We start from the raw sequence: 144,179 nt of genomic DNA, 5'->3' as shown, positions 1-144,179 counted from the left end.
CCTCAAATCTATAAGACAAATGGTCTTTTTGTACTCCCCATTCAAGTAAAAAGTAAAGCTGGCTTTGGAGTTGGAGTGTGGCTCTCTCCTCTAAACCCAAGCATGCTTGGTTAAGGAAAATCCAAAATCTCTGTCTCATGTCACAAGAGACGCCTTGTATGGGACAAAAGAAAAACCAAAATGAGACACTACTCTATTACCACTAATCTCATAAGTCTTTGGTTTTATTTTGACTCTTTTAAACTTTTCTTAGGTGAAAGATTATCTCAAAATTTATAAGGTTAATACACACACACACATATATTTAAAATTTGTGTCATGATATTAATGGTCATGTACAGTATTAACTGATTCTAAAAATAGGCTACATCTAGCTTCCTATATGTGATTTCAGGCTTGAATCTGAACCAGGTACTAGGAGCTAAGTTTGTGTACCCTGGGTGTATTTAATTGTGGTCCTTTAACCTCTCTAGTATCTGCTTCATGTAACTTTAAAATGTTTAAGTTTCCTGCAGTGAACCATGACCATTCCTAACAATGATGTTTGAAGTCTCCAAAAATATGTTGAAGCACCACAATTATGAATCCACCTGGAAGTATGGTTATGCCACTAAGCTTACAAACACCACTCAAAGATCAGTCCTACAAACTACTCAAGAAAACTTCAAAGCCTTTAGCTAAGATGGTCCAGTCTCATAGAACACTCTAGTCAAGACTTTGAATGGACCTTGTACTCTCCCATTGCACCCAGACAGGATGGCAGCTAGCTCTCCCAGAGATTAATCTTTATCTCATTTTTTTCATGGTCCTCTGAGGGTGCTGTTATCCCCAGACAACAGGAAGTAATTTTAAGTGTGGTGCCCAAGTTCCCAGAGGGTTGAGTGAGTATTTGGGTCATTCGGTGAATGTTTGTTGTTGTGTTACAGGGGTTAGTCACAGGTTGGTGCTGGTCATTGTCAAGAGGGAGACTGGATGAGGAGACTGGATTGAGGGATCTTGTTCTGAGGGGAAAAAGTGGAATGTAGAAATGTGGGATAAAAGGGTGTATTGTTGTATCTACTTTCAAACTAAAAGAGCAACTACTAGTATCACATACTTTGCAATGATATGGATTTTTGTATATTGATACAAAATTTTGGGTTATTTTTGTTATGCTTTATTTATGTTTCTACTTTTGTTCGAGACATTTTTGTATATTGATGCAAATTTAAGGTTATTTTTGTTGTACTTTATCATATGTTTCTATTTCTTGTTTAAGGTATTGTACTTATACAGCTAAGTTAAAAATGTAATCACACAGACTCCACCAGCTCAAAGTGGACAAAGAGGTGAGTCTTTATTCTCTTAGCCAATTCCCCCAGTGTCTAGGCTTTAGGCCCTGGGGCTCAACCCATGCCTCACTACCCCCACCCATGACACTCTCAGTTGTAGGCCAGCAAGTAGGAGTTCTGTAGACAGGCCAGACTACCACCACCCCCAGTCAGACCCTGTAACCCACAAGCCCCACCCCATCCCTCAAAATCACCCATCTTCTGAGACCACAGCTGCTCCCTGAGATACATTCTTCGTCAGCTCTTAGTGGACCAAGAGGTGAGTCATTGTTCTCCTAGCTGATCACCCCTTCATCTGGGCTTTAGGTCCAGGGGGAAAACCTGCACCCCCATAACCCCACCCATTGCACTCTCAGTTGCAGGCCAGCAGACTGGACTCCTATAGGCAGGCCAGACTACACCATCCCTCACTAGACACTGTAACATACAAGCCCTACCCCATCCCCCAAACACACTCATCCTCCAACATCACAGCTGCTCCCTGAGACACAGACTCCACCAGGGCAAAGTGGACCAGGAGCTCCAATTGGACCAAGAGTGCCTATTAGATCAAAAGAGGCTCCCTCAGACACTTACATCATTTGCACTCATTGGAGGAAGAGATGGGTAGACCCCAGTGCAAAAATACATTCAACAACACAAAGAGCAGTATGGCACCACCAGATCCTAGTGGTTTTACATCAGGAAGACCTAAAAATCTCAACACAGAAGAAGCAGAAGAAATTGACCTTAAAAATGACTGTGAGAAGATGATAGAAGCCTTTAAAGAGGAAATTAAAAAATTCCCTTAAAGAACTCAAGAAAAATACAAACAAAAATTGGAAGAAATCAATAAATCCCCTAAAGAAAGCCAACAAAACCAAGAAAAAGCAACCAAAGAGGTGAAATAAACAGTTTAAGACTTGAAAACTGCAATAGAGCTGATAAAGAAGACACAAACAGAGGAAATGCTTAAAAATAGAAAATCTGAGTAAATGAACAGGAACTATGGTTGCAAGCATGATCAACAGAATGTAAGAGATGGAGGAGAAAAACTCAGGAGTTGAAAATACAGCAGAGGAAATAGATTCATCAGTCATAGAAAACATTAAAGCCAACAAGTCATAACACGAAACATCCAGGAAATCTGGGACACCACGAAATGACCAAAAGTAACAATAATAGTGATAGAAGGAGAAGAATACCAACTCAAAGCCACAGAGAATGTATTAAAAATATCATAGTAGAAAACTTTCCCAAGCTAAAGAAAGAAATGCCTATGAAGTTGCAAGAAGCCTACAGAATACCAAATAGACCTGAAAAAAAAACGTGAAAAAAAAAAAGACTGGGTTTCTCTCTATAGCCTTGTCTGTTCTAGAACTTGAACTATAGGCAAGGCCTGCCTCAGACTTACAGAAGTCTGTGTACTCTGCCTCTGGAGTGCTAAGATTAGAGGAGTGAAAATGCACTGCTGTCCCACAATTCTGTTTTTTTTATTAAGAATTATTTTTCATTCATTTTACACACCAATCAAAGATTCCCCTCTTTCTTCTTCCCACTCCCACTGATCCTACTGCCAGCCCCCCCCCCCAAATAGACCAAGCAATACAACTGGCTAGCCATGCAGAAAGCCTAGTCCAGTCCCATGCAGGCTCCACAGTAATTGATCCAACTTTCATGAGTTCCCAATAGTTTGGTTTGGTCATCTCTACAGGTTTGCCCATTATGATCCTGATGTACTTACTCATAGAATCCTTCTTCTCTCTCCTTGACTGGACTCCTGGAGCTCTGTCTGGTGCTTGGCTGTGGATCTCTACATCTGCTTCCATCAGTCATTGGAGAGATGCTCTGTGATGACAGTTACGGTATTCACCAGTCTGATCACTGGGTTAAGCCAGTTCAGTTCAGGCATGCTCTCCACTATTTCTAGTAGTCCAAGCTGGGATCATCCTTGGGGATTCCTGGCAACTTCCCAAGTACCAGGTTTCTCTCTATCCCCATGATATCTTCCTCTATCATGGTATCTCTTTCATTGCTTCTCCCCTCCATCCTTGTTCCAGTTCAACCATCCCATTCCCTTATGTTCTTATCCCAAATCCCATACCCTCCATTGTCCACCCCTCATCCCCAGTTTACTTATGGAAATCTCATCTATTTCCCCTTCCCAGGGCGATCCATGCATTCCTCTTTGTGTCTTCCTTGTTAGCTAGCTTCTCTGGAGTAAACGGTTGTTGTCTGATTATCCTTTGCTTTACATCTAGAATCCACTTATGTGTGGGTACACACCATATTTGTCCTTCTGAGCCTGGGTTACCTCACTCAGGAAGACATTTTGTACTTCTATCCATTTGCAGCAAATTTCATGATGCCATTGTTTTTCTCTGCTGAGTAGTATGCCATTGTGTATATGTACCACATTTTCTTAATCCATTCTTCAGTTGAAGGGCTTCTAGGTTGATGCCAGGCCAACAATTCTTTAGAGATCTTGAAAGGACAATTAACAGATTCATATGGATATATAAAAAAAAACCCAAAAACAAACAAACGAACAAACACAAGTACAAAAAAAAAAAAAAAAAAAAAAACAAGTAAAAAACTTAGGAAAACTAAAACAATCATGAACAATAAAAGAACTTTTGGATATATCACTATCAATGTTTGCAAATTATGTTACAGAGCTATAGTAATAAAAAGTTTGATGTTGGCATAAAAATAGACACATTGATCAATTGAAATAAATTGAAGATCTACACATAAATTCCTAAGCTTATGAACAATATACACCTGATATTTTATTCTTAAAAAAGCCAAAAATGGCCGGGCGGTGGTGGCGCACGCCTTTAATCCCAGCACTCGGGAGGCAGAGCCAGGCGGATCGCTGTGAGTTCGAGGCCAGCCTGGGCTACCAAGTGAGTTCCAGGAAAGGCGCAAAGCTACACAGAGAAACCCTGTCTCGAAAAACCAAAAAAAAAAAAAAAAAAAAAGCCAAAAATACATATTAAAATGTAGATAACATCTTTACCAAATTTACCTGGTCAAACTGGATAGCCTCATGTAGAAGACTCCAAATACATCAATGTTTATCACCCTGTGAAGAACTCAACTCTAAATAGATCAAAGACCTCAGCCAGATACATTGAATATGGTAGAAGAGAAAGTAGGGGATAGCCTTGAACTCACTGGAACAGGAAAAGATTTTCTGAACAGAACACCAATGACACAGACAATAAGAACAACAATTAATAAACAGGACCTCATGGAACAGAAAAGTTTCTGTTTGGCATAACATAGAATCGTTGGGACAAAGTGGCAGCCTACAACACAGGAAAAGTTTAACTACTACACAACCATTAAAGGGCTAATATCAAAAACCTATTAAGAACTAAAACAAACAAACAAACAAAAAACCTGGCTATCAAGAAAACAATTAACTCAGTTTAAAAAGGAGTATAGATCTAAACAGAGATCTCCAAAGGAGGATACACATCAACCTTCAGGATGCCTATATCCTGTAGCCTCCCTTCCTAATCCTGAGCCCACCAAAGACAAGGATCAGGGAGCACCACATAAAGCTTAGTTCACACCCCAAGATTTCCTTAAATGAACCAAATCATCCAACTTCTTTTTCATGGTATTCACAAAGGCAGAGTCTAAATGGTTTCAACTGGTGGTAAGGCTTTCCAATCTGAAAAAGAAAATTGCCTAAGGGGAACCAAGAGGCTCCATCTCCTGGTCTCCCATCAGGTAACACCTGTTACTGTAGTGATTTTAATTCAAACACCAGGATGATGCTACATAGATGCTATAGCATGAATGATAGCACAGGTCATGACTCCATTAATAGGATTCCTGCTAACTCAGGAATAATCCTCATGTGAACCCTATTTATAGCTAGAAGACTCAAATAAACTTTACATACAGAATATCTCCACCAGTCTGACAACTCCAGTTCCCTCACCCAGTATTTATGGGTAAGTTACATGTAATATTGTTGTCTTTCTTATCATCGTTTTGCACACTCCTTGGAAGCTGTGTTAAGATACCCATTATGGTTCCTTGTGCTCTCTAAATACTAAACACATCTCAACGTTGACAGCTTGCATGACAAATAATACTAAGCACAATTTTCTTGCCAGTCCTCTTTGTAGTTATTCCTATCTTTGCCTTGATCTCACAATCCATAAAACAATTTATCCTTGATCTGCTTTACTATTAACCTGAATAATACATTAGATTTAAGATCAAGTAAGAAAAGCCTAGTCATGCTTATTTACAAGAACATAGATAAGAATCGATGAGCCATACAGGCAGACACTCACAGAATACCACAACTGGACAGAATGTAAATATCAAGAGATCATGGGGATCTGAACACCAATAGATACATCTATATCCTACATCAATGGCTCCAGAAATATTGTGGAAGAGGGTTCAGAAAGACAGTGAGAGCCAGAATACCAGGAAGTGTGCTGTGAAACATTCTCTCCTAGAAATGGCTGTATAAACAAGACCAGAACAATGAATATGTTGGTATGAATGTGGGAAATACTGAGAGTCACATCCCTAGACAAAGAATTAGGCTCTGGGCTGGAAAGAGGGTTCAGAGTTGAAGAGCACTGACTGCTCCTCCAGATGTCCTGAGTTCAATTCCCAGCACCCACATGGTGGCTCATAACCATCTGTAATGAGATCTGGCACCCTCTTCTGTATATATAATAAATAAATAAATATTTAAAAAAAGAATTAGCCTCTATTAGGGATGAGCTTCCTAACTGATCATCCAACACAACGTGGTTAGCCCTTCTGATGGCTATTTCTGGTTGTCAGTTTGACTACATGTGGAGTTAACTAAAACCCAAGAGATAAGTGTAGCAACCACCCTGAATCTAGAGGAACAAAACTAAATGGATATGGGCAGAGAGAGAGAGAGAGAGAGAGAGAGAGAGAGAGAGAGAGAGAGAGAGAGAGAGACAGAGACAGAGACAGAGACAGAGACAGAGAGAAAGACAGAGAGACAGAGAGAGACAGACCAGTGGTTCAGTCTACAAGGCTGGATGTATCAGCTGGTCTTCAGCATACTTTGGAATGCCCCCAAAATATAGGTTTTATTCCAGGGAAGGGATGAACTTGCCAGTGAGAGTGAGAGCAAGAAGACAAAGAGCAAAGATGAGAGACTTTCCTTCTTCCATGTCCTTTTACATAGGCTGCCACCAGCTAAGATTTAAGGTGGAGTCTCACACCTTAAAAACATCTGGGTTTAGGTGAAGATTCCCACTTCAAATGATTCAATCAAGAAAATTCTCTCACAAGAAAAATCTGAGAATCTTGGGTTTAGTCAATCAAATACATTTTTCTTTGTTTTTGTTTCTTTTTTTTTTTTGAGACCTAATTTCTCTCTATATCTTTGGAGCACATCTTTGAAAACACTTTGTAGACCAGGCTTGCCTCTAACTCACAGAGATGTGCCTGCCTCTCCCTCCAGAATGCTAGGATTGAAGGTATGTGTCACCATGGCTTCCCCATGTATTCATTCAAAAAAGAAAAAAAGAAAAGAAAAGTCAGTTGAGTGGGTAGAGAAAGGAATGAATCTCAAAAAATTGCAGTTGAGGTGAATACAGTAATAATGAGTTGAACAAAATTCTAAAGAATTATTGAGAACTTTTTAATGTTGATATTTGCTAAAATCACAGATTGATATCATTAACTGTGAAATTACAAAAGGAAAAGCAAAAATACAAGCACACCATGAATTATTTAGAAAGTGAAATATTGTAGCAAAATTTCTCTTTATTTATTTATTTTTTAGACAAGTTATCACTGTATATTCTAGGCAGGCCTTGAACTAAAACTCCTCCTGCTTCAGCAACTCATTCCCTAGGACCCTATGGATTAAAGGTGTGAGCTACCACACCCACCTAAGCAGGAACTCAGGAAACCTTGTTGTGGAGATTTGCTTGTGGATAATGGCCAAAGAGTTAATTCAATCTTCCATCCATTTAGAATACTGCTATTTACAGGAGCTCACCTACAGCAAGCATTATTAAAAGCAACATGGGAGGAAGTAGGTGTGGTCCTTGGAGAGTATATAAAGACACTCCAGGGGCCAGCCAGGTTCATTCTTCTCTAGACTAGACAGAGTGTGTTTCCATACCTCCTGGCCCCATAGACTGCTAGATCTACCTCCTCCACACATTGAAGATCATTCCCCAGAGCTGAGCTAATACTGTTGTGTCTCCGCAAAACACTGCTGAGGCTGGAGACTATTTCTTGGGTGAGTGCACAGTTTAAGATGAAAAGTCATTGATGTTTCCTATTTTAATTTATTACCAAACTAAGGCTTCTTCTTGAAAATGCTTAAAATTTGGCTGTTTATCAAAAGGGATTCTGCTCCCATTTGGTCATCTTTCTTTGTAAATATTCTGTGCATTACAGCTATATGTAATTTTAGTTTATTCATATATAGCCTTTCTTTGCTCTGATGTTCTACTTTCCAATTTTTATCTTATTCTAAATTTAAAAAATATTTTAGAGCATTTCTGTATGTACTTCAAAGATGCGAGATCAACACTTCTAAATCAATTGTATATGTATAATATATAAAAATAATTGCTCTGAAGAGATTGGTCATTTATTTAGAGATATGATTTAGCGAAAAATAATATTTTAGTATTTTCTGTTATAAACTATAGGAAAACATAACAGTGTGAAATAATGCTTGCTAATAGTTTACCATCTTGGAAGAACTGGCTCTTCCTGCTATTGATTGATCTGCTAGGTTGGAAGTATACATGTGAATAATTAGAGAAAACTAATCACAATATCCTATTCAGGAAAGTAGATTCTGGTTAAAATTTGGTGCAATTCTTCGGTTCTGTGTTCAGTTTTCATTATTTCTGTGAACTCATAAATTATTTTGGAATGAAGTATCTAATACACAGAAACAAATACCAAATGAGAGCCATCAGGTAAGTTAAGGAAGGCAGCATTGGAGTCACTATCTCTTTTCTAAACTAATCTTGTCAATGAGTATTAGTATTGTTTTTGAGGTAAATAGGACCACCAGCTAAAGCCATGGACTCCATTTGCTTCAGACCTCAGAACCTGAAGTTATTTGGGAGAAGTTTTTCTCAGTCAAACCAAGATCCTTTATTTGTGTAAGATGTTCAAAGAGAAGGAACAATGGACACCTGTTTGATTAAATAGAAAATTCTCCTATGGTCATGAGAGCTTCATTTATGCCTCAAGGTTCATCCCTTAACTTCAAGCCAGGCACTGTACCTATGCTAACCAAAAAGAGTTTCCACAGAGAGTACTCTAGAACTCAACTTGATGGGATTTAGGAAAGACATGGAAACCTCTGGGGATATCTGTGAAGGATTATTTGGGGTAGATGCAGTACACTTGGAAAGATCCACACTAAATGCTCATGAGATCACTTGATCATTCCATGGGTTGAGGTCTCAAACTGAGGAAAAAAGGGAGCAGGAGCTGAGCAGCAAGTGTTCCTTGCTTTCTACTTGCTGATTTTGAATGCAATGTGACCAGCTACCTCAAACTCCTGCTGCCATTTCTTCCCCACCCTGATGGACAATATCCTTGAATTATGAGCCACCATAATTCTTATTCTCGTTAGGTATTTGCAGCAAAAAGAAGACAAGTAACACTTATTGCCTTCAAGTGTCAAGGGTCAGGACAGGGGAATGTGAACCACTATGATGCTAAAATCAGAAATCAAGCAAAATATTTACTAGTGACCATGTGAAGTAGGGAGTGTTTTCTTGAATAAACAACAAAGAAGGATGTATTTAATATACCTCTGTCTGTAGTGAAAGGCCAACACGTGGACATGAAGGAGTTTGATCACTCCACAGTGTATGTATTTTTTTTTCATAAGCACTGGGGATCCTGTTGCAGTCCATGAACCAAAGTACTAATTTGGATGGAGTCTCCAAAGAAGATGCAGGTGGTAGGGCTCAGAAGTCCATCAGATCAATGTGTACTTCTGTTAAGAGGGGTAAAACAGGAAAGAACACAAACTGAAATTCTATACTTATCTTGATTTTTAGTCACCAAAAAATGAAGTCTGTTTTGCAATACACAGATTGAATCACAACTTGAAGGAAATTTTGTGCAGTGTCTAGCTTCTCTGGGTCCATTAATAGCAGTTCTTCTTTTCTTATTTCAGAGGAATGGAGACAGACATTTCACAAGCCTTCCAGAAAGAACTCACCTGCTTCATCTGCATGAGCTGCCTGACAGACCCAGTCACCATAAGCTGTGGCCACAGCTTCTGTCGAGCTTGCCTCCACCTTTCCTGGGAAGACATCCAACTTCCTGTCCCATGCCCTATGTGTAGGGAACCATCTTAGAAGGACTTGAGAACCAACATTGTTCTGAAGAAACTGGTGTCCATTACCAGACAAACCAGCCTCACGAAGGACCTGAGATCTGAGGAGCATAAGTGTACGACGCACAAAGAGACAAAGAGGATCTTCTGTACTGAGAATAGGATCTTCCTCTGTCAACTCTGCTCAAACTCCCATGAGCACAGAGGACACAGACACTGTCCCATTGAAGCAGCTGCTGAGGATCAAATGGTAAGTGATGCTTCTGAGAGAACTTGCAAGCTGGAGAGAGTTAGGCTTAGGAAACCACAGGAAGATGCTGGTCTCATTATGACAAAGCCACTGTTTTCAGAATGGTGGCACTTTATTAACATCTAATGAAGAAAAGTTTTGACTGTAAGTTTAAGCATCCTTTGGGAGACCCAAGCATGAAAAGATCATTTATATTTTATGATACATTATGCCCAGGTCACTGGAAACTGCAATACTAAATTCATATCTTTTAAAAGTGTTTATAGACTGGAGACTAAATTAGAAATTGTACATTGGACTCAGCTAGAGAGAAGCATCTGTGAATCACAGTCTTATGCAAATTACCCAGACATTTGCAATAATTATTAATCACTATACCTGAAAAAAGGGATATGCTATATTTTCTATTTCTATATTCTGAAATCTAAAATTCATTGCTACCAAAAGTAAGAAAAGAAAGAATATTGTGATCCTTCTATTCCTACTAAAGTAATTGTATTTATTGTTCAAGATCTGTCCATCAGTACTATTTATCAAAAGTTGATATTTATTGTTTTTTTACAGGAAAGACTTGTAAAGCAAATGGCATCTTTATGGGAGAAGATCCAAGAAAATCAAGAGAATTTAGAGGCAGAGAACAGAATGACAACTCTGTGGATTGTGAGTATGAGAACCATGCTTAAAATCTGGTCTAAGCAGATATTTTTCAAAATTTGTCATTCAAGATTTGAATATAAGGCATGGGATATGATGCTACCTCTAATTGCTGGCCTCTAATTCTGTGTGTATAATATATCTCTGCTCATGGAAAGAATGGTCTGGCTGTGGGAGAAGAGTCTGGGAATAATGAGTGAATTGCTGACAGTTCAGGACACTGCATTAGACTACACTATGAATTCTAATTATTGCATGCAGTTTCATACCTTTGTGAACTTATGAATCATCAATCAATACTTTTTCTTCAGGCACCTCTGCATCTTTAATATAGGTGAAAATGCTTAGTGTCTGTTTGCCTGTGTAATTAATAAAGAAGAAATAAATGAAACCAAGGAATTTACATTTTCTGAAATGTGGAGACAGTCAATCAGAGTCTATGTAGCAGAGTTCTAGAAGTCATTTGTGAAATGTAAGAATAGGAAGACTCAATGGAGGAGGTCAAAACCTCTTTGCGAATATGATAGAGAACGTCCTTTTTGTACAGAACTACCTGACTCTGCAGGAACAAATGATCAGGACAGAGTATACAAAACTGCACCCACTCCTCTGTGAAGAGGAAGTGCAACACATCGAGTCTATGAGAAATGAAGGCCAATGTGTTTTAGAGAAACTCAGGACAAGTGAAGCCATCATGATCCAAAAGAGCAAAGAAATAAGAGAAATGTACCAGGAGCTAATGGCAATGTCCCAGGAGCCATATGTGGTTCTCCTGCAAGTGAGTATGGAGGAGTGCAGGAAGAGGTTTTATTGACTTAGGCCCACATTGGTGATTGTTATACTAAGATAGCTTTCAATATTTCCTGTATTTATGGTATGGTCATTTTCTTTTCAGAAATATTTAATTTCAGTGGTTGCTGTTTTCAATAATCTCTTTTTACCTCTTTGTGGATATTGTGCACAATTTTAAGGAAAACTATTACCTAATTTCTTCTGTTTCAAATCTGTGTTATGGAGAGTTCTTAAGAGTTTGGGACTTTGAGACAGGGTCCTATTCTTTGGTGCAGAGGGTGTAGATGTAGTGTTGATGGACTCCAACTCACAGTAATCTTCTGACCTCTAATCCTGCACTTATGGAATTACAGGTGTGAAGCACCATGCAGGATTGAGATCATCCTTTTGAAGTGTTCATAGTAAAAGCATCCCTCTGGTTTTTAGAAAAGCTCAGGGAAAGTTACCTTTGCAAACATTTGGGGGTTCAAAAGCAATGTATAGTCAATACCCATGTCCTTCTCAAATTTTACTCTCCAGTCTGATTTCATCAAGAATTCAAATTCTGCTAATCTACTTGGTTGGCATCATCTTGAGACATAAAAATTTTCAGGGTAGATTGGTGCAATGGTGACTGACATTTTTATTAGCTTTATAAACAAACATTGTATGCCATTGCTTCAGAAATCTAAGGTTTTCTTTTTTGTTTGCAGGATTTGGATGACATGTTCAGAGGGTGAGTTTAGCCATCAGTGTATGCCAGTATACCATCAAATATGCTATAAAAATGACCAAGCTGCCTTAGCAAAGTGCAGATACACATCATATAAAAAATACTCAATTGTTTGTGTATTATGTGTTTGGGATTCTTCTCATGGATATGATTTCTGTACTCTTGTACCAGGAAGTGCCTTTACTTAGTACATATTATTGAAGGAGTGTATGTAATGAGGCCTGATGCTAAAATTTCTAGTTTAAAAACCTAAACATGGAGGACTACAGGCTCTATTTTCCTGGTAGTAAATACAGGGTCAGGAACCACTGAGAAAGGAGGTATCAGGAAGGGCTTCAGAAAGGGCATCAAGGAGTAAATTATCTTGTCTTTTGATCATGGGGGTCACAATGATATCAGAGAATGCTTATTCTGAAACATGTTCAGATAACTGTTTGTTACTTTTAAAATTGATTTGTTATAGTTGAGTGTGTGTGTGTGTGTGTGTGTGTGTGTGTGTAAATATGTGTGCATGTTCATGCACATGTGCCATTGTACATGTGTGCAGGTCAGAGGATAACTTTCAGGGGACAATCCTCTCCTTCTATCATCAGTTTCATGGATTGAACTCAAGATGTCAGGCTTATGTTTCACGGGATTTATCCCGTGAGCCATTTGGCTGAACTTGGAATGAAGTTATTCCTAATCACGGTGTGATATCTTTAGCACCACACAGATCAATATTTTCTTTTCCTTGAAGGAGTGAGTCAATGCAGCTGAGCATGCCCCCATCTATGAAAACTCACTGCCCTACCTATCACTGGACTGACTGAAAGTTACAAGCAGTTCCAGGGTGAGTGTCTCCAGGGATAAAATGACCAGAGGTATCTCTCAATAATGTGATAACCTTTGCAAACACCAATATTTTAACTTTCCAGAAACATGTCTTGGTAAGTCACATTGTAATCATATTTAATTACATGATCATCTTACAAATAAACAAACATAAATGAATACCAATATCATGTTTTACGTGATAGTGGCTGAAAAGAGAGTATCAGTAGTTCACTGAGACATGAGGAATGATAAATTAATTCAGGAGAGTCTTATTCAAATTAAGTGTAACCAGTGATGGATATATTTCAATATTTTCCTTTAAATTCTTTAGCAATTAATTTCTTATATTGGATTTTACTCCATAGATTAAAAAAGAATCTCTCGTCTGTAGCATCTAAAATGTTCAAAAATACTCTTCAGCATGCTACCATTCTGTTTCTTGTGGAAATACTTGACTTGGATGTATCTGAGCCACATTTAACCTCAAGTCTTTAGTCTTCTCTTTTTAAAAACCAAGAAGATTCTGGGAACTTCACTCACTTGAGAAATGTAAATGGTCATTTTAACTAAAATATTGACTCTTCCCACAGCTCACATTATCTTTGAAAATGTAACCATACTTCATTCCAAGATGAACATATTTAATGTCATGAGAAGATTCAGCTTCAGACTTCACCATAAGGACACACCTGCAGATTCTGCTGGATTTTATTTTGTTTCCTGGGGATCACAGAGCTTCATCTCAGGGAAATATTATTGGGAGATTGATTTGAAGGACTCTTGTGAGTGGGCTGTGGGAGTCTGTAAGGATTCCTGGTTAAGCAGTAGAAACCAAATGATTGAATCTGAGGGTGCATTTCTTCTTGTGTGTGTGAAGGAGGGTAATCATTACAGTCTCCTCACCACATGCCCAGTATACCGGCACTACATAGAGAAGCCATTGGGCCAGGTTGGTGTGCTTCTTGATTGTGAGGATGGTAGTTTAAGCTTCCTGAATGTTACCAAGAGTTCCCTCATATACAGGTATCCTCCTGGCACCTTCAATTACCCTGTGAGGCCTTGCATATCCAGTGGCTACGCATGATCACAGGAAGGTGTATTCCAGTACTTCATTGTTTTAAAGTTTTTACTCTGTAATGTTACATTCTTCACTGCTATTAAATATTACAATACTATTAAATGTAAAAGATGGTTGACTGTTTTCTTTCATCTGTTGTTTACATACTCCACAAAGAACACTTCCTTTCAAAGTGTTTTTTTCCCCCAAGTGTTTTTTTTTTCTTATTTATTAGTTGTTTTTGCAAACTTGTCAGAATTACTTACTAGGAGTAAGTGCTAGAGCCCTATTTAAGTATGCTCAGGACCATCAAAAGAACTCTAACACAATAAAATATTATATAGCTGTATATGTGTATACACATATACATACATGTTTACATGCCACTATATAACATTTTCTTCCTTATTGGTGTCTAGTAGGAGCACAGATGTGCTGAATATTTTTATTTTCACTTTGAAACAGGCTACAGTCATCTGAGGAAAGAGAACCCCGTTTCAGAAAATGCCTGTATTACATGGGTTGTGGGCAAGCCTGTAGAGCATTTTCTTAGTTACTGATGAAGGAGGGGGCAGACCATGGTTGGCAGGGTTTTCCCTGGGATGGAGGTGGTAGGTTCTATAAGAAAGCAGGCTGAGCATCCATGGGGAACAAGTCAGGAAGCAGGATCTCTCCACTGCCTGTGCTTTAGTTCCTACCTCCAGGTTCCTGTCCTGTGTGAGTTCTTGGTCCTGACTTCCCTTTGATGATGAACAGTGATATGGAAGTGTAAGCCACATAATCTCTTTCCTCCTCAAGTTGCTTTGGTCAAGGTGTTTCATCACAGCAATAGTGCTCCAAAATAAGACAGTTTATTACCAGAATAGTGGGGTATGGTTGGAATAGACCTGACCATGTTGATTTGGGGAGGATTGTGGAAAGAAAGATTTAGGACCTTTGGGCTAGAAACCCCCGAGTGTTAAGATCCCAGTGACCTGTTCTATAGGAACTTTGAAGGTAAGAATGTTGAGTTGCACCTCTCCTGGTCTCTACACTAGGGCTCACCACCCTGGCAACTTTACTGGAGGCCATAATGGCCCTAGGGATCCTAGGAAAGACACCACTTGTTAAACACCATTAAGCCTGTCTAAAACCTCAGACTGTACACCACCCCCAAGCACAACACTAGGGCTCACAGCCATGGCAGCATTATGGGAGGCCAGGCTAGTCCTAGGAACCCCAGGTAAGAAGACTCCAGCCACCACCCACTGCTCACAAAATCACTTTAAGCCTGCCCAACAATCCCCGTCTACACACACACACACACACACACACACACACACACACACACACACACACAAACACACACACACACACAAACACATCTGGCTCCATATCCTGGTCTACAACTTCAAAAGAAGACTTCCCTCGCTTTACGAGAGGTCAGGCCAGATTGGGGATCCCAAGCCTATACCTTCAGAAGCAGACCTTGGCTTATCAGAGCATGAGTACACTCTAGGAACCCCAGTGACAGCAGCTTACTGGAGGCCATGCTGGTTCTTGGAACCCCACATGCAAGATCATATCTAGGGATCCTAGACTGTACCCCCTCCCCTGGACTCCATATCCAGATCTACAACTTCACACAAAGACTTTGGTTTTACAAAAGGCCAGGCCAGACCTAGGGATCCTTAGCCTCAAAACCCCAGAGGAGCTACTATACCTGAAGACATGCTAGTCACCAGAACCGTTGGCTATTTAGGCCAGAAGACCACAGAGGAAAGAGAAACTAAGGAATAAAACACCCATCCAACAAAGACAAACACAGTAATCAACACCTAGACTTATAATCATCCCAAATCCAGATCATTAAATGCCAGTGTAAGAACACAAGCAATAACAGAAAGGGCAATATGACATCACCACAGCCCAGATATCCTAAAATAGCAAGATCTCAACAATCCAAAACAGCTAAAGCACAAGAAAATGACCTTAAAAATGACTTTATGAAGGTGATAGAGGTTCTTAAAGAGGATAAAAAAAACCCTTTAAAAATTTAGGAAAACACAGAAAATTGGAAGAAAACAATAAGTCCCTAAAAGGAATAAAAAATGAAGGAAACTGTTCAAGAACTGAAAATGGAAATAGACATAATAAACAGTACTAAAGCTTAAATCACACATAGAACGAAACACAATAATAGTGGGAGACTTTAACACCCCACTCTCACCGATGGAATGGTCATCCAGAAAGACACTAAACAGAGAATAATGGATGTTATGACTCAAATGGATGTAACAGATATCTGCAGAACATTTCACCCAAACACAAAAAATATACCTTCTTCTCAGCACCACATGGAACCTTCTCCAAAACTTAACATATACTAGGCCACAAAATAGTCTCAACAGTTTCAAAAAGAAACCATCAAATACCACCCTATATCTTATCAGACCACCATGGATTCAAGCTAAATTTCAACAACAACAGAAGCAACAGAAAGTCTCTCAATTCATGGAAGCTGAACAACTCTCTACTGAGTTACCACTGCATCAAGGAAGAAATAAAGAAAGACGTATTCCTAGAATACAATAAAAATGAATTCACAACATCCCCAAACTTATGGGATACAATGAAAGGAAGGCTAAGAGGGAAGTTCACAGCACCAAGTGCCAATTATGAAGAATTTGTAAACATCTCATACTAGTGACTCCAGAGGACACCTGAAACCTCTAGGGGAAAAAAACCAGACACACATCACAATGATTTTTAGGAAAAAACCTCACTCCAAGCTCAGCCAAATGGCTCAGGGGATAAATCACTTGCTACACAAGCCTGACAACTTGAGTTCAATCCCTTGGTGAAAGGAGAGGACTGTCTCCTGAAAGATGATCTCTGACCTGCACACGTGTGCAGTGGCACATGTGCATGTACATGTACACAGATACACACACACACACACACACACACACACACACACACACACACACACACACATAAATATAGCAAATCAAATAGAAGAATCCCAAACATATTAAATACAAACAATTGAGTATTTTCTATACAAAGTATATCTACACTTTGCTAAGTCTGCTTGGTAAATTTTATAGCATATTTCAGGGCATCCTGGCTTGCACTGATGGCTAAACTCACCTTCTGAACATGTCCAAACTCTGCAAACAAAACAAGAAAAACTTCGATATCTTCAGAAATGGCATACAATGTTTTTTTTAAAGTTCATAGAAATGTCAGTTACCATCACACCTACTTACACTGAACTGCAACCCCCCCACCAAAAAGGGGTATCTTTCTTCTGGTGGTAGTGTAAGCCTTTAATCCCAGCACTGGGGAAACAGAGACTGGCAGATCTCTGTGAGTTCAAGGCCACCCTGGTCAATAGCCTGGTCCAGGAAAGACAAGGCTACATAAAGAAACCCTGTCTCAAAAAAAAAATGGACTCTATCAGGCCTTTTGTGTGAAGAACCTGTGATGTCTTGTCAGCTGGAGCTGGAATCAGCTGTGATTAACCAGAGACCAGAACACAGCTCAGGCTTGGCAGTGTGAGAAGACAGGAGAAGCCTTTGGAGAAGGATATACTACAGAGACACTTGCTAAAACATGTGCATTGCTGCTTTATAATACTAGCCAGAAATTAGAAATAACCTAGATGACCATCAACACACGAATGGATTAAAAAGTGTGGTACATTCACACAATGAAGTATTACTCAGCCATTAAATAGCTACAAATGTGAGATTTCCAGGTAAACGGATGGAACTAGAAAAAAAATCACATCAGGATAGGTTAGCCAGACCTAGAAAGACAATATAGTATGGTAATCCCATACAGTGCTGAGGATGAGACTGGGGGATTGGATTTAGAGGAAAAAATTGAGTGAAGATCTGAATCTCACCTTCCCATTTTAGTGGCCTGCTTGCTTCTCTGTCAGGCTAGGCTGGTGGATTCTCAGGGAGTGCCCACTGGTGTTGGGGACTGGGATAATGTAAAAAGTCGGGGTGAGGAAAGTTAGATGGGAAGATCTGTGTAATCCACAGGAGCTGAGGCAGAGAGGAAGGAGAGACAAAGCAGGCAGTTTGCTGCAGATTTGGAGCTGAGACAGCAGATTGAATTGGAACAGCAGAAGGCCGAGATGGAGATCTGCAGTTCGACTACCTGCTTCCCTGACTGGAGTCTGTCAAGTTTATTTTTATTTCCACTTAAAACTCATTTGAGTCATATATTGTTGGAACACAGTAATGCTTTATAAAATGAATCCCAAATACTTTCATGTACATGTCCTGTAGATTTGACTGAGTTCTTCTCTTCCTTGGGCCTTCTAATTTTATTCCAAGTTGTGACCACCATAGGTCATGTGGGTTAAAACCAGGCTTTGTATCTTTGTATTCAAAGCTGTTTCTGATCTTGTCACAACCAATTAAATGAGAATCATTATCTAAGATGTTCCAGTAGGTGCTACATCAAATTATATCTGGGTAAAATAAGATAGACACTCTTAAATGTAAACATAGGAAATATGATCATTTCAAGACAATTAGCTTTTTCATCAGGGAGGTACCCCTACTTGTTTTTTCTTAAAATCTAAAGGATTATATGGCTGATGTACAAAGGGAATGAATGTGGTAGGACTGAATCCTTCTTGTTACCTGGGCAGCTAACACAAAGCAGTCACTTCCTTTAAGACATAGATATGGGCTAATTAATATATGATTCTAATATTAATAAATATAAACAATAACTTTGCATTATAGAAATAGTGGAGTACTTTGCCACTTGGAAGGCATTTTCTAGCCTTTACCATAGCAACTCAATGAGCCAGAGAACAGAAGCTAGGGTTATTTGTGGGAGGCAGTATATTTCAGGTTATCCCCCACTCTGTGCTCCTCAAGATGAGTTCCTAGAATGTAAGATGTATCCTCCTGCTGAACCTTTCTCCCAGCTGAGTGGATGAACAGGGACTTCTGGCAAGGAGGATTACATGAGTCAGAACTCAATAACACAATCTATCTTCTTGATCCTCAAAGAATGCCAACAATGTGGGCCTTTTACATCCTCTTGGGAGTTGAGCAAACTGAGTTATGGATAGGAAATGCCTTATTCCGCAGTGAACAGGGATAGTGATACAGATGCACATGAATGTGATAATACACAGGCACACAAGCACATAGACACACAGAAACATGGGGTATGAGAAAATAAGCATTGGGTCCCATATGACAGATAGAAATGATGAGCCATTAAACCTTCCTATGGGGAGATCTGCCGTAGAATTGGAAGGTGGATAACATGGGCTTTCCCTAGCCTGAACTTCACTTCCTCCCTTCCTTGCTTGTGTCTCCAGAATCAAGGAGAAGAAACCAGACCTCCAGGCTCTGCCACACCACGGAACCCATCCTGCTCTGTGGGATGTTTACGGACAACAGTAAATGGGACCAGTCCCAGAATAACTTGAGCAGACGTCTGCATAGATCAACACAGCTCTCTTTGATCAAACCCAGGTTCCTATATGCATTGCCTCTTCAGGAAGATTGTCATCTTTTTAAGATCTCATCGTTTTTTTTAAAGTTTCCAGGTGCTTTTAATAGCTTGTAATTTTTAACTAGGTTTATATATGTTTTAGCTTCATAAAAATAAACATTGCTTATAAATTGTGTATCCTAAGCAATACTCTTTGGGTTTTTTTTTTTATGTCTCCAAGAGTATGCCCATAGAGTCTAAAATAGGATGTCAAATTCCATAGTTCTGTTGTTAGAGGAATTTTTAACCCATCCAATGTGGCTACTTGAAATTGAACTCCAGCCCTCTGTAAGAGCGGCAAGCACAGTTAGCTGCTGATCCTTCTGTCTACTACCCAGATCTCCATCTCGACAGAGTTGATATTTGGATAGTATCCTGCCATAGATTCAGGCAGGCTTAAAAGAAATCTCCCAGAATATCTCCAACACCAAGGACAAGAGGTGTGGAAGTATCCAAGAGAAGAACATCCTCTCTGAATATCCTATGCAGTATACCCGAGTTCTGGAGGCCAATGTTAGATCAGGTATCTCTGGAAACTCCTTAGAACCTCCATGGGTAGCTAGCAAGGCTCAAACAGACAATTCAAAGGGATATTCCATCAGAGGCTGGACTTGGTTCCTGGGACTACCTCCTCATCACCAGTCCTCAACTATATCCTTGTGCACTATCTATGAAGGTTTATCTTACCATCCACATGTATGGGCATCTAGTCTACTTTAAATTTACTCTGAAGTTTTAAATCAGCTAATTGTATGCAATTGTCTTGAATTTGAAGAGATACTGCTGTTTTATATGTCAGCCTCAGCTAACGATATAAAACAGGCTTCTAAGTTTCTCACTGTTTTTGTGAAACAAACGCTTAACTATGAAAGCACATTTTATTCTCCATAATTATACAGTATAAGAAGAAATTATCTGCCTGTCAATCCACAAAAATTAATGTACCCAGTAAATGGAAAACACACTGCCAATAGGCTGTGGGAAGAGTCCCATAGCTGTTTGAGGAAGAATTGTAGTAGCACATGAGAAAATTACAGACAGAAGCACACAGTATTCATAGTCTGTGACCCCATAGTCCAGGCCTAGTGGGGCTCCCTATCAGAGAATTATTCACTGGCTGGTCAACTTGTTAATCTGCTGTATATTACCATGGCTTCTGGAAAGGTAAAAAATGGTGAAGCATTCTGTCCATAGAGCCAGAAAGAGTACAGGCCAAAAGACTCATGAACAGACCCTGGGGGGACTAGGATGATCTTTGCAGATATCCCATGATGGCTTTGAGCCCATCATCTATGTCACTGAGTGAGAGATTGAGACATGTGCAAGGCTTCCCTCTTGCATGTTCCGCACCATTGGGTGGAGTCATGGAGTGTGCCTGGTCTAAGAGCACCCAGCAATACCTGAGTCAAACTCTCCCTTCGAATCTGCTGGCAATGCCAGCCAGATAATCAGATCCTCAAGGCAGAACAAGCTTTACTCCCTCCTATGAACCTTCATAGCTCCCCAACATTCTAACTAATACCCATTCTCAGATGGCAGCTCCCAATACTTAGAAACAATTTCTACCCATTACACCCAGTGGTCATACCTGGCAGGGAACTTGCTAGCACTGTCTACCAGGAAACACACATCTACCACATGCTACTAAGATGCAGTGAAGGCAAAAGAAACCAAGGACCAGGAAATGCACCCAACAAAGACAAGACCATAAATTAACATCTAGAATTATACTAATCCCAAACTCCAGAGCATAAGAGATGATTGTGCTCAATAAAGAACACTTGCTGCTCTTCCAGAGGAGCCTAATTCAATAACCAGAACCCACATGGTGGCTCACGATTGCCTATAATTTCAATTCCACGGGATCCTAGGCCTCTGGCCTCAAGAATCCACACACAGATACACTCACCCATAATAAAAGATAATAAAATTAAATCTTAAAAAAAGAACACAATCCCCAGGTTGTCAATATACAAGCACAAACACATAATCAATAATAGTCAGAAAAATATGCCACCTCTAGAGCCCAGCAACCCCATGACAGTAAGCTCTGAGAAATTCCAGGTAGCTGAAGCAAAAGACAAGAACTTCAAAATAACTATTATCAATATGATCAAAAGCTGGAAAGAGGATATGAATAAATGTATTAACAAACCATATGAAAACACAAACAGTGAAAGTAAATGAAGAAAACTGTTCAAGTCATGAAAGTGGAAACAAAATCAATAAAGACAATCAAACTGAGTGAAAATTAAAAATGAAAACTTTATTAACTCGAACAGGACCATCAGAAGCAAGCCTTACCAAAAGAATACATAAAAATGGACAAGAGAATCTCAGGATTGAAGACAAGATAAAAAGAAATGGATACCCTGGTCAAAGAAAATGCTAAATCTAAAAAAATCCAGGCACAATACAACCAGTACATCTGGGACACAATTAAAAGTCCAAACCTAAATTTAATAGGAAGAGAGGAAGGAGCAGAAGCCAAGGTCAATGGAACAGAAAATATTTTCATATAAGTAATAGAGAAAATTTTTCCCAACCTGAAGAAGGAGATGCAAAACAGAACACCAAAATACAGGACCAGCAAAGAAAGTTCTCGCAAATAATAATCAAAACACTAAATATACAGAATTGATGTGGGATGGTCTATATGTCAAATGTGTTGCTGATTGGTCAATGAATAAATCACTGATTGGCAGTGGCTAGGCAGGAAGTATAGGTGGGACGAAGAAAAGAGAAGAGAGAGGACAAGAAGCTGGGTGGGGGAGACACTGCCAGCCGCCATCAGGATAAGAAAGATGTAAAGTACCGGTAAGCCACAAGCCACGTGGCAAGGTATAGATTAATAGAAATGTATTAATTTAAGCTGTAAGAACAGTTAGCAAGAAGCCTGCCACGGCCATACAGTTTGAAACCAATATAAGTCTCTGTGTTTATTTGATCGGGTTTGAGCGGCTTGGGACTGGCAGGTGAGAGAGATTTGCCCTGACTGTGGGCCAGGCAGAAAAACTTTAGCAACAAATGGCGTCCAACGTGATGGCAAGAGTTTCCACCTAAAACCTGAGAAAAAAGATTCTAAAACGGAGCTAAAAACAGCTTCCTAATTGTCTCTCTCAAATGAGCGGCAGCTGCCGGTTTGAGCTACTGGCGGGTTCCTAGCGTGTGCGCTCGACCTACAGTATGGCGGGAATGAGGCCTCTGCAAGTGGCACATTAAGCTACATTGTGGATTTAGCCTTTGCTAGTACAAAACAAAAAAAGAGGTTTCTGGGCTACATGCTGCTTGGATAAAAGCATAGACCCACGATGGCTCCCAGAGCTGGTGGTAAAGTACCACGCCCTGTTGGAAGCTGCGGTGGGCGGAGCCAGCAGCCACAGCTGCTGTAGCTTAAAGCAATAGATTCACAATAAGACAGATTCAGATGTAATAGTTTAAAATGTGTGTAAAATATACGTAGGCTTGAAAGAGACAAAAAAAAAGATGATATATACAGTATAGAAACAAATACATGGTTTTAAAAAATAAAGTCTTTAAAGAGACAGTAAAATTAATATAAAAAATAAGCCACGTAGAGATGACTATTACACAGAGAGTCTGGATTGTGTTGTCTTTGGGATTCTTAACTACAGAGAGATATTTGATTGTAAAGAAAGCTGAGTTAAACCAGTATGTATATTTTAAAGATACTTTGACTTCAAAATTTAGATGTAAGGATATGTTGCTTTGGAAAAGAGTCTCTTTTGTTTCCACAGAAAGCAAGAGGCTATGGATTTGTTCCAGATTAAGACACATCAGGTTTGACCAGCCAAGACCACCTGAAAGGTCTCCGATGACACCATGGCCCAGATGATCCAACATCCAGAACCGTTTCAAGGCAACTGGCTCAGATGATACAGCCTCACGGACTACTCCATGATCCTAAAATTTTCTTTGTTTCCCCAGAAGATACAGCGCCCCCCTCCAGCAGGAAGTAGTAAGAGAAGCTACGCCCAAATTCCCAAATATACCAAGCTGACTTTGGAGATATGTAAAGGTTAAAACCTTCCTTTTTAAGAAAAAAAAAGGGGAAGTGATGTGGGATGGTCTATATGTCAAATGTGTTGCTGATTGGTCAATGAATAAATCACTGATTGGCAGTGGCTAGGCAGGAAGTATAGGTGGGACGAAGAAAAGAGAAGAGAGAGGACAAGAAGCTGGGTGGGGGAGACACTGCCAGCCGCCATCAGGATAAGAAAGATGTAAAGTACCGGTAAGCCACAAGCCACGTGGCAAGGTATAGATTAATAGAAATGTATTAATTTAAGCTGTAAGAACAGTTAGCAAGAAGCCTGCCACGGCCATACAGTTTGAAACCAATATAAGTCTCTGTGTTTATTTGATCGGGTTTGAGCGGCTTGGGACTGGCAGGTGAGAGAGATTTGCCCTGACTGTGGGCCAGGCAGGAAAACTCTAGCAACACAGAATGAAAAAGAATTTTAAAAGCTGCAAGGGAAAAAAGACCAAGTGACACAGAAAAGACATTCTTATTAAAGTAACACTCAACAACTCAGTGGATACTCTAAAAGCCTCAAGGGCTTAGACAGATGTTCTACAAACTCTAAGAGACCACAGATATAAGCTGTACCAAACAAAACTTTCCATCACAATACATATAGAATGAAAAATATTCCATAATAAAACCAAATTTAAGATATATCTATCTATAAGTCCAGCTCTGCTGAAGGCACTAGTACTAAACCTCAAGAGAATAACAACACCCCCCAAAAAACCATGAGAAATAAATAATCTCAGACCAGCAAATCAAAAGGGAGAGTACCCACACTACAACAACAAAGTGACTGGAATCAATAATCACCATTTCTTAAAAACTGTCAACATTAATCTCAGTTTCCCAACAAAAGCATGGAGACTATGCAACTATCCTTCTGCTGCATCTGAAAAATACACATTAATATCAAGCATAGAAATCACCTCAACGTAAAAGGATGGAAAAATGTATTCCAAGCAAATGGAGCCATTTAATATCTGACAAAATAAACTTCAAGCCAAAACTTATCTAAAGATCTAGGGAAGGACATTATATACTCAACTGTACTGGCTGGTTTTTGTGTGTCATCTTGGCACAACCCAGAGTCATTTGAAACAATTATCTAAGTAGTTCCAGTATAATAAAAACTCGAGAGTTTATTATTTTCTGATAAATCCAAGGAAAGTGGAGAGTCAATTGGTTGACCCTCTCTCCACATTTTTCAAAACCCACCAGCCCCAGAAACCCCCCAGAAATCTTCTCTCCAATCTTCTTGTTCTTTTAGCAGACTCCTAAGTCCTCCAAGAACTCTATGGCTAATCCCAGTCAACCTATTGCTGACTCTGTTCTTTAATTTAAGGTGGCTTTATTGGTACAGTGTCTAGTCTTCAACCTCATCAGAGATTCAAAAAGAATATAATATTAGCTGATTAAACAGGAAGTACAGAGCATATAACTTCCAAACTATAGAAACAACACAGATATCTGGCTGCTAGGACAGTCATCCAATGATCCTCTGCAATGTTATATATCGCATCTTGATGACTCCAAAGTTTTGTACCTAATTTACTTTCTATCATAACTTGTATGACCAACCTAGAAATATCTTTTTAGACCTTAAAACAACAGAGAGGGAGAACAAGGAATAGGAGACCATGGTAAATGAAGACCACATAAGAATAGGAAGAAGCAAAGTGCTAGAGAGGCCCACAGAAATTCACAAAGATACCCACACAACAGACTGTTGGCAATGGTCGAGATACAGCCCGAACTGACCTACTCTGGTGATGGGATGGCCAAACACCCTAATTGTCGTGCTAGAAACCTCATCCAACTACTGAGGGATCTGGATGCAGAGATCCATGGCTAGGCCCCGGGTGGATCTCTGGGAGTCCAATTATCGAGAATTAGGAGGGTTTATATGATCGAGAATTGTTGAGACCAAGGTTGGATAAAGCACAGGGACAAATAGCCAAACGAATGGAAACACATGAACTATGAGCCAATGGCTGAGGGGTCATCAACTGGATCAGGCCCTCTGAATGGGTGAGACAGTTGATTGGCTTGATCTGTTTGGGAGGCATCCAGGCAGTGGGACCAGGTCCTGTGCTCATTGCATGAGTCGGCTGTTTGAAACCTGGGGCCTATGCAGGATCGCTTGGCTCTGCCTGGGAGGAGAGGACTGGACCTGCCTGGACTGAGTCTACCAGGTTGATCTCAGTCCTCAGGGGAGGCTTTGCCCTGGAGGAGGTGTGAATGGGGGTGGACTGGGGGGAAGGTGAGGGGGGCGGGAGGGGGGAGAACAAGAGAATCCGTCGCTAATATGTAGAACTGAATTGTATTTCAAAATAAAAATTAAAAAAAAAACATTTTCTTAGATAAACAACTTAAGCTCAAAATTACACACTTTACATCTTTTTTGAGTTTCTTTCTGAATTTGATAACAAGGAAAACTGTAACTAAAACTATCTAGTCTTGTAACCCCATCAGAGACCCAAGAAGAACATAATATTATCTGAGTAAACAGTAAGTACAGAACAAGCAACTTCCCAAACTATAGAAATGACAGAGATATCTGGCTACCTGGACAGTCACCCAAGTTTCCTCTGCAAGACTGGGGCATCCATCTTTGGTCTACAGGCCAAGAATATCTGACAAACTTTTCTGTGAAGAAGGAATTTTGCCAGACTGTCCTTCCTTGCTTTAGCAAAGTTTGACATTTGCCTTCTTTTGTGTCCTCCTTTTCTAATTTGGACAACATACTGTCAGCAGTTGAGGCAAGGACAGTTTCTTGTTCAGTGGCAAAATTTGCCACAATGAAAGCAAACTCTACCTGGAGGTGCTTCAATACCCACCATCCTCTTTTGAAGTAGATTTGTGCTGCCAGGAGTAGATGTATCTCACTGTCATGAAAAGCCTTATGTTATGAAAACATGAAAATGCCATATTCTGTAGGTCTCTGAAGTGTTTGAAGATCATCTATCTATTTAATATATGTCTCTGTTGACCTTGAACACATACCTAACATAACTATAAGTTTGATTGTTATACATGACTAAATACTAATCTGCATTTCCTCTTATCCTAGATAGCTTTTAAGGAATAGAACTTTGATTACATTTTTATTTTTTTCTTCATCTTTTTTTCTTTTTCTTATTAAGAAATTTTCTGTTCATTTTACATTCCAACCACAAATACCCCTCTCCTCCCTCCTCTCACCTGCCCCCTCAGATTTCTCACCCACCCCAACCATCATTGCCACCTCCTTCAAGGCAAGGACTCCCATGGGGATTCAGCAGATCCTGGTACTTTCAGTTGAGGCAGGTCCAAGCCCATACTCCTGAACCAGGATGTGTAAAGTGTCCCACCGTAGGTACTAGGATCTAAAAGGCCTATGCATGCACCAGGGATGGATCCTGATCCCACTGACAGGGGCTGCTTAAATAGGTCAAGCTAAACAACTGTCTCACCCATGCAGAGGGCCTAGTCAAGTCCCATGGAAGCTCCACAGCTATTGGTCCACAGTTCATGGGGTCCCACTAGTTTGGTTTGGTTGTCTCTGTGGGTTTCCCCATCATTATCTTGATGTCCCTTACTCATAGAATCCCTCTTCACTCTCTTCAACTGGACTCCTGTAGCTCAGCCTGTTGTTAAACTGTGGGTCTCTGCCTCTGCTCCCCTCAATTACCTGATGGAGACTCTATGATGACAGTTAGGGTATTCACCATTTTGATTACTGGAGTAGTTCAATTCGGACACCCTCTCCACTACTGCTTACAGTCTAAGGTGGTGGGTCATCCTTGTGGTTTCCTGGAACTTCCCTAGCTCCCTGTTTCTCCCTGTTCCCTTGATGTCTTCGTCCATCATGGTATTTCTTTCCATGGTTTCCCACTCTGTCCCTGTTCCAGTTTGACCATCCCATTACCTCATGTTCTCATCCACAATCCCCTATCCTCCATTGACCCCCTCACCCCCAGTTTGCTCATGGAGTTCTCATCAATTTCTTCTTCCCAAGGGTGATTCATTCATTTCCTCTTTGGTTCTTTCTTGTTAGCTAGCTTCTCTGAAGTTGTGGGTTGTAGTTTGGTTACCCTTTGCTTTACAACTAGTATCCTCTTAGGAGTAAGTACATACCATGTTTGTCCTTCTGAGTCTGGGTTACCTCACTCAGGATGATATTTTCTAGTTCTATCCATTTGCCTGCACATTTCATGATGTCATTGTTTTTTACTGCTGAGTAGTACTCCATTGTGTATATGTGCCACATTTTCTTTATCCATTTTTCAGTTGAGGGGCATCTAGGTTGTTTCCAGGTTCTGGCTATTATGAATAATGCTGCTATAAACATAGTTGAGCATGTGTCCCTGTGGTATAATTAAACATTCCTTAGGTATATGCCCAAGAGTGGTATATCTGGGTCTTGAGGTAGATTGATTCCCAAATTTCTGAAAAAATGCCATACTGATTTTCAAAGGGGCTGTACAAGTTTGCACTCCCATCAACAGTGGAGTTTCCCCCTTACTCTGCATCCTCTCAACACAAGCTGTCTTCAGTGTTTTTGATCATAGCCATTCTGACAGGTGTAAGATAGTATCTCAGAGTCATTTTTATTTGCATTGCCTTGATGACTAAGGATGTTGAGCAATCCCTTAATGTCTTTCGGCTATTTAAGATTCTTGTGTTGAGGATTCTCAGTTTAGCTCTGTACCCCGTTTTTTAACTGGACTGTTCAGTATTTTGATGTCTAGCTTGTTGAATTATTTATATATTTTGGAGATCAGCCCTCTTTCAGACATGAGATTGGTGACGATTTTCTCCATTATGTAGGATGCCTTTTTGTGTTATTAACTGTGTCCTTTGCCTTACAAAAGCATCTCAGTTTCAGGATGTCCCATTTATTAATTGTTTCTCTCAGTGTCTGTGCTACTGGTGTTGTATTTAGTAAGTGGTCTCCTGTGCCAATGAGTGTTCAAGACTATTTCCCACTTTCTCTTCTATCAGGTTCAGTGTAACTGGATTTATGTTTGCAGCTAGAGTTTTCCTGCCTGGCCCATGGTCAGGACAAATCTCTCTCACCGCCAGTCCTGCAGCAGCTCAGACCCAACCAATAAACACACAGAGACTTATATTGCTTACAAACTGTATGGCCACCGCAGGCTTCTTGTTATCTAGTTCTTATATCTTAAATTAACCCATTTATATTAATCTATGCCTTGTCACGTGGCTTGTGGCTCACCGGCATCTTCATGTTGCTGGTCATGGTGGCGGCTGGCAGCATCTCCTTGACTCAGCCTTCCACTTCCCAGCATTCTCCTCTCTCATTGTCCCATCTATACTTCCTACCTGGCTTCTGGCCAATCAGTGTTTCATTTATTAACCAGTCAGAGCAACACATTTGACATTCAGAACATCCCAAAGCATATGTTGAGGTCTTTGATCCACTTGGACTTGAGTTTTGTGCATGTCCATAGATATGGATCTATTTGCAATCTTCTACATGTTGACATCCAGTTATGCCAGCACCATTTGTTGAAGATGCTTTCTTTTTTCTTTTTCTTAAATTTTTTTAACTTTTTTAGTTTTTTATTAAAAGATTTTCTATTCATTTTACATACCAACCACAGATTCCACTGTCATCCCTCTTCCCAACCCCCAGCCCTCTCCCCAACCCACCACCCATTCCCACCTTCTCCAAGGCAAGGTCTCCCCTGGGGAGTCAACAGAGCCTGGTATATTCAGTTGAGGCAGGTCCAAGACCCTCCTCCCTGCACCAAGGCTGTGCAAAGTGTCTCATCATAGGCATTAGGCTCCAAAAAGCCAGCTCATGCCCTAGGGACAGGTCCCGATCTCACTGCTTGAGTGCCCCTTAAAAAGTTCAAGCTAAACAACTGTCTCACTTACCCAGAGGGCCTGGTCCAGTACCATGGGGGCTCCTCAGCTACTGGTCCACAGTTCACGTGTTTCCCCTAGTTTCACTAGTTGTCGTTGTACTTTTTCCCATTCAATTGTACAGTTTTGTCTTCTTTGTCAAAAACCAGGTGTTCATAGGTGTGCAGATTAATGTCAGGGTCTTCAGTTCTTTTACAGTGATCCACATGTTGATTTTTATGCCAGTATCAAGCTATTCTTATTACTATAGCTCGATAGTAGAGCTTGAGGTCAGGGAAGGTGATGCCTTCAGAGGTTGCTTTATTTTACAGGATTGTTTCAGCTATCCTGGGTTTTTTGTTTTTCCATATGAAGTTGAATATTGTTCTTTCCAGGTTGTTCTTTCCAGGTCTGTGAAGAATTGTGTTGGGATGTTGATAGGCATTTCATTGTATCTATAGATTGTTTTTTGAATGGTTGCCATTTTAACTGTTAATTCTACCTATTGATGAGCATGGGAGATCTTTCAATTTTCTGATATCCCCTTCAATTTCTTTCTTCAGAGACTTAAATTATTGTCATACAGGTCTTTCACTTGCTTAGTTAGAGTTACCCCCAAGGTATTTTATATTATTTGTGGCTATTGTAATGGGTGATGTTTCTCTGATTTCCTTCTCAGCCCATTTATCATTTGTATATAGGAGGGCTACTAATTTTTTTTAGTTAATCTTGTATCCTGCCACATTACTGAAGGTGTTTATCAGCTGTAGGAGTTCCCTGGTAGAATTTTTCAGGTCACTTATGTATACTATCATATCATCTGGAAATGGGGAAAGTTTGACTTCTTCATTTTGATTTATATCCTCTTGATCTCCTTTTGTTGTCTTATCACTCTAGCTATGACGTGGAGTACTATATTGAATAAATATGGAGAGAACAGACAGCCTTGCCTTGTTCCTGTTTTTAGTGGAATTGCTTTGAGTTTCTCTCCTGGCTGTTGGCTTGCTGTAAATTTTATTTATTATGTTTAGGTATGATCCTTTTATTCCTCTTCTCTCCAAGACCTCTTTCATGAAGGGGTGTCAGATTTTGTCAAAGGCTTTTTCAGCATCTAGTGAAATGATCATGTGGTTTTTTTTTTCTTTCATTGTGTTTGTATGGTGTATTACATTGACAAATTTTTATATGTTGAAACATCCTTGCATCTCTGGGATGAAGCCTACTTGGTCATGGTGGATAATGTTTTTGATGTGTTCTTGGATTCGGTTTGCCAATATTTTATTGAGTTTTTTTTTTTTTTCAGTTTACCCATATTGCCTTTTATTTTTTTATTTTTTTTTATGTTACAATACAATTCATTCTACATATCAGCCATGGATTTCCTTGTTCTCCCCCCTCCCGCCCCCCTCCCCTTCCCCCCCAGCCCACCCTCTATTCCCACCTCCTTCAGGGCAAAGCCTCCCCCGAGGACTGAGATCAACCTGGTAGACTCAGTCCAGGTAGGTCCAGTCCCCTCCTCCCAGGCCGAGCCAAGCGACCCTGCATAAGCCCCAGGTTTCAAACAGCCAACTCATGCAATGAGCACAGGACCCGGTCCCACTGCCTGAATGCCTCCCAAACAAATCAAGCCAATCAACTGTCTCACCCACTCAGAGGCCTGATCCATTTGGGGGCCCCTCAGCCATTGGTTCATAGTTCATGTGTTTCCATTCGTTTGGCTATTTGTCCCTGTGCTTTATCCAACCTTGGTCTCAACAATTCTCGCTCATATAAACCCTCCTCTTTCTCGCCAATTGGACTCCCGGAGCTCCGCCGGGGCCTACCCATGGATCTCTGCATCCAGATTCCTCAGGCATTGGATGGGGTTTCTAGCAGGACAATTAGGGTGCTTGGCCATCCCATCACCAGAGTAGGTCAGTTCGGGCTGTCTCTCGACCATTGCCAGCAGTCTATTGTGGGGGTATCTTTGTGGATTTTTGTGGGCCTCTCTAGCACTTTACTTCTTCCTATTCTCATGTGGTCTTCATTTACCATGGTCTCCTATTCCTTGTTCTCCCTCTCTGTTGTTGATCCAGCTGGGATCTCCTGCTCCCCCAAGCTCTCTTTCCGTTGACCCTCGCCCTTCATTTCCCCCACTCATGTCCAGGCTGTTCATGTAGATCTCATCCATTTCTCAGTCATTGGGTGATCCTCGTGTCTTTCTTGGGGTCCTGTTTTCCAGGTAGCCTCCCTGGTGATGTGAGTAGCAGTCCAGTCATCCTTGTTCCACATCTAGTATCCTCCTATGAGTGAGTACATACCATGTTTGTCTTTCTGAGTCTGGGTTACCTCACTCAGGATGATTTTTTCTAGATCCATCATCCATTTGCCTGCAAACCTCATGATGTCATTGTTTTTCTCTGCTGAGTAGTATTCCATTGTGTATATGTACCACATTTTATTTATTCATTCTTCAGTTGAAGGGCATCTAGGTTGTTTCCAGATTCTGGCTATTACAAACAATGCTGATATGAACATAGCTGAGCAAGTGCTCCTGTGGTATGATTGAGCATTCCTTGGGTATATGCTCAAGAGTGGTATAGCTGGATCTTGGGGAAGATGGATTCCCAATTTTCTTTTTTTTTTTTTTAAATCATGGAATTAGCTGTTGTGCTTTTTTTTTTTGTAAAGATTTTATTTATTAATTATGTATACAGTGTTCCGTCTGCATGTGTCTTTGCAGGCCAGAAGAGGGCACCAGATCTCATTACAGGTGGTTGTGAGACACCATGTGGTTGCTGGGAATCGAACTCAGGACCTCTGGAAGAGCAGTCAGTGCTGTTAACCTCTGAGCCATCTCTCCAGCCCGATTCCCAATTTTCTAAGAAAGTGCCATATTGATTTCCAATATTGCATTCCCACCAGCAGTGGAGGCGAGTTCCCCTAGCTACACATCCTCTCCAGCATAAGGTGTCTTCAGTGTTTTTTTTTTTTCTTCACTTTTTTTTTTTATTAATTTATTTTGCAATACAATTCAGTTCTACATAGCCACGGATTCCCTTGTTCTCCCCCCTCCCGTCCCCCTCACCTTCCCCCCAACCCCCCCCCCCCCATTCCCATCTCCTCCAGGGCAAAGCCTTCCCCACAGACTGAGGTCAACCTGGTAGACTCAGTCCAGGTAGGTCTAGTCCCCTCCTCCCAGGCCGAGCCAAACAATCCTGCATAGGCCCCAGGTTTCAAACAGCCAACTCATGCAATGAGCACAAGATCTGGTCCCACTGCCTGGGTGCCTCCCAAACAGATCAAGCCAATCAACTGTCTCATCCATTCAGAGGGCCTGATCCAGTGGGGACCCCTCAGCCATTGGTTCATAGTTCATGTGTTTCCATTCATTTGGCTATTTGTCCCTGTGCTTTATCCAACCTTGGTCTCAACAATTCTCGCTAATTGGACTCCCAGAGATCCACCCGGGGCCTAGTCATGGATCTCTGCATCCAGATCCCTCAGTAGTTGGATGAGGTTTCTAGCACAACAATTAAGGTGTTTGGCCATCCCATCACCAGAGTAGGTCAGTTTGGGCTATCTCTCGACCACTGCCACCAGTCTGTTGTGTGGGTATCTTTGTGGATTTCTGTGGGCCTCTCTAGCACTTTGCTTCTTCCTATTCTCATGTGATCTTTATTTACCATGGTCTCCTATTCCTTGTTCTCCCTCTCTGTTGTTGATCCAGCTGGGATCTCCCGCTCCCTCAAGCTCTCTTTCCCTCAACCCTCGCCTTTCATTATCCCCACTCATGTCCAGGCTGTTCATGTAGATCTCATTCCATTTCTCTGTCATTGGGTGATCCCTGTGTCTTTCTTGGGGTCCTGTTTTCCAGGTAGCCTCCCTGGTGATGTGAGTAGCAGACAAGTCATCTTTGTTTCATGTCTAGTATCCTGCTATGAGTGAGTACATACCATGTTTGTCTTTCTGAGTCTGGGTTACCTCACTCAGGATGATTTTTTCTAGATCCATCCATTTGTCTGCAAACCTCATGATGCCATTGTTTTTCTCTGCTGAGTAGTATTCCATTGTGTATATGTACCACATTTTGTTTATCCATTCTTCAGTTGAAGAGCATCTGGGTTGTTTCCATGTTCTGGCTATTACAAACAATGCTGATATGAACATAACTGAACAAGTGCTCTTATGGTGTGGTTGAGCATTTCTTGGGTATATGCCCAAGAGTGGTATAGCTGGATCTTGGGGGAGATTGATTCCCAATTTTCTAAGAAAGCGCCATATTGATTTCCAAAGTGGTTGTACAAGCTTGCATTCCCACCAGCAGTGGAGGAGAGTTCCCCTAGCTCCACATCCTCTCCAGCATAAGGTGTCTTCAGTGTTTTTGATCTTAGCCATTCTGACAGGCGTAAGGTGGTATCTCAGAGTTGTTTTGATTTGCATTTCCCTGATGATTAGGAATGTTGAGCAGTTCCTTAAATGTCTTTCGGCCATTTGAGTTTCCTCTGTTGAGAATTCTCTGTTTAGTTCTATAGCCCATTTCTTAATTGGACTGTTGGGCATTTTGATGTCTAATTTCTTGAGTTCCTTATATATTCTGGATATCAGTCCTCTGTCAGATGTGGGGTTGGTGAAGATCTTTTCCCATTCTGTAGGCTGTCGCTTTGCCTTGTTGACCGTATCCTTTGCTCTACAAAAGCTTCTCAGTTTCAAGAGGTCCCATTGATTGATTGTTTCTCTCAGAGTCTGTGCTACTGGTGTTCTATTTAGGAAGTAGTCTCCTATGCCAATGCGTTCAAGACTACTTCCTACTTTCTCTTCTAGCAGGTTCAGAGTAGCTGGATTTATGTTGAGGTCCTTGATCCACTTGGACTTAAGTTTTGTGCACGGTGATAGATATGGATCTATTTGCAGCCTTCTACATGTTGATATCCAGTTTTGCCAGCACCATTTGTTGAAGATGCTTTCTTTTTTCCATTGTGCACTTTTGGCTTCTTTGTCAAAAATTATATGTTCATAGGTGTGCGGATTAATGTCAGGGTCTTCAATTCGATTCCATTGGTCCACATGTCGGTTTTTATGCCAGTACCAAGCTGTTTTTATTACTGTAGCTCTATAGTAGAGCTTGAAGTCAGGGATCGTGATGCCTCCAGAAGTTGTGTTATTGTACAGGATTCCTTTGGCTATCCTGGGTTTTTTGTTTTTCCATATGAAGTTGAGTATTATTTTTTCCAGGTCTGTGAAGAATTGTGTTGGTATTTTGATGGGGATTGCATTGAATCTGTAGATTGCTTTTGGTAAGATTGCCATTTTTACTATGTTAGTCCTGCCTATCCATGAGCATGGGAGATCTTTCCATTTTCTGACATCTTCTTCACTTTCTTTTTTCAGGGACTTAAAGTTCTTGTCATATAGGTCCTTCACTTGCTTGGTTAGTGTTACCCCAAGGTATTTTATGTCATTTGTGGCTATAGTAAAGGGTGATGTATCTCTGATTTCCTTCTCTGCTTCTTTGTCCATTGTATATAGGAGGGCTACTGATTTTTTTGAGTTGATCTTGTATCCTGCTATGTTGCTGAAGGTGTTTATAAGCTGTATCAGTTCCTTGGTGGAATCTTTGGGGTCGCTCAAGTATACTATCATGTCATCTGCAAATAGGGAAAGCTTGACTTCTTCCTTTCCAATTTGTATCCCCTTAATCTCCTTATGTTGTCTTATTGCTCTGGCTAGAACTTCAAGTACTATATTGAATAAGTATGGGGAGAGTGGACAGCCTTGCCTCGTTCCTGATTTTAGTGGAATTGCTTTGAGTTTCTCTCCATTTAATTTGATGTTGGCTGTTGGCTTGCTGTAAATTGCCTTTATTATGTTTAGGTATGTTCCCTGTATTCCTGATCGCTCTAATACCTTTATCATGAAGGGGTGTTGGATTTTGTCAAATGCCTTTTCTGCATCCAGTGAGATGATCATATGGTTTTTTTCTTTGAGTTTGTTTATATGGTGTATTACATTGACGGACTTTCGTATGTTGAACCACCCTTGCATCCCTGGAATGAATCCTACTTGATCATGGTGGATAATTGTTTTGATGTGTTCTTGGAGTCTGTTTGCCAGTATTTTATTGAGTATTTTTGCATCAATGTTCATGAGGGAGATCGGTCTGTAGTACTCTTTCTTTGTTGTATCCTTGTTTGGTTTAGGAATTAGGATAATTATAGCCTCGTAGAAGGAGTTTGGTAATGTTCCTTCTGTTTCTATTGTGTGGAACAATTTAGAGAGTATTGGTATTAACTCTTCTTTGAAGATCTGGTAGAATTCTGCGCTGAAACCATCTGGTCCTGGGCTTTTTTTGGTTGGGAGACTTTTAATGACTGTTTCTATTTCATTAGGGGTTATTGGACTATTTAAATAGTTTATCTGGTCTTGATTTAACTTAGGTATGTGGTACCTATCCAGAAAGTTATCCATTTCTTTTAGGTTTTCCAGTTTTGTCGAATAGAGGTTTTTGAAGTATGACCTGATGATTCTCTGGATTTCCTCAATGTCTGTTGTTATGTCCCCCTTTTCATTTCTGATTTTGTTGATTTGGATGCTCTCTCTCTGTCTTTTGGTTAGTTTGGATAAGGGCTTGTCTATCTTGTTGATTTTCTCAAAGAACCAACTCTTTGTTTCATTAATTTTTTGTATTGTTCTCTTTGTTTCTATTTTATTGATTTCAGCTCTCACTTTGATAATTTCCTGGCGTCTATTTTTCCTGGGAGACTGTGCTTCTTCTTGTTCTAGAGCTTTCAGGTATGCTGTTAAGTCTCTAGTGTGAGATTTCTCCAACTTATTTATGTGGGCATTTAGTGCTATGAATTTCCCTCTTAGTACTGCTTTCATAGTGTCCCATAAATTTGGATATGTGGTGTCTTCATTTTCATTGATCTCTAGGAAGTCTTTAATTTCTTTCTTTATTTCTTCCTTAACCCATTGGTGATTCAGTTGGGTATTATTCAGTTTCCATGAGTTTGCAGGTTTTCTGTAGTTTTTGTTGTTGTTGAAATCCAACTTTAGACCATGGTGGTCTGATAGAACACAGGAGGTTATTCCAATTGTTTTGTATCTGTTTAGATTTGTTTTGTGGCCAAGTATGTGGTCAATTTTAGAGAAGGTTCCATGGGGTGCTGAGAAGAAGGTATATTCTTTTTTGTTAGGATGGAATGTTCTGTAGACATCGATTAAGTCCATTTGAGTCATGACATCAGTTAAGTCCTTTATTTCTCTGTTAAGTTTCAATTTGGGAGATCTGTCCAGTGGTGAAAGTGGGGTGTTGAGGTCTCCCACTATTAATGTGTGGGGTTTTATATGTGATTTAAGCTTTAGTAATGTTTCTTTTACATATGTGGGTGCCCTTGTGTTTGGGGCATAAATATTCAGAATTGAGACTTCATCTTGGTGGATCTTTCCTGTGATGAGTATGTAATGCCCTTCTTGATCTCTTTTGATTGATTTTAGTTTGAAGTCTATTTTGCTGGATATCAGGATGGCTACACCCGCTTGTTTCTTAAGACCGTTTGATTGGAAAGTCTTTTCCCAGCCTTTTATTTTTAGGTAGTGTCTATCTTTGAATTTGAGATGTGTTTCTTGTATGCAGCAGAAAGATGGGTCCTGCTTTCGTATCCATTCTGTAAGCCTATGTCTTTTTATAGGTGAATTAAGTCCATTGATATTGAGGGAAATTAATGACCAGTGATTGTTCATTCCTGTTATTTTTTGGTGGTGATGTGTGGGTACTTCTATACGTTGGGGTTTACTGCTGTGGCTTTATCTGTTGTCTGTGTTTTCGAGGGTGTATCTGACTTCCTTAGATTGGAATTTTCCTTCTAGTGCTTTCTGTAGGGCTGGGTTTGTGGATAAGTATTGTTTAAATCTGGCTTTGTCATGGAATGTCTTGTTCACTCCATCTATGGTGATTGAAAGTTTTGCTGGGTATATTAGTCTAGGTTGACATCCATGGTCTCTTAGTGTCTGCATTACATCTGTCCAGGTTCTTCTGGCTTTCAAAGTCTCCATTGAGAAATCGGGTGTTATTCTGATGGGTTTGCCTTTATATGTCACTTGGCCTTTTTCCTTTGCTGCTCTTAATATTCTTTCTTTATTCTGTACATTTAATTGTTTAACTATTATGTGGCGGGGGGACTTTTTTGGGGGGTCTAGTCTGTTTGGTGTTCTATAAGCTTCTTGTATCTTCATAGGCATTTCCTTCTTTAAGTTGGGAAAGTTTTCTTCTATGATCTTGTTGAATATATTTTCTGTGCCCTTGAGTTGGTATTCTTCTCCTTCTTCGACCCCTATTATTCTTAGGTTTGGTCTTTTCATGGTGTCCCAAATTTCTTGGACATTTTGGTTCATGACTTTGTTGGCTTTAGTGTTTTCTTTGACTGATGAATGTATTTCTTCTACTGTATCTTCAGCGCTAGAGATCCTCTCTTCCATCTCTTGCATTCTGTTGATTATACTTGCATCTGAAGTTCCCAATCGTTTTCTCAGATTTTCTGTTTCCAGCATTCCCTCTGTTTGTGTCTTCTTCATTTTTTCTATTTCCCTTTTCAGGTCTTGGACTGTTTCCTTCATTTGTTTCATTGATTTTTCTTGATTTTCTCTCAGTATTTTATTGTTTTCTTCCAGGACTTTATTGATTTCTTCTAATTTGTTTGCCCTTTCCTCTAGTTGTTTTACAGCGTTCTTCACATTTTTTTGTCTTTTCCTCTACACAAGCCTCTAGCTTCTTCATGATGTCATTCATAAGGCTGTTTTCTTCTGCTTCTTCCAATTTCTGATGTTCAGGTCTAGGTGTTGGAGGAGGGCTAGGGCCTGGTGATGCTGTATTGCTATTCATTTTGTTGTATATGTTTCTGCCTTGACGTCTGCCCATCTCCTTGTGGTTCGTTCTTGGCCTTATCCGCACACTTGGTTCAGACAGACCAGTGTTCCAAAAGGGAAGTCAGTGTTCCAAAAGGGAAGTCCGGAGCAAGATGGGAGCTGGGGGCCGGCCTCTAAGTCTCAGGAAGAGGCTTGGGGCTCAGGCGGATGGGCGTGGTGGCAGGGCGTGGAGACTGCAGGGTCTGCCAGGGGTCTTGGAGAAGGGGATCCTTCCCGGTGGGGCTAGCAGGGAACCTGCCCGGTGGCCAGAACCTGGGGCCGAGTTGGGCAGGTCTTCCCTGGAGTGGCTGGTGCCCAGGGATGGGGTCTGGGGCAAGGACAGGCACTCACCAGTGTTGTAAAAGGGAAGTCCGGAGCAAGATGGGAGCTGGGGGCCGGCCTCTAAGTCTCAGGAAGAGGCTTGGGGCTCAGGCGGATGGGCGTGGGGGCAGGGCGTGGAGACTGCAGGGTCTGTCAGGGGTCTTGGAGAGGGGATCCTTCCCGGTGGGGCTAGCAGGGAACCTGCCCGGTGGCCAGAACCTGGGGCCGAGTTGGGCAGGTCTTCCCTGGAGTGGCTGGTGCCCAGGGATGGGGTCTGGGGCAAGGAAGGGTACTCACGAGTGTTCCAAAAGGGACGTCCGGAGCAAGATGGGAGCTGGGGGCCGGCCTCTAAGTCTCAGGAAGAGGCTTGGGGCTCAGGCGGATGGGCGTGGGGGCAGGGCGTGGAGACTGCAGGGTCTGCCAGGGGTCTTGGAGAAGGGGATCCTTCCCGGTGGGGCTAGCAGGGAACCTGCCCGGTGGCCAGAACCTGGGCCCGAGTTGGGCAGGTCTCCCCTGGAGTGGCTGGTGCCCAGGGATGGGGTCTGGGGCAAGGAAGGGTACTCACGAGTGTTCCAAAAGGGACGTCCGGATTATTGAGTATTTTTGCATCAATATTCATGAGAGATTGATCTATAATTCTCTGTCTTTGTTGCATCATTTTGTGGTTTGGGTATCAATGTAACTGAAGCCTCAAAATAGGAGTTTGGTAATGTTCTTTCTGTTTCTACTGTATGGAACAATTTAGAAGAGTATTGGTATTAGCTCTTCTTTGAATAACTGGTAGAATTCTGTGTTGAAGCCATCTGATCCTGGGCTTTTTTTAGTTGGGAGATTTTAATGAACATTTCTATTTCCTTATGGGTTATTGGTCTATTTAAATTGTTTATCTGGTCTTGATTTAACTTAGGTATGTGGTATCTATCCAGAAAATTTTCCAGTTATTTTAGATTTTCAAATTTTGTGGGGTACAGGTTTTTGAAGTTTGACCTGTTGATTCTCTGGATTTCCTCATTGTCTGTTGTTATGTCTCCCTTTTCATTTCTGATTTTGTTAATTTGGATGCTTTCTCTCTCTGCCTTTTTGGTTAGTTTGGATAAGTGTTTATCTATTTTGTTGATTTTCTCCAAGAACCTACTTTGTTTCATTGATTTTTTGAATTATTCTCTTTGTTTCTACTTTATTGATTTCAGCCCTTAATTTGATTATTTCCTGTTCCTTCTGGATGACTTTGCTTCTTTTTGTTCTAGAGCTTTCAGGTGTGCACTTAAGTCACTAGTGTGATATTTCTCCAACTTCTTTATGTGGGCATTTAATACTATAAATTTTCCTCTTAGCACCATTTTTTACAGTGTCCCATGAATTTGGCTATGTTGTACATTAATTTTAATTGAATTCTAGGAAATCTTTATTTTTTTCTTTTTTCTTCCTTGACCCTTTGTGATTCAGTTGAGCATTATTCAGTTTCTGTGAGATTATGGACTTTCTGTAGTTTTTGTTGTAGTTGAGATCTAACTTTAAGCCACAGTGGTCTTATAAAATATAGGAGACCATTCCATTTTTTTGTGTGTCTGTTGAGATTTTCTTTGTCATTGAGTATGTGGTCGATTTAGAGTGATCCACAACCAAGCACTGGGATGAACTCCTAGACTTCAGTTAAAGAGAAGGAAGAGAGATCTCAGGAGCAAGTGAAGTCAGGATCATGATGGGGAAAACCACAGAAACAGCTGACCCAAACTGGTGGGAGCTCATGGACAGCTTGGGAATGTGTGTGGGATGGAAAGAGGCCCTCTGAACATGGGTGACAGTTATGTGGCTAGATCTGTTTGGGGAGCCCCTGGCAGTGGGCCAGGACTTTTCCTGGGTTCATGAAATGACTTTCTGGAACACAGTCCCAAGAGCAGGATACCTTGCTCAGCCTTTGTGCAGAGGCAGGAGGGGCTTGGTCCTGCATCAGCTTAGTATGCCAGAATTGGTTGACTCCCCAACAGAGGCCTTACCCTCTCTGAGGAATGGATGGGGTGTGAGATGGGGCACAGTGGGGGTAAGGTGGAAGAAGGAGAGGAAGGTTGAACAGACACTGGTATGTAAAATTAAAAAACTTCTTTTAAAGATAGAAAGAGACAGAGACAGGGAGGGAGGTAAGGATGGAGAGAGGGAACAAGGAAAAAAGGAAGGAAGGAAGGAAGGAAGGAAGGAAGGAAGGAAGGAAGGAAGGAAAGAAGGAAGGAAAGAAGGAAGAAAGAAAGAAAGAAAGAAAGAAAGAAAGAAAGAAAGAAAGATTCAAAAGTTCTTGAAAATTTTAAGATCATGTGAAAAGACAAATTAGTAGTGAGGAGTAAATGGTATAAATTTGGTAAACTAGGTTCAGGTTTTCTTTGCAATTTCTTGCTTTGGTTTATAAATCAGATTTTTATTAAAATATGTGACTTTGTTAATTTATTTTTCCTACAGGAATTCTTTAATACATATGTAACATACTGGGCAAATACAGAATCTAAAACCTTAGCAATAACTGAATTCTAGACCCAGGTACAATGACTTATAAAACAGATAATTTTTCATAGTTTTTACTTTAGCATAATAATTACAATGCCGTCTGTATTTTCCTTGTAAGGATTTTTAATTTAAATTTGTATGTTTTTGAGGATATCATGCATGAGAACTGTATTTACATCATTTGTCCCTTTAGACTTCTCCCCAACTCTTTTCACGGCCCCTATTTCCCTTCAAATTCATGACCTCTTATTTATTGTTGTAACATAAAAAAGGGCTGAATATGTACTTTGTACTTTGTATATATGGATATATTAAATCTACTGATATGTATGTATATATATATATCATATATGCACAATACATTTGTATTGTATTCAAAAATAAAAAAACCCAGCATGTTATTGGCTCAAAACCATCATTGCTGATCAATGGAATCAAATTGAAGGTCCAGACACATCCACACACCTATAGACACTTGATTTTTAGGAAAGAAGTCAGCAACACATATTGGAGAACTTGAATAAATAGTGCTAGTCAAACGGGATGTCTGCATGCAGAACAATGACAATAGATACATACTATAACCTTGCACAAAACTCAACTCCATGTGAATCACCCATCAACATAAAACCACATACACTGAACCGAATAGAAGAGAAAGTGGGGAATAGTCTTGAACTCATAGGCACGAGAAAGGACATTCTGAATAGAACACCAATAACACAGTCACTAAAAACAAGAATTAATAAAGTGAACCTGATGGAATTGAAAAGCTTCTGTTTGGCAAATGACACCATCACTGGGACAAAGTCACAACCTACAGAATGGGAAAAGATTTTTACTAACTACACATACAATAGATGGATAATATTTAAAATACATAAAGAGCTCAAAAATGCACATCAAGAAAACAATTAATGCAGATAAAAATGGAATATAGATCTAAACAGAGAATTCTCAAAAGTGGAAATACAACCTCCACTTCAGGATGCCTTTATCTTGTACACAGCCTTCCTAATCTTCAGTCCCCCAAAGAGCAGGATCACGGAGCTCTGCACAAAGCTTAGTTCACATCACAAAAGTTTGCATAAATGAACCAATTCATCTATCTCTTTTTCCCTGATATTCTCAAAGACAGATTCAAAAAGGCTTTTATGATCTACTCAACTAGGTTAAGACTTTCTAGGATCTGACTATGATTTTAGAGGAAAAGAAAATTGCCTGAGGGGATGCAAGAATCTACATCTCCTGGTCTCCCATCAGGTAACCCTTGTTACTGTAGTGATTTAAATTCAAACACTAGGAAGATGCTTCATAAAAGCCACAGCATGAATGATAGCACAGGTAGTGGCCTCATCCATGGGATTCCTGCTAACTCAGTTAGTAATAATCCTTATTTGAACTATATTTCTAGACACAAGACTCAAATAAATTTTACATGCAGGAAATCTTCACAAGTCTTAATCAGGATTTAGTAAGTTATCTATAATTTTTATGTCTTTCTCCTCATTATTTTACACACTCCTTGGAATCCATTGTAACATACCCCTTATGTTCCTTGTGCTCTCTAAATACAAAACACATCTCAATGTTGTCAGCTGGCTTGCCACATAAATAATATGAAACACACTTTAACCTGTCAGTCCTCTTAATAATTATACCTAGCCTTCTCTTGATCTCATAATCCCTGAAACATTAATTTATCATGGATTTGGCTTACTATAAAATTAAGCAAAACATTAGATTTTAGATCAAGTAAGAAAAGCCTAGTCATGCTTATTTACAAGAACATAGAAAAGAATTGATCGGCCATACAGGCAGACACTCACAGAATACCACAATGGAGAGTGAAAAAAGGCAAGAGATGATGGGGATCCAAACTCCAACAGATACCTATATCCTAGCTCCTGCATCAATAGCTCCAGAAATATTGTGGAATAGGGGTCAGAAAGACAGTGAGAGCCAGAGTACCAGGAAGTGTGCTGTAAAACAATCTCTCCTAGAAATGGCTGCTTAAACAAGACCAGGACAATGAACATGTTGATATGAATGTGGGAAATTTTGAAAGAGTTCCACCTGTAGACAAAGAATTAGGCTCAATGAGGGATGACCTCCCTAACTGATCATCCAAGACAAAGTGGTCAGCTCTTCTGAAGGCTATTCCTGGTTGTCAATTTGTCTGCATTAGGAGTTAACTAAAACCCAAGAAATAAGTGTAGCAACCACCCTGAATCTAGAGGAACAAAACAATATGTGCACACATGCAGAGAGAGAGAGAGAGAGAGAGAGAGAGAGAGAGAGAGAGAGAGAGAGAGAGAGAGAAGTGGTTCAGTCTACAAGGCTGGATGTATCAGCTGGTCTTCAGTATACTTTGGAATCCCAAAAAATATACCAGTGAAGGGATGAACTTGCCAATGACAGTGAGAGCAAGAAGACAAAGAGCAAAGATGACAGAGTTTCCTTCTTCCATGTTCTGTGTATAGGCTGCCACCAGCTAAGTTTTAAAGTGGATTCTCACACCTCAAAATATCTGAGTTTAGGTGGGGCTTCCCACTTCAAATGATTCAATCAAGAAAATTCCCTCACAAGAAAATCAGAGCCTCTTGGGTTTTAGTTAATCAAACATGTTTTTTTCCTTTTTTTGTTTTTGTTTTGTTTTGTTTGAGACAGGGTTTTTCTCTGTAGCTTTGGAGCCTGTCTTGGAACTCACTCTATAGACCTTGATAGCCTCGAACTTATAGAGATCTGCCTGCCTCTGCCTCCTGAATGTTAGGATTAAAGGCATGTGCCACCCCTGTCCTGCTTCCCCATGTATTAAAAAACAAGAAAGAACAGAAAGTTGAGTGGGTAGAGAAAGGGGATGAATCTCAAAGCAATTCCAGTTGAGGTGAATGTGATACAAATGAGTTGGACACATTCTCAAGAAATATTAAGAATTTTTTAATGTTGATATTTGCTAAAATCATAGATTGATATCATTAACTGTTAAATTACAAAAGGAAAAAGGGAGGTTTCTATGTCAATTCTGAAGAAGCAATGTTTCCTTCATGGCTCTTTCTTTCCAGAAGGTTCTGCCTGCTTCCCCATCTCTGGGTACAGGGCTCTTCACCATGCCACCATGATGGACCACGGTCCATTGCTCATACTCAGTCAAAATACAAAACATGAATCTTGAAGAAAAGTTCAATCTGGAAATATCAATTCTACTAAGAAAATTGCAGACATCATCTGGACATGTTTGGGACCTAAATCTATGATGAAGATGCTTTTGGAGACAATGAGAGGCATGGTGATGACCAATGATGGCAATACCATTCTTTGAGAGATTCAAGTCCAGCATCCAACAGCCAATTCCATGATTGAAATTAGAAGGACCCAGGATAAAGAGGTTGGAGATGGAACCACATCAGTAATTATTCTTACAGGAGAAATGCTGTCTGTGGCTGAGCACTTTCTAGAGCAGCAGATGCACCCAACAGTGGTGATCAGTGCTTACTACATGACACTGGATAATATGATCAGCACTCTGAATAAAATCAGTACCCCATTGATGTCAATAACCATGATATAGTGCTGAACATCATCAATAGCTCTATTACTACAAAAGTCATCAGACAATGGTCTTCTTTGTAATGCAATATAGCCCTAGATGCTGTTGAGACTATGCAGTTTGAAGAGAATGCCGTAAAGGAAATTGACATGAAGAAGTATGCAAGAGTGGAAAAAAAATCCCTAGGTCAATATTGAAGACTTGTGTGTCTGACATGGAGTCATGATTAACAAGGATGTGACCCATTCACATATGCACCACTATATCAAGAACCCTAAGTTTGTGCTACTAGATTCTTCTCTGGAATACAAGAAAGGAGAAAGCCTTGTGGTGAAGCCTCAGGGAAGGCGGTGGCCCATGCCTTGACACAAAAATCTAAGGCCATGACTGGTGTGGAACAATGGCCATATAGAGCTGTGGCCCAAGCTTTAGAGGTTCTCCTTTGTACCTTGATCCAGAACTTTGGGGCCAGTACCATGCATTTACTTACCTCCCTTCGGGCCAAGCACACACAGGAGAGTTGTGATTCCTGGGGTAGGAAGGGGGAGACTGGTTCCTCAGGGGACATGAAAGATCTGGGTATATGGGAGCCATTGGCTGTGAATCTACAAATGTACAAAACCACAGTGGAGTCTGTAGTTCTGCTTCTACGGACTGATGACATTGTCTCTGGCAACAAGAAGAAGGGTGATGACTAGAGCTAGCAAAGCAGTGCTCCAGATGCTGGCCAGGAATGAGTGATGAGCAAGGTGACTTCAGTGTTCAGAACTAGCAATTGCCCCATTTCCTGAGCCAGAGTTCCAGGAACACCGTGGACATCTTTGTTTGCAAAGGATCAAGTTGAGGGGCAGCCTGCAGTCTGTCCCATTTCAGTTTCTAAAAAGCACTGACATGTATCTCTTCTCTATTGTAACCTTTCCACTTAGTTTGCTTCCAATAATTAAATCTAAGACAGTTGATAGAAAAAAAAAAGGAAAAACAAAACTAGAAGCATACCCCAAAATATTTAGAAATCGCAAAATGTTGTAGCAAAATTACTCTGTATTTTTTAGACGAGTTCTTATTGCATATCCTAGGAAGGGCTTGAACTAAAAGTCCTCCTTGTAGCAGGAACCTTAAATGGTCTTATTAATAAAATCAAACCTGAGGCCAGTTATTGGGGTGAATGCTGGACGATCAGAGAAGCAGAACAAGCCACAGCTACCTCGGCTCGCCAGTTCCTCAGCTGATCATGTTTCCTCAGATTGGATGCTTCTGAGTCCTTATCCAAATGAATCTCAGCTGAACTGCTTCTTGATAAGCCTGAATGCTTAACCAGCCTAGTTCCTGGTTTTCATGCCTTATATACCTTTCTGCTTTCTGCCATCATTCACTGGGATTAAAGGCTCACTTTCTGGGATTAAAGGCATGAGTTACCATGCTTGGCTGTATCCTTTAACACACAGAGATCCAGGCAGAACTCTGCCTCTAGAATGCTAGGATTAAAGGCGTGTGCCACCCCTGCCTATCATGTATGTTTAATATTGTGGCTGTTCCTTTCTCTGACCCTAGATAAGTTTATTTCAGGGAACACAATACCACACATTTCCCCTTTTTTGTCTAAAATTAAAAAAAGCTTATAACTAATATGAGAAAAACTATATCCAATAAGTATATACAATATATACAGTCAAGAATTACATTAACAATGTCTAGTCCACTAACATTTGACAGATTCAGACAAAAAACTCCATTAATTTATAACAGTGTCCAGTCAGTTAACATTTGACAAATTCAGACAAAAACTTTTCATTATTTATACTATTTACCTCCTGCTTCAGCAGCCCATTCCCTAGCACTCTATAGACTCAAAGTGTGAGCTACCACACCCAGCCATGCACTGACTCAGGAAACCTTGCTGTGGAGGTTTGCTTGTGAACATTGGCCACAAAGTTAATTCAATCTTCCATCCATTGTGAATATTTTCAAGAACTCACCTATTGGAAGCATTACTAAAAACAACAAGGGAGGAAGTGGGTGTGGTCTTTAGAGAGTATATAAAGACACTCCAGGGACCAGCCAGGTTGATTCTTCTCTAGACTAGACAGAGTGTGTTTCCATATCTTCTGGCTCCTAGACTGCTAGATCTATCCCCTCCACACATTGAGGATCACACCCCAGAGCTGAGCTAATATTGTGTCTACACTCAAACCTGCTGAAGCCAAAGACAATTCCTTGGGTGAGTGCACATTTTACAGGTGGAACATCATTGATATTTCCTGATTTTAATTTATTACCAAACTAAGGTTTCTGCTTAAAATTGCTTAAAATTTGGCTATTTATCAAAAGAGATTCTGCTCCCATTTGGTCATCTTTCTTCATAAATATACTGTGAGTTATAGCTATAGATAATTTTAGTTTATACATGTATATATATACACAGTCTGTTTCTGCTCTGATTTTCTACTTTCCAATTTTCTTCTTTCTCTAAATTTTAAAAACATTTTAGAGTGTTTCTAATATATTTCACACATGCAACATGGACATCTTTAAATTAACTGTACACATAATATATAAAAATGAATACTCTGAATGAGTTGAAAATTACTAGTGTTTAGAGATTTGTTCATTACATTTTATTATGTATAAAAGTAAAAATTCATGATTTAGCAAAGGAAAATATTTTAGAATTTTTCTGTTGTAAACTTTAGGAAGATATCACAGTGTGAAGTAATGTGTGGTCATAGTTTACCATCCTGGCTATTACTGCTATTGACTGTTTTACTAGGTTGCAAGTGTACATGTGATTAAACTTAAAAAAGACTAGTCACAATATTCTTTTCATGAAAGTAGATTCTAGTTAAAATCAGGTGCATTTTTTCAATTCTGTGTTCAATTTTCTATCTCTGTGTACTTATTTATTACTTTGAATTTAAGTATCAAATGTACAGAAAAAATTGGGAAGGAGGGCCATCAGGTAAGTTAAGGAAGGCATCATTGGAATCCTCATCTCATTTCTAAACTCATCTTGACAATGAGCATTAGTATTGTATTTGATGTACAGATGACCACCAGCTAAAGTCATTGACTCCATTTGCTTCAGACACCAGAAGCTTAAGTTTTTGGTGGATATTTACCACAATCAAACCAAGATTCTTCATTTGTGTAGATATTCAAAGAGAAGGGCAATGGGCACCACTTGCTGAGATAGCCAAGTCTCCAGCTGTCATGAGAGCCTCATTTATGCCTCAAGGATTCATCCCTTAAACTCAGCCCAGAAATCTATCTTTGGTTAAAAAAAAGTAAAAAAAGTTTTCCCAGAGAGTACACTAATATTTGACTCTATGGGATTTAAGAAACCCTTGGAACCTCTGGGGATGTCTGTGAAGGATTACTTGAAGTAGATTTACTATACTTGGAAAGATCCACACTAAACACTTTTGAGATCACTTATCATTCCATGGGTGGAGGTCTCAAACTGAAGGAAGGAATAAAAACAGGAGCTGAGCAGCAAGTGTTCCTTGCTTTCTGCTTGCTGATTTTGGATGAAATGAGACCAGGTACCTCAAACTTCTGCCTCAATATTTTTCCACAATGGTGGACAATATCCTCGGATTATGAGCCAACATAATTCTTATTCCTGTTAGGTATTTGCATCAGAAAGAAGTCAAATAATTAATATTGCCTTCAAGTGTAAAGGGTGGGCCAGTGGGATGTGAACCACTAAGATGCTAAAATCAGAAATCAAGCAAAGCATTTAATAGAGTCCATGTTAATTACAGAGTGTTTGCTTGGATAGACAACAAAAAATTGTGTGTTTAACCTACCTAGGTCTGTAGTAAAAGGCCAACAAGTGGATGTTAAGTTTGATCAAACCTGTGTATATTTTTTGTTTATAAACACTTGTAGAGCATGTCTCAGACCATAAACCAAGACACTAATTTGAAGGGAGTCTCCAAAAAAGATGCAGGTAGAAGGACTCAGAAGGACATCAGATTAATCTATATTTTTGTCAAGAAGAGTGAGAGAGGAAAGATCAGCAACTGCAATCCTATACCTACCTTGATTATTTTTTGCTGAAAAATGAAGCCTGCTTTGACATACACAGAATTAAATCACAATTTGCATCAGTTTTTGTGCTGTTTCTGGCTTCTCTGGAGTGAAATAATAGCAATTCTGCTTTTCTTCCCTCAGAAAAATGGAGTCAGACATCTCACAAGCCTTCCAGAAAGAACTCACCTGCTTCATCTGCCTGAAATGCCTGACAGACCCAGTAACCATAAGCTGTGGTCACAGCTTCTGTCGAGCCTGCCTCCACCTTTCCTGGGAAGACATCCAACGTCCTGTCCAATGCCCTATGTGTAGGGAACTGTCCAAGAAGGATTTGAGAACCAACATTGTTCTGAAGAATCTGGTGTCCATTGTCAGACAAGCCAGCCTCATGAAGGACCTGAGCTCTGAGGAGCAAAAGTGTGTGACCCACGAGGATACTAAGAGAATCTTCTGTGCTGAGAACAGGATCTTCCTCTGTCAACTCTGCTCTAACTGTCATGGGCACAGAGGACACAGACACTGTGCAATCGAAGTAGCTGCTGAGGATCAAATAGTAAGTGATGCTTCTGAGAGAACTTGCAAGCTGGAGAGGGGTAGGCTTAGGAAACCACAGGAAGATGCTGGTCCTCATTATGACAAAGGCACTGTTTTCAGAATGGTGGCACTTTATTAACATCTAATAAAGAAAGGGTGACTAGAAATGTAAATATGCCTTGACCCATGAGTGTAAAGATCATTTGTATCTTATGATATATTATGCCCTGGTCACTAGAAAATGCAATACTAACTTTATGTCTTTAAAAAGTGTCTATACCCAGAGACTAAATTAGGAAAAGTACATTGGAATCAGGTACAGCCAAGCATCTAATCAAAATTATTAATCACTATACCTGAGCAAAGGGGTATGCTGCATTTTCTATTTCTATGTTCTAAATCTAAAATTCATAGTTACAAGGAGAAAAAAATGAAATAATATTGTGATCCTTCTGCTCTTACTAACATAATTATATTAATTGTCCAAGAGTCTGTCTATCAGTATTATTTTTCAAAGCTGATATTCATTGTGTTTTACAGGAAAGACTCTTGAAGCAAATGGCATCGTTATGGGAGAAGATCCAAGAAAATCAAGAGAATTTAGAGGCAGAGAACAGAATGACAACTCTGTGGTTGGTGAGTATGAGATTCATGCTTAAAATCTGGTTGAAGCAGATATTTTTCAAAATTAGTCATTCAAAATTGGAATATAAGACATGGGATATGATAGTACAAAAATGTGTCCTGCTGGCTTCTAATTCTGTGTGTATAATATATCTCTGCTCATGGAAAGAATGGTCTGGCTGTGGGAGAAGAGTCTGGGAATAATGAGTGAATTGCTGACAGTTCAGGACACTGCATTAGACTACACTATGAATTCTAATTATTGCATGCAGAGTTTCATACCTTTGTGAACATATGAATTGTCAATCAATACCTTTTCTTCAGGCACCTCTGCATCTCTAATATAGGTGAAAATGCTTAGTGTCTGTTTGCCTGTGTAATTAATAAAGAAGAAATAAATGAAACCAAGGCATTTACATTTTCTGAAAAGTGGAGACAGTCAATCAGAGTATATGCAGCAGAGTTATACAAGACATTTATGAAATTTAAGCATAGGAGGATGCAATGGAGGAGGATAAAATACTTTACAAATATGATTGAGAATGTCCCTTTTTTCTTCAGGACTACTTGACTCTTCGGGAAGAAATGATCAGGACAGAGTATAGGACTCTGCATCCACTCCTCTGTGAAGAGGAAGAGAAACACATTGAGTCTATGAGAAACGAAGGCCAATGTATTTTAGAGAAACTCAGGACAAGTGAAGCCATGATGATCCAAAAGAGCAAAGAACTAAGAGAAATGTATCAGGAGCTGATGGCAATGTCCCAGGAGCCATATGTGGTCCTGCTGCAGGTGAGCATGGAGGAGTGCAGGAAGAGGCTTTATTTTCTAAGGCCCACAGTGATGATTGTTGTACTAAGACATCTTTCAATATTCCCTGCATTTTTGTTAGGGAGTTTCCTTTTCAGAAATTTTCTGGAGAACCAAATTCTGTAACAATCTTGAAAGAACAAGCTCTTTGAAATTATGTCAGTAGACTCTCCAGAGGATACGTGCTTATTTTTGGCCTTCTTGCCTTGCTTCTCTGAAAACTGAAAATCAGTGATTTCTGCTTCCAACACCCTCTACCTCTACTTTATTTTGTGTACAATATTTAAGTAATCTATGGCTTAATTTCTTCTCTTTGAACGCTGTGTTTTGGAGAGTTTTTAGGAGGTTGGCATTTATTGATAGGATCCTATATGGTAGTACATGGTACCTTGCAACTCACAATAATACTCAGGCCTCTAACCCTGCAATTCTGAAATTAAAGGAGTGAGGCACCAATCAGGGATGAGGCCACCCTTTTGAAGTATCCCTAGCTGAAGTATCCCTATGGCTTGTAGACAAGCTCAGGGAAAGTTACCTTTGCAGGCTTGTGTGGGTTCAAAAGCAATGTACAGTCAATACCCATGTCCTTCTCAAATTTTACTCTCCAGTCTGATTTCATCAAGAATTTGAATTCTGCTAACCTATTTGGTTGGCATCATCTTGAGACTTGAATATAATTTACCAGGATAGACTGGTATGATGGTGATTGACATTTATATGAACTTAATAAATAAACATTGTATGCCATTTTTTCAGAACTCTAACTTTTTCTTGTTTTCTTTGCAGGGTTTGAACAACATGTTCAGAAGGTGAGTTTAGCCATCAGTGCAAGTACCCTGAAATATGCTATGAAATAGACCAAGCTGCCTTAGCAAAGTGCAGATATCTTAAATAGCCAATAGCCAATTGTTTATGTATGATGTTTTTGGGATTTTTTCATTTGTTTTGTTATTTTTATGTGTGTGTGTGTGTGTGTGTGTGTGTGAGTGTGTGTGCATGTACATGCACCTGTATGCACGTCAGAGGACAACGTTCAGGGGACAACTTCTCCTTCCATCAAGGGTTACAAGGATTGAACTCAAGTTGTCAGGCCTGTATAACAATGGATTTATCCCCTGAGGTGTTTGGCTGAACTTGGAATGAAGTTGTTCCTAATCACTGTGTGATATCTTTATACCACACAGATCAATATTTTTTTTTCCTTGCAGGAGTGAGTCAATGCAGCTGAGCATGCCCCCATCTGTGAAACCAGAACTCAATGCCCTTCCCATCACTGGACTGAATGAATGTTACAAGCACTTCCAAGGTGAGTGATAAAATGACCAGAGGTACCCTTCAATAATTTTATAACCTTTGGAAACACAAATATTTTAATTCTCCAGGAATATGTCTAGGTAAGTCACAGTGTAATGTTATTTAATCACGTGGTCATCTTATAAACCAACAAACAAAGAGAAATGAATACCAATATCATGTTGTATGTGATAGGGGCTGAAAAGAGACTATCAGTTTTTCATTTAGAAGAATGGTAATTTAAATCTGGACAATCTAATTCAAACTAAGTGTAGGTAGTAATGAAGATATTTGATTATTTTTCTTTCAATGTGTTAGCAATTAATTTTTTACATTACATTTTACTCCATAGATTGAAAATACACACGATAAAGAGGTGCACACTAGTATTCCCAGTAACAAAAACCTAGTGAGAGGAGGACTGACAATGAGTTTGAGGACAGTCTGGTCAACATAGTGAGTTCCATGCTACTCTAGGATAAATAGCAAGACCTTATCACAAAAGGAACAGAAAAAGAAAATCATAAAATAACTAAACAGACAAAACCATGTATCATGAGCAATGAAAATGAAACAAATTGATAGGACATGAGGCAGTGTCTAAATCCCCCTTGTAGATCTAAAAGTCAATTGTAACCTCACAGAGAAAGAGTATCAGATGAACCAGAGGTTAAAGGAGGACAGATACATTCAGGGATCCACTTCTAGAGCATATTTAGATTCTCCTTGAGTATAAATATGCTCAGTTAGATACAAATGAAAACACCAATATGAAAGTTATCACTACTTACATCTACATAAAAATAACTTTCATGTAGATCCATGAGCACAGCCTTTGCTCTGGCCCTTGCTGCAATGCACACATCTTCCCTTAGGCAGGTGTAATTAAAAGTCCCCTGAAAGAAGTAGGCTGAGGCTCCCTCCTCTACAGCATCTGAAATTTTCAAAAAACTTTTCAGCATGTTACCACTCTTTTCTTGTGGAAATCCTTGACATTGGTATATTTGAGCCAAATTTAACTCAGGTCTTAGCCTTCTCTTTTTAAAATCCATGAAGATTTCTATGGACCTTTCTCACCTGAGAAATGTAAACAATCATTTTACGTAAATTGTTTCTTCTTCCCACAGTGTGCATTTTCTTTGAAAACATAACCATTATCCATCCCAAGATAAACGTCTTTAATGCCATGAGAAGATTCAACTTCAGACCTCACCGTAAAGATACATCTGCAGATTCTGCTGGATGCTATTATGCTTCCTGGGGATCACAGAGCTTCATCTCAGGGAAATATTACTGGGAGATTGATTTGAAGGACTCTTGGGACTGGGCTGTAGGGGTCTGTAAGGATTCCTGGTTAAGGAATAGAAACCAGCTGATTGAATCTGACTGTGCCTTTCTTCTTGTGTGTGTGAAGGAGGATAATCATTACAGTCTCCTCACCACATGCGCAGTATTCCAGCACTATATAGAGAAGCCACTGGGCCGAGTAGGTGTGTTCCTTGATTGTGAGGAGGGATGTTTAAGTTTCGTGAATGTTGCCAAGTGTTCCCTCATATACAAGTACCCTCCTGGCACCTTCAAAAACCCTGTCTGGCCTTACTTCTCCACAGGGGAAATCTCCAATCCACTACCAAGTGATTTTTAAGTGTTCCCTATTGTAATGTTACCTACCTTCGTTATTGCTATTGAATATTAAAATACTATTAAATGAAAAATAGTAGACTATATTATCATTTATTCTGTAGTTCACATATTCCACAAAGTAACCTTATTTTATAGTGATTTTTGTTTGCTTGTTTTTGCGTACTTGACATTAAGCAATTATGCTTAGATACTGAGAGTAGTCTTAGAGACTCAGGCTCTAGTTGGCTGTTAAAGCCCCTTTTAAGTGTACTCAGGACCTTTAGCTGCATTCTAGCACCATAAAAATATGCTCTACCTATGGGATTCCACTTAATGGTATCAAGCCGGAGCACAGCCATGTATTGTGCTCGCTAATTTAATGTCAATTTGACACAGACTCTTTTGGTGCTTTGAGACATGGTTTCTCTGTATAGCTTGGGCTGTCCTCTGCATTCCAGGAGCTGGGACTAAAGGCTTGCACCACCAACAGCTGAAAGAAACATCCTTCCTTCCCTCTTTCCTTTCTTTCTTCTTTCCTTCTTTCTTTCTTCCTTCCTTCCTTCCTTTCTTTCTTCATTCCTTTCTTTCTTTCATTTTTTCCTTCCTTCCTTCCTTCCTTCCTTTCTTTTTTCCTTTCTTCCTTCCTTTCTTTCTTTCTTTCTTTCTTTCTTTCTTTCTTCCTTTTCTTCTTTTATTTGAGACAAGATTTTTGAAACTTTGGTTATATTGGACAAGACTATGAAGGCAGCTGCTCTTGAAGCCTCAGACATGCCTCTGCCTCTGCTTCTCCAGTGGTGTGATTAAAAGCTTATGTTACAACCACAAGAAAGATGCCATTTACTTATTTATTTATCTGTTTATTTATTTATGTATTTATTTATTTATTTATTTATTTATTCTTTATTTATTTATTTATTTATTTATTTATTTATTTATTTTTGGTGAAGGGTGGGGTTGAAGACAAGACAAGGTTTTTTTCTGTAGCCTTGGCTGTCCCAGAATTTGAACTGTAGATCAGGCTGGCCTCAGAGTCACAGAGATCTGTCTGCTCTCCTTCCTGAGTGCTAAGATTAATGGAGTGCAAGTCCACCCCCAGGCCAGAATTCTTCAGACATCTTGAAAAGACAATTATCAGATTCACATGGAAATACAAAAAAAGGAAAATAACAAAAAACAAAAAATCCCAATGACAACAAAAATGCCAAAAAAATAGAAAAGCTAAAGCAATCTTGAATAATAAAACAACTGCTGGATCTATCACAATCTCCGTGTTCAAACTGTACTACAGAGCTATAATAATAAAAATAGTTTGATTTTGTCATAAAAATAGATGCATTGATCAATGAAAGCAAATTAAAGCTCCACAAATAAATTCCTAAATTCATACACTTATGAATACCTGATATTTTTATTTTTATAGTGAAAAATAAACACTAAAGTGAAGACAACATCTTTAACAATGTATCACTCAAACTAGATGGCTTCATGCAGAAGACTTCAAATACTTCAATATTTATCACCCTGTACAAAATTCAACTCTAAAAAGATGAAAGTCCCTGGCAAAATATTTTGAACATGATAGAAGAGAAAGCGAAGAATAGCCTTAAACTCACTTGGAACAGGAAATACTTTCTGAACAGAACACCAATAGCTCAGAATCTAAGAACAACACTTAATAAATAGGACCTCATGGGACTGAAAAGCTTCTGTTTAGCATAGGATATCATCATAGAGACAAAGTGACAGCCTACAGAATAGGAAAAGAAGTTTAACTACCACACAGCCAGTAAAGAGCTAATATATAAATATTAAAAATAACTCAAAAAACGACATCAAGAATACAATTAACCCAGTTAAAAATGGAGTATAGATCTAAACAGAGCATTCCCAAAGAAGGACACACATCAACCTCCACTTAAGGATGCCTTCACCCCAAGCCTCCCTTCCTAATCCTGAGCCCACAAAAAGAAGGATCAGGGAGCTCGACACAAAGCTAGTTCACACCCCAAAGTTTCCCTAAAATGAACCAAATCATCCAACTTCTTCTGCCCTAGTATTCTCAAAGGCAGATTACATTGCTTCTATGATCTACTTAACTAGGGTTAAGGCTATGACTTTAGAGGCAGAAAAATTTGCTTCAAGGGAAGTGAAGGATTCCATCTCCTGGTCTCCTATCAGATAAAAACTGTTATTGTAGTGATTTTAATTCAAATCCAGGAAGATGAAACATAGAAGCCACAGCAAGAATGATAGCCCAGGTCCTGACTCCATCAATAGGATTCATGCTAACTCCAGTTAGGAAAAATCATTATCTGCACTGTATTTATAGGTTAAACTAAATAAGCTTTACATACAGGAAATCTTCACCAGTCTGACAACTCCAGTTCCCTCACCCAGGATTTAATGGATAAGTTACATGTAATATTATCATCTTTCTCATCATCGTTTTACAAACTCCTTGGAAGTTGTGTTAAGATACCCATTATGGTTCCTTGTGCTTACTAAATACTAAACAAATCTCAATGATATGACAAATAATACTAAGCACATTTTTCTTGCCAGTCTTCTTAGCAGTTATTCCTATCATTGTGTAACCTCACAATCCCTGAAATAAGGTATCCTTTATTTGGTTTACTATTAAAATGAACAATACATTAGATTTCAGGTCAAGCAAGAAATACCTTGTCATGCTTATTTACAAGAACATAGAAAAGAACTGTTCAGCCATACAGGCAGACACTCAAAGAATACCACAACTGGACAGAATTTAAAAATCAAAAGATCATTGGATCTGAATCCCAACAGATACGTCTATATCCTTCATCAATGGCTCCAGAAATATTGTGGCAGAGGGGTCAGAAAGACAGTGAGAGCCAGAATACCAGGAATAGTGCTGTGAAACAGTCTCTCCTAGAAATGGCTGCATTAATCAGAACAGAACAATGAATATGTTGATATGAATGTGGGAAACTTTGAAAGAGTCCCACCTCTAGATACTGAATTAGCCTATATAAGTGATAAGCTCCATAAAGGTTCACCTAATACAAAGTAGTAATCCCTTGTAAGGGCTATTCTTCATTGTCTATTTGTCTACATCTGGAATTAACTAAAACCCAAGAGGCTGTGATTTTTTTCTTGATAGGGATTTTTCTTGATTGAATCATTTAAAGTGGGAAGACCCACCAAAACCAGGATGTTCTGGAGTGTTCAGATCACCTTACACCCTGCCTACATGATCTACTGGCAGCCTATATAAAAAGGACCTGTAAAGAGGAAAGGGAGAAGAAAGTGGTCCAATTTTATTTCACCTAAAAATATATTAGAAATAAGAAAACCACACAGCATCCAGGAGCAAAGCAATCTACAGCACTTGCCTGAAATCCAGAAGATTCTTCCTTATTTCATATCTAGAGCATTTCACATAGTTTTCTGTGTGGTTACTGTGATCTCCAGACGCTGGGGAGCTAGGCATCTTTTGCCTCTATTGTCAACTACAAAAAGTTGAAAATGAAATAAAATGAGATTAATGAAATTTTTTTCAGACAGAAAGCTGAGTGAAAAGGAAAAGGGTATGGATCGGGAAGAAGTTGCAGTTCAGATGTATATGTTCAAAGCTAGTTGTTCAAAATACTGTAAAAAACTAATAAGGATTTTTTAATGTTGATGTTGCTAAAATCACAGATAGATGACATCATTTGTTCATTTATCAAGAGTAAAATAAAAGCACACTGCAAAATAAAATGCACAGAAAAATATTTTTAATTTTAATTAAACAAACAATATTTGTTACTTTTTAGACTTTTTAAAAATTATTTATTTATTGTACATCCTGACCTATGTGCCCACTGCTTCCTTTACTCCCATTCCCTCTTCCCACTGACTTTCTGCCCAACTGAAATCCACTCCTGTTCTGGTTCTGTTCAGAAAAAGAAAGGACTCCCTTGGGTAGCAACAAAGCATGGCATACCAAGTTTCAGATAAGATTAAGCATCTCCCCTTGTATTAAGGTCATGCAAGGCAACCCAGTATGAGGAATAGATTACCAAGAGCATTGTGGAAGCCTCTACTCCCATTTTTATGAGTCCCAGAAATAGACCAAGCTACACAACTATCACATATATTTGGAGAACTTAGGTCAGTCCCATGCAGGCAGGCTCCCTGGCTGTTGGTTCTTATGAGCCAGGTGAATTGTTTCTGTGGGTTTTCTTTTTGATGTACTTGACCCCTCTGGCTCTTACAATCCTTCTTCCCTCTCTTCAGCAGGATTTACTGAGCTCTTTCTAATGTTTGGCTATCAATCTCTGCATCTGTTTCTGTTAGTTACTGGATGAAGCCTCTCTGATGAAATCTGGGGTAGTCACCAATCTGAACAGAGGAGATGGCCAACTCAGGCTACCTATCCACTATTGCTAGGAGTCTTAGCTGTGGTCATCCTTGTAGATTCATGGGAGTTACCCTTGCATCCATTTTCTACCTGACCCTGAAAAAGTGCCTCCCCTTTTCAGTCATCTCTTTGAGTACTCTCATCTTCCACCCAACTTCCAAGCTGATTCTTTATGTTTCCATCTCCTCCAACCATTAGTCTACCCAGGCGATCTCTTCTATTTCTTAATTACAGAGAGTCCATGTGTCCCCTCTTGGGCCCTCCTTGCTGCATAGTCTATTTGGGTCTGTGGATTGCAGCATGGTTATCCTTTACTTTAGTGTTGATATCCACTTATGAGTGAGTGCATACCGTGTTTGTCTTTCTGGGTCTGGGTTACATCACTCAGGATGATTTTTTTTTAATTTTATCCGTTCAATTTCAAATTTCCTGATGTCATTATTTTTAACAGCTGAGTAATACTCCATCCTGTAAATATACTGGATTTTCTTTATCCATTCTTCGGTTAAGGGACATGTAGATTACTTTTAGGTTCTGGCTATCAGAAATAAAGCTTCTATGAACATAGTTGACCAAGTGACCTTGTGGTATGTTTGTGTACCTGTTGGATATATGAACAAGAGTGGTATCATTGGGTCTTGAGGTAGATTGCTTACCAATTTTCTGGGAATCATTCATGTTTATGTCCAAAGTGCCTGTCCAATTTGCACTCCAATCAATAATAGAGGAATGTTCCCCTGCTCCAAATCCTCTCCAAGTTCTCAATGTATACCTTAGGCTTACCTTGTAGTAAAAATACTCCTGGTTCACCATCCTATTCCCTAGAATTCTAGGATTGAAAGTCTGAGCTACTACACCCAGCTAAGCAGTGACTCAAGAAATCTTGTTGTGGAGATTCCCTGCTGTATGAGTTCAAACTTTCATCCATTTGGAATAATGTTAATTTACAGGAGCTCATCTATTGGAAGCATTATTAAAAGCAACCATGGATGCCGGGCGGTGGTGGCGTACGCCTTTAATCCCAGCACTCGGGAGGCAGAGCCAGGCGGATCTCTGTGAGTTCGAGGCCAGCCTGGACTACCAAGTGAGTCCCAGGAAAGGCGCAAAGCTACACAGAGAAACCCTGTCTCGAAAAACCAAAAAAAAAAAAAAAAAAAAAAGCAACCATGGAGGAAGTGGGTGTGGTCTTTAGAAACTACATGAAGGACACATAAGAAGTAATAGAAGGAGAAAATGATGTAATTTCATTCCCACTAAAAACATATTAGTAATAAAACAAAAAGCATGACATCGAGGAGCAAAGCAATCAACACCATCTGACTTAAATGTTGCAGATTCTGTCTAGTGGTTGTGAAGTAAGTCTTTAATCCCAGAACTTGAGAGACAGAGGCATGTGGATTTCTGTTAGGTCCAGACCAGACTGTTCCACAGTTACATCCAGGAGAGCCAAGGCTACACAGAGAAATCCAGTCTCTGATAAGAAAAAGGTTGCAGGTTTTGAACTGCTTCACATCCACAGCATTTCCAGCTCTCTAGGGGGTTAACTTGATCTCTAAACAAGCAGAGACCAAGGATTCTTTGAACTCTATTGTCACTGTACATTGTTGGAACTGAAATAAAGTGATACATATGGAATGATTTTTTTAAGGGAAGACAGGTTTATTCTTGCTAACAATTTGAGATGAAACCATTCAATATAAGGGGCTGGGGGGAATGGAAGGTGGAAATGGCTTGAAGCTCTGTTCCCAGCAGTGTGGGACTGTTTACTAGGATCTCCATGGAGCAGGTAAGAGAGAGGGGGCAGGAAACAGATCTCATCTCTAAACCTCAAGCTTCCTCCATCTCCAGTGCCCTACTCCTCCAGCTAGGTCCCACCTCTGAAAGCTGCCATGTCATGTATAAAGAGCACTTCTGCCTATATGCATGTGTGTTTGTATGGATATTTAATATCCAAACTTTGACACCCTGATAATCCAGGATAAAATCTCATTTCAAAACCCTACAAATCCTGTTCAGATGAAGAGACAGTCATAGGTTCCAGAGATTAGAACCTGGGAGCCATTCATGGTATCACATGGAGCCTCTGGGGGGAATTGGATAGCAAAGGAGCCAGTCACAAAGCCAGCCACAATCTCGAGTTTCCATTGGGGCCTCCAGCAGAGGGCTTCTTCAAGTCTGAAGTCATAGTTGGGCCATGTGGTGACCCCAGGAGAGCCTGGGTATACATTCAGTGCCTAATACTTAGTGTAATCAACCAACAAACCAACAAATCACCAGCATCTACAGGGCCCTTACAGTAGTCATTCAGCTCTGAAACACTCAATACTTCTTAATCCCCTACTGTATGTAATTGCTGTATGTAATTGGGATCTAATTGGGATCCATCAATGTGCAAAACAGAGAGAAGTTTTCCCTCTTAGATAACAAACACTCCATTGGTATCAAGAGGCAATCATTAAATCAAATGAGAGCAGTCATGTGTTATACTGTGAGGTAACAAGGTATGGAGAAAAGGGATAGCAGAGCAGAGGAAGGGCAAGTGTGCTTTTTATGGGGTAGGATAGGTGAGGGTATTAAAAGGACTATTCACAGAAGCTGTGCATGGTGCTTCTTACCTTCAATCCCAACAGTCAGGAGGCTAGAGGCAGTAGATCTGTGAGTTCAAGGCCAGCCTGGTCTGCATAATGAGTTCCAGGCCAGGCAGCTACAGAGAGAGACAGAAACAGAGTCAGACAGAGACAGAGAGAGATAAAGAGATAGAGAGACTCAGAGACAGAGAGACCAGAGTGAGTTCTGAAGAAATAAAAAGGCTATCATGAGAGGTCACCTCAGCTTGTCTTGAAGCTGAAATCTAAAAGATCTTTTGCTGGGATGTCATATGTGCTTGAATGCTGAGATGCGATGGATGCTGAACTAGACATTTGTCTAAAAAAGATAATGGGATGTGCCTGTCTAGTTGCCTTGTAAACATTTGCGTTTATACCTGTGGGTTATTGTTGCTGTCCTCTTCATCTTAAGGGAAACTTTTCTTTTCAGCTGGAGGTAGTTTTGATGTAAACTTATAACCAGTTAAGCTGCTGAGAATAAGTGTCTGTAACACGAAATGGTGGTCCTGTGCTCAGCGTTAAATGAAAGAAAATGTCAAATGTGTATATACCCTCTCCAAAACTCAGGGAATATCATTATTTTGTTTTATAAAGATCAGAGAGCTGAGTGGGTAGGGAAAGGGGATGTATTTGGAAGGAGTTGCAGTAGAGGTAAATCTGATAAAAATAATATGTACAAAATTCTTGAAGGACTAATGAGAGCTTTTTTATGCTGATATTTGAAATAATCACAGATTGATATCATTATAAAAGAAAAAGCAAAAATATAAGCACACCACAAAATATTTAGAAACAACAAAACATTGTTTTAAAATTAGAATTTTAGAAATTTTTTTTGTATCTTTAGACAAATTCTCACTGTGTATGCTAGGCAGGCCTTGAACTAAAACTCCTGCTTCAGCAGCCCTATTTGTAGAATTCTAGGATTAAAGGTGTGAGCTACCACACCCAGCTAAGCTGTGATTTAAGGAATCTTTGTGTGGAGATTTGAATGTGGATACTGGCCACAGAGTTAATTCAATCTAATTCAAGCCTTATTAGTACTTCTAGCAAGCATGCAAAGACAAAAAAACTAATAAAAACTACTTTGAAATCAAATGCTCTTTGAGGAATATGTGAACCATTGATGAAAAGAAAACATAGTCTACCATCTTTTTCATTTAATAGTATTTTAATGTTTAATAGCAATAAATGGGGTAACATTAAAGCAGGAAATACTCTAAAAACACTAAAGTACTGGATTATAGCTTCATATGCTCATGTGTGGCCCCTGGAGAGGTAAGGCTTGACAGGATAATTGAAGGTGTCAGGAGGATACCGGTATATGAGGGAACTCTTGGCAACATTCACAAAACTTAAACATCCATCCTCACAATCAACAAACACACCAACTTGGCCCATTGGCTTCTCTATGTAGTGCTGGAATACTGGGTATGTGGTGAGGAGACTGTAACGATTACCCTCCTTCACACACAAAAGAAGAAATGCACCTTCATATTCATTTGGTTTCTACTCCATAACTAGGAATCCTTACAGACCTCCACATCCCAATCCCAAGAGTCCTTCAAATGCAGCTCCCAGTAATATTTCCCTGAGATGAAGCTCTGTCATCCCCGGGAAGCCAAGTAGGATCCAGCAGAATTCTCAGATGTATCCTTATGGTAAGTTATGAAGATGAATCTTCTCATAACATTAAGTAGGTTCATTTAGTTCACCTCTCAGATTTCTCAGACACTAGCTAAGACTCTTAACATTCCTTGGAATTTTCATATCCCATACCATCCTCAATCCTCAGGAAAGGTGGAGCGTACCAACCAGTCTTTAAAAACTATTCTTACTAAGATGTCACAGGAACTTCAACTTGACTGGGTAAGATTATTGCTTCTAGCTCTTCTCAGGCTCAGGACTCTTCCTAAAAAGCCTCTTTCATTTTCTCCATTTGAACTAATGTATGGAAGGCCAGTTCTAACACCAGGTCTTTTATCCAACCCTCCAACTGTTCCAGATAGCCTGTTAACTCCCCTTTTATGTCACCTAAGGTCTATCCTATGGAAGTATGCAGACTGTTTATTACCTCAGCAATCAATAATTGTCCACCTCCAATCCACATTAGGGATCAGGTTCTTCTCTTTCCTTAAGGCTAGCACCATTCACTCCGTCCCCCAAAGTGGCAGGGACCCTTCAAGGTAATTCTTGTGACTCCTACAGCTGCTAAACTCAAGGGCTTTCCTCACTGGGTCCACCAGTCTCATCTAAAACCTTTTATCTCACCTCTATCCCAGAAAAATCTCTGTTCATATACCGTAAAACAAACAGGTCCTAGTACTCTCAAGCTCCAAAGGACATCAGGATTCACTGCCTTGTCACCAATTCCAGAGGAATGAGGCATCACCCCTTCCTTTCTCAAATAGGGCCACACAGAGCCAGAGGCAAAAGGACCATCAGAAATATCCAGGTGGTAAGGAATAATGTAATACAACAGTCAATCATTATTCAATACTCAGCAACTGATCACCTGCATTTCCTAAATGTCAAATTAATGAAGGAAACAGGTGTCATAAATAAACTACCTCTAATAAGACTTCTCTCAGGTAAAAATTAAGCAGAATACTGAGGCTAGATCTACCTCAGATAAATGTCAACTCCAAAAATAAAATAATAATGATTCTTTTTTCTCTAAGCTTTTTCTATGTCACCAGTATCTTGTCAGACAAAAGGTTCCCAGCCACACCACGAAGGATGGACAGCTACAGAACAAAGGGATGACAAAACTTCATTCCAGGACCCCCACCATCATCCCAGGATTCACAAGCTACCCTCCCCATTTCCCCCAAAAGCCAACTGATGCCCACTATTCAGCCGGAAGCAGTCTTTGAGAGAAAAGATGCCCCATACCTACTCAAACCCCATTTTTCCTTTTTTTAAAAAAAAAAAACAAGAGTTAGGGATGATAGATTCACAACACACCCCCATGGTTGGGCATGGTTGTGCAAGCCTGGCAGACCTATGTTGAACCCCAAAGTTTAGGGTCTCAAGTGGGCACCCCAAGAACCCAGACTCCAGTCCAGTTGATGCAACAGCACAAGGATTTTATTGGCTTCTGTACAGAAGGGCAAACTCTGCTCCTAAGAATAAGAGCCGCCTCTTACTGCAGCCACATGGGGGTTTTTAAGGGAAAACCCCACAAAAGCCATAAGATTACAATTCCCATACAATTTTGTTTCACAAGAACATGGTCTGATCACAGAGTGGGTACAGTCACATCCACATGTACATTCTTCCTGAAACCTCAAGGGGGGCTTCAGGGTGGGAGTGGAGATAACACAAAGGTCACAGTGGTCCTTCCTGGAACACCTGCAACTATCCCAGCACATCTCTTAACAGAAATCTTTTTTTTTTTTTGTTTTTTTGTTTTGTTTTTTGAGACAGGGTTTCTCTGTGTAGCCTTGCACCTTACCTGGATCTCGCTCTGTAGACCAGGCTGGCCTCGAACTCACAAAGATCCACCTGCCTCTGCCTCCCGAGTGCTGGGATTAAAGGCGTGCGCCACCACCACCCGGCCAACAGAAATCTTTTTACATTGTTATATTGTTACAGGTTGAATAATGGCTGAGTCAGGGTGCCCTTGGAACTAGTTTTCTTTTTAGTTCCTTATTTCCTGGGGCTTGGGGGTATAAGCCTGAAGGCTTAGAGGATTCATTCCCCAATTTTCTTTTTGGCAAATTTTAATCTTAAAATTATGGTATTGCACTTAGAAACTCATGACCTATTTTAATAACTCATAGCCTGTAGTGGTCATGCATAGTCCATGTATAGTTAGCATCTTGTCTCTATGCCAGGGAGTTTTCTTTTGACCCAGCATTTCAGCCTTTTCTGAACAAGGAATATGGGATGACAAACTGCTTCGAGCTGGCATTGGGGCACCGTTGTCAGGGCCCGCACCCCCAAAAGGCTGAAAAACTGGTCAAAGACTGGGCAGGGGGCATTTGTCAGTAGCATGTAGCTGCCTGACCGCCTAGGGACAGAGAAGAATCATGTTAGCTGGGCTGGTCCACGTTAGCCCTTAGCAAGTCCAGAACCCACAGTTGTCTGAAGCAGTGGAGTCAGCAACTGAAACTTGGAGGTGTCTGCCAGCCAAGTGGAAATATGTTGAGACAAATTTAAACTAGGAGCTGAAGTTAAAATTTATGAACTTATTTGGAACCCTTAGGTCCATACCCTTAGTAATGGGAAAAGCAGTAGTCCCAAGACCAGGAGAGAGGAAAAATACCATCTTTAGGAATACTTATCTGGGTCCTTTCGACCTCTGTGAAGTGGCTCTAGGTTTTTATGACTCTTTTGATCCTTTGAGGTCTATTTATAAAATGACATAAAAGTTTTAGATACATTAGTATTATCAATCTGTACTGAAATCCATATTGTAGACAAAGCAGGTAATGGGTATCTGTAAAACAGCAGAAGTGGACTCAGACCTTTGAGTCCCAACAAGAACTACACATTTAGGCTTTTTTTTTTTTTTCTGTCCAGAAAGCCAGGTATAAGTTGGACAGAGATTTTTGGCCTGGTGAGAAGCATTTTTAGTTTTACATTTAGACATATTTAGATGACATCTAAAACAAATCTAAAATGTTGGGCTTGTGACTGAACAGTAAGTAGTCATTGCTCCACCAGCTCATCAGGACTCCTAAAGGTTAAGCTCTGAACCATAGAAGAGGAAAGTAATCTGAAACATATCTCATTTTAGACTCATATCTGAATCTTTATGACTTATTTAAACTTTTATATTTTAGAACATTTTTTTAAAAGTGAGCTAACAAGCCAGCTATGGCCTTGTAGAAGGATCTGGTTGTCTGATGCTGCCATGCTGACAAAGTTAGAGCTAGCCTAGCCATCAGTACTGTCAGAGATCCAAGAAGGATAAACTATGTCTGAGTGCAGACCAAGAAGCATCCAATCCTATAAATTACAGGGATCAATCCCTACCCAGGCCTCCATAGCATTGGAGGCACCAGTTAGAACAGCATCAATCTTCTTCTGCCATCAGACCCACAAGGCAGAGTATTTTTCCTGTGGAATAGGGACACAGAAGACTGACCTCGACCAGGCAAAAGGGTGCATTCAATTCCAGTGTCCTACTACTTGTCCACAGTCTGGGCTGGGTCCTGGCGGCAGGCGTTGCATTGGGGCATCTTGCCCTGTGGTCAGCATTGTCATAATCCAGGCAGAGACGTTGTGGTGTCTCATACGTAATCTTTTTCAGAGATCTTGGTCACTGCTAGGATCTGGAAGCCTGTCTGATATAATAAACTTTTAGATCAACATTTAAATGCCATATTCTACAGATCTCTGAAGTATGAGGGCCATCTATGTGTCTGAATAGACAAACCTTATTTCTAATTACTTGTTTCAAGCTCAACTCTGAAAACATATGCAAGGGACTGAGTAAATGCATAAATTTATCCTTGTAATATTACATCAGTACTTATTTACCCTGACTACAATTAAAAAGAAACTTGATTACTCAAGACTGACTATTAAAAACAATGCTTTTAAGTTGAAGCTTCTTCTAGCATCAAATACAGGTTCAGTAAAGAAGCCAAAACAAAATATCAATATATGTATCAGCTTATCCAAATAACTTAAGTTTAACAAACTTAGCAAATACAAGGAGGCTAGACAACACTTTCAAGCCTGAATGTACCTTGGGTAAGGAGAAACATTTTTAAGTCATTGGTTTTTAACTATAAAAACTGTTCTTAAAGGATTAAGATTTTTCAAATGTTTTTTGTAATAACAATAAGGTATCCTTTTTTTTTTTACTTTAAGGGGGAGAAAACATGGCATCCTCTTAATCTGAAACCAAGCTCCAGAGTACAAATAATCTGAAAGCTTAATATCTGGGACTCATTTATAATTTTTTTGGTTCTTTTACTTAGAAGCTTGGACGATTTCTTTGATCCTACCTTTGGCAGCACATACATAGTCTGTCTGCTCTATTTTATTATGGCTGGTGCTTTCCGGTGATCATCACCTGACACTGGCAATTTTTAAAACTGCTAAGGTCTGCCATTGCAACCAGACTCTTTTTGGAACTTTAGTCCTTCCATATATTTGCAAACCTCATCTGTTTCCTATGATTCTTTTATGTTTTTAAAATCATTATCATTTTACATGGGTAAATCTTAAATTACAAAGTTAAGCTGTCAGAGCAAGATATATTCCTGTGTATAAAAGCATTGATGTGTAGCTTTAATATTTATTAAATATCTTAAACATATGTTGTTATCTATTTAAATTTTCTAGAAACTTGTTATTGAACATTTGGTAAAGACATATGTACTTAGGTGATATATATATATATATATATATATATATATATATATATATCAATAATTACTTGCACACATATACACAGTTGGATCCAAGTTACATACATACATGCATACAGTTAAAGCTTGCTTACATTTCTAAGTTACATACCTGTCCATATATATATATATATATATATATATATATATATATATATATATATATATATATATGCAGTTTGCAGAATCATTAGCCATTTTTAAGCTGAAAACCAACCAGAATTAACTTTCAAATTCAGTATTTGCAGGTATAAACAGTTTACTGACCTTTTACATCATCGCCTCATATAGGGAGTGACATTCCATTCTTTGAGCCAGACCCTGATCAGGTTTTAGCCCCAGGGCCGGTTTTTGGAGCCCCATCCAACAGCATGGGAGATTCCATGCCCTGGCTGGGCCCACAGACCTGTCAGCTGTGACACTGGAAGGGCAGTTAGTTTTCCACCATCCCCACATTCTGAGCTCCTAGAGGCTCCAGCTGGCTCCTGGCCAGCTCTGCCCTGATGCTTACAGGCAGCCTAGCCAGTGTCTCTTCTCTCCTCAGCCCCATCACGGCGGGAGCCCCGGCCGCTGCTTGGGTGAAGGAAGGGATCCCGGCAGGGAGAGTGGTCTCGGCCGGGAGAGTTCGCCTCTGTCGCCTTCTTGGAGGATTTTTTTCCGGGAGGATCGGTCTCGGCCGGGAGAGTTCGCCTCTGTCGCCTTCTTGGAGGATTTTTTTCCGGGAGGATCGATCCTCTGGAAGGACTGGGGGGGGGGGGGGGGGGGGGGGGGGGGGGGGGGGGGGGGGGGGGCGCCGGGGGGGGGGGGGAGGTTCAGCACAGTGAGCAGCGCCAGCGCGAGGCATGAATCCCACCCACCAGGCCAGGGGGAGCATGAGTCCCGCCTGCCAGCAGGAGTCCCGCCATTGCCCGCAGAGGCGGCAGCGGCACGGAGAACAAGGGCAAATCCCGCCCGCCAGTGGAAGTCCCGCCATAGCCAGCACCAGGCGGCAGCGGCAGCGGCCGCTGCATCAGCGGGGGCCCGGGCGCAGATGAAAGGGAGCTCAGGCCCGCACTCAGTGTTCGCCAGGCCGCAGGGCGAGGCGCTCAGGTGGCTCAGGGCCCCTGAAGGTGGGGAGGGGGGAGAGTGCAGATAAAGGGGAAATGGGGTAGAGGGAATTAGATAAAACATAACACAAAACATGAAATAGACTGACACAGTCTGCAAGATAGTTGATTTGGCTACAAATCCGAAAACGCAAATTCAAATGGGAGTGGCCGAGAACAGCCTCGCTCCCCCAGGGAAGGAGAGACTCCTCTCCTTCTTCAGATCACTTCAGAGGACACCTCCTGAGTGGGGACCAGGGGGACCTCTGCTCTCTGCTCTCCCACACAAGTCCCAGACACAAGTCCTGCACACTTCTGCAGGCACCGAATACAAATGCCAAATCAACCAGACAAAGGACAAGACATAATAACATAAAACATAGATCCAGCTCGTTTTTACCTCCAACTGGCAGAGTGGGGGTCTGGGAGCACCCCAAAAATCTCAGTGGGACCTCCAATGTTGGACCCCAAAGTTTAGGGTCTCAAGTGGGCGCCCCAAGAACCCAGACTCCAGTCCAGTTGATGCAACAGCACAAGGATTTTATTGGCTTCTGTACAGAAGGGCAAACTCTGCTCCTAAGAGCAAGAGCCACCTCTTACTGCAGCCACATGGGGGTTTTTAAAGGAAAACCCCACAAAAGCCATAAGATTACAATTCCCATACAATTTCGTTTCACAAGATCATGGTCTGATCACAGAGTGGGTACAGTCACATCCACATGTACATTCTTCCTGAAACCTCAAGGAGGGTACCAGGGCAGGAGTGGAGTTTACACAAAAGTCACAGTGGTCCTTCCTGGAACATCTGCAACTACCCCAGTCACAGTTGAGCACATCTCTTAACAGAAATCTTTTTACATTGTTATATTGTTACAGGTTGAATAATGGCTGAGTCAGGTTGTCCTTGGAACTAATTTTCTTTTTAGTTCCTTATTTCCTGGGGCTTGGCAGTATAAACCTGAAGGGTTAGGGTCTTTCACCTAGACACATCCGCCTAGCCATTTCCGGGTCAAAATAGCCATTTCTGGATCAAAGCGTCTGGCGTGACCAGAACCCTGTGGCTTTGCATGGCTGCATAAAACGTGCAGCACAACCATGTGATCTACACACATGTGTAGAGTAGCCATGTGAGCCTGTGTACACATGCATGACCAAGCCTTTATGAGCCGGCACCATATTCCCAGCTTCCCTCTTTATGCACATGTCTTTCCCACAGGTCTATCATGTCCTTCTCTCTCTCTTATCTTAATAAAACTCTTGTTAGTGGATTCTGTCATGTTTCATGACATTTTCTCGCAGGGTAAGAGCACCGCCAAATAACTAAAACAGAAAGTCAATAAAAAGACAGATACATGGGAATTAGGTCTTTTTCTGAGGGGAAGGACAACAGTGGCAGCTAAGGGTAAGAAAGATTTTTTTTTAGTATCAGCTCATAGCTACTGCTCTGACCTCTTGGGCTTTTAGCTCTGCATTTGGCTCTGCGTTTCTTATTTAATAAGACTGTTACATCTATATTTGGTGCCCAACGTGGCAAGGATTCATTAAAAACTGCTCAGCTTGACTCAGCTTGGCTGGACTTGGCGGCCTTGGCAGGCCCTGCTCCCCAGCTCAGGCCACCTTGGCCTAGGCCCCAGGCCTGACTGATTGTAGCTACAAGTGGTTGCCTGCAGCTGGAGCTACTTGCTTAAAGCTGGTGCTACGAACACAGGCCTGCTGGAGCTACTGCTAATTGCAGTAGCTACATGCAACTTCAGATAGAGTTGCTTTCGGCTGAAATGCTAACTCACATGGTCAGAGCTTAAGGAAGCCAGAGCCCAGGCTAGACTCAACTCAAACAGGGACACGTGGCTAAATTTAAACATTTAGCCACAACTTGTGGCTATGCATTCTCTCTCTCTCCCTCCCTCTCTCTCTCTCTCTCTCTCTCTCTCTCTCTCTCTCTCTCTCTCTCTCTTTGGATTCACACCTCAGAGGCTAGGTAGCTATTTTGAAATTCCCTCAGATTTCTACTGTTCTATGCAGACTTGCTAAGTCAATTAAGATATCAGATATTTTAAAGGAAAAAACGATTTAAAAGAGAAAAAATTTTTCCACATTTAAAAAAATGGATTTTATGTGTACATTGGAAGAAAATTGGGCTTTGTTTGATAAAATTTTAGGCAGTCTGAAAATGGAACAACTATATAAGAAGATTAATGTTGATGGGGTTATGCACATTATTACTTTCCTTATCCTTATTTTATTATTTAAAAAGATAGTCAATTTAAGTACCAGGATAAAAGCTTTAGAAAAACCTGTTAAAATGAATAACAGAGAAATTCAGATTCAGACAGAAGAAATTAATGGTAAAATTGTTTCAGGATTGGATTATAAGGTTACAGAAAGAAATCCAGTTTTCACACAATCACCCTTAATTTATCCAGTAATCGTACAGCAGGTACCTGGTCAAGTGAATGCACTAAATATTTGGACTCCAATTGAAATGTTAGATTTATGAAGGTTTAAGGAGGCAATAGTATCTTATGGCATGCATTTCCCATTTGTAAAGCAAATGTTAAACTCCTGGTCAACTTATAATAAGATTATACCACAGGATTGGTGAGAGCTGGTAAATGCTATCCTGGAAGGCAGAGCACAGCTGCAGTGGCAAATGTGGTTCCAAGAGGAAGCTAAAAACATAGAAAATTAATGGAGGGCTAAAGGTATACAAATCTTTCAGAATCAGCCTGTTGGAGAAGGCCAATATGCTGCAATACAAACACAATGTTTATATGATATCCAAACCCTAATTCTATGTCGAATGGCAGCCTTGAATGAATGGGACAGAGTTGAGGAATGAGGAAAGAAAACTAAGTCATTTACAAAGGTTATACAGGGCTCCAAAGAATCTTTCACAGATTTCTTACAAAGACTGACTTTAGCAGTAAAGAGAATGTCCCAAATTCAGAAGCTAGCCAGATAATAATCGAACCTTTGGCTTTTGAGAACATGAATGCAGCATGCAAGAGAATAATCAGGCCATTAAAGGTAAGATCTGTACCCTTGGAAGATTGGATTAGAGATATGCTTAATATTGAGGCTCATGACCACGATGATATGTGGATAGGAGAAGCAATTTCAAGAGGTTGGAGGAATGTCAGATGTTTTGAATGTGGAAAGCAAGGAGGTCTGAAAAGGGACTTTAAACAGAGCATTCCTAGAAACAATGTTTCTTCAAGGAACAATGGCAACAGAATGCCCCTTCCTTCTGGAGTGTGCAGAAGTGTGGTAAGGGAAAACACTGGACCAAGGAATGTACATCAACAAGGGACAGGCAAGGTAATACTTTGTCTCGGTCTTTGGGAAACTCCCAGAGGGACTTCAGGCAGGCCCCCACAGCAAATCTAGTTCAGACCTTTCCTGCAGTCATAGAGGAAACCCCTACTCAGAGCAATTAAGTAACCAAATGAGTATTGGAATAAACCAGGCTGCTCAGGGTGATGAAACAGCTGAGACAGAGAGAACAGAAAATTCAGGAGAAAACATAAAGAAAAGTTTTTGGCAAATTTCTATAAATGAACAAACACCAAAATTAACAATAAAAATAAATGGTGTTTTGTTGTCTGGTCTGGTAGACACAGGTGTTGACGTTACCATAATTGCACCAGAATTTTGTCATCCAACTTGGCCTCTTCAGATGGTAAATGTTCAACTGTTAGGAATTGGAATAGTATCTCAAGTGAAACAGAGTGCAACATGACTCGAATGTATTGGTCCAGAAGGACAGAGAGGAAAATTAAAACCATATGTGGCTAACATAGCTATGAACCTGTGGGGTCAAGACCTGTTGCAACAGGAATACTCAGATTAAGATCCCTCCCACCTCAGAAACAAAACATAAACAAGCACAGGTTTCTGAGAGAGATATTAGAAGGTATTATTCTAATGAGTGATCACAGCCATCCATATTATACAAGAACAGGGCACAACAACTGATTATCTTCCAAAGACACCAACAGCTCTACCTTTAAAATGGTTAACAAACAAGCTTGTATGGGTTCATCAATGGCCTTTAACAACAGAGAAACTCCAGGCTTTAGAAGAGCTGGTAGAAGAACAGTTAAATGCTCAGCATATTGAAGAATCAACCAGCCCTTGGAATTCTCCTGTATTTGTCATTAAAAAGAAATCTGGTAAATGGAGAATGATAACAGACCTTAGAGCAATTACCAAAGTAATTCAGCCAATGGGCTCTCTACAATTTGGGATTCCTTTGCCTACTCTGTTAACAAAAGGATGGCTTCTCATAGCTATTGATTTAAAAGACTGTTTCTTTTCAATACCCTTACAAGAAAAAGAGAAAGATTTGCCTTCACAGTGCCTACTTACAATAGTTCTCAACTGGTTAAAAGATATCAATGGAGTGTCCTCCCACAGGGAGTGTTGAATAGTTCAACCCTGTGCCAATATTTTGTACAACAGCCATTGGAAGTGATATGTAAAAAATTTCCTAAATCTATAATTTATCATTATATGGATATTTTACTAGCTGACTCAAATGCAGATACTTTAGAAAGAATGTTTGAAGAAGTAAAGAAAATTTGGCCTCGCTGGGGATTACAAATAGCTCCTGAAAAGGTACAAAGATGAGTTTCTATTAATTATTTAGGATATAAAATAGAGCTACAAAAAAATTAGACCCCAAAGGGTGCAAATTAGGAGAGATCGACTACAGACTCTTAATGACTTTCAAAGATTACTTGGAGACATTTCTCATCTACGAACTATTGTTGGGGTAAAAAATGATGAACTGAATAATTTGTTCAAAACCTTGGAAGGTGACAAGGACTTAAATAGTCCAAGAGAATTATCACCTGATGCTGAGAAAGAATTGGCATTGGTAGAAAAGAAAGTACATGAAAGACACAAGGATTGTATCGATCCAAAGCTGGATTACATTTTGGTTATTTTACCTTCTAGGCATTCTCCTACAGGAATATTAATGCAGAGAGAAGATATTATATTGGAATGGATATTTTTACCAAATAAACCAAATAAAAAATTAAAAACTTATGTGGAAAAAATCTCTAATTTGATTTGGAAAAAAAAAATTGAGACTTCGTCAATTAGCAGGAATAGACGCAGCAGAAATTGCCATACCTTTAACTAAGGAGGACATTGAAAAATTATGAACAGAAAATGAACCTCGGCAAAGAGCCTGCAGTAGTTTTTTGGGAGAAATTAACAACAAATACCCCAAAAGTGATAGAAGTGATAGGATTTTTAGTATCAGTTCTTAGCTACTGCTCTGACAGCTTGGGCTTTTAACTCTGCATTTGGCTCTGTGTTTCTTATTTAATAAGACTGTTACATCTAGAGAACAGAAAGATGAAGGTACTGTTACAAGTCCTGCAGGACCATCCAGAAGAGGATTTTCTTCTTCTGAATTATTGGGCCCACACTACTGGACCTTTGTACTCAGGTTCATGTCATTGACTATAGAGAGTTGTGATCCATTGACAGTTCATTCTATCACAACTCACCAATCAAAAGTGAGCACCACATGTACAATTTTTCCCCAGACTACATCAGAATACACACAATTTCCAGGGAGAGCTACTGATTAGAACCTGAGGCTGGGAGCTTTGGAAGTAACAGAGGTAGGAAGGATGGGTGTTGTGGTAAAGATCATATTTTTATTTTTAAGTTTACTTCATCTGTACTGCCTGCATTTGAATGTCTGTATATCTCTTGCAAGCAGGCCAGCCTAGGCCAGCAGAATGCATCAGATACCCTAGAACTGAGTTACATATGATTGTGAGCAGCTATATGGGTGCTGGTACTCAAATCTGGTCCTCTGGTAGAGCAGACAGTGCTCTTAATCAAAGAGTCATCTCTCCAACTCCCCGAAATCATCCTTAACTGGCAGTGGAGATTGGTGTCATTGTTTCTACCCCTCTGTACAATTATGCCAGGAAAAAGTAGTATACAAATCTCCATGCAAATCTACACCTCACTGATACATTCCCCACTGCTTCAGCCTGCCAAGCAGAAGGTACAATCTGGCTGTGTCCTGGATCCTTTCCTATCAATTCCAGTAGGGCGTGCTGTTACTTTCTAGGAAAGCTCTCTTTACTGTCGATGTTCTGCTGTTGTTCAACATCTGTGTCTCCGACCTGGGCTATATCTGCAAGAACATCAGGACAGATTGTACCAGGTGAATCCACAGCACACACAAAATTAACCCCAGTTCTTCTTGTGATTTTTTATGGAGTGTCCATTTCCTCTCACTTAACTTTCAACCTTCCTTCCCAACAAGAATCCTGATTCAGGCTTCTTAGGAAGGAAACGCTAACAGATTTCCTGAACAAGAGACATATTTCAGATACTTACAACTTCCTAGCATGATGGAAGTCACCTGCAATTATAAAACAGAAAGCATTGTTAAGATTGGGCTATACTGTATACTTCACAATGGTCTGGTTTTCTCTTCATGACTTAGGGAAAACGGGAATACAGCTCTACTGGTGCTGCATATGACACAAGTACAGATGGAAAGAGCTTTCCCTGCACTGTACTTCCCAAGTCCATTAACATTGCAAACCAATCCTTAATAGAACAGGGAAAGTAATTTCTGAGGGAACTGCTTCTATGATTCAATGTTAAAAATGTGGTGATGTCAATGACACCAGAGAGCTGGAGACCCAGTGGCAGGAAAACCACCTGAACTCCACAAAGGAAACTGTCCTTCAAAGAGTAACACACATGGACCCAAATAGAGCTATATTTTTGTAGTAGACACAGAAAGGTGTTCTTACTGTATGTCTGGATTCTGGAACATGTATATCACCTGGGAAATCTTGGAGAAAGCAGAGTAACTGTGAGCATGTTGGCAAATAATTATTATAAAACACTTGGGGAATATTCTCAATGTGCACATGTGTGTATGGAGAAAGCTTGGGCTGCTGCTGGACCATCCTCAAGTGTAGAAGGATGTTCTAGGAAAGAAAAGAAAAAAAAAAGAACAAAATAAGACATAGGATCCTTGTTCCTCAATTAAAGCCCCTTTAAATAACATAAAATAAATCCAGCTGATTCACACTTTGTGGTATATACTTATAATCCCAGCATTCAGGTGGTAGCTGAAGGAGTATCAGGGTTCAAGGTCAGCTTCAACTGTATAGTGAGATAGAGGCCAATCTGGGATAAATGTGTCCCTGTCTCAAAATAAATATCTATTTTTAATAAGAGCTGGTTTTTCAATAAGAGCTGGTCAGCTCTTAAATCTCATAAAACAGATAACAGTATATGGAAAGTGTGGGTTGCTGTGGGATGGTCTGTTTGTCAAATGTGTTGTTGATTGGTCAATGAATGAATCACTGATTGGCAGTGGCCAGGCAGGAAGTATAGGCGGGACTAACAGAGAGGAGAATTGAGAGAACAGGAAGATGGGTGGGGGAGACACTGCCAGCTGCCATCAGGATAAGGAAGATGTAAAGTACCGGTAAGCCACAAGCCACGTGGCAAGGTATAGATTAATGAAAATGGATTAATTTAAGCTATAAGAACAGTTAACAAGAAGCCTGCCATGGCCATACAGTTTGTAACCAATATAAGTCTCTGTGTTTACTTGGTTGGGTCTGACGGCTGTGGGACTGGTGGGTGAGAGAGATTTGTCCTGACTGTGGGCCAGGCCAGGAAAACTCAAGCTACAAATGGCGTCCAACATGGTGGCAAGAGTTTCCACCTAAAAACTGAGAAAAAAGATTCTAAAATGGAGCTAAAAACAGCTTCCTAATTGTCTCTCTCAAATGAGCAGCAGCTGCCGGTTTGAGCTACTGGCGGGTTCCTGGTGTGCAGGTTCCTGCGTGCGTGCATGCTCGACCTGCCATATGGCAGGAATGAGGTCTCTGCAAGTGGCACATTAAGCTGCTTGGTGAATTTAGCCTTTGCTAGTACAAAACAAAAAAAGAGGTTTCTGGGCTACATGCTGCTTGGATAATAGCATAGACCCACGATGGCTCCCAGAGCTGGCGGTAAGCATACCACAGCCATGTTGGGAAGCTGAGGTGGGCGGAGCCAGCAGCCACAGCAGAACTCGAATTCTTGATGAAATCAGACTAAAGAGTAGTTTGGGAAGGACATGGGTATGGACTGAACATTGCTTTTGAACCCCCACCTGTTTGCAAAGGTAACTTTCCCTGAGCTTCTCTACAAGCCATAGGGATACTTTAGCTAAGGATTCTTCAAAAGGCTGGCCTACTCCTGCATGGTGCTTCACTTGTGTATTTCAGAATTGCAGGGTTAGAATCCTGAGCATTACTGTGAGTTGCAAGGTATCATGTACAACCAAAAAGGATTCTTTCTCAAAATGCCAGCCTCCTAAAGAACTCTCAAAAACACAGCCCTCAAACAGAAGAAATTAACCCAAAGATTAATTTAATATTGTGCACAATATATAAGTAGAGGTAAAGAATGTTGGAAAGAGAAATCACTGAATTTCAGTTATCAGAAAAGCAAGGCACAAAAGCCAAAAGTTAGGACATAATCCTGGGAGAATCTTTGGACATAATTTCAAAAGCTTCTTCTTTCAAGATTATTACAGAATTTTGTTTCTCCAGAATATTTCTGCCATGTGCAGACTGTCAGCAATTCACTCATTAGACCCAGACTCTTCTACAGAAGCAGACCATTCATTCCAAGAGCAGAGATGTATTATACAATCACAATTAGAGGTGACCAGGACACATATTCCAAGTTTCCTATCCCAGGCCTTATATTTAAATCTTGAATAGCAAATTTTGAAATTATCTGCATCAAGCTGATTTAAAGCATGGTTCTCATACTCATCGTCCAAAGGGTTCTCATTCTGTTCTCTACCTCTAAATTCTCTTGATTTTCTTGGACCTTCTCCCATAAAGATGCCATTTGCTTCAAAAGTCTGTCCTGTAAAAAAACAATGAATATGGATTATGAAAAATATAACTGATTGACAAACTCTTGGGCAATTAATACAATTATTGTAGTGAGAGTACCAGAATCAAAATTATCCTTCATTTTTTTCTTTTTGTAGCTATGAATATTAGATTAGACCACAGAATTAGAAAATGCAGCTTACCCTTTTGTTCAGGTATATTGATCAATTATTTTGATTACCTATTTGGCTGTACCTGACTCCCATGTACTTTTCCTAATTTAGTCTCCAGCCATAGACACTTTTAAAAGATAGGAAGTTAGTGATGCACTTTCCAGTGACCTGGGCATAATGTATCATAAAATACAAATGATTTTTTTTTTTTGGTTTTTCCAGACAGGGTTTCTCTGTGTAGCTTTGTGCCTTTCCTGGAACTCACTCGGTAGCCCAGGCTGGCCTCAAACTCACAGAGATCCCCATGGCTCTGACTCCCAAGTGCTGGGATTAAAGGCGTGCACCGCCACCGCCCAGCACAAATGATTTTTACACTCAGGGTACCCCAAAGGATGTTTACATTCCTAGTCACCCTTTCTTCATTAGCTGTTAATAAAGTACCACCACTCTGAAAACAGTGCCTTTGTCATAATGAGGACCAGCATCTTCCTGTGGCTTGCTAAGACTACCTCTCTCCAGCTTGCAAGTTCTCTCAGAAGCATCACTTACCAATTGATTCTCAGCAGCTGCATCAATGGGACAGTGTCTGTGTCCTCTGTGTTCATGGGAGTTTGAGCAGAGTGGACAGAGGAAGATGCTGTTCTCAGCACAGAAGATCTTCTTAGTATCCTCGTGGGTCACACACTTTTGCTCCTCAGAGCTCAGGTCCTTCATGAGGCTGGCTTGTCTGACAATGGATACCAGCTTCTTCAAAACAATGTTGATTCTCAATTCCTTCCCATATTGTTCTCTACACAAAGGGCATCGGACAGGAGGTTGGATGTCTTCCCAGGAAAGGTGGAGGCAGGCTCAACAGAAGCTGTGACCACAGCTTATGGTGACTGGGTCTGTCAGGCAGCTTAGGCAGATAAAGCAGGTGAGTTCTTTCTGGAAGGCTTGTGAGATGTCTGACTCCATTTTTCTGAAGGAAGAAAAGCAGAAGAATTGCTATTATTCTACCCCAGAGAAGCCAGAAACAGCACAAAAACTGATGCAAGTTGTGATTTAATTCTGTGTATGGCAAAGCAGGCTTCATTTTTCAGGAACAAAAAATCAAGATAAGTATAGGATTGCAGTTGCTGGTCTTTCCTCTTTCACTCTTCTTGACAGAAATATAGATTAATCTGATGTCCTTCTGAGCCATTCCACCTGCATCTTTTTTGGAGACTCCCTTCAAATTGTTGTCTTGGTTGATGGTCTGAGACATGCTTTCCAAGTGTTTATAAATAAATATACACTAGAGAGATCAAAATCCTTCAAGTCCACATGTTTGCCTTTCACTACAGACATAAGTAGGTTAAACACAACCTTCTTTGTTGGCTATCCAAGAAAACACTCCCTATTTCACATGGTCCCTAGTAAATGCTTTGCTTAATTTCTGATTTTAGCATCTTAGTCCTTCACATCCTCCTGTCCCACCCCTCGACACTTGAAGGCAACATTAGTTACTTGACTTCTTTTTGATGCAAATAGTTAACAAGAATAAGAATTAAGGGGGGGTCATAATTCAAAGATATGTCCATCATTGTGGGAAATAAATGATGGCAGGAGCTTGAGGGACCTGGTCTCATTGCATCCAAAATCAGCAAGAAGAAACCAAGGAACACTTGCTGCTCAGCTCCTGTTCCCTTTTCCTTAGTTTGAGACCTCAATCCATGGAATGGTCAAGTGATCTCATGAGTATTTATTGTGGATCTTATCAACTATAGTGAATCTACCCCCCAATAATCCTTCACAGACATCCCCAGAGGTTTCCATATCTGTCCTAACTCCCATCAAGTTGAATTCTAGGGTACTCCTGTGGAAACTTGCTGTTTATCAAAGATACAGTTCCTGGCTTCAGTTTATGGGATGAACCTTGAGGCATAAATGTGGCTGTCATGACTCTAGCAGAATTTCCTATTTAATCAACAGGGGCCCATTGTTCCTTCTCTTTGAAGGTCTACACAAATAAAGAATCTTGGATTGAGTGAGATAAACATCCCCCAAATAACTTCAGCTACTGTGGTCTGAAGAAAATGGACTCCATGGCCTTAGCTGGTGGTCCTATTTAACTTGAAAATAATACTAATACTCATTGTCAAGATTATTTTAGAAAAGAGATGGAGACTCCAATGCTGCCTTCCTTAACTTTCCTAATCACGCCCATTTGGTATTTTTTTCTGTATAGTAGATACTTCATTTTTTTGAATGCCTAATGCCGTATAAATTACAGGCTTACAACACAATGGGAGAACCCTGGAGTGCAGAGGTTGCTACTGATGTTTTACAATCTTGCATCTCAGCTGTTAATGCCCAATATGCAGGATAAACAGACAGGGAACTTCCCTTAAGCATTCAGGAGGGTGGAACCTGGCAGGGAATTAGCATAGGGAGGATATCAAGGTCAAGGTCAGCAAACAAGCCAGCAGTTATCCAAAACAGGAGCCAGGGCCAAACAGGTCCCCCTTTTTACTAATAAATGAGCTTCTGATACATCATTCCAAAACAATTTATGAATTCACGGAAATAATGAAAACTGAATGCAGAATTTAAAAAATTGCACCTGATTATAACCAGGATCTACTTTCCTGAATAGAATATTGTGTTTAGTTTTCTCTAATTTAATCACATGTATACTTCCAACCTAGCATATCAAACAATAACAGAAGAGCCAGTTTTTCAAAGATGATAAACTATTATCAAGCATTATTTCACACTGTGATGTTTCCCTATAGTTTACAACAGGGAAATACTAAAATATTTTCCTTTGTTAAATAATGAATTTTCACTTTTATACATAATACTCATAGAATATATCTTTAACTGCTAGTAATTATCAATGTATTCAGAGCAATTATTCTATATATTATACATGTAAAATTAATTTAGAGGTGTTGATCTCACATCTATGAACTACATACAGAAATACTCTATAAATATTCTTAAAATTAAGAGAAAGATCAAAATTGAAAGTTGGAACATCAGAGCAAAGAAAGACTGTGAATGGATAAACTACAATTATCCATACCTGTAACTCACAGTATTTTTACAAAGCAAGATGACCAAATGGGAGTAGAATCTCTCTTGATAAATAGCCAAATTTTAAGCATTTTTAAGCAGAAATCTCAGTTTGGTATCAAATTAAAATAGAAAACACCAACAACTTTCAACCTTAAATTGTGCACTCACCCAAGAAATAGCCTCCAGCCTCAGCAGTGTTTTGTGGAGACACAGCAATATTAGCTCAGCTCTGGGGTATGATCCTCAATGTGTGGAGGAGATAGACCTAGCAGTCTAGGAGCCACAAGATGTGGAGACTCACTCTTTCTGGTCTAGAGAAGAATGAAGCTGGCTAGCCTCTGGAGTGTCCTTATATACTCTCTAGAGACCACGCCCACTTCCTCCCATGTTGCTTTTACTGATGCTTGCTGTAGGTGAGCTCCTGTGAATAACAGTATTCTAAATGATGGAAGATTGAATTAACTCTATGGCCAGTATCCACAAACAAATCTCCACAACAAGGTTTCCTGAGTTCCTGCTTAGCTGGGTGTGGTAGTTCACACCTTTAATCCTTAGAGTCACAGAGGATGAGCTGCTGAAGCAGGAGGAGTTTTAGAGCTCAGACTAGGGGATTGGATTTGGAAGAGAGGAGGGACAAGTGATGATCCACAGTTAGCCTGTTTCCCTGGCTAGAGTCTCTGAACTTTATTTTTGTTTCCCATTAAAACCCCTGTGTTATATATTGCTGGAACACGGTAATGTTTTGTAAATGTATCTTTGTGGGCAGATTTTAAAACAGGCTTCATTTTATTCCATTGTACAGTCATTCCAACAAAAGTAGGGGAAGAAGCAAAGGCTTACACCAGTAATGCTTGTCTTTGAGAAATCGTAGCTAAAGTTTTTACATGGCCATCCCACATTTTCTCTCTCTATGATCTTTCAAGATGCAAGAGAGATGGGATAAAAATGAATGTGGCTTTCCATCTAGGACCTCTTCTGACCTCCTCAGGCCCCAGACATGCATGTGGTGGACATACATAACATACATACATTTATTCGGGCAAAACGCACATAAAGTCAAGTAAATACATTTCTTTTTTTCTTTAAAGTGTAGTGGAAACAAAGCTTACTAATTAAGTAGCTATTAGTGGGCATGTACCTAGCATTCCATAACTGGAGATTCAATTATACAGAGTAACTCATCACACATCCTTTCGCATACATACCTATACCTGTGCAGGTACCAATTTCAACATTAGAAATTCATCTTCCAGAGACTACATTTAACTGGATGGAATAAAATATTACCATTGTTCACAGCTGTCTGAGGTAATTAACAGTTAATCTGTTCAAAGTAATGTGCAAGGATTGTACATGTCTACAAAAATGCTTTTTTTATTAATGGGTGTAACTATGCACATTGAAGACATTGGGGAGATGTGTTTTACTTATGATTTAGGTAATAAAAATAGAAACTGCACGGCAATGTTGGCACACACCTTTAACCCAGACTTGGGGGTGCGGCCAGAGACAAGTAGATATGTGAATTGAAGGTCAGCCTAGTTTACATAGCAAATTTCAAGGTCAGATGGGTCTACATAGCAAGTTCCAGGACAGCAAAAGCTACATAATAAGGAGAACTTGTCTCAAAACAACAACAAAAATCTTTAAATAAATTAAAATTTTACATTCATTAGTAGAAAATGTATAATTCTTCTATGTTTCATACTTAAAACAACATGATCTTGCAGTAGCAGTTAGGGTAAAAATCCTTTCAAAATTGTATGTGCTAGGTAAACCTTGGCCCAATGTGTGGTAGTGTTGAAAGGTGAGTGAACCTCTGCCAGATGGCAAGGAAAGGAGGGAAGAGGAACTGGATCAAGGGAAAATGCCACAAAAGGGATTAGTGCTAATCTTGGGCTTACTCCCATAATTGTGTATTACTTTTAATGCAGGGTCAAAGCACATTTGCTATCTCTCCACACATAGCTTGTTCAGTTTACAACTCTTCAACACATTGTAAAACAGCTAAGCAGGCCCACAGTAGAAGCAAAAATGATGAAACTACCTGATCTTGGATTTTCAACCTAAAAAAGAAACTACCATCAAAATAAATTTAATCTCCTGGTGAAGTTCTAAACATTAAGTGTTTTGTTACAGCTACAGAAAATGACAGAGCACATGATTTGTCACAATACTTATTATATGAGCTGTATGTATTATCATGTCACAGTTAAGGTGTCATTAAGAGAAATTTCTGACATAAATTTCTAACCTGATACATATACACAATGGAATACTACTCAGCAGAGAAAAACAATGACATCATGAGGTTTGCAGACAAATGGATGGATCTAGAAAAAATCATCCTGAGTGAGGTAACCCAGACTCAGAAAGACAAAAATGGTATGTACTCACTCATAGCAGGATACTAGACATGAAACAAGGATGACTTGTCTGCTACTCACATCACCAGGGAGGCTATCTGGAAAACAAGACCCCAAGAAAGACACAGGGATCGCCCAATGACAGAGAAATGGAATGAGATCTACATGAACAGCCTGGACATGAGTGGGGGTAGTGTAAGGCGAGGGTCGAGGGAAAGAGAGCTTGAGGGAGCGGGAGATCCCAGCTGGATCAACAACAGAGAGGGAGAACAAGGAATAGGAGACCATGGTAAATGAAGACCACATGAGAATAGGAAGAAGCAAAGTGCTAGAGAGGCCCACAGAAATCCACAAAGATACCCACACAACAGACTGCTGGCAATGGTCGAGAGACAGCCCGAACTGACCTACACTGGTGATGGGATGGCCAAGCACCCTAATTGTTGTGCTAGAAACCTCATCCAACTACTGAGGGATCTGGATGCAGAGATCCATGACTAGGCCCTGGGTGGATCTCTGGGAGTCCAATTATCGAGAATGAGGAGGGTTTATATGAGTGAGAATTGTTGAGACCAAGGTTGGATAAAGCACAGGGACAAATAGCCAAATGAATGGAAACACATGAACTATGAACCAATGGCTGAGGGGTCCACACTGGATCAGGCCCTCCGAATGGGTGAGACAGTTGATTGGCTTGATCTGTTTGGGAGGCATCCAGGCAGTGGGACCGGGTCCTGTGCTCGTAGCATGAGTTGGCTGTTTGAAACCTAGGGCCTATGCAGGATTGGTTGGCTCGGCCTGGGAGGAGGTGACTGGACCTACCTGGACTGAGTCTACCAGGTTGACCTCAGTCTGTTGGGAAGGCTTTGCCCTGGAGGAGATGGGAATGGGGGGGGGGATTGGGGGGAAGGTGAGGGGGAAGGGAGGGGGGAGAACAAGGGAATCTGTGGCTGATATGTAGAACTGAATTGTATTACAAAATAAATTAAAAAAAAAATTTCTAACCTGAGGAGGCTGTTCAATGTTTCTTAAGCAATGTACCAGATCCCTGGCTTCTACCCAGGAGCTGATAATCAGCAGCTCCCAACATCCAGTTAAATAGACAAGAATGTCTCCAGACTCAGTCAAATGTACCTTCACAGACTATATCACCACTCATGTTTTATGCCTGGCCAATACTCAAATATTTGTTGTTAAAGTAATTATGTTTAACATTACTTGTATCCATATGTATAATACACAAGTTGGTAAGTCTCTCTTATTACAATTTTTTAAAAATGAAAAGTCAGGTGGTTGTGGTACACACCATTAATCCCAACCCTGGGGGGGGGGGGCAGAGCCAGGCAGATCTCTGTGAGTTCAAGGCCAGCCTGGTCTACAAAGCCAGTTCCAGGACAGGCGCCAAAACTACACAGAGAAACCCTGTCTCAAAAAAAAAAAAAGAAAAGAAAAGAAAAGAAAAGAAAAAGGAAAATACTATAAAAGTATTTGACAGTGATCTGTTTTTTCTTTAGTGAGATAACCCTGCATGATAAAAGAAAATTCCCAAAAATGATTCATTGTGATCTTTCCACAATTGATTCTTCTAGAATTAAGCTGGAAGTGACAAATGATTAGGCAGGCTTCTCTTCTGTATGAATATAGTGATAAAAGGCTACTCACATCTCTCAGAAAGATTCCCTGTATTCATAAAATGAATTATCAAGAGTGACCTGTTAGTAGTACAATGAGAACAGATCACACTTGGGAAGACTAAATATTACAAACATTTATTTCACACTAATATGCGAGGCATAGGGCACAAAGACAAAGGTGAAAGATCTCTGTTTTCTTCAATCAATTCTTCAATCCCAATAAATTTTCCCCAATGTTTGCAAGAATGTCCTTGGGCCAGGTGGTGTTGGTGCATGCCTTTAGTCCCAGGACCCGGGAGGCAGAAGCAGGAGGATCTCTGTGTGTTTGAGGCCAGCCTGGCCTACAGACCGAGTTCCAGGAAAGGTGACAAACTTACACAGAGAAATCCTGTCTCAAAAACAAGGGGGGGAGTGTGTCACCTTGACTTCACTTTGACATAAACTGGAAAACAATGCCTGCTGTTCTTTGGGTTGCCAAGTCTAGAAATATTGCATATCAGCTGAGTTCATAGTCTCCCAGCAAAGCTCACTTAACTTGTAATGGCCATAGTAGTGGCTGAGAATTGCAGGCTAGGTCCAGAGATATAAGAAAAAGTTCTCTGGGGGACACGTAGCCACTCTGCTACACAGTATTATTCCTTTGCACACACTTTGTGATATATGTCAATGCCTCTTTTCTACATGTTCTGGATGTTCTTCAATACTATAAGACTTTTCCTAGAATGTGCTGTCTGATATTTCCTTAGGTGTGATGTATAGTTAATGAATGGGCTTTCAACATTATAGGCATTCCTTTCTCAAGTGAGTTCTCTGATGCATGCTGTGGGGAAATTTCTACTGGACAGATTCCATAATTATTCCATTCACAGAGATTTTCCTCACAGGATTATTTCATATTTAACAAGGTGTGACTTCCAGACAGTTTTCTAATGATTACATTTCTAGAAGAGTCTTTTGCCAGTGAAGACTTTCTCATGCATATTAAGGCATGAATGATGCCAAAATGATTTTCAACTTTAATTCTATTCATAGATTTTTTTCAGTTATAAAAAGTGTTTTCCACATTCATGACTTTCATTAAGGTTTTCTCCAATATGAGTTAAATATATTTAAAACATGTTTAAAGCATCTATATTCTTTTACATTCATGTTTCCTCCTATGTAAATACTTAGATGCATTCCAAGTATAGACCTGAAGTGTGGGACATTTTCCCATATGTATTACATTTATGAAAATCTCCTCTTGTGTGAATTTTCTCATAACATTTTAAGGACAAGTTCTGGTGAAACTTTCCTTCACATTCAATATTTTCCTAATGTTTCTCAACCCTGTCAGGGTTCTCTCAGGTTAACTGAGAGTTGTTTTACAGAAAGAACACTTATACTACACACACTCAAGGGAATTCTTGGTCGGAGTGTTTGAAGCATTCTGAGCCTTAAATGTCTTTCTATACCCATCATCATCATACTTCCCCATGTCTGTGAGTTCTCTGATGCCTACTTAGGTTTGATTTCTGTGAAAACGTTTTTCTACATATATTAGGTTCATAGGGATTCTCCCCATAATGAATCAATTCATGTACAATGAGAGATTATTTGCAGCCAAACATTTTCCCACACTGAATGCATTCATAGATCTTTTCACCTATGTGAATTCTATAATGCTTACTAAGGACTAACTTCCACTGAAATGTTTTCCCACACTTACTACATTCATAGGGTTTCTCACCTGTATGAATTATCTGATGTTTGTTGAGATATGACTTGTTTTGAAAGGCTTTTCCACACTCTTTACATTCATATGGTTTCTCACCTGTGTGAACTTTCTGATGAGTTTTGAGGTATGACTTATTTTGATAGGCTTTTCCACACTCTTTACATTCATATAATTTCTCATTGTTGTGAATTCTCTGATGCCTCCTGAGGTCTGATGTTTGGTCAAAGGCTTTCCCACACTCATTGCATGCATAGGGTTTCTCACCAGTGTGAGTTCTATGGTATGTGTTGAAGTAAGACCTGTTATGGAAGGTTTTTCCACATTCTTCACATTCATATGGTTTATCACTCTTGTGAGTTCCCTGATGCATTTTGAGGTATGACTTCTTTAGAAATGCTCTTCCACATTCTTTACATTCATATGGTTTCTCACCTGTGTGAGTTCTCTGATGCATTTTGAGATACCAGTTATGTTGGATGGCTTTACCACATTCGTAACATTCAAAGGGTTTCTCGCCAGTATGAGTTCTCTCATGTACAATGAGGGCTGACTTATGCCAGAAGGTTTTATCACATTTACTACAACCATAGGGCTTTTCTCCTGTGTGAATTCTCTGATGACTAGTAAGGGAAGATTTAGTGCTAAAGAGTTTCTCACACTGGATACATACATGGGCTTTCCTTTGGTTATATGTTCCCAGATGAACTGTAAGGTCTGATTGGCTAGTAAAGGTTTTTTTACTTTCAAGGCATTTACAAGATTTGCTCCCTGAGTATGTTTCTTGGTGTTCAGTGAGGTTGCCATCCACATTGTAGAAACCTAAAAGGACCAAAAAAAAAAATCATTTCTGTGAATTACACTTTAGGTTTTCTAATGGAATTCTCATGTTCATGCTAAGAAATTTTTCCTATCTTACTAGCATAGTGTTTTAAGATCATATTAAGTATTAATTTATAAACTTTAGATATAACATACTGAAACACACTAATAGGTTAACATATTTTTTCTCACTTTATTTTATTTTTGTGAAGAAATATTTTGTTAAAATATCAAGCTGGGTGGTGGTAGCCGACGCCTTTAATCCAACACTTGGGAGGCAGAGGAAGGAGGATCTCTGTGAATTTGAGACCAGCCTGGTCTACATAGCCAGTTTCAGGACAGGCTCCAAAGCTACACAGAGAAACCCTGTCTTGAAAAACCATAAATAAATAAATAAATAAATAAATAAATAAATGAAATATTCATTAATTGCTCGGCATACTTTTCCACTCAGATAATGGTTACATTTTTTTACAATGTTCTATTTTCATATATATTTTGATATATGACAATTGTGACCTTATCTTTCTTGCATTCTCTTTATTCTGGTATAAATTGGGCAATAATTTCTAGAACATCTTCTTTGCAGATTATGAGAGAAGTCCAATGGACTGCTTCCTAACCTGAAGCTTCCCTTATGGCCATGAATTTGCATCTTAGTTGGTTTAGAATTACTACTTCAGGAGTGGTCATGGATTGTGAGTTTTTCAAACATGAAATTTCTTCCTTTCCTCTTCCACACAAAACAGATACCAGTAATTGAGGTCTTAACAGAACAACATGTGCTATTCTTTTCAAAACCAGAATAAATACAAGGAAACAACTGTTCACCACCACCCTGGGGAAATATGTATGTTATATATCATCTCTAAAGTGTCTATCTACTTGTGATCTCAAGAGCTTTGACATTCACCTCCAAATTGTTGATACACACTCCTGTGTCTTATAATCCATAGCTTTTCAAGGATGTTATCATGTTTACAGAGACATTGCTTCTTTTAGTTTTATAAAAAGTAGAATCTTCTGCCATTTCTCATTATTTTTGTTGCTTTAGAATGACAGAAAGAAAATAGAGGGGGCCGGGCAGTGGTGGCACATGCCTTTAATCCCAGCACTCGGAAGGCAGAGCCAGGTGGATCTCTTTGAGTTAGAGGCCAGCCTGGGCTACCAAGTGAGTTCCAGGAAAGGCGCAAAGCTACACAGAGGAACCCTATCTCAAAAAACCAAAAAAAAAAAAAAATAAATAAAAAAAAGAAAAGAAAAGAAAATGGAGGGGAATGCTGCGCTCAGACTATACTCCCCATTTTTTTTTTAAAAAAAAAAAAAAAGAAGAAGAAGAAGCCTGAGGTTTTTGGTTTGTTTTTTTTGTTTTTTTCTTTTTTTTTGGTTTTTTGTTTTTTTTTTTTTGGTTTTTTGAGACAGGTTTTCTCTGAGTAGCTTTGTGCCTTTCCTGGAACCCACTCTGTAGACCAGGCTGGCCTTGAAATCACAGAGATCCACCTTGCTCTGCCTCCCAACTGCTGGGATTAAAGGTGTGCACCACCACACCTGCCCAGTGCTGAGTTCTTCAATATGAAAACATATTTCATTTCTCCTTGATTCTTAAGTAGGAACACCTCTACCTATGTTGGGTCCTCCTTCTGATTTCTTAGGTCATGCCTCACAAGTCTAACTTTTAGATCTCTTTCTCTATTTTCTTATCAACTACCTAAGTAAAATACTCTATAACTTAAACACCATCTGTTACTCACTATACTCTGGTTCAACATTACATATAGATTTACTGTGACTCCTTAGTGTAAATAAACTTATCTGTCCTTTACCAAAATGTTAATTCCATGAAGAAAGGACACAAGTTTTACATTTTTATTGATGTTCAATATATAAAATGACCAGCACTTGAAATCTGCTTCATTAAAATGTGCTAAAACAAAAACAAACACATGAAAAAATGTCTGAAAACAAAATCCCCATGAGATTGGAGTGTAAGAGGCAACTGAAACTATGAAAAAAGAAGTACCAGAGGAAATTATCAAAAAACAGATGTCAAAGATTAGACTTCGAGTATAAATCTTAGAAAATTTTCATCAAATGAAAGGTAGGAACATATTCAAGAGAATTCTCCTTGTAGAGTATGTAATGAACAAGTTTGTGCCCTCAGATATGGAACTTGGGACAAATTGGTAAAATGGCCAACCTATGCTAGACATGATCTCCCCATCCATGAGTACAACTAATCTGGCAGACTCTGGTTTGCAGTTTCCTCTGCTGTCCATGGCTCTTCTCACTGTTCCAATTTGAAGATCAACTCAGGATTAGGAAAACATTGTCCTGGTAATAAAAAATAGTGTAGGGCTTAGAGAAAATTTCTGCTAATAAGGTTCTTTGAAGAAAGACAAAAACAGGTTTTAAGATCTGTGCAACCAAAGTGCAAATGTGGACCTTTCACTAGAGAGCACTGAACAATCCTAATGTGTGGCCTAGAACCTTACCCCTAAACAGCTTTAGGTCTCACATTTGTTCAATGTTTACTGCACTGAAATGTTTACTGCTTGCTCCTGAGACTACTTACCCAGGGACACCAGGCTGCTGTATGTCTCCAGCATCACATTCCTGTACAGCACCCTGAGTATCATCAAGATTTTGCCACTCCTCCCAGGTGAAGTTCACAGTGACATCCTCAAATGACACCAAATCCAGTAACAGCACATTTCTCCTTAGTCAATTACTCTATGCTTATAAACAGGAACCTGAAGAACCAGCTTCTCTTAAGGAGTGGAAGGCTCTCATGTATATTTTACATTATAATTTCCCCTGCTTATATAGTGAAGAAAAAGAAATATCAAAGAACTATTCTGATATTATTGACTTATGAATGGACTACAATGATTACCATATAGATTAAAACCTTCACTGTTGGTGTAAGAGAACCAAGGCTATTCAGGTAACTAGGCCTTAATCACATAGGGCTGCATGTGAGGCATGAACATACCCAGGCCTCGCTTCCCCTCTTAGGGGTTGGAGGCAGCCTCACTACTGTCATGTTGTATGGCTCATGCAATAATAATCGCCACTCCCAAAGAAAGAGTGACCCTTGTCACTAAGTCATGCAGCATAAGTCATATGTTAACCAAACCTGCTTCCTGAAAGACCTCCCCTTCCTCAGGAACCTTTGAAAATATAACCTTTGCTTCACCTGGCATGGCTGAAACTCTCCTTCAGCACCCTGTCTCAATCACACAAGCAACCACACACCATAGTAACAGTCCTATACACAGTATCATCATATATAGGTGAATGAACCTCCCCGTACTGTGACAACAGGAAAACATAAAATTGAAGGAACTGATTGTGAAGTGAATGATTCTGTATTTACATATCTAGACTAATTCCTTTTTTTCTTTTTCTTTTTTTTTTTTTGGTAGGGAATAAGGGGGTTGTTTGTTTTTTATTTTGGTCTGGTTTGGTTTTGGTTTTTCAAACAAGGTTTTCAGACAAGGTTTCCCTGTGAAGCTCTGGCTGTCCTGGAACTCACTATGTACTCCAGGATGGTTTAGAACTCAGAGATTCACCTGCCTCTGCCTCCTGAGTGCTGGGACTAAAGGCATGGGCCACCACAGCCTGGCAACTACTGGGGGAGAAGGTTTCTCTGTGTAGCAGTCTGGCTGGCCTGGAACTCGCTTTGTAAACCAGGCTGGCCTCTAACCCACAGGAATCCACCTACCTCTGCTGGGATTAAAGGTGTATACCACCAGCAGCCAGCTAGATATATCTAGACTGATTTCAGTGGTAAGTGCATGTCAGAGGAGCAGCAGGTGGCAATTAAAGTTAGAGAAGTCAGCCCACCAGGAAGCAAAGCTTTGATAGGTGAATCTTGGATAGGAAAGGCCCCAAGGGCTTCAGCCCCATAATGTCTCTTGCTACTGCTGTGTGTTTATATGTTTGCTGCTGCCATTTTTCACTGGTATCTGGCATGGTGTGAATGGGCATGGGAAGATCCCTGTTGCCTTTATCGTAGTGTGATTACCTCATGGAAGCATCCAGCTCTGCTGGGCATTTTTACCAATGGATTATTGTGAAGATGATTTCTTCCTAAACTGTACTGTAACTAAAGTAATGACTTTACACAATAGTAGTGTTAGTTTAAATAGGATTTTTTTTCTTGTTTTGTTTGTTTGTTTGTTTGTTTGTTTTTCAAGACAGGGTTTACTCTTTGTAGTTTTGGAGCCTGTCCTAGATCTCACTCTATAGACTAGGCTGGCCTTGAACTCACAATGATCTGCCTGGCTCTGTCCCCCGAGTGCTAAAATTAAAGGCATGAACTGCAGCCACCACTGCCGCCGCCACCACCGCCACCTGGCTTAAATAGGATTTTGATGATTGACAGTCTTCAATAAATACAGTAAGAGATTATGTTAAAGGTTAGGTTAGTGGAAAAACTAATATAGCTAAAATTAAGATACAATATTGCCCCTGCCCCTTATAAAGCAGGGGCTACAGAGGATAGAAAATAAGAATGAGAAAATGTCTCTTGAAGAGCCCTATAGACATTGACTAGTGACTTAGGTTAATGATTAAGAAAAACAATTGAAGCCAGGCAGTGGTGCTGCACGCCTTTAATCCCAGCACTCAGAAGGAAGAGCCATGTGGATCTCTGTGAGTTCAAGGCCAGGCTGGGCTACAAAGTGAGTTCCAGGACAGGCTCCAAAGCTACACAGAGAAACCCTGTCTCAAAAAAACAAAAAAAAAAAAGAAAAGAAAAAAGAAAGAAAAACAATTGAGTCCCAGTAGCCCAGATAGCTTAAATTCTTTTAACCTTAATGTTGGGAGATGTGCTCACAGGTTTTGGTGTACATGATAGCTAAAGCAAAGCTTTAAATAAATAATGACTTGAGGTTAGGTTAAAAAGTTTTTGTTAATTGGCTCTTAGGTAAAAATATCTTGGAAAACGATTTAAAGGCATACTTTATTAGTTCACCAACTTTGTGGCTTCCCCCTCAATCCTTGAGTTGCTGGAGGCTGGTCCACATGGCAGCAATAGGTAAGCTTTATATGCCGACTGGTATTGCTTACAGGTTAAAGGTGTGTACTCTGACTTTCCAATATTTCCTTGTCCATACAAATAACTGCTTATTACTTGTTATTTGTAAGACCTACTAATTCCAAAATTATAGTATAATACTGTGAAGTTGTATCAGAACAGGTAAGTGATTTAAGCGGATCTGGATTTCAACAGCCATTCCCTGGAAAAACAAGAAAGGCTTATGGGATAGTCAGAAGGAAGAAAAGAGAGTGAGACATGGGAGTGTGTTCAGATACAGAGGAGGAAACACACACACACACACACACACACACACATACACACACACAATGTAAAAAATTATATTCTGAACTCAATTTTAAAAAAATGAGTAAGATAAAAATTGTAGACCAAGGCATAAACTGCTACTGGAGGGAAACTGATGCATGAAATAAAATATTAGGAAGAATAAGCTAAGATCGGTAATCTAAGTTTGTGCCTTTTGAGAGCAGAAAGACAAAAATTGAATACAGCAATGGGAGAAGAAAAAGAATCAAAGAATAAATCAATGAAATTAAAATAAAAAGTTAGCATAGAGAGCACACACACACACACAGAGACACATCACACACTCTACTCAACAATTGAGGGGTAGAACTATTCTGGACTTGAGTTCAGTTCTCAGGTAGAAATCAAAGGAAACACCTTTAATCCCAGCACTCGGAAGGCAGAGGCAGGCGGATCTCTGTGAGTTCAAGGCCAGCCTGGGCTACAGAGTGAGTTCCAGGACAGGCTCCAAAGCTACAAAGAGAAACCCTGTCTCGAAAAACCAAAAAAAAAAAAAAAAAAAAAAAAAGACAAAGAAAAGAAAAGAAATTGATGGGACATAGGCTACAAAGTCAAGAAGAAGGCAGATATAGATGACAAAAATCTTGACTTTAGTGTTAAAGAAGAAACAGAAAAGTCACCAAAACAGAACATTATGTTGACCCATAACACAAATCCCCAAAGTAAAATCCCATATATGCTCTGAATATAAATCCTTTAAATAAGAAACCAATATCAAATCAAGAGTCTAGGAATGACTCAATATTCAGAAATTAAATACTATACTTTGAAATAAACTTGGAGCTAAGCAATATACATGAAGAATACTGAAGTGAATTTGAATACTGACTTTTGGGAGTGGGCCACAACTACTAGGCAATTCTTCCATCTTTGGTGGAAACTAAATTCTCTTAGGCCTTATCTGTAGCAACTGGTTTGATCAATGAAACATGGCAAAGGTACCATCTGGGAAATTCATAGGCAAGGCTGCAAAAAGTCACACAGTGAGGGGGTCCCTGCAGGTGTCATACAGGGAAGCAAACCACTGAAGAGATAAGAATGAAAACTGAGGGTTTGGGATTTAGCTCAGTGGTAGAGCACTTGCCTAGCAAGAACAAGGCCCTGGGTTCAGTCCTCAGCTCAAAAAAAAGAGAATGAAAACTTGAGCTGAGTAGTGATGGCTCATGCCTTTAATCCTATTACTTGGGAGGCAGAAGCAGGTAGATCTCTGAGTTTGAGGCCAGCCTAGTCTACAGAGCAAGTTCCAGAACAGACAAGGCTACACAGAGAAACCCTATCTCAAAGAAAGGAAGAAAAGAAAGAAAGAAAGAAAGAAAGAAAGAAAGAAAGAAAGAAAGAAAGAAAGAAAGAAAGAAAGAAAGAAAACCTGGTGCAGATTGACTTTGTCAACCTGGATCAGACTTTGGGGAGTCTAATGCCAGGTATTCATTGTCAGCATATTTAAAACACAGCACAATTTGGGAAAAGGTTTCTAGGCAAAAATTGGTCCAATCAATCCAATTCCAGGTGCACAATAAAGCTCAAAGTGTGACTACAAAGAAACTCCTTTACAAGGTACATGTGACCATGAGGGTGAGTTCTATAGCTAAAAGACCTAGAATCTAGATTGGTCTCTGACCAATGCATAGAGGTGAGCAGACTATAAAGTGCAAGGAACATCTTCCCTAAGGATTGGTAACTATCTAGGGAGGGAAGAGTCTGGAATAACCATTCTGGTGAATTTGGGCAATGTCTGCCTCTGTAGCAAAATCTAGGTGAGGTCTGCCTCTGTAGCAAAAGGTGGGTGAGGTCTGCCTCCACAGAAAGGAAAGAAGTCACCAGGTCGTTAACAAAATCCACTCTCAGCTTTCTGGATGGAATAGTGGTATTTGGTTTTTAACTCCTCCATTGAGGAAACATTCCTGCAATGATTAACATTCCTGGTTCTCTTGGGTCTTCTCTGTGAGTAAAAGGGCCTCTGTACCCCCAACAACACAGCTCTGTTAGGAAGCTAGGCATTAGATAGGAAATCCAGCTATCCTGAGACAACCAAAGAAGCACAATGAAAATCCAGAAGAACCCTTCTTCCTAGGACACATGGAAATTCCTGCAGCTGCCCACTGTCAGGCAACAGTGAGTGTTCTTGTACATCATCCCAGTTCTGCTTTCAGGGACCCACTCCAGCTGCCAGATCACTGCAACACTGAGTTAAAACCAGCCAGCAGAGAATCTCTATAACAGAACCAGCAGTCATAAACTATTCTAAGTTGTCACATTTTTTTTATATTTATTTATTATGTATACAGTGTTCTGTCTGCAAGTATACCTGCAAACCAGAAGGGGGCAATAGATCTCATTAAGGAAGGTTGTGAGCCACCATGTGGTTGCTGGGAATCGAACTCAGGACCTCTAGAAGAACAGCCAGTGCTCTTATCCGCTGAGCCATCTTTCCAGCCCCAAGTTGTCACATTTTTAGGATGGTTTTTGATCCATGGTTTGAATATGAAAGATCCTCCACAGATTCATGCACCAGATGCTTGGTCACAAACTGGTGACATTACTTTTTTTTTTTTTTTTTTTTTTTTTTTTGGTTTTTCGAGACAGGGTTTCTCTGTGTAGCTTTGCGCCTTTCCGGGAACTCACTTGGTAGTCCAGGCTGGCCTCGAACTCACAGAGATCCACCTGCCTCTGCCTCCCGAGTGCTGGGATTAAAGGTGTGCGCCACCACCGCCCGGCCGACATTACTTTTAAAGGGAAGAAAACTTCAGGAAGTTGGGACCAGCTAGAAGAAATAGATCACTGGGGTCATGTCCTTCCTTGTACATTATAGTCTCTGGCCCTTTCTGGCCTCTTTGATTGCTTTCTACAACCAGAAGAATACGTTTCAAAGCCACTCATACCTACCAGTGTGATATATGATGTTCTCTTCCAGGACAGGAGACCAGGACACCATAGACTCAACAACCTTCAATTACCATGAGTAACAACAACAAAGAGTCCTTTCCAATAGGTTCTTGCTCTCCAGTTATCATGCTACAACAACAACAAAAGCCTAAATCAAGAATAGCTAGCTAAATAAAATATAATCTGTTATGTAGAAATGGGATTTTGTCTTAATAAAAAGTTATACACCGTGACCCTGTCATTGCAAGTAAGGTGAGGTCTAAAGGTTACCGGAATTTCAAGCTAGAAGGACACCACAACACTTGATGAGGGTGTGAAGGGGGATCATAAATGTATTGTCAGAAATGGGTGAAAAATAGGGAGGAAGTAAACAGGGATATGAGCAAAATTCTTACCTAACAGTACACACAAAAGGGTAAGCGCAACTGAGTAACTCATGGGACTGTCTAAGCAAATTCCTGGGGAAATGTACAAAATACGACCTAGTTACCTATCTCTACCTTTGAAAAAATGCAGAGGACAGCCCAAGCTATACAGAGAAACCATGTCTCAAAACACCAAAAGAGTCTGTGTCAAATTGACCTCAAATTAGCAACCACAATACATACCAGTGCTCCAGCTTGACACCATTAAGTGGAATCCCATAGGTAGATCATATTTTTATGGTGTTAGAATGCAGCTGAGGGTCCTGAGTACACTTAAAAGGGGCTTGAACAGCCAAATAGAGCCTGAGTCTCTGAGACTACTCTCAGTATCTAAGCATAATTACTTAATGTCAAATACACAAAAACAAGCAAACAAAAATCACTATGAAATAAGGTTACTTTATGGAATATGTGGACTACAGAATAAAAGGTAATATAGTCTACCATTTTTTCATTTAATAGTATTTTAATATTTAATAGCAATAACAAAAGTAACATTACAGTAGGGAATACTTAAAAATCACTATGGTACTGGATTTCAGATTTTCCCGTGGAGAAGTAAGACCAGACAGGGTTTTTGAAGGTGCCAGAAGGGTACTTGTGTATGAGGGAACTCTTGGCAACATTCACAAAACTTAAACATCCCTCCTCACAATCAAGGAACACACCAACTTGGCCCAGTGGCTTCTCTATATAGTGCTGGAGCACTGGGCATGTGGTGAGGAGACTGTAATCATTACCCTCCTTCACACACACAAGAAGAAATGCACCTTCAGATTCAATCACTTGGTTTCTATTCCTTAACAAGGAATCCTTACAGACCCCTACAGCCCAGTCCCAAGAGTCCTTCAAATCAATCTCCCAGTAATATTTCCCTAAGATGAAGCTCTGTGAACTCCAGGTAGCAGAATAGCATCCAGCAAAATCCGCAGATGTATCTTTATGGTGAGGTCTGAAGCTCAATCTTCTCATGGCATTAAAGAGGTTTATCTTGTGATGGATCATTGTTATGTTTGGTAAGGAAATGCGCACTGTGGGAAGAAACAACATTTAGGTAAAATGATTGCTTACATTTCTCAGGTGAGAGAGGTCCATAGATTATTCGAGATTTTAAAAAGAGAAGGTAAGACCTGAGATTAAATTTGGCTCAAATACACCAAGACTTTAAATTACACCTGCCTCAGGGAAGATGTGTGCATTGCAGCAAGGGCCAGAGCAAAGGCTGTGCTCATGGATCTACATGAAAAGTTATTTTTATGTAGATATAAGTAGTGATAACTTTCATATTGGTGTTTTCATTTGCATCTAACTGAGCATATTTGTACTCAAGGAGAATCTAAATATGCTCTAGAAGTGGATCCCTGAATGTATCTGTCCTCCTTTAACCTCTGGTACATCTGATACTCTTTCTCTGTGAGGTTACAATTGACATTTAGATCTACAAGGAGGATTTAGACACTGCCTCATGTCCTATCAATTTGTTTCATTTTCATTGCTCATGATACATGGCTTTGTCTGTTAAGTTATTTTATGACTTTTTTTGTTCCTTTGGTGATAGGGTCTTTCTATTTGTCCTAGACTGGCATAGAACTCAATGTGTTGACCAGACTGTCCTCAAATCATTGGCAGTCCTCCACACACTAGGTTTTTGATGCTGGGATTACTAGTGTGCACTTCTTTATCTTGTGTATTTTTTAATTTATGGAGTAAAATGCAATGTAAGAAATTAATTTCTCACACATTGAAAAGAAAATAATCAAATATCTCCATCACTGGCTACACTTCCTTTGAATTATACTGTCCAGAGTGAAATAACCATTCTACTCAATGAACAAATGATAGTCTCTTTTCGGGTACTATTACCTACAACATGATATTAGTATCTATTTCTGTTTGTTGGTTTGTTTGTAAGATGACCATGGGATTCAATAACAATACAATGTGACTTACCTAGACATATTTCTGGGGAGTTAAAATACTGCATTTGCAAAGGTTATTTCATTATTGAAAGTTAGCTCTGGTCATTTTATCAGTGGAGACACTCACCTTGGAACTGGTTGTAACTTTCGGTCAGTCCAGTGATGGGTAGGGCATTGAGTTCTGTCTTAATAGGCTGTGGCATGCTCAGCTGCATTGACTCACTTCTGCAAGGAAAAGAAAATATTGACCTCCGTGGTGCTAAAGATATCACACTCTGATTAGGAAAAACTTCATTCCAAGTTCAGCCAAACACCTCAGTTTACAGAAGCCTGACAACTTGAGTTCAATCCTTGGAACCTTTGATGGAAGGAGAAAGATGTCCTCTGACCTGCACACATGTGCAAGTACATGCACACAAACTCACACACACATAAAAATAACAAAACAAGTAAAAGAATCCCAAAAATATCACACTAAAACAATTGAGTATTTTCTATATAAAAGACATCTGCACTTCCTAAGGCAACTTGGACAATTTTATAGCATATTTTTGGGTATCCGGACTTGCACTGATGGCTAAACTCACCTTCTGAACATGTGGTCCAAACTCTGCAAAGAAAACAAGAAAAACTTAGATATCTGAAGAAATGAAATGCAATGTTAATTTCTAAAGTTCATATAAATGCCAGTCAACATCACACCAATCTATCCTGGTAAATTATATTCATGTCTTAAGATGATGCCAACCAAATAGATTAGCAGAACTCAAATTATTGATGGAATCAGACTAAAGAGTAATTTCAGAAGGACAAGGGTATGGACTGTACATTGCTTTTGAACCCCCACCTGTCTGCAAAGGTAACTTTCCCTGAGCTTCTCTACAAGCCATAGGGATACTTTAGCTAAGGATACTTCAAAAGGGTGGCCTTACCCCTGCATGGTGCTTCACTTGTGTATTTCAGAATTGCATGATTAGAAGCCTGAGCATTACTGTGAGTTGCAAGGTATCATGTACTACCAAATAGGATCCTTTCTCAAAATGCCAACCTCCTAAAGGACTCTCAAAAACACCGCCCTCAAACAGAAGATTAAGCCACAGGTTACTTTAATATTGTACACAATATATAAGCAGAGGTAAAGAATGCTGGAAAGAGAAATCACTGAATTTCAGTTATCAGAAAAGCAAGGCACAAAAGCCAAAAGTTAGGACATAATCCCTGAAGAATCTATGGACATAATTTCAAAAAGTTTCTTCTTTCAAGATTATTACAGAATTTTGTTTCTCCAGAAAATTTGTCAAAAGGAAACTCCCTAAAAAAATGCAGGATATATTGAAAGCTATCTTAGTATAACAATCACCACGGTGGGCCTCCATGCTCACCTGCAGCAGAACCACATATGGCTCCTGGGACATTGCCAGCAGCTCCTGGTACATTTCTTTTAGTTCTTTTCTCTTTTGCACCATCATGGATTCACTTGTCCTGAGTTTCTCTAAAACACATTGGCCTTCATTTCTCATAGACTCAATGTGTTTCTCTTCCTCTTCACAGAGGAGTGGATGCAGTTTCCTATACTCTGTCCTGATCATTTCTTCCCGAAGAGTCAAGTAGTCCTGAAGAAAAAAAAGACATTCCCAATCATCTTTGCAAAGTACTTTGTCCTCCATCATTTCATCCTCCTATGCTTAAATTCCACAAATGTTTTGTATAACTCTGATGCATATACTCAGATTGACTGTCTTCACACCTCAGAAAATGTAAATGCCTTGGTTTCATTTATTTCTTCTTTATTAATTACACAGGCAATCCAACCCTAAGATGTATTTACACCTGTATTAGAGGTGCAGAGGTGCCTGTAAAAAAGATTGATCATTCATATGTTCACAAAGTTGTGAAACTCTACATGTAGTCATAAAGTCTAACGCAGTGTGCAGAACAGTCAGCCATTCACTCATTAGACCCAGACTCTTCTACAGAAGCAGACCATTCATTCCAAGAGCAGAGATGTATTATACACTCAGAATTAGAGGTGAGCAGGACACATATTCCAAGCATCCTATCCCAGGCCTTATGGCGAATTTTAAAAATATCTGCATCAGGCTTATTTTAAGCATGGTTCTCATACTCACCATCCAAAGAGTTCTCATTCTGTTCTCTGCCTCTAAAATCTTTTGATTTTCTTGGACCTTCTCCCATAAAGATGCCATTTGCTTCAAAAGTCTGTCCTGTAAAAAAACAATGAATATCAATTTTGAAAAATATTACTGATTGACAGACTCTTGGGCAATCAATACAATTATTGTAGTGAGAGTACCAGAATCAAAATTATCGTTCATTTTTTTCTTTTTCTAGCTATGAATATTAGATGAGCCCACAGAATTAGAAAATGCAGCTTACCCTTTTGCTCAGGTATATTGATGAATTATTTTGATTACATGTTTGGCTGTACCTGACTCCCATGTACTTTTCCTAATTTAGTCTCCAGCCATAGACACTTTTAAAAGATAGGAAGTTAGTGTTGCACTTTCCAGTGACCTGGGCATAATGTATCATAAAATACAAATGATTTTTACACTCAGGGTACCCCAAAGGATGTTTACATTCCTAGTCACCCTTTATTCATTAGATGTTAATGAAGTACCACCATTCTGAAAACAATGCCTTTGTCATAATGAGGACCAGCATCTTCCTGTGGTTTTCTAAGCCTACCTCTCTTCAGCTTGCAAGTTCTCTCAGAAGCATCACTTACCATTTGATCCTCAGCAGCTGCTTCAATGGGACAGTGTCTGTGTCCTCTGTGCTCATGGGAGTTAGAACAGAGTTGACAGAGGAAGATCCTGTTCTCAGCACAGAAGATCCTCTTAGTATCCTCGTGGGTCACACACTTTTGCTCCTCAGAGCTCAGGTCCTTCATGAGGCTGGCTTGTCTGACAATGGACACCAGCTTCTTCAAAACAATGTTGGTTCTCAAGTCCTTCCCATATTGTTCTCTACACAAAGGGCATCGTTCAGGAGGTTGGATGTCTTCCCAGGAAAGGTGGAGGCAAGCTCGACAGAAGCTGTGACCACAGCTTATGGTGACTGGGTCTGTCAGGCACCTCAGGCAGATGAAGCAGGTGAGTTCTTTCTGGAAGGCTTGTGAGATGTCTGACTCCATTTTTCTGAAGGAAGAAAAGCAGAAGAATTGCTATTATTCCACCCCAGAGAAGCCAGAAACAGCACAAAAACTGATGCAAGTTGTGATTTAATTCTGTTTATGGCAAAGCAGGCTTCATTTTCCAGGAACAAAAAATCAAGATAAGTATAGGATTGCAGTTGCTGATCTTTCCTCTTTCACTCTTCTTGACAGAAATATAGATTAGTCTGATGTCCTTCGGAGCCATTCCACCTGCATCTTCTTTGGAGACTCCCTTCAGATTAGTGTCTTGGTTGCTGGTCTGAGACATGCTTTCCAAGTGTTTATAAATAAATATACACTAGAGTGATCAAACTCCTTCAAGTCTACATGTTGACTTTTCACTACAAACATAAGTAGGTTAAACACACCCTTCTTTGTTGGCTATCCAAGAAAACACTCCCTTTTTCACATGGTCCCTAGTAAATGCTTTGCTTAATTTCTGATTTTAGCATCTTAGTCCTTCACATCCTATTATCACGCCCCTTGACACCTGAAGGCAACATTAGTTACTTGTCTTCTTTCTGATGCAAACAGTTAACAAGAATTAGAATTAGGGGGGTCATAATTCAAGGATATGTCCATCATTGTGGGGAAGAAATGGTGGCAGGAGCTTGAGAGAGCTGGTGGCATTGCATCCAAAATCAGCAAAAAGAAAGCAAGGAACACTTGCTGCTCAGCTCCTGTTACCTTTTCATTAGTTTGAGACCTCAAACCATGGAATGGTCAAGTGATCTCATGAGCATTTAGTGTGGATCTTACCAACTGTAGTGAATCTACCCCCCAATAATCCTTCACAGACATCCCCAGAGGTTTCCATATCTATCCTAAATCCCATCAAGTTGAATTCTGGAAACTTGTTTGTTTATCAAAGATACAGAGGCTGGCTTCAGTTTATGGGATGAACCTTGAGGCATAAATGTGGATGTCATACTCTATCAGACTTTCCTATTTAATCAACAGGCACCCATTGTTCCTTCTCTTGGAAGGTCTACACAAATAAAGAATCTCGGATTGAGTGAGATAAACATCCCACAAATAACTTCAGCTTCAGTGGTCTGAAGCAAATGGACTCTATGGCTTTAGCTGGTGGTCCTATTTAACTTGAAAATAATACTAATACTCATTGTCAAGATTATTTTAGAAAAGAGATGAAGACTCAAATGCTACCTCCCTTAACTTACTTAATCACCCCTATTTGGAATTTTTTTCTCTATATTAGTTTCTTCATTTTTTTGAATGCCTAATGCTGTAAAAAAATACAGGCTTACAGCACAATGGGAGAACCCGGGAGGGCAGAAGTTGCTACTGATGTATTACAATCTTGCTTATCAGTTGTTAACGCCCAATATGAAGGATATACAGATGGGAAAATTCCCTTAAGCATTCAGGAGGGTGGATCCTGACAGGAAATTAACATAGGGAGGATATCAAGGTCAAGGTCAGAAAGCAAGCCAACAGTTACCCAAAATGGGAGCCAGGGCCATACAGGTCCTCCCTTTTACTAAAAAATGAGCTTCTGATACAACATTCCAAAACAATTTATGAATTCACAGAAATAATGAAAACTGAATGCAGAATTTAAAAAATTGCACCAGGTTGTAACCAGGATCTACTTTCCTGAATAGAATATTGTGTTTAATTTTCTCTAATTTAATCACATGTATACCTCCAACCTAGCAAATCAACCAATAGCAGGAAGAGCCAGTTTTTCAAAGATGGTAAACTATTATCAAGCATTATTTCACACTGTGATGTTTCCCTATAGTTTACAACGGGAAATACTAAAATATATTCCTTTGATAAATAATGAGTTTTCACTTTTATACATAATACTCATAGAATATGTCTCTAACTGCTAGTAATTATCAATCTATTCAGAGCAATTATTTTATATATTATACATGTAAAGTTAATTTAGAGGTGTTGATTTCACATCTATGAAATACATACAGAAATACTCTATAAATATTCTTAAAATTTAGAGAAAGATCAAAATTGAAAGTTGGAACATCAGAGCAAAGAAAGACTGTGAATGGATAAACAACAATTATCTACACCTGTAACTCACAATATATTTAAAATGCAAGATGACCAAATGGGAGCAGAATCTCTTTTGATAAATAGCCAAATTTTAAGCATTTTTAAGCAAAAACGTCAGTTTGGTAACAAATTAAAATAGAAAACACCAACTACTTTCAATCTTAAACTATGCACTTACGCAAGAAATCGTCTCCAGCCTCAGCAGTGTTTTGTGGAGACACAGCAATATTAGCTCAGCTCTGGGGTATGATCCTCAATGTGTGGAGGAGATAGATCTAGCAGTCTAGGAGCCACTAGATATGGAGACTCACTCTGTCTGGTATAGAGAACACTGAACCAGGCTGGCCCCTGGAGTGTCCTTATATACTCTCTAAAGACCACGCCCACTTCCTCCCATGTTGCTTTTACTAATGCTGGCTGTAGGTGAGCTCCTGTGAATAGCAGTATTCTAAATGGATGGAAGATTGAATTAACTCTATGGCCAGTATCCACAAACAAATCTCCACAATAAGGTTTCCTGAGGTCATGCTTAGCTGGGTGTGGTAGCTCACACCTTTAATCCTTAGAGTCACAGAGGATGAGCTGCAGAAGCAGGAGGGGTTTTAGTTCAAGGACTGTCTAGGATATACAGTGAGAACTTTTCTAAAAAAGATAAATAAATAGAGTAATTTTACTACAATATTTCACTGTTTCTAAATAATTTATGGTGTGCTTATATTCTTGCTTTTCCTTTTGTAATTTCACAGTTAATGATATCAATCTGTGATTTTAGTAAATATCAACATTAAAGAATTCTCAAAAATTCTTTAGAATTTTGTTCAACTCATTTTTATCATGTTTACCTCAACTGCGATTTCAAAGAGTTTCATCCCTTTCTCTACCCACTCAACTGTCTGTTCTTTTCTTTTTTCTTTTTTTAACACATACTTGGGGAAGCCAGGCAGTGGTGGCACATACCTCCAGTCCTAGCATTCTGGAGGCAGAGGCAGGCAGATCTCTGTGAGTTAGAGGCTAGCCTGGTCTACAAAATGAATTCAAAGCTGTGCTCCAACAATACACGAGAAACTAGGTCTGAATAAATAAAATATTTGATTAACTAAAACCCAAGTGTCTCTGATTTTCCTTGTGAGGGAATTTTCTTGATTGAATCATTTGAAGTGAGAAGCCCCACCTAAATTCAGAAGTTTTGAGGTTTGAGAATCTACCTTAAATCTTAGCTGGTGGCAGCCTATATAAAGGACATGGAAGAAGGAAACTCTCTCATCTTTGCTCTTTGACTTTTTGCTCTCATTCTCACTGGCAAGTTCATCTTATCACTGGTATTAGATTCTATTTCTGGGAGGATTTCAAAGTATGCTGAAGACCAGCTGATACATCCAGCCTTATAGACTGATCCACTTCTCTCTCTCTCTCTCTCTCTCTCTCTCTCTCTCTCTCTCTCTCTCTATATATATATATATATATATATATATATATATATGTGTGTGTGTGTGTGTGTGTGTGTGTGTGTGTGTGTGTGTGTGTGTGTGTGTGCTCATATCCATTTAGTTTTGTTGATGTAGATTCAAAGTGGTTGCTACACTTATCTCTTGGGTTTTAGGTAACTCCACGTTTAGTCAAATTGACAATAAGGAATAGGCATCAGAAGGGATGACCACTTGGTGTAGGATGATCAGTTAGGGAGCTTGTCCCTAATAGAGCCTAATTTTTTGTCTAGGAATGGGACTTTCAAAATTTCCCACATTCATACCAACATATTCATTGTTCTGGTCTTGTTTATGCAGCCATTTCTAGGAGAGAATATTTCACAGCACACTTCCTGGCATTCTGGCTCTCAATATCTTTCTGTCCACTCTTCCACAATATTTCTGGAGCCATTAATGTAGGATATAGAGGTGTATGTTGGGGTTCAGATCCCCATGATCTCTTCATTTTTACATTCTGTCCAGTTTGGTATCCTATGAGTGTCTGCCTGTATGGCCGATCGATTCTTTTCTATGTTCTTATAATTAAGCATGACTAGGTTTTACTTACTTGATCTGAAATCTAATGTATTCTTTAATTAAATAATAAACCAGATCAAGGATTAAATTGTTTCAGGGATTGTGAGTTCAAGGAAATGATAGGCATAACTGCTAGGAGGACTGGCAGAAAAAAAATGTTCTTAGTATTATTTGTCATGCAAGTTGTCAACACTGAGATGTGTTTAGTATTTAGAGAGCACAAGGAACCATAATGGGTAACTGAACACAGCTTTCATGGAGTGTGTAAGATCAGGATGAGAAAGATGATAATATTACATGTAACTTACCAATTAAATACTGGCTGAGGGAACTGGAGTTGTCAGACTGGTGAAGATTTCCTGTATGTAAAGTTTATTTGAGTCTTCTAGCTATAAATATGGTTCAGATAAGGATTATTCCTAACTGGAGTTAGCAGGAACCCTATTAATGGAGTCATGACCTGTGCTATCATTCATGCTGTGGCTTCTCTGTAGCATCTTCCTGGTGTTTGAATTAAAATCATTACAATAACAGTTGTTACCTGATTGAAGACCAGGAGATGGTGCCTCTTGGTTCCCCTTTATGCAGTTTTCTTTGCCTCTAAAGTCATAGCTATGTCTTGGAACACCTTAACCCAAGTTAAAGCCATTTAGGATCTGCCTTTGAGAATACTAGGGCAAAAGAAGTTGGATGATTTGGTTCATTTCAGGAAACTTGGGATGTGAACTAAACTTTATATAGAGCTCCCTGATCCTTCTCTTTTCGGTGAGCTCAGGATTAGGAAGGGAGGCTATAGAATGAAGGCATCCTGAAGTGGAGATTGATCTGTTTCCTCCTTGGGAGATCTCTCTTTAGATCTATACTCCATTTTTAACTAGGTTAATTGTTTTCTTGATGTCCAGTTTTTTTAATTCTTTATATGTTTTAGATATTAGCCCTATATTGGTTGTGTAGTAGTTAAACTTCTTTTCCAATTCTGTAGACTGATACTTTGTCTCAATGATGGTGTCCTATGCCAAACAGAAGCTTTTCAGTTCCATGAGATCCTATTCATTAATTGTTGTTCTTAGTGCCTGTGCTATTGGTGCTCTGTTCAGAAAGTCTTTTCCTGTCCTAGTGAGTTCAAGGCTATTCCCCACATTCTCTTCTATCATATTCAATGTATGTGGCTGAGATCTTTGATCTATTTAAAGTTGAATTCTATACAGGGTGATAAATATTGATGTATTTGTAGTCTTCCACATGAGCCCATCTAGTTTGATCAGTTATATTTCTTAAAGATGATGTCTCCATTTTTGTATATATTTTTGGCTTTTTCAAGAACAAAAAATTCAGGTGTCCAATGTCTCTAGATATATGACTTTATTTGTAGATCTCCATTGGTTTCCATTGATCAATGTGTCTATTTTTATACCAACATCAAAATTTTTTATTACTATAGCTCTGTAATACAATTTGCAAACAATGATAGTGATTTATCCAACAGTTCTTTCATTGTTCATGATTTTGTTTGTTTTCCTGAGTTTTTCCCTGTTTTTAGTTCTTGGGTTGTTTTGTTTATTTGTTTGTTTGTTTGTTTGTTTGTTTGTTTGTTTTGGAATTTCTATATATCTGACAATTGTCCTTTCAAGATCTCTAAAGAATTGTGGACAAGGAAACACCTTAGATGTCCCTCAACTGAAGAATGGATTAAGAAAATGTGGTACATATACACAATGGCATACTACTCAGCAGAGAAAAACAATGACATCATGAAATTTGCAAGCAAATAGATGGAATTAGTAAATGTCATCCTGGGTGAGGTAACCCAGACTCAGAAAGACTAGCATGGTGTGTACCCACACATAAGTGGATTCTAGATGTAAAGCAAGGGATAATCAGAAAACAACCCACAACTCCAGAGAAGATAGCTAACAAGGAAGAACCAAAGAGGGATGCATGGATCGCCATGGGAAGGAAAAGTACATGAGATCTCCATGAGTAAACTGGGAATGATGGGTGGGCCAAGGAGGGTAGGGGTTAGGGCATGAGATCATAAGGGAATGGAATGGTTGAGCTGCAACAGGGCTTGAGGGGAAAACCAATGGCAGAGATACTATGATACAGGGAGATACCACGGAGATAGAGAGAAACCTTGTGCTTGGGAAGTTGCCAGGAATCCCCAATGATGACCCCAGCATGGATTACTAGAAATTGTGGAGAAGGTACCTGAACTGAACTGGCTTACCCATGGTCCAGACCGTTGAATACCCTAACTGTCATCACAGAGCTTCTCTCCAAAGATCCATAGCCAAACAAAAGGCAGAGCTCCAGGAGTCCAGTCAAAGAGAGAGAAAAGGGATTCTACAAGCAAGTGCATCAGGATCATGGTGGGGAAACCTGCAGAGATGACCAAACCAAACTAGTGGGAACTCATGAAACTTGGTTCACTGGCTGTGGAGCCTGCATGGGACTGGACTAGGCCCCCCTCTGCATGGCTAGACAGTTGTGTAACTTGATCTGCTTGTGGAGCCCCCTGGTAGAAGGATCAGAATCCATCCCTGGTGCAAGAACAGGCTTTTTGGAGCCCACTATCTATGATGGGACACCTAGTGCAGCCTTGAGGCAGGGGGAAGCGTTTGGACTTGCCTCAGCTGGATGTGTCTCCCCATGGGAGGTGTTGCCTTTCTGGTGGGGGAGACTGGAGGTTGGGTTGGGAGGAGAAGGCTGGGGAGTGTGGAAGGAGGGAAGAGGGGGATTTTTGATTGATGTGTAAAATGAATGAAATAAAAGTCTTAATAAAAAGAAAAAGAATTGTTGGCCAGTAGTGGATTTTCACTCCTTTTATCTTAGGAATTGGGAGGCAGAGTGGACAGAACTCTGTGAGTCTGAGACCACCCTGGTCTACAGTTGAAGATCTAGAATAGCCAAGGTACAGAGAGAAACCCGTTCTTGAACCAACAACCCAAATAAAGAGAGGGGGATCTTTCTTCTGTTGGTGACATAAGTCTTAATATCAGTAAAGGGAAAGCAGAGAAAGGGATATCTCTTGAGTTCAAGGACACCCTGGTCTATAGCCTGGTCAAGAACAGACGAGGTTACACAAAATAACTCTGTCTAAAGTAACAAATAAAAGCAAGCAAAAACAAAAGAAAGAAAGAAGGGAAGAAATAAAGGAAAGAAGGCAGGAAGGAAGAAGGAAGGAAAGAAGGAAGGAAGGAAAGTAAGGAAGAAAGAAAAAAGAGAAAGAGAGGGAGAGAAAGATTTTTTTCATGTGTTGGTGGTACATAACTTTAATATCAGCACTTGGGATGTGTAGAGGAGAGCCAAGGCTACACAGACAAACCCTGTCTCAAAAAAACAAAATATCCTGTGTCAAGCCCTGTGTCAGAGGTGGGGTTGGTGAAGATACTCTCCCATTCTGTAGGCTGTCCTTTTGTCTTGTTGACCATATCTTTTGCCCTACAAAAGCTTCTCAGTTTTAAGAGGTCCTATTTATTAATTGTTTCTCTCAGTGTCTGTGCTACTGGTGTTGTATTTAGGAAGTGATCTCCAGTTTCAATGCGCTCAAGACTACTTCCAAATTTCTCTTCTATGAGGATCAGAATAACTAGATTTATGTTCAGGTCTTTGATCCACTTGGACTTAAGCTTTGTGCACAGTGACAAATATGGATCTATTTGCAATCTTCTACCTGGTGACATCCAGTTGTGCCAGCACCATTTGTTGAAGATGGTTTCTGCATTCCATTGTACAATTTTGGCTTCTTTGTCAAAAATTAGGTGTTCATACATGTGCAGATTAATGTCAGGGTCTTCAGTTTGGTTCCATTGGTCCACATGTCGGTTTTTATGCCAGTACCAAGTTGTTTCTATTACTGTAGCTCTACAGTAGAGCTTGAAGTCAGGGATCGTGATGCCTCCAGAGGTTGTTTTATTGTACAGGATTCTTTTGGCTATCCTGGGTGTTTTGTTTTTCCATATGAAATTGAGTATTGTTCTTACCAGGTCTGTGAAGAATTTTGATGGGGATTGCATTGAATCTGTAGCTTGCTTTTAGTAAGATTGCCATTTCCACTATGTTAATCCTACCTACCCATGAGCATGGGAGATCTTTCCATTTTCTGATATCTTCTTCAAATTCTTTTTTCAGGGACTTAAAGTTCTTGTCATACAGGTCCTTCACTTGCTTAGTTAGAGTTACCCCAAGGTTTTTTTAATTATTTGTGGCTATTGTAAAGGGTGATATTTCTCTAATATCTTTCTCAGCCTATTTTTCATTTGTATATAGGAGGCCTACTGATTTTTTGAGTTAATCTTGTATCCTGCCACTTTACTGAAGGAGTTTATAAGCTGTAAGAGTTCTTGGGTCAAATTTTGGGGTCACTTCTGAATACTATCATGTCACCAGCAAATACTGAAAGTTTGACTTCTTCCTTTCCAATTTATATCCCCTTGTTCTCCTATTGTTGTCTTATTGTTCTAGCTAGAACTTCAAGTACTATTTTGAGTAAATATGGGGAGATTGTACAGCCTTGCCTTGTTCCTGATTTTACTGGATTTTTTTTTTTAGTTTATCTCCATTTAGTTTGATATTGGCTGTTGGCTTGCTGTAAATTGCCTTTACCATGTTTAGGTATGTTTCTTGTAGTCCTGATCTCTCCAAGACCTTTATCATGAAGGGGTGTTGAATTTTGTAAAACGCCTTTTCAGCATTGAATGAAATGATCATGTGGTTTTTTTTCTTTCAATCTGTTTATATGGTGTATTACATTGACAGAGTTTTTTATGTTGAACCAACCTTGCATCTCTGAGATGAAGCCTACTTGGTCATGGTGGATAATGTTTTTGATGTGTTCTTGGAGTCTGTTTGCAAGAATTTTATTGAGTATTTTGGCATCAATGTTCATGAGGGAGATTGGTCTGTAATTCTCTTTCTTTGTTGCATCTTTGTTTGGCTTGGGAATCAGAGTAACTATAGTTTCATAGAAGGAGTTTGGTAATGTTCCTTCTGTTTCTATTTTGTAGAACAATTTGAAGACTATTGGTATTAACTCTTTTTGAATAATTGGTAGAATTCTGTTTTCAAGCCATCTCATCCTGGGCTTTTTTTGGTTGGGAGACTTTTAATGACTGCTTCTATTTTCTTATTGGTCATTGGTCTATTTAAATAGTTTATCTGGTCTTGGTTTAACTTAAGTATGAGGTACCTATCCAGAAAATTGTCCATTTCTTTTAGGTTTTCTAACTTTGTGGAGTAAAGTGATTTGAAGTATAACATGATGATTCTCTGGATTTCCTCATTGTCAGTTGTTATGTCTCCCTTTTCTTTTCTGATTTTGCTAATTTAGATGCTCTCTCTCTGCCTTTGGGTTAGTCTGGATAAAGGCTTGTCTATATTGTTATTTTCTCAAAGAACCAACTCTTTATTTCATTGATTTTTTGCATTGTTCTTTTTGTTCCTATTTTATTGATTTCTGCTCTCAATTGGATTATTTTCTGGCGTCTCTTCCTCCCAGATGACTTTGCTTCTTCTTGTTCTAGAGCTTTCATGTGTGCTGTTCGGTTACTAGTGTGAGATTTCTCCAACTTCTTTATGTGGGCATTTAGTGTTATGAATTTTCCTCTTAATACTGCTTTCATAGTGTCCCATGAGTTTGGGTAAGTGGTATATTCATTTTTATTGATCTCTAGGAAGTTTTTAATTTCTTTCTTCATTTCTTTCTTGACCCATTCGTGATTCATTTGAGCATTATTCAATTTCCATGAGATTGTAGGCTTTCTGTCATTTATGTTGTTGAAATCTAACTTTAAACCATGGTGGTCTGATTGAATACAGGAGGTTATTCCATTTTTTTTTTTGTATCTGTTGAGATTTGCTTTATGACCGAGTATGTGGTCGATTTTAGAGAAGGTTCCATGGGTACTGGTAAGTAGTTATGTTCTTTTTTGTTAGGTTGGAAGGTTCCATAGATGTCAATTAAGTCCATTTGAGTCATAACATCAGTTAAGTCCTTTATTTCTCTGTTAAGTTTCAATTTGGCTGATCTGTCAAGTGGTGAGAGGGGGGTGTTGAAGTCTGCCACTATTAATGTGTGGGGTTTTATATGTGGTTTAAGCTTTAGTAATGTTTCTTTTACATATGTGGGTGCCCTTGTGTTTGGGGCATAAATTTTCAGAATGGAAACTTCATCTTGGTGGATCTTTCCTGTGATGAGTATGTAATGCCCTTCTTGATCTCTTTTGATTGTTTTTAGTTTGAAGTCTATTTTGCAGGATATTAGGATGGCTACACCTGCTTGCTTCTTTATTTTTAATTTATTTTAATTTATTTTGCAATACAATTCAGTTCTACATATCAGCCACGGATTCCCTTGTTCTCCCCCCTCCCGTCCCCCTCACCTTCCCCCCAACCCCCCCATTTCCATCTCCTCCAGGGCAAAGCCTTCCCCACAGACTGAGGTCAACCTGGTAGACTCAGTCCAGGTAGGTCTAGTCCCCTCCTCCCAGGCCGAGCCAAACAATCCTGCATAGGCCCCAGGTTTCAAACAGCCAACTCATGCAATGAGCACAAGATCTGGTCCCACTGCCTGGATGCCTCCCAAACAGATCAAGCCAATCAACTGTCTCACCCATTCGGAGGACCTGATCCAGTGGGGACCCCTCAGCCATTGGTTCATAGTTCATGTGTTTCCATTCATTTGGCTATTTGTCCCTGTGCTTTATCCAACCTTGATCTCAACAATTCTCGCTCATATAAACCCTCCTCATTCTTGCTAATTGGACTCCCAGAGATCCACCCAGGGCCTAGTCATGGATCTTTGCATCCAGATCCCTCAGTAGTTGGATGAGGTTTCTAGCACAACAATTAGGGTGTTTGGCCATCCCATCACCAGAGTAGGTCAGTTCGGGCTGTCTCTCGACCACTGCCAGCAGTCTGTTGTGTGGGTATCTTTGTGGATTTCTGTGGGCCTCTCTAGCACTTTGCTTCTTCCTATTCTCATGTGGTCTTTATTTACCATGGTCTCCTATTCCTTGTTCTCCCTCTCTGTTGTTGATCCAGCTGGGATCTCCCGCTCCCCCAAGCTCTCTTTCCCTCAAGCCTCGCCTTTCATTACCCCCACTCATGTCCAGGCTGTTCATGTAGATCTCATTCCATTTCTCTGTCATTGGGTGATCCCTGTGTCTTTCTTGGGGTCCTGTTTTCCAGGTAGCCTCCCTGGTGAAGCCAAAAGTGCACAATGGAAAAAAGAAAGCATCTTCAACAAATGGTGCTGGCAAAACTGGATATCAACATGTAGAAGGCTGCAAATAGATCCATATCTCACCGTGCACAAAACTTAAGTCCAAATGGATCAAGGACCTCAACATAAATCCAGCTACTCTGAACCTGCTAGAAGAGAAAGTAGGAAGTAGTCTTGAACGCATTGGCATAGGAGACTACTTCCTAAATAGAACACCAGTAGCACAGACTCTGAGAGAAACAATCAATCAATGGGACCTCTTGAAACTGAGAAGCTTTTGTAGAGCAAAGGATACGGTCAACAAGGCAAAGCGACAGCCTACAGAATGGGAAAAGATCTTCACCAACCCCACATCTGACAGAGGACTGATATCCAGAATATATAAGGAATTCAAGAAATTAGACATCAAAATGCCCAACAGTCCAATTAAGAAATGGGCTATAGAACTAAACAGAGAATTCTCAACAGAGGAAACTCAAATGGCCGAAAGACATTTAAGGAATTGCTCAACATCCCTAATCATCAGGGAAAGGCAAATCAAAACAACTCTGAGATACCACCTTACGCCTGTCAGAATGGCTAAGATCAAAAACACTGAAGACACCTTATGCTGGAGAGGATGTGGAGCTAGGGGAACTCTCCTCCACTGCTGGTGGGAATGCAAGCTTGTACAACCACTTTGGAAATCAATATGGCGCTTTCTTAGAAAATTGGAAATCAATCTCCCCCAAGATCCAGCTATACTGCTCTTGGGCATATACCCAAGAAATGCTCAACCACACCATAAGAGCAATTGTTCGGCTATGTTCATATCAGCATTGTTTATAATAGCCAGAACATGGAAACAACCCAGATGCCCTTCAACTGAAGAATGGATAAACAAAATGTGGTACATATACACAATGGAATACTACTCAGCAGAGAAAAACAATGGCATCATGACGTTTGCAGACAAATGGATGGATCTAGAAAAAATCATCCTGAGTGAGGTAACCCAGACTCAGAAAGACAAACATGGTATGTACTCACTCATAGCAGGATACTAGACATGAAACAAGGATGGCTTGTCTGCTACTCACATCACCTGCTTGCTTCTTAAGACCATTTGATTGGAAAGTCTTATCCCAGCCTTTTATTCTGAGGTAATGCCTATCTTTGAATTTGAGGTGTATTTCTTGTATGCAGCAGAAAGATGGGTCCTGCTTTCATATCCATTCTGTAAGCCTATGTCTTATTATATGTGAATTAAGTCCATTGATATTAAGAGGTATTTATGAGCAGTGATTGTTAGTTCCTGTTATCTTTTGGTGGTAGTGTGTGTGTATTTCTCTTCTTTGGGATTTGCTGCTGTGGGGATATCTATTGCCTATGTTTTTGTGGGTATATCTGACTTGTTAGGTTGGAATTTTTTTTCTAGTGCTTTCTGTTGGGCTGGATTTGTGGGTAGGTATTGTTTAAGTCTTGTTTTGTCTTGGAATTTCTTTTTCACTCTGTCTATGGTGATTTAAAGTTTTGCTGGGTATATAAGTCTAGGCTGACATCCATGGTCTCTTAGTGTCTGCATCACATCTTTCCAGGTCCTTCTGCTTTCAAAATATCCATTGAGCAATCAGGTGTTATTCTGATGGGTCTGCCTTTATAAGTCACTTGGCCTTTTTCCTTTGCTGCTCTTAAAATTCTTTCTTTAGCCTGTAGGTTTAGTTATTTAATTATTACGTGGTGAGGGGACTTTTTTGAGGGTCTAGTGCTGTGGATATCGCTCGATATAAATAAAGCACTGATTGGCCAATGATCAGGCAGGAAGTATAGGCGGGACAAGGAGAGAGGAGAATTGAGGAAGGAGGAAGGGAGGAGAGACCAGCTGGAGCCACCGCCAAGACAAGGAAGATGTAAAGTACTGGTAAGCCACGAGCCGCGTGGCAAAGTAAAGATTAATAGAAATGGGCTAAATATAAGAGTGAGAGCTAGACAATGATAGGCCTGAGCTAATGGCCAAGCAGTTTAAATAATGTAAGAGTCTGTGTGTTTGTTTTATAAGTGGGCTATGGGCCTGGCGGGACTTGGTGGTGGGAGCTGGAGAAAAATTCTCCAGCTACAGTCTAGTTTGTTTGGTGTTCTATAGGCTTCTTGTATTTTCATAGATATTTTTCTTTTCATTTATTTTTCTTTTTTTTTTTTTTTTTTTGGTTTTTCGAGACAGGATTTCTCTGTGTAGCTTTGGGCCTTTCATGGAACTCACTCTGTAGCCCAGGCTGGTCTTGAACTCACAGAGATCTACCTGGCTGTGCCTCCCAAGTGCTGGGATTAAAGGCCCTGGCTGATATTTTTTTCTTTAAGTTGGGAAAGTTTTCTTCTCTGATCTTGTTGAATATATTTTCTGTGCCTTTGAGTTGGTATTCTTCTCCTTGCTCTATCCCTATTATTCTTAGGTTTGACCTTTTCATTGTATCCCCGATTTCCTGGATGTTTTGTGTTATGACTTTTTTGGTTTGGGTATTTTCTTTGACTGACAAATCTATTTCCTCTATAGTATCCTCTACACCAGAGATTCTCTCTTCCATCTCTCGCATTCTGTTGGTTATGCTTGCATTGGTGTTTCCTGTTTATTTACTCAGATCTTCTATTTCCATCATTCCCTCTGTTTGTGTTTTCTTCATTGTTTCTATTTCCCTTTTCAGGTCTTGAACTGTTTTCCTCAAATCTGTTTAATCGCTTTTTTATGTTTTTTGTTGTTATTTTGGCTCTCTTGAACGGCTTTATTGATTTCTTCCAGTTTTTTGTTTGTCTTTTCCTCAATTTCATTTTTCATTTTTTTTGAAAGGCCTCTATCATCATGATGTTATTCTTTTTTTTTTCTTCTTCTTTTTTTTTTTTTTGGTTTTTCCATACAGGGTTTCTCTGTGTAGCTTTGTGCCTTTCCTGCATCTCAATTTATAAACCAGGCTGGCCTCGAATTCACAAAGATGTGCCTGTCTCTGCCTCCCCAGCACTGGGATTAAAGGCGTGCCCTACCACCGCCTGGTTATGATGCTATTCTTAAGGTCACTTTCTTCTGCTTCGTCTATATTGTGATGTTCAGGTCTTGCTGTTGAAGGAGGGCTATGTTCCAGTGATTCCCTATTGTTCTTTATGTTGTTGTATGTATTTTGCATTGACGTCTGCCCATCTCCTCTTCTCTTGGTCCAATTCGGGTTCTTGGTCCAATGAGAACTCTTTGTCTAATGCAAGCAGGTGATTTGGTTTCTGTGCTACAGGAAGGGGCTAGGATCTCAGGTGGATGGATATTTGGCAGGGAATGTAGATTGCAGGGTCTGGTGGGGATTCTTGGTATTGCTTTTACTAATGTTTGCTGAGGTGAGTTCCTGTAAATAGTAGTATTCTAAATGGACAGAAGATTGAATTAACTCTATGGCCAGTATCCACATTCAAATCTCCACAAAAAGATTCCTTAAGTCACAGCTTAGCTGGGTGTGGTAGCTCACACCTTTAATCCTAGAGTCCTACAGATAAGGCTGCTGAAGCAGGAGTTTTAGTTCAAGTCATGCCTAGCATATACAGTAAGAACTTGTCTAAAAAAGAAAAAGTTCTAAAATTCTAATTTTAAAACCATGTTTTCTTGTTTCTAAATATTTTGTGGTGTGCTTATATTTTTACTTTTCCTTTTATAATTTCACAGATAATGGTATCAATCTGTAATTTTATCAAATATCAAAATTAAAAAGGTCTCATTAGTCCTTCAAGAATTTTACAGATTATTTTTATCAGATTTACCTCTACTGCAACTCCTTCCAAATACATCCCCTTTCCCTACCCACTCAACTTTCTGTTCTTAATAAAACAAAATAATGATATTCCCTGAGTTTCGGAGAGGGTATATATGCATTTGATATTTTCTTTTGTTTAAGACTAAGCATAGGGACACCATTTCAGAGCAACACACTTATTCTCAGCAGCTGAACTGGTTATAAGTTAACATCAAAACTACTTCCAGCTGAAAAGAAAATTTTCCCTTATAATGAAGAGGACAGCAACAATAACCCACAGGTGGAAACACAAATGTTTAGAAGGCAACTAGACAGGCACATCCCATTATCTTTTTTTAGACAAATGTCTAGTTCAGCATCCATCTTCTCTCCGAATTCAAGCACATATGACATCCCAGCAAAAGATCTCTTAGATTTCAGCTTCAAGACAAGCTGAGGTGACCTATGATGATAGCCTTTTTATTTCTTCAGAACTCACTCTGCTCTCTCTGTCTCTGAGTCTCTATATCTCTTTATCTCTCTCTGTCCCTGTCTGCCACTGTTTCTGTCTCTCTCTGTAGCTGCCTGGCCTGGAAGTCATTATGCAGACCAGGCTAGCCTTGAACTCACAGATCTCCTGCCTCTAGCCTCCTGACTGCTATGGAATGTTCTATATGGCAAATGTGTTGCTGATTAGTCAATAAATAAAACACTGATTGGCCATTGGCTAGGCAGGAAGTATAGGCGGGACAAGGAGGAGAATAAAGCTGGGAAGGGGAAGGCTGAGAGGGAGAGACACTGCCAGCCGCCACCATGACAAACAGCATATGAAGATGCCGGTAAGCCACGAGCCATGTGGCAAGGTATAGATTAATGGAAATGGATTAATTTAAGCTGTAAGAACAGTTAGCAAGAAGCCTGCCAAGGCCATACAGTTTGTAACCAATATAAGTCTCTGTGTTTACTTGGTTGGGTCTGACGGGCTGTGGGACTGGCAGGTGATAGAGATTTGTCCTGACTGTGGGCCAGGCAGGAAAACTTAAGCTACACCTGACTGTTGGGATTGAAGGTAAGAAGCACCATGCACAGCTTCTGTGAATAGTCCTTTTAATACCCTCACCTATCCTACCCCATAAAAAGCACACTTGCCTTCCTCTGCTCTGCTATCCCTTTTCTCCATACCTTGTTACCTCACAGTATAACATATGACTGCTCTCATTTGATTTAATGACTGCCTCTTGATACCAATGGAGTGTTTGTTATCTAAGAGGGAAAACTTCTCTTTGTTTTGCACATTGCTGGATCCCAACTGTTTAGAACAGCAAAGACATACAGTAGGGGATTAATAAGTACTGAGTGTTTCAGGGCTGCATGACCACTGGGAGGGCACTGTAGATGCTGGTGATTTGTTGGTTTGCTGGTTGATTCCACTAAGTATTGGGCACTGAATGTATACCCAGGCTCTCCTGGGGTCACCAAAAGAAGCCCTCTGTTGGAGGCCCCAATGGAAACTCGAGATTGTGGCTGGCTTTGTGACTGGCTCCTTTGCTATCCAATTTACCTCAGAGGCTCCATGTGATACCAAAAATGGCTCCCAGGTTCTAATCCCTGGAACCTATGACTGTCCTCTTTGGTCTAAAAAGGATTTGTAGGTGTGATTAAATGAAGGGTTTTGAGATGAGATTTTTACTGGATTACCATGGTGTCAAAGTTTGGACATTAAATATCCATACAAACACACATGCATATATGCGGAGGTGCTCTTTATACATGACATGGCAGCTTTAGGAGGTGGGACCTAGCTGGAGGAATAGGGCACTGGAGATGGAGGAAGCTTGAGGTTTAGAGATGAGCTCTGTTTCCTGCCCCCTTTATCCTACCTGGTCCATGGAGATTCTAGTAAACAGTCCTACACTCCTGGAAACAGAGCTTCAAGCCATTCCCGCCTTCCATCACACCCCAGCCTCTTATATTGAATGGTTTCATCTCAAATTGTTAGCAAGGATAAACCTGTCTTCCCTTAAAAAAAATCATTCCATATGTATCACATTATTTCAGTTCCAACAATGTACAGTGACATTAGAGTTCAAAGAATCCTTGGTCCCAGCCTGTCTAGAGTTCAAGTTAACCCCCTAGAGAGCTGGAAATGCTGTGGATGTGAAGCAGTTCAAAACCTGCAACATTTTTCTTATCAGAGACTGGTTTTTTCTATGTAGCCTGGCTCTCCTGGAAGTAACTGTGTGGAACAGTCTGAACTGGACCTAACAGAGATCCACCTGCCTCTGCCTCCCAAGTTCTGGGATTAAAGACTTACTCCTCCACCACCGGGCAATATCTCCAGCATTTCATTCAGATAGTATTGATTGCTTTGCACTTCGATGCCCTGTTATTTTGTTTTATTTCTTGTACGTTCTTGGTGGGAATGAAAATACATCATTTTCTCCTTCTATTCCTTCTTAGGTGTCCTTCATGTAGTCTCTAAAGACCACACTGGGAATCCGGTGCCTGTGGTGTGATGCCTTGTGCAGCCTTGGTGCAGTGGGAAGGGGCTTGGATCTGCCTAGGCTCTGAGTGCTGGGCACTGTTCCCCCACCTTGGAAGACCTTGATTTGAGGGATGTGGGGATGTGGGGTGGCATCGGGGGAAAGGCTGGGGGGTGAAAAAGGGATGAGCAGGCATCTGTGGGTGGTATGTAGAGTGAATAGAAAATTTCATAATAAAGAAAAATGAAAAAAATCACTATGAAAGGAAACGTTCTTTGTGGAATATGTGGACCACAGAATAAACATAACATAGTCGACCATTATTTCCTTTAATAGTATTTTAATATTTAATAGCAATAAATGAGGTAACATTACAGTAGGGAGCACTTAAAAAAAAACAATATGGTGCTGGATTACAATTTCCCCACTGGAGAAGAAAGGGCAGATAGGGTAATTGAAGGTGCAAGGAGGGTACCTGTATATGAGGGAACTCTTTGCAACATTCACAAAACTTAAACATCCATCCTCACAATCAAGGAACACACCAACTCGGCCCAGTGGCTTCTCTATATAGTGCTGGAGTACTGGGCATGTGGTGAGGAGACTGTAATGATTACCCTCCTTCACACACACAAGAAGAAATTCACCCTCAGATTCAATCCGTTGGTCTCTATTCCTTAAGTAGGAATTCTTGCAGACCCCTACAGCCCAGTCCCAAGAGTCCTCCAAATCAACCTCCCAGTAATATTTCCCTGAGATGAAGCTTTGTGATCCCCAAAAAGCCAAATAGCATCCAATAAAATCTGTAGTTGTATCTTTATGGTGAGGTCTGAAGCTCAATCTTCTCATGGCATTAAATAGGTTCATGTTGTAATGCAACATGGTTACGTTATCAAAGAAAATGGTCACTGTGAGAAGAAACAACATTTTAGGTAAAATGACAGTTTACATTCTCAGATGAGAGCAGTCCATAGAATCTTCATGGATTTTAAAAACAGAATGTTAAGACCTGAGATTAAATTTGGCTCAAATACAACAATGTCAAGGATTTCCACAAGAAAAGAGTGGTAGCAGGCTGAAAAGACTTTAAATTACACCTGCCTAAGGGAAGATGTGTGCATTGCAGTAAGGGCCAGAGAAAAGGCTGTGCTCATGGATCTATATGAAAAGTTATTTTTATGTAGATATAAGTAGTGATAACTTTCATATTGGTGTTTTTATTTGCATCTAACTGAGCATATTTGTACTCAAGGAGAATCTAAATATGCTCTAGAAGTGGATCCCTGAATGTATCTCTCCTCCTTTAACCTCTGGATCCTCTGATACTCTTTCTCTGTGAGGTTACAATTCACATTTAGATGTATGAGGGGGATTTAGACACTGCCTCATGTCCTATCAATTTGTTTCATTTTCATTGCTCATGATACATGGCTTTGTCTGTTAAGTTATTTTATGATTTTTTTTTAATGATTTATTTATTATGTATACAGCATGCATAACTGCAGGCCAGAAGAGGGCACCAGATCCCATTACAGATGGTTGTGAGCCACCATGTGGTTGCTGGGAATTGAACTCAGGACTTCTGGAAGAGCAGTCAGTGCTCTTAACCTCTGAGCCATCTCTCCAGCCCCTTATGATTTTTTTTTGTTCCTTTGGTGACAGGGTCTTTCTAGTTGTCCTAGACTGGCATAGAACTCAATATGTTGACCAGACTGTCCTCAAACTCATTGGCAGTCCTCCATACACTAGGTTTTTGATGCTGGGATTACTAGTGTGCACCTCTTTATCTTGTGTATTTTTTAATCTGTGGAGTAAAATGCAATGTAAGAAATTAAATTCTAACACATTGAAAGGAAAATAATCAAATATCTCCATCACCTCCTGCACTTAGTTTGAATTATACTGTCCAGAGTTAAGTAACCATTCTACTAAAGGAATAAATGATAGTCTCTTCTCTGCCACTATTATAAACAACGTGATATTAGTGTGCATTTCTGTTTGTTGGTTTCTTTGTAAGATGACCTTGTGATTCATTAATAATAGAATATGATTTACATAGACATATTTCTGGGGAGTTAAATATTTGTGTTTGCAAAGGATATCTCAATACTGGAGGGTACTTCTCATCATCTTATCAGTGAAGACACTCACCTTGGAACTGGTTGTAACTTTCAGTCAGTCCAGTGATGGGTAAGGCACTGAGTTCTGGCTGAATAGCCTGCGGCATGCTCAGCTGCATTGACCCACTCCTGCAAGGAAAAGAAAATATTGATCTGTGTGGTGCTAAATATATCACACAGTGATTAGGAAAAACTTCATTCCAAGTTCAGCCAAACACCTCAGGTGATACAAGCCTGACAACTTGAGTTCAATCCTTGGAGCCTTGATGGAAGAAGAAGACTGTCTCCTGAAAGTAGTCCTCTGAACTGCACACATGTGCATGTACATGCACACACATTCACACACACACAAAAATAACAAAACAAATAAAAGAATCCCAAAAATATCACACAAAAACAATTGAGTATTTTCTATATAAAAGATATCTGCATTTCCTAAGGCAACTTGGACACTTTTATAGCATATTTTTGGGTATCCTGACTTGCACTGATGGCTAAACTCACCTTCTGAACATATCGTCCAAACCCTGCAAAGAAAACAAAAAAAGCTTAGATATCTGAAGAAATGAAATACAATGTTTGTTTCTAAAGTACATATAAATGTCAGTCACGATCACACCAATCTATCCTGGTAAATTATATTCATGTCTTAAGATGATGCCAACCAAATAGATTAGCAGAACTCGAATTCTTGATGAAATCAGACTAAAGAGTAAAATTTGAGAAGGAATAGGGTATCGACTGTACATTGCTTTTGAACCCCCAAATGTCTATAAGCCATAGGGATACTTTAGCTAAGGATACTTCAAAAGGGTAGCCACTCCCCTGCATGGTGCTTCACATGTGTATTTCGGAATTGCAGGGTTAGAGGCCTGAGCATTACTGTGAGTTGCAAGGTATCATGTACTACCAAATAGGATCCTTTCTCAAAATGCCAACCTCCTAAAGGACTCAAAACACAGTGCTCAAACAGAAGAAACTAAGCCATAGATTACTTTAATATTGTGCACAATATAAAAATAGATGTAAAGAATGTTGGAATCAGAAATCACTGAATTTCAGTTATCAGAAAAGCAAGGCACAAAAGCCAAAAGTTAGGACATAATCCTGGGAGAATCTATGGACATAATTTCAAAAAGCTTCTTCTTTCAAGATTATTACAGAATTTTGTTTCTCCAGAAAATTTCTGAAAAGGAAACTCCCTTAAAAAATGCAGCAAATGTTGAAAGCTACCTAATATAAAAATCACCACTGTGGGCCTCAGACAATAAAGCCTCTTCCTGCACTCCTCCATGCTCACCTGCAGCAGGACCACATATGGCTCCTGGGACATTGCCATCAGCTCCTGGTACATTTCTCTTAGTTCTTTTCTCTTTTGGACCATCATGGCTTCACTTGTCCTGAGTTTCTCTAAAACACATTGGCCTTCATTTCTCATAGACTCAATGTGTTTCTCTTCCTCTTCACAGAGGAGTGGATGCAGTTTCCTATACTCTGTCCTGATCATTTCTTCACGAAAAGTCAGGTAGTCCTGAAGAAAAAGGGACATTCCCAATCATCTTTGCAAAATATCTTGTCCTCCCTCATTCCATCCTCTTATGGTTAAATTCCACATGACTTGTATAACTCTGATGCATATACTGATTGACTCTATCCACACCTCAGAAAATGTAAATGCCTTAGTTTCATTTATAACTTCCTTAATAATTACACAGGCAATCCAACCCTAAGATGCATTTACACCTATATTAGAGGTGCAGAGGTGCCTGAAGAAAGGATTGATCATTCATATGTTCACAAAGATATGAAACTCTGCATGTAGTAATTAGAATTCATGGTGTAGTCATAAAATCTAAAGCAATGTGCAGAACCATCAGCAATTCACTCAGTCCCAGACACTTCAGCCAGAGGCAGACCATTCCTTCTGAGAGCAGAGATATATTATACACTCAGAATTAGAGGTGAGCAGGACACATATTCCAAGTATCATATCCTAGGCCTCATATTTAAATCTTGAATGGCAAATTTTGAAAATATCTGCATCAAGCTGATTTTAAGTATGGTTCTCATACTCACCGTCCAAAGGGTTCTCATTTTGTTCTCTGCCTCTAAATTCTCTTGATTTTCTTGGACCTTCTCCCATAAAGATGCCATTTGCTTCAAAAGTTTATCCTGTAAAAAAAAAACAATGAATATCAATTCTGAAAAATATAACTGATAGACTCTTGGGCAATTAATACAATTATTGTAGTGAGAGTACCAGAATCAAAAATCCTTCATTTTTTTTCTTTCTGTAACTATGAATTTTGAAATAGAACATAGAATTAGAAAAGGCAGCTTATCCTTTTGCTCAGGTATAGTAATGAATAATTTTGACTACATGCTTGACTATACCTGACTCCCATGTACTTTTCCTAATTTAGTCTCCAGTCATAGACATTTTAAAAGATAAGAAGTTAGTGTTGCACTTTCCAGTGACCTGGGCATAATGTATCATAAAGTACAAATGATCTTTACACTCAGGGTACCCTAAAGGATGTTTACAATCCTAGTCACCCTTTCTTCAGTAGATGTTAATAAAGTGCCACCATTCTGAAAACAATGCCTTTGTCATAATGAGAACCAGCATCTTCCTGTGGTTTTCTAAGCCTACCTCTCTCCAGCTTGCAAGTTCTCTCAGAAGCATCACTTACCATTTGATCCTCAGCAGCTGCTTCAATGGGACAGTGTCTGTGTCCTCTGTGCTCATGGGAGTATGAGCGGAGTGGACAGAGAAAGATCCTGTTCTCAGCACAGAAGATCCTCTTAGTATCCTCGTGGGTCACACACTTTTGCTCCTCAGAGCTCAGGTCCTTCATGAGGCTGGCTTGTCTGACAATGGACACCAGCTTCTTCAAAACAATGTTGGTTCTCAAGTCCTTCTGTGATGGTTCCTTACACTTAGGGCATCGGACAGGAGGTTGGATATCTTCCCAGGAAAGGTGGAGGCAGGCTCGACAGAAGCTGTGACCACAGCTTATGGTGACTGGGTCTGTCAGGCACCTCAGGCAGATGAAGCAGGTGAGTTCTTTCTGGAAGGCTTGTGAGATGTCTGACTCCATTTTTCTGAAGGAAGAAAAGCAGAAGAATTGCTATTATTTGACCCCAGAGAAGCCAGAAACAGCACAAAAACTGATGCAAGTTGTGATTTATTTCTGTTTATGGCAAAGCAGGCTTCATTTTCCAGGAACAAAAAATCAAGATAAGTATAGGATTGCAGTTGCTGATCTTTCCTCTTTCACTCTTCTTGACAGAAATATAGATTAATCTGATGTCCTTCGGAGCCATTCCACCTGCATCTTCTTTGGAGACTCCCTTCAAATTGGTGTCTTGGTTGCTGGTCTGAGACATGCTTTCCAAGTGTTTATAAATAAATATACACTAGAGTGATCAAACTCCTTCAAGTCCACGTGTTGGCCTTTCACTACAGACATAGGTAGGTTAAACACACCCTTCTTTGTTGGCTATCCAAGAAAACACTCCCTTTTTCACATGGTCCCTAGTAAATGCTTTGCTTAATTTCTGATTTTAGCATCTTAGTCCTTCACATCCTATTATCACGCCCCTTGACACCTGAAGGCAACATTAGTTACTTGTCTTCTTTCTGATGCAAACAGTTAACAAGAATTAGAATTAGGGGGGTCATAATTCAAGGATATGTCCATCATTGTGGGGAAGAAATGGTGGCAGGACCTTGAGGGAGCTGGTCTCATTGCATCCAAAATCAGCAAGAAGAAAGCAAGGAACACTTGCTGCTCAGCTCCTGTTCCCTTTTCATTAGTTTGAGACCTCAAACCATGAAATGGTCAAGTGATCTCATGAGCATTTAGTGTGGATCTTACCAACTGTAGTGAATCTACCCCTCAATAATCCTTCACAGACATCCCCAGAGGTTTCCATATCTATCCTAAATCCCATCAAGTTCTATTCTAGGGTACTCTCTGTGGAAACTTGTTTATCAAAGATACAGTTCCTGGCTTCAGTTTATGGGATGAACCTTGAGGCATAAATGAGGCTCTCATGACTATAGCAGAATTTCCTATTTAATCAACAGGGGCCCATTGTTCCTTCTCTTTGAAGGTCTACACAAAAAAATAATCTTGGATTGACTGAGATAAACATCCCTCAAATAACTTTAGCTTTTGTGGTCTGAAGCAAATGGACTCCATGGCTTTAGCTGGTGGTCCTATTTACCTCCAAAACAATACTAATACTCATTGTCAAGATTATTTTAGCAAAGAGATGGAGACTCAAATGCTGCCTTCCTTAACTTACCTGATGTCCCCATTTAGTATTTTTTTCCTGTACATTAGATACTTCTTTCCAAAATAATTTATGAATTTACAGAAATAATGAAAACTGAATGCAGAATTAAAAAATTGCACCAGATTATAATTAGTATCTACTTTCCTGAATACAATATTGTGATTAGTTTTCTCTGATTTAATCACATGTATACTTCCAACGTAGCAAATCAACCAATAGCAGGTAGAGCCAGTTTTTCGAAGATGGTAAACTATTATCAAGCGTTATTTCACACTGTGATGTTTTCCTGTAGTTTACAACAACAGGAAAATAATAAAATATTTTCCTTTGCTAAATAATGAGTTTTCACTTTTATACATAATATTCATAGAATGTATATCTAAATACTAGTAATTATCAATCTGTTCAGAGCAATTATTTTTATATATTATACTTGTAAAATTATTTTAGAAGTGTTGATCTCACATCTGTGAACTACATAAAGAAATACTCTATAAATATTCTCAAAATTTAGAGAAAGATCAAAATTGAAAAGCGGAATATCAGAGCAAAGAAAGACTGTGAATGAATAAACTAAAATTATCTATAGCTGTAACTCACAGTATATATACAAAGCAAGATGACCTTATGGGAGCAAAAGCTCTTTCGAAAATAGCCAAATTTTAAACATTTTTAAGCAAAAACCTCAGTTTCATAATAAATTCAAATAGAAAACGACAATGACTTTCAATCTTAAATTGTGCACTCACCCAAGAAATAGTCTCCAGCCTCAGCAGTGTTTTGTGGAGACACAGCAATATTAGTTCAGCTCTGGGGTATGATCCTCAGTATGTGGAGGAGATAGATCTAGCAGTCTAAGAGCCAGAATATATGGAGACTCACTCTGTCTGGTCTAGAGAAGAATGGACCTGGCTGGACCCTGGTGTGTCCTTATATACTCTCTAAAGACCACGCCCACTTCCTCCCGTGTTGCTTTTACTAATGCTTGCTGTAGGTGAGCTTCTGTAAATAGCAGTATTCTAAATGGATGGAAGATTGAATTAACTCTATGGCAAGTATCCACAATCAAAACTACACAACAAGGTTTCCTGAGTTCCTGCTTAGCTGGGTATGGTAGCTCACACCTTTAATCCACAGAGTGCTAGAGAATGGGCTGCTGATGCAGGAGTTTTAGTTCAAGGATATAGAGTGAGAACTTTTCTAAAAAAATAAATAAAGAGAAATTTTGCCCTAATATTTCATGTTTCTAAATATTTTGTGGTGTGCTAATATTTTTGCTTTTCTTTTTGTAATTTTACAGTTAATGATATCAATCTGTGATTTTAGCAAATATCAACATTTTTTCTCAAAATTTTTTTAGAATTTTGTTCAACTCATTTTTATCATATTTACCTCAACTGCAATTTCTTTGAGATTCATCCCTTTCTCTACCCACTCAACTGTCCTTTTCTTTTTTCTTTTTTTAATAAATACTTGGGGAAGCCAGGCAGTGGTGGCACATACCTTCAATCCTAGCATTCTGGAGGCAGATCAGGCAGATCTCTGTGAGCTAGAGGCTAGCCTGATCGACAAAATGAATTCAAAGCTGTGCTCCAACAATCCACAGAGAAACCATGTCTGAATAAAAAAAGATACTTGATTAACTAAAACCCAAGTGTCTCTGATTTTTCTTGTAGGGAATCTTCTTGATTGAATCATTTGAAGTTTAGGTGGGAAGCCCCACCTAAACTCAGATGTTTGAGGTGTAGGAATCCACCTTAAATCTTAACTGATGGCAGCCTATGTAAAAGGACATGGAAGAAGGAAACTCTCACATCTTTGCTCTTTGTTCTTTTGCTCTCACTCTCACTGAAAAGTTCATCCATCACTCGTATAAGAGCCTATTTTAGGGGAGAATTTCTGTAGTGGTATTGTGTTCCCTAAAATATTGTGCACCCTAATAAACTTATCTGGGGTCAGAGACAGAACAGCCACTAGATACAAAGGCTAGAAAATGGTGGCACTCACACCTTTAATCCTAGCATTCCAAGGTAGAAATCCCTCTGGATCTCTGTGAGTTCAAGGCCACGTTGGAAACAGCCAGGTATGGTGACACACACCTTTAATCCCAAGAAGGGAACCTTTAATCCCAGGGAGTGATGGCAAAAACAGAAAGATATATAAGGCGTGAAGACCAGAAACTAGAAGCTTTTAGCTTGTTAAGGTTTCAGGCTTTGGAGCAGCAGTTCAGCTGAGATTCATTTTGGATGAGGACTCAGAGGCTTCCAGTCTGAGGAAACAGGATTAGCTGAGGAACTGGCGAGGTGAGGTGGCTGTGGCCTGTTCTGTCTCTCTGATCTTCCAATGTTCACCCCAATACCTGGCTCAGGTTTGATTTTATTAATAAGAACTTTTAAAATTCATGCTACAGATTTCAAAGTATACTGAAGACTAACTGATACATCCAGCCTTGTAGCTCTCTCTCTCTCTCTCTCTCTCTCTCTCTCTCTCTCTCTCTCTCTCTCTCTCTTTCTCTTTCTCTTTCTCTCTCATGTGCCAATATTCATTTAGTTTTGTTCTTCTACATTCAGGGTGGTTGCTACACTTACCTCTTGGGTTTTAGTTAATTCCACAAGTAGTCAAATTGACAACAAGAAATAGCCATGAGAAGGGCTGACCACTTTGTGTTGGATGATCAGTTAGGGAGCTCATCCCTAATAGAGCCTAATTCTTTGTCTAGGGATGGGACTCTCAAATTTCCCACATTCATATCAACATATTCATTGTTCTGGTCTTGTTTATGCAGCCATTTCTGGGAGAGAATGTTTCACAGCACACTTCCTGGTATTCTGGCTCTCACTGTCTTTCTGTCCCCTCTTCCACAATATTTCTGGAGCCATTAATGTAGGATAGAGGTATCTGTTGGGGTTCAGATCCCCATGATCTCTTGATTTTTACATTCTGTCCAGTTGTGGTATTCTGTGAGTGTCTGCCTGTATTGCTGATCGCTTCCTTTTTATGTTCTTGTAAATAAGCATGACTGGGTTTTTCTTAATTGATCTGAAATCTAATGTATTCTTCACTTTAATAATACAACCAAATCAAGGATAAGTTGTTTCAGGGATTGTGAATTCAAGGCAATGACAGGAACAACTACTAAGAAGACTAAGAAAAAGTGTTTAATATTATTTGCCATGCCAGTTGTCAACATTGAGATGTGTTTAGTATTTAGAGAGCACAAGGAATGATAATGGGTATCTTAACACAGGTTCCAAGGAGTGTGTAAAATATTGGTAAGAAAGATGATAATATTACATGCAACTTACACATTAAGTGCTGGGTGAGGGAACTGGAGTTGGCAGACTGGTGAAGATTTCCTGTATGTAAAGTTTATTTAGACTTCTAGCTATAAATATGGTTCAGATGGGATTATTCCTAACTGGAGTGAGCAGGAATCCTATTGATGGTGTCATGACCTGTGCTATCATTCATACTGTGGCTTCTATGTAGCATCTTCTAGTGTTTGAATTAAAATCACTACAGTAACAGGTGTGACCTGATTGAAGACCAGGAGATGAAGCCTCTTAGTTCCCCTTAGTCAATTTTGTTTACCTCTAAAGTCACAGCCAAATCCTGGAAAGCCTTAAGCCTAGTTGAAGCCATTTAGAATCTGCCTTTGAGAACACTAGGGCAAAAGAAGTTCGATGATTTGGTTCTTTTCAGGAAAACTTGGGATGTGAACTAAGCTTTATGTGGAGCTCCCTGATCCTTATCAGGATGAGGAAGAGAGGCTACAGGATGAAGGCATCCTGAAGTGGAGGTTGATGTGTTTCCTCCCTTGGGAATTCTCTGTTTAGATCTATTCTCCATTTATAACGGGGTTAATTGTTTTCTTGATATTCAGTCTTTTTAGTTCTCTATATGTTTTAGGTATTAGCCCTTTATTGGTTGTGTAGTAGTTAAACTTCTTTTCCTATTCTGTAGGCTGCCACTTTGTCCCAGTGATGGTATCCTATGCCAAACAGAAGCTTTTCAGATTCATGAGGTCCCATTTATTAATTATTGTTCTTAGTGCCAGTGCTATTGGTGTTCTGTTCAGAAATCTTTCCTGTTCCAGTGAGTTCAAGGCTATTCCCCAATTTCTTTTCTATAATATACAATGTATCCGGCTGAGGTCTTTGATCTATTTAGGGTTGAGTTCTATACAGGGTGATAAATAATGATGTATTTAGAGTCTTCTACATGAGGCCATACAGTTTGACCAGGTACACTTATTAAAGATGTTGTCTTCATTTAATATTGTTTTTCGACTTTTTTATTAATAAAAATTCCAATGTCCATTGTCCATAAGTTTATGTATTTATGTGTAGATCTTCATTTTGTTTCCATTGATCAATGTGTCTATTTTTATGTCAACACCAAACAGATTTTTATTACTATAGCCCTTTAACACAATTTGAACAATGATAGTGATATATGCAACGGTTTTTTTTATTGTTCATGATTGTTTAAGTTTTCCTGGGTTTTTGCCTGTTTGTTTGTACTTGTGTTTGTTTGGTTTCTTTGTTTGTTTGTTTTTTGTATTTCCATATGAATCTGTTAACTCTCCTTTCAAGATCTCTGAAGAATTGTGGGTCTGGAAACCACCGAGATGCCCCTCAACTGAAGAATGAATTAAGAAAATATGGTACATATACACAATGGCATACAACTCAGCAGAGAAAAACAATGACATCATGAAATTTGCAGACAAATGGATGGAACTAGGAAATGTCATCCTGAGTGAGGTAACCCAGACTTAGAAGTACAAACATGCTATGGTACTCACACATAAGTGGGTTCTAGATTTAAAGCAAAGGATAATCAGACAACAACCCACAACTCCAGAGAAGCTAACTAACAAGGAAGACCCAAAGAGGGATGCATAGATTGCCCTGGGAAGGGGAAATAGATGAGATCTACATGAGTAAACTGGGGATGAGGAGTGGGAAATGGAGAGTATGGGATATGGGATGAGGATATAAGAAAATGGGACGGTTGAGATAGAACAGGGATGGAGTGGGAATGCAATGAAAGAAATACCATGATAGAGGGAAATACATGGGAATAGAGAGAAACCTGGTGCTAGGAAAGCTGCCAGGAATCCCCAAGCATGACCCCAGTTGGAGTACTAGAAATAGTGGAGAGGGTGCCTGAACTGAACAGGCTTAGCCCAGTGATCAGACCGGTGAATACCCTAACTGTCATCACAGAGCTTCTCTCCAATGACTGATGGAAGCAGATCCAAAGATTCACAGCTAAGCACCATGCAGAGCTCTAGGAGTCCAGTCGAAGAGAGAGAAGAGGGATTCTATGACCAAGTGCCTCAGGATCATAATGGGAAAACCTGTAGAGACGACCAAACCAAACTAATGGGAACTCATGAAAGTTGGATCAATGACTGTGGAGCCTGCATGGGACTGGTCTAGGCTACCCTCTGCATGGCTAGACAGTAGTGTAGCTTGATCTGTTTGGAAGGACGACCTGGTAGTAGGATCAGAATCTATCCCTGGTACATGAGCAGGTTTTTTGGAGCCCACTACCTTTGATGGGACACCATGTGTTGCCTTGAGGCAGGAGGATGGTCTTGGACTTGCCTCTACTGGATGAGACTCCTCATGGGAGGCCTTGCCTTCTTGTGGAGGACACTGGAGGGTGGGTTGGGAGAGGGAGGCTGGGGAGTAAGAGGAGGGAAGAGGGGGATATTTGATTGGTGTGTACAACTAAGGGAAAATTTTTCTTAATAAAAATTCTTAGGAATTGGGAGGCAGAGTGGACAGATCTTTGTGAGTTTGAGGCCAGCCTGGTCTACAGTTCAAGTTCTACAACAACCAAGGCTACAGAGAGAAACCCAGTCTTGAACCAACAACCTGAATAAAGAGAGGGGTATCTTTCTTGTGATGGTAACATAAGCCTTTAATCCCAGCACTGGGAATCAGAGACAGGAATATCTCTTTGACTTCAAGGACAGCCTGGTCTATAGCCTGGTCCAGAACAGACAAGGCTACACTAAGAAACCCTATCTCAAATAACAAATAAAAGCAAGCAAGTAAAAATGAAAGAAAGACAGGAAGGAAGGAAGGAAGGAAGGAAGGAAGGAAGGAAGGAAGGGAGGGAGGGAGGGAGAGAGAGAGAGAGAGAGAGAGAGAGAGAGAGAGAGAGAGAGAGAGAAAGTAAGAAAGAAAGAAAAAGAATTTTTTTTCAAGTGTTGATGGTACACAAATTTACTCCTACTACTAGGATGTGTAGAGGAGAGCCAAGTCTACATAGAGAAACCATGTCACAAAAAATCAAAATAGCCTAAGTCAAACTGACATTAAAAGAGCTTTCTAACTCTAAACTAGACCCTTAGTTCCTAAGACTAGTATCCCTTTTATACTCTAAGCCTAATTAATAAATTAGTACTTTTAGCAAATATGTGAAAACAAACAAACAAATAAAAACTACTTTGAAATGAAGTGCTCTTTGGGAAATATGTGGACCATGGATGCAAAGGAAACATATTTTCATTTAATAGTCTTTTAATATTTCATAGCAATAAATGAGGTAACATTACAGCAGGAAATACTTGAAAAGTATTAAGTACTGGAATACAGCTTCATATGCTCATATGTGGCCACTGGAGAGGTAAGGCTTGACAGGATAATTGAAGATGTCAGGAGGATACAAGTATATGAGGAAACTCTTGGCAACATGCCCAAAACTTAAACATCCATCCTCACAATCAGGGAGCTACCCAACCCAGCCCAGTGGCTTTTCTATATAGAGCTGGAATACTGGGCTTGTGGTGAGGAGACTGCAAGGATTACCCTCCTACACACACAAGAAGAAATGCAACCTCAGCTCTACAAAAGCTTCTCAGTTTCAAGAGGTCCCATTGATTGATTGTTTCTCTCAGAGTCTGTGCTACTGGTGTTCTATTTAGGAAGTAGTCTCCTATGCCAATGCGTTCAAGACTACTTCCTACTTTCTCTTCTAGCAGGTTCAGAGTAGCTGGATTTATGTTGAGGTCCTTGATCCACTTGGACTTAAGTTTTGTGCACGGTGATAGATATGGATCTATTTGCAGCCTTCTACATGTTGATATCCAGTTTTGCCAGCACCATTTGTTGAAGATGCTTACTTTTTTCCATTGTGCACTTTTGGCTTCTTTGTCAAAAATTATATGTTCATAGGTGTGCGGATTAATGTCAGGGTCTTCAATTCGATTCCATTGGTCCACATGTCGGTTTTTATGCCAGTACCAAGCTGTTTTTATTACTGTAGCTCTATAGTAGAGCTTGAAGTCAGGGATCATGATGCCTCCAGAAGTTGTGTTATTGTACAGGATTCCTTTGGCTATCCTGGGTTTTTTGTTTTTCCATATGAAGAAGGTCTGTGAAGAATTGTGTTGGTATTTTGATGGGGATTGCATTGAATCTGTAGTTTGCTTTTGGTAAGATTGCCATTTTTACTATGTTAGTCCTGCCTATCCATGAGCATGGGAGATCTTTCCATTTTCTGACATCTTCTTCAATTTCTTTTTTCAGGGACTTAAAGTTCTTGTCATATAGGTCCTTCACTTGCTTGGTTAGTGTTACCCCAAGGTATTTTATGTCATTTGTGGCTATAGTAAAGGGTGATGTATCTCTGATTTCCTTCTCTGCTTCTTTGTCCATTGTATATAGGAGGGCTACTGATTTTTTTGAGTTGATCTTGTATCCTGCTATGTTGCTGAAGGTGTTTATAAGCTGTATCAGTTCCTTGGTGGAATCTTTGGGGTCGCTCAAGTATACTATCATGTCATCTGCAAATAGGGAAAGCTTGACTTCTTCCTTTCCAATTTGTATCCCCTTAATCTCCTTATGTTGTCTTATTGCTCTGGCTAGAACTTCAAGTACTATATTGAATAAGTATGGGGAGAGTGGACAGCCTTGCCTCGTTCCTGATTTTAGTGGAATTGCTTTGAGTTTCTCTCCATTTAATTTGATGTTGGCTGTTGGCTTGCTGTAAATTGCCTTTATTATGTTTAGGTATGTTCCCTGTATTCCTGATCACTCCAATACCTTTATCAAAGCGACAGCCTACAGAATGGGAAAAAATCTTCACCAACCCCACATCTGACAGAGGACTGATATCCAGAATATATAAGGAACTCAAGAAATTAGACATCAAAATGCCCAACAGTCCAATTAAGAAATGGGCTATAGAACTAAACAGAGAATTCTCAACAGAGGAAACTCAAATGGCTGAAAGACATTTAAGGAATTGCTCAACATCCCTAATCATCAGGGAAATGCAAATCAAAACAACTCTGAGATACCACCTTACGCCTGTCAGAATGGCTAAGATCAAAAACACTGAAGACACCTTATGCTGGAGAGGATGTGGAGCTAGGGGAACTCTCCTCCACTGCTGGTGGAAATGCAAGCTTGTACAACCACTTTGGAAATCAATATGGCGCTTTCTTAGAAAATTGGGAATCAATCTCCCCCAAGATCCAGCTATACCACTCCTGGGCATATACCCAAGGAATGCTCAACCATACCATAAGAGCACTTGTTCAGCTATGTTCATATCAGCATTGTTTGTAATAGCCAGAACATGGAAACAACCTAGATGCCCTTCAACTGAAGAATGGATAAACAAAATGTGGTACATATACACAATGGAATACTACTCAGCAGAGAAAAACAATGGCATCATGAGGTTTGCAGACAAATGGATGGATCTAGAAAAAATCATCCTGAGTGAGGTAACCCAGACTCAGAAAGACAAACATGGTATGTACTCACTCATAGCAGGATACAAGACATGAAACAAGGATGACTTGTCTGCTACTCACATCACCAGGGAGGCTACCTGGAAAACAGGACCCCAAGAAAGACACAGGGATCGCCCAATGACAGAGAAATGGAATGAGATCTACATGAACAACCTGGACATGAGTGGGGGTAGTGAAAGGCGAGGGTCGAGGGAAAGAGAGCTTGGGGGAGCGGGAGATCCCAGCTGGATCAACAACAGAGAGGGAGAACAAGGAATAGGAGACCATGGTAAATGAAGACCACATGAGAATAGGAAGAAGCAAAGTGCTAGAGAGGCCCACAGAAATCCACAAAGATACCCACACAACAGACTGCTAGCAATGGTCGAGAGACAGCCCGAACTGACCTACTCTGGTGATGGGATGGCCAAACACCCTAATTGTCATGCTAGAAACCTCATCCAACTACTGAGGGATCTGGATGCAGAGATCCATGACTAGGCCCTGGGTGGATCTCTGCGAGTCCAATTAGCGAGAATGAGGAGGGTTTATATGAGCGAGAATTGTTGAGACCAAGGTTGGATAAAGCACAGGGACAAATAGCCAAATGAATGGAAACACATGAACTATGAACCAATGGTTGAGGGGTCCCCACTGGATCAGGCCCTCTGAATGGGTGAGACAGTTGATTGGCTTGATCTGTTTGGGAGGCATCCAGGCAGTGGGACCGGGTCCTGTGCTCATTGCATGAGTTGGCTGTTTGAAACCTGGGGCCTATGAAGGATTGTTGGGCTCGGCCTGGGAGGAGGGGACTAGACCTACCTGGACTGAGTCTACCAGGTTGACCTCAGTCTGTGGGGAAGGCTTTGCCCTGGAGGAGATGGGAATGGGGGGGGGGGGGTTGGGGGGAAGGTGAGGGGGACGGGAGGGGGGAGAACAAGGGAATCCGTGGCTGATATGTAGAACTGAATTGTATTGCAAAATAAATTTTTTAAAAAAATGCAACCTCAGATTCAATCAGTTGGTTTCTATTCCTTAACAAGGAATCCTTAGAGACCCCTACAGCCCAGTCCCAAGAGTCCTTCCAATCCAGCTCGCAGTAATATTTCCCTGAGATGAAGCTCTGTGATCTCCAGGAAGCAAAATAGCATCCAGCATAATCTGCAGATGTATCTTTATGGTCTGAAACTGAATCTTCTCATGGCATTAAATATGTTCACATTGTGATGGATAATGGTGATGTGTTCAAAGAAAATGTGTACTGTGGGAAGAATCAACATTTTAGTTAAAATGACCATTTACATTTCTCAGGGGAGCAAGGTCCATAGAGTCTTCTTGGATTTTAAAAAGAGAAGGCTAAGACTTGAGGTTAAGTATGGCTCAAATACATCACAGTCAAGGATTTCCACAAGAAACAGAATGGTTAGATGCTGTAGAGGAGGGAGCCTTTTTTAATTAATGGAGTAAAATCTAGTAGAAGAAATTAATTGCTGAAGAGTTTTAAGGAAAATAATCAAATATCTCCATCATTGAGTACACTAAAATTGAATTAGGCTGTCCTGAATTACTTAACCATCCTTTATGTCTCAAGGAACAACTGATACTCTCTTTCAGCCACTATCACATACAACATGATATTGGTATTCATTTATGTTTGTTTATTTGTAAGATGACCACATGAAAAAATAGGATTAGAATGTGACTTACCTAGTTGTGTTTCTGGAAAGTTAAAATATTTTAACAATTGCAAAGGTTATCACATTATTGAGAGGGACCTCTGGTCATTTTATCAGTGGAGACACCTTGGAATTGGTTGTAATTTTCAATCAGTCAAGTGATGGGTAGGGCATTGAGTTCTGGTTTCATAGTCTGGGGCATACAGAGCTTCATTGACTCACTCCTGCAAGGAGAAGATAATATTGATCTACCTGGTGCTAAAGATATCATCACAGTGATTAGGAAAAACCTCACGCCAAGTACAGCCAAATGGCTCAGGGGATAAATAAATCTCTTGTTACACAAGCCTGACAATTTGAGTTCAATCCACAGGACCCTTGATGGAAGAAGAAGACTGTCTCCTGAAAGTTGTGCTCTGACCCGCACACATGAGCAATGGCACAGGTGGATGCACACTCACACACACATAAATATAACAAATCAAATAAAAAAATCCCAAACACATCATACACACACAATTGAGTATTTTCTATGTGAAAGATATCTGCACATTGCTAAGGCAGCTTGTTCTATTTCATAGCATATTTCAGGGTATCCTGGCTTGCACTGAAGGCTAAACTCACTTTCTAAACATGTCATCCAAACCCTGCAAACAAAAAAGAAAAACTTAGATTTCTGAGGAAATGGCATACAATATTTGTTATAAAGTTCACATAAATGTCAGTCACCATCACACCTATCTATCCTGGTAAATTATATTTATGTCTCAGGAGAATGCCAATGAATCAGATTGGCAGAATTTGAATTCTTGATGAAATCAGATGACAGCAAAATTTGAGGAGGACGTAGGTATTGATTGTACATTGATTTTGAACCCCCACCTGTCTGCAAAGGTAACTTTCCCTGAGCTTGCATGATTAGAGGCCTGAGAATTACTGTGAGTTAGAAGCTACTATGCACTACCAAGTAGGATCCTACCTAAAATACCAACCTCCTAAAGAACATCTGAAAAGCACAACTTACAAACAGAAGAAATTAAGCAATAGCTTTCTTTACAATTGAGTGTAATATCCAAGCAGAAATAAAAAGAGTGTTGGAAATACCAAATACTGAATTTGGGCTTTCAGAGAAGCGAGCTACAAAAGCAAAAAATTAAGACATGTTCATTGGGGAATTTACTAACACAATTTCAAAAAGCTTGTTCTTTCAAGGTTATTACAGAATTTAGTACCTAGAGATTATCCCTGAAATGGAAAACCCCTGACATTAATGCAGAGAATATTGAAAGCTACATTGGAATAGCAATCACCAGTGTGGGCCTAAGACAATAAGGCCTGTCTAGGGTATACAGTGAGAACTTGTATAATAAAAGAATAAAGAGTAATGTTGCTACAACATTTTACTATTTCTAAATATTTTGTGGTGTGCTTATGTTTTTGCTTTTCCTTTTGTAATTTCACAGTTAATGGCAACAATCTGTGGTTTTAGCAATTATCAACATTAAAAAATTCTTAATAATTACTTGAGAATTTTTTCAACTCATTTTGTCATATTCACCTCAACTACAATTTCTTCGAGATTCATCCCCTTTCTCTACCCACTCAACTTGCTGTTCTTTACCTTTTTTTTAAATACATGGAGAAGCAGGACTGTGGTGACACATGCCTTTAATCCTAGCATTCATGAGGCAGAGGCAGGCAAATCTCTCTATACATAGATATAGAAGTAGGATTTATTAGAATGACTTACAGCCTGCTGTCCAGCTAATCTAACAATGACTGGCTATGAACAGAAAGTCTATGAATCCAGAAGTACTAGGTCAGAAGCTCCAAGATAGGTGTCAATGTGTCCTTTGACTCATTCACCCTAAAGGTCAGTCTAGTGTGAGGAGCACAGGCTGGAAATGAGCTCATATACAGCCTTTGTTCTGTTCCTGTCTCCACTGACACCTTGTACACATGATAATGTAGACCCAGAATGCAATGTAGTTACCTACCTTGAGCTACAGTGCTTGATACCTTTCTCAACTCCCAGAGTTGTACTTCAAAAGCATCATTCTGTGGGCTCATTCTGCCTACAGAAGATACAGTCATATCAGTTCACACCAGATCAGCCTCAGCTTTCCACTGGTTCCTTGACATCTTAGGTTACAGAAAGTGCTTCAATGAGGCCAGACTACTCACTCTGCCATCCACCCATAGAGTACCCTTTATATAAAGATTGAATGAGGGCTGCAGAGATGGTTCAGAACTCAAGAGCACTGGCTTCCAGACACCCGGAGTTCAATTCCCAGCAACCACATGGTGGCTCACAACCATCTATGATGAGATCTGGAGCACTTTTCTGGCACCCAGGTGTACATGCAGGTAGAACACTATATACATAATAAATAAACAAACAAATAAATAAATAGAAGCTGGTACTTCAAGAGTTTAGAAAAAAAAGACTGAACAGAAACATGGAGGTACTGTTATAAGTTCTTCAGGACCAGCCAGAAGAGGATTAGCTTCTTCTGCATTATTGGGCCCACACTACATGACCTTTGTACTCAGGTTCATATCATTGACTATAGAGAGTTGTGATCCGTTGATAGTTCCTTCTGTCACAATTCATCAATCAAAAGTGAGCACCACATGTACACTTTTTCCAAGACTACATCAGAATACACACAATTTCCAAGAAGAGCTACTGATTGGAACCTGAGGCTGGGAGATTTGGAAGTAACAGGTAGGAAGGATGGGTGTTGTGGGAAAGATTATATTTTTATGTTTAAGTTTATTTCATCTGTATTGCCTGCATTTGAATGTCTCCATATCTCTTGCATGCCGGCCAGCCAAGACCAGAAGAGGGCATCAGATACCCTGGAACTGAGTTACAGATCATTGTCAGCAGCTATATGGGCCCTGGGACTCAAATCTGGTCCTCTGGTAGAGCAGACAGTGCTCTTAATCAAAGAGTCATCTCTCCAGCTCCCCCAAATCATCTTTAACTGACAGTGGGGTTTGGTGTCATTGTTTCTATCCCTCTTTACAATTATGCCTGGAAGGAGTAGTACACAAATCTCTGCTGTGGGATGTTCTGTATGGCAAATGTGTTGCTAATTAGTCAATAAATAAAACACTGATTGGCCATTGGCTAGGCAGGAAGTGTAGGCGGGACAGGGAGGAGAATAGAGCTGGGAAGTGGAAGGCTGAGTCAGAAAAGACACTGCCAGTCACCACGATGAGAAACAGCATGTGAAGATGCCGGTAAGTCACGAGCCATGTGGCAAGGTATAGATTAATGGAAATGGATTAATTTAAGCTGTAAGAACAGTTAACAAGAAGCCTGCCATGGCCATACAGTTTGTAACCAATATAAGTCTCTGTGTTTACTTGGTCGGGTCTGAGCGGCTGTGGGACTGGCAGGTGAGAGAGATTTGTCCTGACTGTGGGCCAGGCAGGAAAACTCCAGCTACAAATCTCCATGCAAAACTTCACCTCACTGATACATTCCCCACTGCTTCAGCCTGCCAAGCAGAAGGTACAATCTGGCTGTGTCCTGGATCCTCTCCTATAGAGTCCAGTAGGGCATGCTGTTACTCTCCAGGTAAGCTCTCTTTACTGTCGATGTTCTGCTGTTGTTCAACATCTGTGTCTCCCACCTGGGCTATATCTGCAAGAACACCAGGACAGATTGTACCAGGTGAATTCAGGCCAGCGCACACAAAATTAACCCCAGTTCTTCTTGGGATTTTTCATGGAGCATCTATGGCAGAATCATTTCCTCTCATTTAACTTTCAACCTTCCTTCCCAACAAGAATCCTGATTCAGGCTTCTTAGGAAGGAAACACTAAGAGATTTCCTGAACAAGAGACATATTTCAGATGCTTACAACTTCCTAGCATGTTGGAAGCCACCTACAATTATAAATCAGAAAGCATTGTTAAGATTGGGCTATACTATATATTTCACAATGGTCTGGTTTTCTCTGGATGACTTAGGGAAAATGGGAATATAGCTCTACTGGTGCTGCATATGACACAAGTACAGATGGAAAGAGCCTTCCCTGCACTGTACTTCCCAAGTCCATTAACACTGCAAGCAAATCCTTAATAGAACAGGGAAAGTAATTCCTGAGGGAACTGCTTCTATGATTGAATTTTAATAGATGTGGTGATGTCAAGGACACCAAAGAGCTGGAGACCCAGTGGCAGGAAAACCACCTGAACTCCAAAAAGGAAACTGTCTTTCAAAGAGTAACACACATGGAACCCAAATAGAGCTGTATTTTTATAGAAGTCACAATAAGGTGTTCTTGCCATATATCTGGATTCTGGAACATGTATATCACCTGGGAAATCTAGGAGAAAACAGAGTAACTGTGAGCATGTTGACAACTAATGATTATAAAACACTCAGGGAATATTCTCAGTGTGCACATGTGTGTATGGAGATAGCTTGGGCTGCTGCTGGGCCATTCTCAAGTATAGAAGGATGGTCCAGAAAATAAACAAACAAAAAAAACAGAACGAAATAAGTCATAGGATCCTTATTCCTCAATTAAAGCCCCTTTAAACAATATAAAATAAATCCAGCTGATTCACACTTTGTGGCATATACTTAAACTTCCAGCATTCAGGTGATAGCTGAAGGAAGATCAGGGTTCAAGGTCAACTTCAACTATATAGTGACATAGAGTTCAGCCTGGGATAAATGTGTCCCTGTCACAAAATTATATATATATGCAGTATAATTTCTAAATGTATTCTAAGTATTTATCCTTACACTCACAGGTCAGTGTAGCATTAACCATCCAACAAAACAATTTCTCTTTGCAACAGAATGAGATCATAACAGAAAACCACAAGCAATAAAAATGCAGAGAATAAGTTACTGTGGGGTGCCTGGCTTGAACTATCCATTTAGAACACTAGTCCTGCAACCAAAAACTTCAGAGAGTGGGAGATAATCCTCTTTCCCAGGGAATAGCCCAATTGGTTTTTAAATAAGCTCTGGTCAGCTCTGAAATGTCATAGTACAGATAACATATGGAAAGAGTAGATTGTATCTATATATTTAGGAATACACACACACACACACACACACACACACACACACACACACACACACAACTACAATCTACAATTACAGGAAAGGAGGCCAGAGGACATGAATTTGAAGAATGGATGGTCTGTATGTCAAGTGTGTTGCTGATTGGTCAATAAATAAATCACTGATTGGCCCGTGGCCAGGCAGGAAGTATAGGCGGGACAAGGAGGAGAATAGAGCTGGGAAGTGGAAGGCTGAGAGAGAGACACTGCCAGCTGCCATGATGAGAAACAACATGTAAAGATGCCGGTAAGCCACGAGCCATGTGGCAAGGTATAGATTAATAGAAATGGATTAATTTAAGCTGTAAGAACAGTTAGCAAGAAGCCTGTCACGGCCATACAGTTTGTAACCAATATAAGTCTCTGTGTTTACTTGATCGGGTTTGAGCGCTTGGGACTGGCGGGTGAGAGAGATTTGTCCTGACTGTGGGCCAGGCAGGAAAACTCCAGCTACAGAAAGGGGGGCAGGGCATGGGGATGGTCTGAGGGTGGAAAGAGGAAAATGATATAATTTAATTTCAAAAATTAGAAAACTTCAAAGCACAGTATGTGTGATCATTGAAACTTGTTATGTGTCACCAGCAGGCATTTCTCAGAAATGCACAGGCTGCTCAACCAAATCTTTCTTTGGTTACTGACAAGCTAGGTTGGAAAATCTTATTGCTCATAGTGCTATTCGAAAGTGTACTATAATATTTCAATATATTTTTATGTTTTGGGTCAGCTTCTAAGATATTATGAGTCCAGAATCTACAGAAGTAAGCCACCTTGTCCTTAATGATTGTTTTTAACTCTAAAGGTCTCTGGGAAATGACCAGACACAGCAGGGAGTGTTTGGACTTTCATGAGTGACTTCAAGCATCTGTGGATATGACCTAGTTTAATATGCACTTAACAGGACATGGAGGCAGTTTGCCATGAAGAGGCAGCATCTCTGAACCACATGGTAAAACTCATCCCTGCTGACAATGCTCTCAAATTTCCTTAAATGTATTTAAGGTTCACCCATGGAAGCAAGAACAATGGATTTCCAAGAGAGATTTCTGTTTTAACATTCTGCTTTTGACTTTGAGTCAGGGATTCTTCGTTTTTGTTCTGAAGCAGGGGTTATAACAATTCCCAGGCACAAATGTCATAAAGACCAGCAGAGCTAATAAAAATCATTTAAAGTGTGTGGGGGAGCATGAACTATGTACTCCATAAACCATCACCCCGCACACAATCACATACACTCAGAATCACAAGACATTGAAGCACATGAAACCCTAACATTCTTTATGCACACAGCCTCATGGAAATCTATGCAGATACTTGACTGTAAAAGGGTATCTAGAATACCTTTAAAAGTCATGTTGACTGTTTTGCTCCTTCCAGAAACAGCAAGTTGGGTGGCCTTTCAAAGAGAAGACATTAAGGGACACCCTACCTATCTTAACATTTACATTTTTCCTCACCAAGGACTTAAACAATACTTATAATTTCCCTGAAATTTTGGAAACAAAGACATGTTGAGGGTAACATCATGGGACATGCAGGCATATGCCTTTGTTTTTTCTTTGTCAGTAATGAAAAGGTATGGCAATCACTGCCAACACTAATCGCTGATAAAACAAAGATAAGATAAATCTGTCACAAACCTATGATTGTTTCCTGAATGATGTATCTCTAACCCTCTGTCAGTCGCCAATCACAAAACAGTTAATCCAAGGAAGAAGCATTGTTTTCCAGAGGAACAGGTAGAGCATCTATTCTATACCTGCCTGTGCCATTCACAAATTCTCTTTATCATAAGCTGTCTGTTGGCAAGAGACTGTTCTACTACTACAGAAAATACAGCATAGTATATATAACACACACTGTCATATTTTAATAGCCAAACTCAAACAAAATAGGAAATTCAGACAGCAATGTTTCTATTTCTGTCATAGAAAGTTTACCTTACCTCATTATGAGGGTCCAACTCTTCCTCTATACAAAAAGAATCTGTTTAATATCAGGGACATTTGTAGAACCTAGGAAGACAGAGTTACTGTTAATCACTGGTGCTCTGGGTCATGGCTTCCTGAGAGAACACTGCTTAGCTTACACAACATGCTTATATGCATGGCTATGCTCTGAAGGCTAGACCAAGTGGCTGTTGGAGCATCCTCATTGAAGGCACTGAGTCAACAAGAAGCAGGGAAGGAATGGAAAACAGAACAGTTGCAGTATGCTGATGGCAATAAGAAAACAATATGATAGTCTTCCAATGGTACAAGCTTCCCATTACTCCTGTCAATCACTTAAGGACCAGACAATCTTCTAAAACCAGGAAACAATGTGAGTTTTAATTTATGCTAAGTGCCATCTAGTATACACTCTCCAGGGTACACAAAGGAACATGGTTTATGGAGTGGCATTGGTGAACATGAGAAAATAAAGACCATGATTACTTCTGGGTACCTCAGAATGCTGGAAACGAGCAAGGCTCACAGGAATCCAGGAGCTAATTCAATGAACCATGCAGTATTTTAACATCTAGTGGCACCATGCTCCATGTTCAGTGTATAAACTACAAAGGTGCAGTCACACACTGGAGAAAGGAAAACCTAAAATGCTGTTGTGTTGAAGCAGCACAGCTTTTGTCTGGAGTAGATATGATTTTTAAAGTGGACTAATAGAGCTATGTAATTTTTATTTTTGGAGTAGAAAAGCCCTTTCCTAAGTCATCTGATAAAAGCTTTGGCAGACCATGTTTTTTCTGGTGGTTTCATGTAGTGATAAGCATATTCTGGAGCAAACATTCCATAAAATGAAATGACAATAAAATGAGTATCATGGAGATGATTTACACACTTCCTACATTCTTTTTGTAATGTAATATCCACTCTTATGGAAGACAATGTACACACACACACACACACACACACACACACACACACACACAGAGTTCCAACTACAATCAAGACATGAGGCTTTATCTCTTTTCCCAATGACATTGAAGCTCTGTTCATATAGGAAGGTAAAACTAAGAATTCTGTACCCTCCAGTGTATTGAATCTCATGACAAAGACTAGGACACTTGCTGGTTGTATGCAGTTAAAACTCATCCCAATCATTAATTCACTGTTACAGAAAACCCCCAGAAACCCATGAGAAAGAGAATAATCACTGTAAACAAGTCATTCACAAAGTCACCAAAGAAACTGAAGATTTAAAACACACAGGAGGAATAACCAATTTCAAGGTAGACAAAACCATTTTAGAGCAATGTCTGACTAACAACAACAAAAAAACATAAGGTATATTTGAAAACATGAAATATGGCCATATGAAGAAATGTGCTACTAAAACTTGAAGTTTCTAATTGATAGCTTTAAAAGGTCATTATCACGATATTCATATTATCTTAGTGTGAAACTTAAGATTTAGATACTAACTTGGAGAACTATAGGTTTCATCAAGGGAACATTAATTGGCATGGAGAAGGAAGGAAGATATTAGGGGGTCATGATAGACACAGGTGACATGTAGGGAAAAGGGTGAATAATGGGAGGGGGTTCTGAGTGGGGAAAGGGATGGGAGGGTAGAACAAAGGAGGTATAGCACTGAGGATGTTTGAAAAGCTAAACAGAAAATTCTAAGATTAAATATATACACAAATAGTCACACAAAAGTGTGTAATTTGAATTACTCCATACAGGGAATCATCCCAGAAGCCAGGTCTTGCCATATAAACATTTGAGTGCCTAGAAATTTGGCTTGAGGTAAAGAACACCTGTCTTTTGCAGAGGCCCTAGTGTTGATTCTCACAATCCACATGGTGTCTCATCACCATCTGTTGTAGCTGAAGTTTTCTCCATTCCTGCCTGGACCACAGTCAGGACAAATCTCTCTCACGTGCCAGTCCCACAGCCACTTAGACCCAACCGAGTAAACACACAGAAACTTATATTGCTTACAAACTGCATGGCCGCAGCAGGATTCTTGTTATCTAGTTCTTCTATCTTAAATTAACCCATTTCTATTAATCTATACCTTGCCACGTGGCTTGTGACTTACTGATACCTTACATCTCGCTTGTCATGGTGGCGGCTGGCAGCGTCTCTCTGACTCAGCCTTCCTGTTCCCAGGAAGAATTCACTTCTCTCCTTGTCCCACCTATACTTCCTGCCTGGCTACTGGCCAATCAGTATTTTATTTATTAACCAATCAGAGCAACACATTTAACATACAGAACATCCCACAGCAATCTGTAACTTTAGTTCCAGAAGATCTGAGCTGTTCTCTGACCTCTGAGTGAATTAGGTACTCATGTGGTGTACTAACATAAATACACGCAGGCAAAACATACATACACATAAGATAAAATA

General features: G+C 39.8%; 4 protein-coding genes, 1 long non-coding RNA gene and 2 pseudogenes across 5 annotated transcripts in view; 3 read left to right on the top strand and 4 right to left on the bottom strand.

Annotated features, from left to right (window-relative positions):
- Positions 1-9,499: 9,499 nt before the first annotated feature.
- LOC128105366 (tripartite motif-containing protein 43-like) lies at positions 9,500-13,965 on the top strand (annotated as a pseudogene).
- Positions 13,966-43,332: 29,367 nt separating this feature from the next.
- Positions 43,333-47,267, top strand: LOC128096588 (T-complex protein 1 subunit gamma-like; annotated as a pseudogene).
- Positions 47,268-48,780: 1,513 nt separating this feature from the next.
- LOC128105359 (tripartite motif-containing protein 43-like) lies at positions 48,781-52,626 on the top strand. Its single transcript, XM_052730446.1, has 6 exons — positions 48,781-49,228; positions 49,710-49,801; positions 50,355-50,585; positions 51,390-51,412; positions 51,812-51,909; positions 52,514-52,626. Exons 1-6 carry the CDS (start codon positions 48,781-48,783, stop codon positions 52,624-52,626), a joined length of 1,005 nt encoding a protein of 334 aa, XP_052586406.1.
- Positions 52,627-56,676: 4,050 nt separating this feature from the next.
- LOC128096583 (uncharacterized) lies at positions 56,677-68,488 on the bottom strand. Its single transcript, XR_008213680.1, has 3 exons — positions 68,363-68,488; positions 67,145-67,621; positions 56,677-57,010 (listed from the first exon to the last, which is right to left on the bottom strand). It is a non-coding gene; the product is annotated as an uncharacterized LOC128096583 (long non-coding RNA).
- A 17,046-nt stretch (positions 68,489-85,534) lies between these two features.
- Positions 85,535-100,359, bottom strand: LOC128105350 (zinc finger protein ZFP2-like). The gene is given in 6 exon segments (XM_052730434.1): positions 85,535-86,607; positions 97,330-97,427; positions 97,790-97,812; positions 98,585-98,815; positions 99,332-99,427; positions 99,952-100,359. Coding segments are annotated over 6 exon segments (1,929 nt in total).
- Positions 100,360-118,258: 17,899 nt separating this feature from the next.
- On the bottom strand, positions 118,259-123,194 carry LOC128105346 (tripartite motif-containing protein 43-like). The gene is made up of 6 exons (XM_052730421.1): positions 122,685-123,194; positions 122,068-122,163; positions 121,292-121,522; positions 120,496-120,518; positions 120,023-120,120; positions 118,259-118,779 (listed from the first exon to the last, which is right to left on the bottom strand). Exons 1-6 carry the CDS (start codon positions 123,090-123,092, stop codon positions 118,259-118,261), a joined length of 1,377 nt encoding a protein of 458 aa, XP_052586381.1. The 5' UTR covers positions 123,093-123,194.
- A 15,117-nt stretch (positions 123,195-138,311) lies between these two features.
- Positions 138,312-144,179, bottom strand: part of LOC128105340 (tripartite motif-containing protein 43-like) — a 24,269-nt gene continuing 18,401 nt past the window's right edge. Inside the window, exon 6 of the mRNA XM_052730407.1 lies at positions 138,312-138,388. Within this exon, the coding sequence (XP_052586367.1) occupies positions 138,312-138,388 (77 nt within the window). The remainder of the gene's footprint in view (positions 138,389-144,179) is intronic.

Source organism: Peromyscus californicus, unplaced genomic scaffold (genome assembly GCF_007827085.1).
Source record: "Peromyscus californicus insignis strain IS unplaced genomic scaffold, ASM782708v3 Scaffold_11__1_contigs__length_118956290, whole genome shotgun sequence".
Lineage (NCBI taxonomy): Eukaryota > Metazoa > Chordata > Mammalia > Rodentia > Cricetidae > Peromyscus > Peromyscus californicus.
The sequence above is the reverse complement of the archived record's forward strand: the minus strand, read 5'-3'. Positions and strand labels throughout refer to the sequence as shown.

Coding starts and splice junctions, on each gene's coding strand:
- LOC128105359 (XM_052730446.1), top strand. CDS start 48,781: ATGGAGTCAGACATCTCACAAGCCTTCCAGAAAGAACTCACCTGCTTC. Junction 49,802..50,354: donor AACAGAATGACAACTCTGTG/GTTGGTGAGTAT, acceptor TTTTTTCTTCAG/GACTACTTGACTCTTCGGGA. Junction 51,413..51,811: donor TTGAACAACATGTTCAGAAG/GTGAGTTTAGCC, acceptor TTTTCCTTGCAG/GAGTGAGTCAATGCAGCTGA.
- LOC128105346 (XM_052730421.1), bottom strand. CDS start 123,092: ATGGAGTCAGACATCTCACAAGCCTTCCAGAAAGAACTCACCTGCTTC. Junction 121,523..122,067: donor AAATGAGAACCCTTTGGACG/GTGAGTATGAGA, acceptor CTTTTTCTTCAG/GACTACCTGACTTTTCGTGA. Junction 118,780..120,022: donor AAGTTACAACCAGTTCCAAG/GTGAGTGTCTTC, acceptor TTCTTCTCACAG/TGACCATTTTCTTTGATAAC.